The sequence below is a fragment of the Hibiscus syriacus genome, unplaced genomic scaffold, assembly GCF_006381635.1.
Source record: "Hibiscus syriacus cultivar Baekdansim isolate YM2019G1 unplaced genomic scaffold, ASM638163v2 tig00117048_pilon, whole genome shotgun sequence".
Taxonomy (NCBI): Eukaryota; Viridiplantae; Streptophyta; class Magnoliopsida; order Malvales; family Malvaceae; genus Hibiscus; species Hibiscus syriacus.
Genome location: NW_024063538.1, coordinates 1,598,551 through 1,733,219, shown reverse-complemented (window position 1 = coordinate 1,733,219; position 134,669 = coordinate 1,598,551). Strand labels below are relative to the sequence as shown.

General features: G+C 35.1%; 8 protein-coding genes, 1 long non-coding RNA gene and 5 pseudogenes across 17 annotated transcripts; 5 read left to right on the top strand and 9 right to left on the bottom strand.

Annotated features, from left to right (window-relative positions):
- Positions 1-4,505: 4,505 nt before the first annotated feature.
- On the bottom strand, positions 4,506-10,594 carry LOC120197663 (annotated as a pseudogene).
- A 1,666-nt stretch (positions 10,595-12,260) lies between these two features.
- Positions 12,261-13,719, bottom strand: LOC120197665 (annotated as a pseudogene).
- Positions 13,720-16,107: 2,388 nt separating this feature from the next.
- On the bottom strand, positions 16,108-18,900 carry LOC120197664 (probable WRKY transcription factor 3). 2 transcript variants are annotated; one of them, XM_039199104.1, is made up of 5 exons: positions 18,282-18,896; positions 17,619-17,776; positions 17,073-17,582; positions 16,826-16,984; positions 16,108-16,669 (listed from the first exon to the last, which is right to left on the bottom strand). In XM_039199104.1, exons 1-5 carry the CDS (start codon positions 18,741-18,743, stop codon positions 16,396-16,398), a joined length of 1,563 nt encoding a protein of 520 aa, XP_039055035.1. In that variant the 5' UTR covers positions 18,744-18,896; the 3' UTR covers positions 16,108-16,395. The 2 variants fall into 2 exon arrangements, with proteins under 2 accessions (XP_039055035.1, XP_039055034.1); XM_039199103.1 differs by having other exon boundaries at positions 17,073-17,776; positions 18,282-18,900.
- Positions 18,901-28,069: 9,169 nt separating this feature from the next.
- On the bottom strand, positions 28,070-37,629 carry LOC120197666 (glycerophosphodiester phosphodiesterase GDPD6-like). Its single transcript, XM_039199105.1, has 9 exons — positions 37,521-37,629; positions 37,035-37,222; positions 36,576-36,759; positions 36,301-36,375; positions 36,074-36,183; positions 35,663-35,878; positions 35,368-35,529; positions 28,159-28,318; positions 28,070-28,107 (listed from the first exon to the last, which is right to left on the bottom strand). The coding sequence occupies exons 1-9, from the start codon at positions 37,531-37,533 to the stop codon at positions 28,094-28,096; spliced, it is 1,122 nt and encodes a 373-aa protein (XP_039055036.1). The 5' UTR covers positions 37,534-37,629; the 3' UTR covers positions 28,070-28,093.
- Positions 37,630-39,129: 1,500 nt separating this feature from the next.
- Positions 39,130-41,469, top strand: LOC120197462 (protein SPIRAL1-like 1). 3 transcript variants are annotated; one of them, XM_039198984.1, is made up of 4 exons: positions 39,154-39,196; positions 39,974-39,980; positions 40,160-40,438; positions 41,096-41,469. In XM_039198984.1, exons 3-4 carry the CDS (start codon positions 40,196-40,198, stop codon positions 41,183-41,185), a joined length of 333 nt encoding a protein of 110 aa, XP_039054915.1. In that variant the 5' UTR covers positions 39,154-39,196; positions 39,974-39,980; positions 40,160-40,195; the 3' UTR covers positions 41,186-41,469. The 3 variants fall into 3 exon arrangements, with proteins under 3 accessions (XP_039054916.1, XP_039054915.1, XP_039054917.1); XM_039198985.1 differs by lacking the exon at positions 39,974-39,980 and having other exon boundaries at positions 39,130-39,212; positions 40,162-40,438; XM_039198986.1 differs by lacking the exons at positions 39,154-39,196; positions 39,974-39,980 and adding an exon at positions 39,239-39,261 and having other exon boundaries at positions 40,162-40,438.
- An 8,062-nt stretch (positions 41,470-49,531) lies between these two features.
- Positions 49,532-50,109, top strand: LOC120197674. Its single transcript, XR_005523286.1, has 3 exons — positions 49,532-49,596; positions 49,724-49,868; positions 49,991-50,109. It is a non-coding gene; the product is annotated as an uncharacterized LOC120197674 (long non-coding RNA).
- Positions 50,110-67,396: 17,287 nt separating this feature from the next.
- Positions 67,397-70,489, top strand: LOC120197669 (agamous-like MADS-box protein AP1). The gene is made up of 9 exons (XM_039199108.1): positions 67,397-67,473; positions 67,555-67,750; positions 68,558-68,636; positions 68,736-68,800; positions 69,077-69,176; positions 69,279-69,320; positions 69,457-69,498; positions 69,967-70,088; positions 70,255-70,489. The coding sequence occupies exons 2-9, from the start codon at positions 67,566-67,568 to the stop codon at positions 70,346-70,348; spliced, it is 729 nt and encodes a 242-aa protein (XP_039055039.1). The 5' UTR covers positions 67,397-67,473; positions 67,555-67,565; the 3' UTR covers positions 70,349-70,489.
- A 1,361-nt stretch (positions 70,490-71,850) lies between these two features.
- Positions 71,851-72,255, bottom strand: LOC120197349 (LOB domain-containing protein 12-like). The gene has a single exon (XM_039198907.1). It carries the CDS (start codon positions 72,253-72,255, stop codon positions 71,851-71,853), a length of 405 nt encoding a protein of 134 aa, XP_039054838.1.
- A 1,397-nt stretch (positions 72,256-73,652) lies between these two features.
- On the top strand, positions 73,653-86,963 carry LOC120197668 (nucleolar protein 14-like). Of its 2 annotated transcripts, none has more exons than XM_039199106.1 (14): positions 73,653-73,891; positions 73,994-74,128; positions 74,609-74,750; positions 76,471-76,553; positions 82,939-82,998; positions 83,115-83,327; positions 83,628-83,756; positions 83,946-84,596; positions 84,855-85,047; positions 85,143-85,336; positions 85,626-85,730; positions 85,874-86,013; positions 86,187-86,465; positions 86,591-86,963. In XM_039199106.1, exons 1-14 carry the CDS (start codon positions 73,685-73,687, stop codon positions 86,856-86,858), a joined length of 2,799 nt encoding a protein of 932 aa, XP_039055037.1. In that variant the 5' UTR covers positions 73,653-73,684; the 3' UTR covers positions 86,859-86,963. The 2 variants fall into 2 exon arrangements, with proteins under 2 accessions (XP_039055037.1, XP_039055038.1); XM_039199107.1 differs by lacking the exon at positions 73,653-73,891 and adding an exon at positions 74,324-74,408 and having other exon boundaries at positions 73,992-74,128; positions 74,597-74,750.
- A 253-nt stretch (positions 86,964-87,216) lies between these two features.
- Positions 87,217-89,704, bottom strand: LOC120197461 (annotated as a pseudogene).
- A 1,203-nt stretch (positions 89,705-90,907) lies between these two features.
- Positions 90,908-93,935, bottom strand: LOC120197447 (DNA-3-methyladenine glycosylase-like). Its single transcript, XM_039198974.1, has 5 exons — positions 93,506-93,935; positions 92,128-92,185; positions 91,967-92,050; positions 91,658-91,799; positions 90,908-91,358 (listed from the first exon to the last, which is right to left on the bottom strand). The coding sequence occupies exons 1-5, from the start codon at positions 93,903-93,905 to the stop codon at positions 91,080-91,082; spliced, it is 963 nt and encodes a 320-aa protein (XP_039054905.1). The 5' UTR covers positions 93,906-93,935; the 3' UTR covers positions 90,908-91,079.
- Positions 93,936-95,849: 1,914 nt separating this feature from the next.
- Positions 95,850-98,216, bottom strand: LOC120197348 (annotated as a pseudogene).
- LOC120197508 (choline/ethanolaminephosphotransferase 1) lies at positions 97,850-105,026 on the bottom strand. 5 transcript variants are annotated; one of them, XM_039199013.1, is made up of 19 exons: positions 104,330-104,466; positions 103,988-103,997; positions 103,809-103,859; positions 103,041-103,118; positions 102,844-102,919; positions 102,723-102,745; positions 102,545-102,645; positions 102,131-102,225; positions 101,845-101,913; positions 101,118-101,187; positions 100,604-100,667; positions 100,480-100,520; positions 100,306-100,390; positions 99,343-99,405; positions 99,185-99,243; positions 98,884-98,936; positions 98,727-98,799; positions 98,204-98,247; positions 97,850-98,086 (listed from the first exon to the last, which is right to left on the bottom strand). In XM_039199013.1, the coding sequence occupies exons 1-18, from the start codon at positions 104,464-104,466 to the stop codon at positions 98,226-98,228; spliced, it is 1,170 nt and encodes a 389-aa protein (XP_039054944.1). In that variant the 3' UTR covers positions 97,850-98,086; positions 98,204-98,225. The 5 variants fall into 5 exon arrangements, with proteins under 5 accessions (XP_039054944.1, XP_039054943.1, XP_039054942.1 ...); XM_039199012.1 differs by having other exon boundaries at positions 97,850-98,077; XM_039199011.1 differs by lacking the exon at positions 97,850-98,086 and adding an exon at positions 104,918-105,026 and having other exon boundaries at positions 98,226-98,247; positions 104,330-104,487.
- Positions 105,027-117,039: 12,013 nt separating this feature from the next.
- On the top strand, positions 117,040-129,620 carry LOC120197347 (annotated as a pseudogene).
- The last annotated feature ends 5,049 nt before the right edge of the window (positions 129,621-134,669 follow it).

Sequence of the window (134,669 nt, the reverse complement as noted above, 5' to 3'; positions counted from 1 at the left end):
TTTAAGTTATATGATCAGAAAGAGAGTCTAAATCATTTATCTCAGAAATAAAGGAAGTGATAAAATTTGGTCCAAATAGCCTTTTACTTCTTCTAGTCTCGAAATCAATTTCTTGAGAAGACCTAGCAGGAATACTAGAAGAAGTTGATAGAATATTTTCTATTTAAGTTTATGCATTTAATCTACATTTTAAGACACCCCCACATTTCTAACATTCTAGGATATACATAAGTGTCTTGTAAAACGTGTAAACAAATACTCAATCATACTAGAGTAAAGTTTTAAGTTTTGTTTACACATAATTATATTCTCAAAGTTTTGAGAAGTTACAAATCATTAAGATTAAAATGCATAAACCATTATGAAATAGATAATCTCTTTTCTTTCCTCTACTTAGGAAAATCACTTAGAGATTTAATAGCTAATTCACACTTTTAGTAGCAATAGTGTTTATCATATTCTCTTTCATGATATTCAACATATTAGCCTTAAAGAGATCATCATATATTTTATTTACTATGACTAAGTTTGGTATTCCACTCAACCAAATTAATCTCTACTCTTTTAACTTCTGCACTAAGTTTTAAGAGTTTTTATCTTGTCATAGTATTTTATCAATTGGAATAGTGAGCATAATAATGAACAATGCACCAGGTAGGTTTCTATGAAAGAGAGGTGGTGCACTAGGCACGCTTAAGTACCAAGTCTTCATAGAACCAATCCTAGACATGCACTTTCAAACTCATCACACTACTTTCCAATAAATTATTTATAGATTTTCTCTTTATTAAGACTTTCTTAAAGAATTATGCTTGATATTTTTACTCACAATAGTATCTTATTAAGCATATATAGTTTTGGCCTCACACTACCACCTTAGCCTTAGTAATACTTTACTAGTTGTTTTATCTCATTTCATAGTATCCACTGAGTTTTAAAGACTATCTTAAAGGCTCATGTATTTAAAAGAACATGAATTAACAGACAACAAGTCTAAATAATCTGACCTCGTAGGTAGAGTCATAATTTCCAAATAGACTTGTTCATCCTCACCATGCATGCTACTTCAGCCTTTGCATTAGGACCTCAAAATCTATCATGACAATCACTTCATCTGAACCATCATCTCTTTTGAATCTTCTGAATTCAAATAAAGAATATATATGGTTAGTCACAAAAATATTTTACTAACAATAATAAAATAAAAATAATTTACTGATAGTAATAAGATCCATATCTTTAAGATTTTGGTTCCTTATCTTCAGTAGATTGTGAAAATCAAACCTGAATTTAACAACTATTTCGGTTTGAAGAATCTTCTCGTCCAACATCATCATCTTCATGATTCTCCAAAATTGCAACGTTCTGTTATCTGAACTCAGATTAAAAATCCTTGTATCGATGATCAAACATGAAAAGTATTCTTTCACAACAGTATGAATTTGCTTCTAATTGTTGGTACAATAGACTGTTGCAAAACGAGGCGTTAGTACTGACTGAAAATATTAAATAAAATAATCAATAAGAATGATATCCGAGTCGTGGTAATCCACTGCCTTAGAAGCAAATTCCCCGATGTACGTAATCGCTACAATGAACGAACAACACCCTGAGGTTAACACGGCTCTCCAAGAATTCGTACACCGAAAACTGGAGTGAACTTGGTGGTATTGCTCTTCTCTCAACTCAAACAACACTCAAAAGAGATGAGTGTTTCAAAGAAAATGTTTGCTTGGGATGTATATAATGAATGAAATTACTCACTATTTATAGGCTAAATAGTGAGGGCAAAATAGTCATTTCCAAATCACAATTTAATTCTATTTAAACATAGAATTAATATTTAATACTAGTGGATTTAACACTTAATACTAGTAGATTTAACACTTAATACTAGTGGATTTAATACTTAATACTAGTGGATTTAATACTTAATACTAGTGGATTTAACACTTAATACTAATGGATTTAATACTTAATACTAGTGGATTTAATGCTTAATACTAGTGGATTTAACACTTAATACTAGTGGATTTAACACTCAATATTAGTGGATTGAATCATGAGCATTATCAACAATCCATTGCTTTGACGAGGCTTTAAACAAGATATGAGTAGAGAAAGTTACACAAACTCACAACAACAATCCCTGGAAATGCAGCCCTTAGCATTGGTCATTTCCATAAATCTCATCACATGGAATGAATGAATGAATGTATAAACCTGAGTTTCCTTATCCAAAACTTTGAAAGAAAAAAGGGACAGACAGTAGTATGCATTTGATTACAGGAAACATTGAGAGAATTTGTTAGCATACATTGAGCATAAACGTAGTGGAAAAATCATTTATAAATACTTGTAGCCATTGTCTACACCGTATGTCAAAATCCAAGATGTAGTTACACCACCGTAAAAAATTGTCAAACCACCTTTGACCACCATGAACCACTGTTGGCACTCCAAATTTGGATGCACAAAACTCGAACTGCCAAGGGTCTTCTAAGCACTCAAAACCTCACTTAGATGGAGTAAATTGCCAAATACTCTCAATGAAATGCTTTGGAATAAATGATTGTGGTGCTTAGGGACCTTGGTTAGATAGGTATTTATAGGTGTGGCTCTTCATCAAAACCACCCAAAAACTACCCTATCCCATATCCCACGTACGAGAAATAGGAACGTGAGGCATGACCCCCAAAATGCTTAACAGTTTTAATAATATGTTTACATTCTCAGTTCATATTGTCCAACATTGTTGGATATATGAACTACAAAACTACACTGTTAGCATTGATTGGAAATATAAACAGTAATTAAAAGGAACAAATTCGTAAACCGTGTCGTGGTAAAAACAACTACCTTAGAAACGAATTCGCCCCGATGTGTGTAATCGCTGCAGTAGGCGGATCGTCCCCCGAGGTTAACACAGTCGCTCTGAATTCCGTACATCCGAAACCAGAGTGGACTGCTAGTGGTATTGCTCTTCTGATTGGAAAGCACTCGGACCACGACCACGACCGAGCCGAGCCGAGATGAACGGCGGCAGCGGTGCGCGAGAGCCCCCCTTGTTCTCTATCACTCAACAAGGAAGAGGGAAAGCCAAGCCTTAAATACTATTCCCAATAGTGTTTCCAATACTATGTGGGATTGAGCATTACCAACAAACATAACTTAAAGTCAAAACATAATGCACAAATCAAAGCGATATTTTCTCTTATAATTGAGTAATATCTTCAATGTATCACAATGTACCAAGTCTCAACACTTAGTCAAATTTGTTAATGAATAAACCAATTGTTTATTCTAGGTCTAAATTGTAGTGATATTTCTCAAAATAATTAAAATTAATGTGCACACAACAAAATGAGAAACATCAAACTTAATAGAGCTTCATTAAAATTGTTCTTACAACGAAAATTTACAAAGTAGAAACAAGTCCCATAGTGATAACCTTGCCTTTAGCTAAAAGATCAGCTAACATCTGCTTAGTGTTAATGTGCTCAATGACCATTTTCTTTTCTTTAACATGTTTCCCTATGGCTAGATTCTTAATGTCGACGTGTTTACTTCAATTTTCATTTTTGTTATTCTTAGCTATAAAGACAGCAACTGAATTGTCACAATATATCATTAATGACCTAAAAATCGAGTCCGCAAGTTTAGGCCTAGAAATGAAACTCTTTAACCATACTCTATGTGACGTAGCCTCAAAACAAGAAATGAACTCAACCTTTATAGTGAAAGTAGTAGTTAAGGTTTGCTTGACACTCCTTCAAGATATAACTCCACTGGAAAACATAAATATGTAACTTGATGTTGATTTACGTGAACCACCTTTGACCACCGTCAGCCACTCCAAATTTAGATGCACAAAACTTGAACCGTCAAGGGTCTTTTAAACACTCAAAACCTCACATAGATGGAGTAAATTTTCAATTGCTCTCAATGAAATTATTTAGAATGAATGATTATGGTGCTTAAGGACCTTGGTTAGATGGATATTTATAAGTGTGGCTCCCCATCAAAACCACCCAAAAACTACCTATCCCATATCCCACGTATGGGAAATGAGAACGTGAGGCATGAACCAATAAACTAAACAGTTTTAATAAACTGTTACAAGAATAAATAAGAAATGATGGGGTTCTAGGGGAGATAGTCTAATGTAATTTTAACCAACTGTTCGCGAAGAGAATAGGAAAGGAGGAGAATTTAATTGACCGTTTCGTGAAGCATTTAGCCTATTCGTATTATAGATTTTGAAGGTTCATAGAGATTATGTTGTCATATTTAATTATCTATCTATATTATGTTTATGTCGGGCCTTCATTTTAATTGAAAATTTCAATTACAGTAATAAAAATTGCATTAAGTAAGAAGATCGACAGCAGCAGTTGATCCAGTCAGTAGAAACCATGTCCAGTTGCAGAGCTCAATTTTGATCTATGAACGAAGCATTTTCTGAAGATTCAGTGATAACGCACAAGTGAGATGGTTCATTGCCATTTCAAGTAAACTCTTCTAATCCTATGCTTCTATACATCAATGAGAAAAAGCAATACAAGCATAAAAGCCCAGGGACCGAGGTCCGGCTAGTCGAAACAAACTGGCCGAATCCTTCACACTGAAAAAGCCAGAAACGCCATATGCAGATTAAGAACCAAGTAAAGTTTCTAAGGAATACCAATTTTTGAAACAACATTTTGGCAAGGCTCCGTGGAGACAGTAATGACACTTGCCAAATCTAAAATAACAACTATAACTCGACAACTTATCCACATTTCTAAGGCTCACTCTAATTTTTCCCAATCCCTTGCACCATTTTGCATCCAATACCTCCAAACAATACTAGGATTTGCCGCATGTTCTAATGCATCAATAAGGATCACCTTGAAAAAGAGCAACATATTGTGCGCGTAACAACTACGACAAACCCTTCTCAAACCATACACAATGTTAACTTCCTGCACCAGCCCCTTCAGAGGTGGTTGTTTCATTTGAAGGAACAGAAACTGTTTCACCGGACACTGCATTACCAGTTTCACCATGCTTGAGCTCTGGATCCTGATCAGGGAAAACCTCCGACTGTAAAGATGGAGCAATGTTATTCACATGCAGCCATGTCAGTTCCCACAAGCTATCTCCACCTAGTGCACTTCTCTGCATGAGTACTCCCCTTGCCTTCATTACGAGCAAGATGTTCTTAAGAACCTCAAGCACTAGCTCATGAAGCTTCTCACTTTTTTTACCTCGGACTTTTACTTTCATATATTTTTCCATTCGGCTGAGCACACCGAGCCACAGTTTGCAGAATGTAGTAACTGTGAGAGCTCATGGAGTAACTGTAAGAACACTTTGGAAAGGAGCTTTGTGGCAAGAATAAGCGTGCCTTCCATGTTGCGGTAGTCTTTTTGGTGTCCTTGAGCAATTTCAAGCAAGTCGTCTAGCATTGTGAAGATTACAAGATCAAAACACTGCAACCATAAACCATGAGAAATGTGGATGTCATCCACTCCAGTCAAGCACTTCTGCAATGATAGAAGAGCATGGTTTCTGACATCTTCTCTCTGGTCCAAACAAACTTTTCTGAGTCCCTGCACAAGCCTCAACCATAAATCACCGATATCCTGAAACATCTTGCCAGCATCGTCCTCTCCCATTGCATCCTTAGCCTCATGGGTCCACCTTGCCAAACAATCAACAGAACCGGCCATAAGATCCAGTGCACGTACGGATCGCTCTGCCTGTCCAACACGAGACTCGGCAAACTGCCTCGCAGCATCTATGCAGAGAACATAATTGGCTGGGAGTAAGTGAGCCCCATCAGACATATAAATAAAAGAGCTTCAAAACCGGCTAGAGATGCTTCTGGATGTCGGGCTGTGATGGAAAGTAAAGATGTTATTGTACGCCACCCCATTTGCGATCTGATATGGGTAGCATTTGCCTTCACTAGGCGACTTACTTCCTGTGTAATCTGCTCACAGTATGCATCAGCCACTCGAGCATCAAGCTTCAAGACAAGCTGCAGGGACCTCAAGAGTTCATCAGCCAGGTTCTCTTTGTAAGGAAGCAGCCTTTGACAAATTCTAAGAAGCCCAAAAACAGCCTTCTCAACAAGCGCACAAGGCATAACAGTTGATTGAACAATATTAGCTATGTGCTCATAGACACCCTGCCATAGAAGCACAATCCTATCACGATTATTCAGGGTAATAGCAATAAGCAACTCCAGGCAGAAAACGGCAGTATCTTCATCCTCAGGTGAGCTGCTTCCTTTCTGGGGCCGCCCTGCAGCCCAAATTAGAGCTCGTGCTAGCTGCAACAAAGATTCTGCTTGCAAAAACTTACTCTCAGTAAATATGCTGTCAATGTGGCATTTTTGAATTGTCTGAAGGGTGCGTTGATGAGCAGCAAGTTGTTGCTCAGTGGGTTGTGATCTTGGCTCCTCTGTATCAAGAGATAAAAGCTGACTGAACCGGCCCATCAATCCAGAGGATCTCCTCGGGGTACCTATGGACTGTAAGTGAGCTGAAGACAAAGAATTTGTAATTGGCTTTCCATGACCAGGGTCTGCAGAGAGCTCTGACTCATCAGCTGCATCACTGGCTACACGAGCTGGAAGAAGACCCAATTTGTGCAGTCGTAAGATGCAATCCAGTATATTCCTCCAACCTGTGCGAATATAATCACCATATCTATTTGTAATAGTAAAAACAGTTATAGTTGCCATTCTTGCTTTGGCGTCATCACCAAAAGCTAACACTGGTTCCTCAACAGATGATGGATTCAAAAGGGATGTAAATTTGCAGAGAGACACAACTAGGTCATCCAGCACATCTTCAAGATGATGGCATGCAGAAATCTTAGCAACAGCTAAGAATCCATCAATACAAGTCTGGTAAACATCTTCATGTTCAGCATGGTCAAATACAACAGAGATAGCAGCAATTGTCGGACCAGACATTATTGCAAACATATCATGGTCAAGGTATGCTCTAGAATCAGCTATAATGAACGGCGCAGTTTTCTTAGACTTGTGCATCAGGTCTATCCACCGACTTGGGGTCATTTCGGGATAACCAAAGCCTTGCTCTGGAGTTGTGCGGATCTCATTCTTGCATATTGAGTGGTATAATTCCGACAGAAATTCTCGAGGTAGATCGCTGCCTCCATTTATATGCCGATTATTCTTGATGAAATCCTCCTCTGTCATCTTTTTCTTTACTTGGACATTGTGCTGGTCAGTGTTGAGCATTATAAGTGAATATGATAATAACAAAGCAGCATCCTTGTTAGCTAGAATCTGTGGGGATTGCTCATAGTACCTCTCAGAGAATGCTTCCAGCACCCTCTGTATCTTTTGTGATTCTCCAGGCAATCGAAAAGTTTCCAGGAACAGTCTTAGTGCAGTATCCAGATTCATATCTTGGAAATCAAATGTCCCAGCAAATTCATGAAGAACCTGAACACAAAACTCATCATGATTTCCCAGGAAATCCCCAACAAGATTCTTATCTAATCCAGAAGTGTACCTGAAAAAGCAAGCCACACTTTGTGGGTCAAGTTTGTCAGGCAAAAGATGTGTTCCTTGGAGGAACTCTAACCCTTTTTTTGGGTCACGGTTAAAGTGATCAGCTCCAATCATCAACCTTCTTTTGATGTATTTTCTCCGCCTGACAAATGGAACCCAATGAACAGGATCAGCATAGTTATCACACTTCACCATCCAGAATGGCAAATATTCCTCAAGAATAACCGGGGCCTTCTCTGAACTAACCGAACCATTTCCAATCCTCTCAGCCATTCCCTCAATAACAGCAATTAAACCATCCAAGGCAAGAATGTGCATTGCAGACAAAGGGCAGTTCACAGGGAATGCACTCTTTGACAACAAATTAGCAAGGTCTTCAAACACACTGCGGCAAGTTATATCACAATCTAAATTAGCATACATCTCCACCATAAATGTTTTCTGCCTACAGAAATCAACTAGAGCTTCCATGGCCACCTCCTGCTGCTGGTACGAAGCTCCATATTTGCCTTGTGCAAGCCTCAGAATTACACAGGAAAAGAAAGCTTCAAGCTGTAGTTTGAGTTCAGTACGGAGATGGTGATAAAGATTTAGAACAATACAACATACCATTGAAAGAATAAGTGGACTCATTGACAACCCAAATTGCATCAGATTACGAAATAATTCATCCTGAATCAAGCTCAATAGCCTTGGGTGATGGCGGAAGGAAGGCCCGCCCAATTCTATGGCAGAATTAATTAAGCCCAAGGCAAAAAGTGGCACGTCTTCATCAAATGCTAGGGTATTTGAGCGTGGGTCCATTCCCACATGTTCAACAGCATTTAGTAAAGAGCACAAGAAATGAAATATCTCCACCATGCAAGGGACGCCATATGGTTCTGTCATGAGCTGCAAATCATATGGAACTGTCTCGTTTCCGTTACCAGCTACTACCATACTTTCTTCCCTCACAGTTCCTACCGGACCTGCAGAATTGGATGCAAAACTTCCAGAAGATGCTTGACCATCATACTCAGAGCTGTTTCCATTTTCATCTTGTTTAGCCCCAAAGGCATAATCGTTTTCCATCCCACCAAGCTGCAAAGCAGAAAACTCTAGATAAGATAAAGTAGTGATGAAAACCATAACCAGAAAAACAAAACATAACTGAAGAAATATCAAGTGGCTTCTGGCATGTTTTCTTTTCTCTTACTTCAAAAGCAGGCAAAGGAAACAAGCTAAAGAAGAGGTTGAAACCAAAATTTAAAAAAATAAAAAAGAGAGCGCGAAACACTAGAGCAAGCACTAACCTCTAGTTTGGCAGTGTTACTTCTGTTAACCAAGGCATGCTTCGTGTTCCCAACATTTGAAAGGTGTAAAAATATACACCTAACAAGTTCGTGCATTGTGTGGCGAGCTATTCGCTGTAACAACTCACCTTTCTTCTCTGCTTGGTGAACTATTCGAAAGCACGTGTTAACGATTGTACAAACATGCTGATTACTCAACATAACTGAGGCTTTACTTTTCATGCAAGCACGAAGAACCAGAAGTATCTTCATGAGTACCACTTCTTCAGAGGCAGGATCTGTCACCTCAAACCGACAACTAGTCACAGAATCAACTACCAAACGCATAGCTTCTTCAACATTTACTGTATTTTGATCAATTACATCAAGGGTTAAAATTTTGTGAACAGAAGATAAAGCAACACCAGTGATTGGTGCACCAGTTTCATCAGATTGAATCACATCTAAAAAGGGCTGGAGATATGCAGCAGGGTTGATGGCATGCCACTGATTCTGCCACAAGAAAATTTGCTTCCGTAATGCCTTCAATGACTGAATTAAAGAGTGCTCTAGCTGATCATCACTTGACATGTATCGACCACCCCATCTTACATTTCTCCTCATGACAGCTAATACAGCACCTACTTCCGAATTAATCATACATGCTAAAGTAGCTTTGTTAGAATATGTAATATCATAGTCCTCAGGTTCTTCCTCAATTGCCTTGATCGCAGATTGCAGCTTGAGACGCCCCATTTCTGAGTAATATCCTTCTCGAACCTAAGGCCTTTCTATATTTACCAACTGTTAGAAAGAAAGGCACAGGGATCCCAGAAGAGCATAACCTTCAAAAGTTACAAAAACGGACATTATATACAAGTTCACTAACAATTTCATAGCTAAAGAATCAACTACTGCTCAACAATTAAATAAGATAAAAACATCTTAAAGCAGCCTCAGTAGCTACAACGAATACACAGAAGACTAAATAAGCTAGCATGATAGCATGCATAAGCTAGTTTGAGCATATATAGGCAGCCCAGAAAGGAGATCAAGTTATTTTACGCAGAAAAAACCCTAGCAATGATGAAAACCATAATCTTCAAAAGAATTGTAATTTGTGCATTAAACCAACTAGAAGAAGTCTAAAATAAGATAATGCAGTTATCAAGAAGCAGCAGAATCACTAGGAACAAACAGAACCCAAATTTTCGTATAAGTGAAAAAAAATATATTTAAATTTATCTGCCTAAATTCCCTTCCACTTAAAAGAACAGGTAACAGCAGTACCTATCACAGTTTAAGAGATCTAGCAAAATGAAAGGAAAAAAAAACTTCATTTCACCAGATTCCAATCAACAAAGTGCAAAGATAAAACCACCAAATCACAGGTTAATCAACTGAAAAACTAACATAGATCTAATACACAAGTCCAGAACTCATAAAATATGATAAAAAATAAGGAAAGAAGAAAAGAAACTTGAATTTCTAAATGCAGAGACTTTGACTCATAGTTGCAGTCAACCTTCAAGATTCAAAATCGTTTCTATTGTTTTTAGTTTTCCGTCTTCATTTTCTTTCCTCTACCTTATAGTTATACTGCTGATCAACGCATGTATAACAAACAAATAATTAAATCATGGACGATGAAATTGAGATGAGATCGAGAGAAGGGGGGGGACAAGTTACCTTAGTCAGATCCAACAATAAATTGATTTTTCCTTCTTCGCTTTTCTGGGTGAGATTATGGAAAACGAGAAAAGCGAAGCAGTCTTGAGGTCGACTGAAAACGAAAGTGAGATTCCTAATTTACAGAAACAGACCTTTAAATTTACGGGGAGCTCCCATTTTTTTCGAAAAGGAGCTGATATTTCTATTTATTTAAAATGTTCTGTGTATTTGTCTCCATAATTAAAATATCACCTCAATCATAAAGCAATTAAGAAATTATATGGGGTGATAAGTTGTTTAATTTTAAAATAAGTAATGTCTTTAAAATTGAATAAATCATAAAATTTAAAGGAGTTGTGATATAATTTTATTAATTTTAAAATTGAAAATCTTAAAGAGTAATTAAACTAGAAAAATTAAAAGTCAAAATTTAATTTTAAAACTAAAAGATCTTAAAATATAATTAAACCAATAAATTTTGGAAGAGACAATGATTTAATTACAATGATTTCAAATATATTAATAACCTAAAGGTAATTAAACCATCATAATCGGTAGGGCAATTGTCTCTCCCACTTTTAAGGTAGCTTCCTCCAAAATTGCCAAAGCTTAATTTCCATTTAATTTCAAAATTTTATTTGATATGGAAAAGATTTTGACATAAATAATGGTCCGAAAACAAATAACTTCGTTTTAAAGACGCTATAAACAGGTTTAAGACGACGTTATATGATTTTTATTTTTTACTTTTTTAATATATTACAAAAAAACACATAATCATGATAACATCTTGAATTTGTACGTGGAGTTAGAATTTTTTTATTGGGTAAAGTAGACAAATGGTCCCTAAACTATAAGACATTGCTTTGTTAAGTCTTTGATTATTAAAAGTTATAAAATGGTTATCCTGTTATAGGATGTTGCTTTGTTGACTCCCACTATTAAAAGTTACAAAATGATTATTCATATGTTCCAAAGTCATCATTTTCCGGTAAAAAATTGACGATGGTTTGAGTTGGACATTAACCTACTGACTAAGATATACTAAAATCTGATATCAAAATCTCAAACGACTATCATATCTCAGTCAGTAGATAAATGTTCAATTCATATGACTGTCAATTTTTTTACCAAAAGAAGGACGAGTTTGGAACATGTGAATGGTCAGGTGACCATTTTGTAACTTTTAACAGTCAAGGGACTCAACAGAGTAACGTCATATAGTCCAAGGATTATTTTGGAACTTTTAATAATTGGGGGATTCAACAAAATAACACCTATAGTAGGGGGACCATTTGTGTACTTTATCCCTTTTTATTTATTAAGAAAATCATAAGCCGGACTTATACATGTAAAGAATTAAATCCTAAACATGTGAAATCTATTGGTATATTTTCTTTTCGTGTATGCACGTTAATCAGATATAGTTAATGATACTTTCACCAAAAGGAAAACAATCTCCCCATCTGATTAAATTATGGTCAAACTAAAACCCAAAAAAATAAATAAAATGTAAAAAGCATGCTTATAATACACAAATTTAATTAGTAAATATTTACTTGTTTATTCAAAATTTCAATAATTTATTGACTTACCAAAATTTTTATGAATTGAGATGAATATTACATTTCAGGAAATCAAGTTTTTTGGTTTTATAGTAATACTAAAAATAAAAGTGCTTTGTACATTCTAGCAAATTTTGTCAAACAATGAGTGCACAAGCAAGCTGGCATTTAGACCCTCCAAATACACAAGAAGCTTCAAAATAAAATGGAATATACTCGTGCCAAACACTATCGTTTCTAATATCTAAATCCGAGTCCGAGTAACATAACAATCTGGTGGCAAATGTTCAAATGTGCAAATCAAATTTCCGCAGTAAAACACCATTAACTTGAAACATGTAATAATTAGAATGCAGACCGAGCACTAGTTTGTTTCTGGCTAGAAGCGTGTAGTAGCTACATATGGCACCCTATGCCATTATCTTAGCAGACCTCACATAGAGGCTATCGACAACCTTGCCAATGTTGGTGATGGTTTCCAATGTTGCGGGGTAGATGGCATCGGCCTTGGGATCATCAAATATGACGAGACATCCAGCACCCTGATCCAGAGTCCCTGCAAATTTCTTATCCAGAATCATTTGAGAAAGTTTCTTCTCCACATGATCCACAGGCAATTCAATAAGTTCAGCAATATGGGCAATCTCAACCCTCAAGAAAGGCTCAATCAATCTGCAGAGATTCTGCTCCAATAGTGTGTCATACAGGGAAGAAAGGTGCCTGTGAATGATAGGATCTTCCCCTAGTTGGGCCTTGAAATCACAAAGAGCAATCTCAAAGAGCTTCAGGGAACGTTTTGCATGGGCATCAGCAACAGCTTTCATGGCATCAAGTTCAGGCCCCAGGTATTGTAGACCTGCCTTGGAGGATATTATACCAGCAACATCATCAGCCTGGCTCACCATTATTTTGCACAACAACATATACTTGAGGCTAAATACTGCACGAGGATTTTCGAGAGCATTGAAAGCTTCAAATGCTTCGAAGAAATAGCTATAAGCAGTTTTGTAATCTTTCTCCTCTGCATGGAGGATTCCACTCTGCAGATCTATATTACCCTGTTGAGCTGGCGGTACATAAATTGCGTTTGCTGCTGTTCTTGCGGCAGTTAGAGATGCCTTGGCTTTAGGCAGGTTTCGGAGAGAGAAATGAAGCTTACTCTCCAACAAGTCTATGTCCACGAGAAGAAGCTTGTCATCCAACCTCCTGACCTCCTTGATTAGGCCAGAAAGGAGATTCAATGCTTCGGAATATTCCTTATTCTCCATCAAAAGAGCTGCAAGCTTTGCTTCAACTCGTTGGCGCAGGAAAGTTCGCTTCTCAACACGAGTCCACTGCACCACTTCTTTGCAAAGAGAAATCTGGAGATCTGAAGTTCCTGGTATTTTAGAAACATCATCAATTATACCACGGACAATTTTAGCAGTTTTTGCCTTGGGAATTAATGCAAAAAAGGGCCTCAATTGGGTCAGAAGACTTCTGAGATCCTCTGCCTGGTTCTCTTGTCTAAGAAGATCAGAGAGATTTGTTATGGCCTGCTCTTTAATCCGCAGAGCATCAGGTGCAGACGAAGGATTGTCTAGTACACGATAAAGGATTGAGATGGCTTCAGATGGCGTTTTGGCTACTAGGGCCTGAGCAATTGAATCAGTGGTTGTGGGAGGTATGATGAAGACATCATAAATGCTTTGAAATTCCAATCCTGCAAAATCAACAATCAAATTTGACATGATTGAACTTGCCCATATAATTAAATTTTGTTACAAAGAGGTACAAAGTTAAACTAACCCAAGAAGTTACCAGCTAATTTGACAAAGTGTCTGCAATTGAACCAAATTAAAGAATGCAAAAGTCAATGAGATTTTAATATCAACTAACTAATTATTTCATCACTCAACATAGCTAAGCATCATCAAACGACTAACTTTTTTAACAAAGCCAACTCCAACCTTCATAGGCCATATAACGATTCATCCAAAATTTTGAAACAAAGAGCTTCATTGTTCAGCCTCCTTTGAACATGTCTTGACAATATGCATGAAAACATATCAGATATACAAAAGATAACAGTACAATCTCTGGACAATATACATTACATATCTGAACTACAAAGCATATAACTTGCTGCAGGTATCATGTATCAACATACCACAAAAGAACAATAATTATCTCCTGCTCTCACATACCACACAACATTTGCTTCAGTAACCCTCAGATAACTATGGAAAGTGATTAAGTTTCTCACAAAAGAAACAGTGATGTAAGATTAAATCCAAATTGCTAAAGATAATACCCCTAATAAAATCTATAAACTTCTACAACTTTCAATCAAATGACAACAATTTGTAAGAGTCACAATTACATTTAGAAGTGTGAAAATGAATGATATATGAAATTTTGGTATCAATTATTCTATGTTTTTATATATTGCTAAAATGGTTAATAAAAACGCTATGCCAGGTAACAGTTTATTTAGAAGTAAAAAGGACTTAATATTTACTCATCCGATGTTCCCTAATTCCAAAGCGGGAGGAGGGGTGTTTACCCCAAAGAGTGGAGGTGAAACAACTTAGAAACCCCTCTTAATCACCCTGAAACTTCACTCGTTTGTTAATGTTCCTCAAATCAATAGAATATACAAGTAAACAATGAAGTACTAACGACCTCACTTTATGTTCTCTTTTCTAACATTCAAAATCCAATTCTACCGATGGTCTTCAGATCAGGAATAGTGCATAAGCTCTATGCTTTTTGTAACTCAACTCCGATGTCATTTTTTTATAAACAACACATTTCCACTGTTATCTATTACCAGTGCAATTTAAACCCGACTACAAAGCAAAAGCCACCACATGATATGGTCCAAAGGGAAAATTAGTACTCACGTAGAACCTAAGAAGCTAACCAGCTGAAAATTATGAAGCCATGTGATGTCTACGCCGCCTAACACCGAACATCAACAAGCTTCCCATTCCCCGTGTTTAATAAAAGGAACATAAAATTCGTTTTATTTATTTAAAACAAAAAGCAGGTACAAAAGGTCATAACACCGCCGATGAAAATGGCGGAAGTCTCCGAAGTATGAGATAACAAAGCGGAATTAAAAAAACAAAAACAAAAACAAAATAGAACAGTAAAAACAGAAACATTTCAAAGAAAATATCATAAAATGAACTGAACCGCAAACAAAATTTCGGTAGTAAAAGAAAACTAGAAGAAATGTCAAGAATTTGATGGATATTACGGGGACAACAAAAAGAAATAAATCCCAAAAAAATCAAATCCCTAAAGCCTTAAAGTAAAAAAGTAAAGTTTAAATTGGAGAAAACCGTACCTCTAATCAGAGAAGAAAATAGATGAATCGATATGTTCGTTAATCACAATTCCTGCTTAAACTCAGATGTGCCCTTGTAGACTCCTCCACCTCTTTTCCTTGTTCGACTTATGCAGCAAGAAACTCCAGGGACCATCGACCGAAATCTTGCTTTCTAGAGAGATTTGGGCTTTCATATGAAATTCAGCTTTCCCCAACAATTAATGATTTTTTTTAATGATTATAAAGTACGGTTAATTATATGATATTTATATTTGTGTTTTGTTTATTATTTTTTAATAAATTATTAAATGTATTTTTGGTTTATTTTAAAAAAACATATGAATATTTTTGGTTTTATTTAATTAATGAAATTTAAAACAAATTAAATATATTTTATATTAAAAATATAATTAATCATTTTATAAGAAGATACTTAGATTTAAAAAAACTCAAATTTCATTTGTAAAATTGTCACAAAGTCCCAAGTTGATGAGAGGCGGTTAAACCATGTAGCTAAAGTCCCAAACAAATGAATCAATTAGACTGTTTCGCAATTCAAAGTTACAATCCATTATGCCAATCTAACCTTGACATGACATTTAAAATTGTGGTCAAAACACAATATCCTGATATTGTTACTGTAGTAGTGATATGAAGATTAGATTAGATTTAATACGAATCATTAAAGTATATAGCGTTTTAAACACATTCACAAGTCAACAGGTGTATTGACAAAGGGCAGAGGAGATATAATCTAAGAAATTCATGAGATTCAAACATATTGGTGTCCGACAAATCATATGAAACAAGATATGATCCATGTACAAAAGAATGCATGGAATAAGAGAATTAAATTACAGTATATATATATATATATGCCCACTAAACTAGTTTGCATACAACACGGAACCCTAATTCAATCTTATGTTGTCGCCTGTTCTCTTGAATATTACATATCATCTGCCCTTTGAGTGAATTTGCCTGAAATATGGCAACATTTCCATGTTTTTTTTCTTTCATTCTTGCAATTCAGAGATACTATGTTACATGCTCTTCTTTTAACCGCAATCGTGCTACTGGTTGTTTTCTGTTGTTCGCACTGTTATTTATACCACGGTTGTCCGTTGCTATATTCTGTGTTCTTCCTTTTGATGTATCAGTGTTAGCCGTGCTGTGGTTGCTAGTTTTGGCAGCTGGTACATCGTGATTATGTTTTCCCTCGTAAGTTGTTATAACAGCCTTGGGGTCGGTTGAAGCCCTCTCGACGTGCTTACGGACATTGCATCCCGGTGTTGTACATTTATAGTAGCTCCTGTGGAACCATAAAATTGCACTAGGAATGACCCAAATAATCAAACACAAGACAAAATGCAACACTGAAGTGTCTCTCTTAACCATGATTCAAACAAAAAGGTAAGTTTTACAGTTGTGCGAAGAGCTATCACCTGGTGTACGGATAAACAATTACCTTGGATAAGGATTGCCTTTGACGACTTTCTGACCATACTTGCGCCACCTATAGCCATCATCCAATAGGTCAACTTCGCTTCTCGTCTGCAATATAATTCTAGGTTCTGTGACAGTCCTCTGCGAGGAAGATGGGTCTGAAACTCTAGTTTCTGCATTTCTGCATATAAAGAAACAAGTTTGTTTGGATTGGGACTTCATCACTGATTCAATGGAGCATAAAGATGAATATAGAAATCTTTGCATACTTTCTTTTGCTGTCAGGTTCATCTTCGTCTTTTTCATCAGCACCGGTTTCATTATCAACTGCATCACTATCACTTGTCCTGGAAATACGTTCAGCTGTAGCTAGGCTAGACTCCTGGTCCTTCTTGGACATTGAATAACCGGATGTCCCTACTTGGATTATGCTCAAGTTGCCACTCTGAAGTTGGGAAGTTGATTCAGAATTTCCCTTATTATTTGAAGTTCCGCTTAAGCTTCCACTACCTTTTGCACGCTTATTCAACTGAGGAGGCTGATGGTTGTGCTGCCCTTTGTAGATGATTTCAGTGACCTGGCCATCGACTGAACTCTCAACCTTCTTCTTGACGGGACAACCAGGATGCGTGCACTTATAATAACTTCTCGGAAACTCACTGCCTTTTACCTGTTTCTGACCATACTTTCGCCAGTTGTACCCATCATCGGCAGGCTTATCGATGATAAGCGAAGCAGGTTGGGATCTCTTATCAGACTGAGATATGTCTGATGGTTGCTTCGTTGTAACACTAGAGTCCTGCAACGAGGTTGACACCTCCTGATCCGTATTGGCAGTAAAAGAAGAAACTAGTGCCAAAGATGATGGAGGTGTTGATGAAGATTCGGCAAGGATTTGCAAATGTGAATGAGCTTGTGCAGCCTGGGCAGTGACCTGTGCTAAAGCCTGCTGGTGTGTCATTCCAAAAGGTCCCTATACATTTCAAAAATAGAGGAAATTGGTTAAAATGATTGACTATAAAGGAAAAGGGCAAGGTAATGCATTTTCTCTTTGTTTTTTTTTTTTAATTTTTATCTTCCCATATTACCAAGCAAAGCCTAATTGCTGCCACTAACAATGACACCCCACATTGCCACATGCACAAATTATAGACTTGACATACGAGTATGCATATGGTTAGATATTTTTCATGTAATAGGAGGATTATAAGACATCATATTTACATATTCATATGTATGTTATAGATATTTAATAAAAATAGGATCCCGAGCACCTATAGGGAAACTATTCCCATATACTTGAAATTAGCAAACTCTCCTTTCCCATTCTAAAAGCACCACATTCTAGACCAGAGACCAACAAACTGGGAAAACTCACAATCAAATTTAACAATGAATTCACATGCAGTGGTAACTATTAAGTAGTGCGTAAAATAAAAAATCATCCTTGAAGGGAAAATTAAACTCGTTAATATTACCTGAGCACCAGGAGAAAATACACTAAATCCAGGAGATTCCAATAAGCTGGCAGGGCTCAGCAACCCTTGCGGCATCGCATAAAACGGTTGTGGTTGCGTTATCACCAAACCGGCCGGCTTATTCTGCTTGAACCGCAATCCGGCGTCAGCTCCACCTTCAGCGTGGTTAACATCGACCTGATCTTCGGCCGAAGTAGGAAGAGCGAAGTTCTGTCTTTGAGAGGTGGCTGCTGCCGGCGACGCCATGGCACCAGCAAGCAGCTGAGAAAAGGACTTGAAATCGTCGGTGCCGGAGAAGTAGTTAGAAACGAGCGTCATGGGACCTGGACTGAAGCCCATGAAGCCTGCCCCGCCGTTGAAGAAAGCCTCCGTGAAAGGCCGTGGCGGGGGAGTAATCACCGGCCGTTTAGACGGCGCCAGTGGTTTCGACGGCTTCTGCTCTTGATTCTCATCATCAGCCATTTAAAACGTGGAAGCAAAACTGAAAAAGCTTTTCCCTTGTTTGGATTCAGAAATGGTAAGCTCCCTTGCCTTTTGGTGCTGCGGATCTGAATTCTAAAGCAAGTTTTAGTGAAGGCAAAAAAGTCCACGCCTCATATACGTAAAAGCCTCTTCTTTTTCTTTGTTAAGGATATCACTCGCTCCATCGGATCGGCGATTTTTATTTTTTATTTTTAGGATATAATCTTCTTACTCCAAAACCTATAATTATTATCAAATAAATAAGGTTTTGATATGAAAAAATTGACTAAATTATATAATTTTTCGTTTCGGTAGATGTTTAACGTTACAAATATTATTATTTTAAATGTCACAACTCTAACTATCGTTAAAAGATTCTATTAAAAATTTGTCAACTAATATGTATTTAATACATGATCTAATTTTTAATTTCCATTAACTTTTAAAAATAAAATTCATAAATAAAAAAAACTCTAATTTTTTTATTTTTTAAAAAAATGCCCTAAAAGTCATCAAAACCTCACGTAGTTCTATGCATCAATGAGCCTCCGACCACTATTACTGTCGACTAACTCCACTACCACCCACCCACCTAATGGCCATCAACATTTTTTTGGGTTGCAAATTGTATTTTGCGGCAGTTTTAGGATTGTAAATTGCAATTCGATTGAAAATATAAGCAAATTCATGCAGCGCAATAGTAACAGTAGCGGAGGTCCAGTAGCAACACTAGTAAAACCCGAGATTGAATTAAGGTATTGAGATTTATGGAATTAAGGTTTGGATATTGTGATTTAGGATTTTGATTTAGGGATTTGAATATTAAAATTTAGGAATTTGAGACAATGACAATGACAATGACAATGAGATATCTGACAATGACAATGGGATGTTAAGAATTTGAAATCGAAAAAATATTAAAACGATATCAATATAAAATAAAACATACACAAGAGACGATATTTAACATGGTTAATGTAACACCCCCAAACCGAATCCGACCTGGATCCGAGTCTGAGGTGTCACAATGACTTGTAAAACATTTACTTGTATAAAATAGTGAGTAATTTAAAAACTTTTATAACATATAACTTATTCAAAACGTTTACAGAACTATTCAGAGCTTATACAATTCAGAGCTTATACAATTCAAATCTTTTAAATACATGCCAACTAGACTTTTATACCATAAAATACATTTAAATCATTTATTTTCTGATATGAAACTTTGTAAGGAAAAATGTTGACCTGACTTGCACCTTAACAATCCATAAGCTTGTAAGAACCTGCGTGTGAAACACTCACACGCTAAGTTTATGACTTAGTGAGGCGAATAAATATATAATGTAAACTCTAACTTGTAATCATGCAGGAACAACTATTATACTTCATATATTTTATTTCTTATTCATATGATCTCTTACATTCATATTATATAACTTATAACAAATTCTTATATCATCATATATAAGTCATTTATACTCACTCACATATACATCAACATATATTCATGTAACAGATACAATAACCCATATCAAAACATATATCATATCGTGCAATTCATATACATATATCACATACATTGATTTCACAATTATCTCTTTATTAGCCCATGTATACATGTGAGAACTGTAGATATGTGAGTTTATTGAGGTTGTGCACTATGCTGTCACCACAGCTCATATAATTCTCACTAGGGGCGCGTAGAATTTGTCCCGAAGGACCACGTAGATGTCCCAAAGGACTACATATAACACATATGTCCCGAAGGACCACTATGTCCCAAAGGACCACTATGTTCCGAAGGACCGCGTAGACCCTCGACTCTTGGCATGCCAACTATACCTCTAGCTCTCCTAACACTTACATGAGCATTCTCTTTTATATCGTTTCACATAGTCATATCTCATATGCTTATAGCTTTTATCATATCATTTCTCATATTCATATAATAATATGATTCACTTTCAAGTATCACATATACACATTCATATCACATGTTCTTATAAACTCATAACTTCTTTCACATGTACCTGTAATCAGGTAGCTTCTTTTCACATAGTTCATGTCACTTTTCATATCATTCATTTATCACATACATAATCTCTATCATATATACATTTATTCACTTATCTCATAGTTATGTATCATATTACATAATTTAACTTATATCATATTATCATGTGTGCATATATCATAGACACTTAACATGTATCATATAAACATTTATTCACTCATATCATTAACATATGTAACAATCAATAACACACGCATAACATATCAAACATATGCTCATATTAATGAATTCATACATTCTACTATAGGAAATAGACTTGTCACAAGTCTTATTTCCATTAAACATAATACACTATCTAATGTGCACTCACCTTGGCCTCACTACGTTCCAATACACTTTATGATTTTCCCCTCTTTTGATCGAATCTTAACTTGCCAATCGACCCGAACTTGTTCGTGCTCGATATCTATATAATCGTACATTGATACATATCAGTATCCAATTGATATACACTAATCTATCATTTCTTAGACCAAAAGAAATGTCTATTTCAATTTCCCCTTGAAGTGCATCGATACATTCTGCAGTGCATCGATGCATTCTTTAATATGTGCATCAATGCACTACCCATGCATCGATACACAAATTACCTTCGATGTTTTCATTTTTAAAGGGATGCATCGATGCACTCCTTATGCATCGATGCACCAATTACATTCAACGTTTCTTCTTTAAAGAGTGCATCGATGCACATTTAATGTGCATCGATACACATTGCCCATAATTTGCATTTTAAGCCCGAAAATCCATTTAATTCAACTCAAATGCTTCATATTTCATCCCCTTTCATATTCCTAACTTACATATACATATTTGCACTCATTTCTACTCAATAATCACTTCTTTAACCTCCATATCCTATTCTCCTTAAGAAATTCAAGAATCATACCCAAATTTTAACATGTTATAAATCCAATTTTAACACTTCATACATGTTAATTAGATTGATGACAAGTCAAATTCACTCTAAAACCTCATTAAAGAACCCTATTTCAAGATTTCACGTATTCCTCTCTTTTCTTTAATTCCCTCTATTCTCTTCATCTTATTGTTTCAAGATAATTTAAGCTCTTCTTATGCTTAATTATCACCTAATAATCAAAACTCAACCTTAAATTTCAGCTAATAATCAACAACAAGAAATCTTACCTTTGCTTGAGCTCTCACGTGGAGGAGGAAGAAGAAGAAGGGAGAAGAGCTTTCCAGATAACTCTCCCCACAAGCTTATCTCTTAATAAAGAGATAAGATAATTATCTTTAGATAATAAAGACCATTTTGCCCTTAATCTCCTTTAATAATTACTAATAACATTCAAGAAATATCTCCACATAAATCATTAAACTATTCAACTTTTCTACTTTTATCCCCAAATTATAAAATTTTACAATTTAGTCACTAACCCGGTATTGAGGATGTTACAAATCTCCCCTCATTTTAAAGAAAATTCGTCCTCGAATTTTCATTGTACATATCAATAAAAACATATCTTTTAATATTCTATGTTGCTTTCACAACTTTATCCCATTTTTATAACTTTAATAATCAGTTTTACTTATACATAACCTTATTCTTTACCATTTCTTACACTTATATTTTTCTTCCTCAAAGCTCTCTTTAAAACTTGTAAATACTCTTCTCTTTGTCTTCATCATATCTATATAATCCAAATACAAAACCATATTCAAATCCATATCATACTTAATTAACTCACTTTATCTTTTCTTCCAATCTTTTTAACTCTATCACCTTTACTCTTACGGCTAGTCAATAACAACTGTTCAATCTAGAGCACAAGCCTTAATTGACCAATCATATACATCCAACCTTTCATTATTTCTTAATTATTATTTGTACTTTAAGGCATATAATCTTTTCATATTACTTCATACTTCTCTTTCAATTCTTACATTCCCTCAAACGTAAGAATCGTTATTTCCTTCACTATATCACGTTCATATGATCAACATATTTTTCATCGTGTAACCTTGTTAGTCAACGCTAACTCTTTCTTCTAGAGTATAAACCCTTATTATTTCCACACTCTTGCTTATACACAGTACTACCCCTTGGTTTCATATTCATAACTCTGATTTCATTCATCTTATAAACGTATCATTGATGCACTTATTCTTGAATCATTTTTCAAATTCTAACCACATCACTTGATCTTTTAACGTTCTTATGGTGACATTTGTTCACCATATTCTATATTATCCACGTAATAACGAACTTCTCAATTTAATTTCTCCACTATGGAGAAATGAACACCTTCTAGCATTATCTTAGTATCATTTATCCAAAAGTCTGTAACAACAGAACCTTCCTCAAATTCACCCTTGAGCTCGGGTGCTCAGAACTCTTTTAACTATTTCGATACATTCATTCTATGAGTTAACGAAGTATATAATTGAAAACACATTGAAACACCTTTCTACATCATGATTCATTCTCTAATCATATACAAGCATTCCCTGAGGTTTTCGCTCTTCTCCCTGCCTGGCCAGGGCAGGTGAATGCTATTACCTTCAGGTCTATCGCCTTGTGCTTCACTTTGGAAGCTCTCATAGATTCATGTGCTCATATAATTTCTTCTATCACAAATCACATGTGCACATGATCATCCAATTTATATCATATAACATATGTCATTTGCATATGTTCACATATCTTCTAGCATATCATATAAACATATATATATCTCATAAATCATTATCAAGTATTCACTTATCTTATATAACATAACAATTTAACTTATTAACAAGACATCACACTCCTTACCCTATCAAATCAGAAAATTTCCCACTTTGTGTTGGCATGTGTATTTTTTAAAACACTTTTTGACTTAGTTTTTAGCCTAGAATCGGCTAAACCTTAGCTCTGATATCATTAAATGTAACACCCCCAACCCGAATCCAACCTGGATCCGAGTCTGAGGTGTCACAATGACTTTTTAAAACATTTACTTGTATAAAATAGTGAGTAATTTAAAAACTTTTATAACATATAACTTATTCAAAACGTTTACAGAACTATTCAGAACTTATACAATTCAAATCTTTTAAATACATGCCAACTAGACTTTTATACCATAAAATACATTTAAATCATCTATTTTCTGATCTGAAACTTTGTAAGGAAAAATACTGACATGACTTGCACCTCAACAATCCATAAGCTTGTAAGAACCTGCGTGTGAAACACTCACACGCTAAGTCTATGACTTAATAAGGCGAATAAATATATAATGTAAACTCTAACTTGTAATCATGCAGGAACAACTATTATACTTCATATCTCTTATTTCTTATTCATATGATCTCTTACATTCATATTATATAACTTATAACAAATTCTTATATCATCATATATAAGTCATTTATACTCACTCACATATACATCAACATATATTCATGTAACAGATACAATAACCCATATCACACATATATCATATCATATCATGCAATCCATATACATATATCACATACATTGATTTCACAATTATCTCTTTATTAACCCATGTACACATGTGAGAACTGTAGATATGTGAGTCTACTGAGGTTGTGTACTATACTGTCACCACAACTCATATAATTCCCACTAGGGGCGCGTAGAATTTGTCCCGAAGGACCATGTAGATGTCCCAAAGGACTACATAGAACACATATGTCCCGAATGACCAGTATGTCCCAAAGGACCACTATGTCCCAAAGGACCACTATGTCCCGAAAGACCACGTAGACCCTCGACTCTTGGCATGCCAACTATACCTCTAGCTCTCCTAACACTTACATTGGCATTCTCTTTTATATCGTTTCACATAGTCATATCTCATATGCTTATAGCTTTTATCATATCATTTCTTATATTCATATAATAATATGATTCACTTTCAAGTATCACATATACACATTCATATCACATGTTCTTATAAACTCATAACTTCTTTCACATGTACCTGTAATCAGGTAGCTTCTTTTCACATAGTTCATGTCACTTTTCATATCATTCATTTATCACATACATAATCTCTATCATATATACATTTCTTCACTTATCTCATTGTTATGTATCATATTACATAATTTAACTTATATCATATTATCATGTGTGCATATATCATAGACACTTAACATGTATCATATAAACATTTATTCACTCATATCATTAACATATGTAACAATCAATAACACACACATAACATATCAAACATATGCTCATATTAATGAATTCATGCATTCTACTATAGGAAATAGACTTGTCACGAGTCTTATTTCCAATAAACATAATACATTATCTAATGTGCACTCACCTTGGCCTCACTACGTTCCAATACACTTTATGATTTTCTTCTCTTTCGATCGAATCTTAACTTTCCAATCGACCCGGACTTGTTCATGCTCGATATCTATATAATCATACATTGATACATATCAGTATCCAATTGATATACACTAATATATCATTTCTTAAACCAAAAGAAATGTCTATTTCAATTTACCCATGAAGTGCATCGATGCATTCTACAGTGCATCGATGCATTCTTTATCCTGTGCATCGATGCACTACCCATGCATCGATACACAAATTACCTTCGATGTTTTCATTTTTAAAGGGATGCATCAATGCACTCCTTATGCATCGATGCACTAATTGCATTTGATGTTTCTTCTTTAAAGAGTGCATCGATGCACATTCAATGTGCATCGATACACCTTGCCCAGAATTTGCATTTTAAACCCGAAAATCTATTTAATTCAACTCAAATGCATCATATTTCATCCCCTTTCATATTCCTAACTTACATATACATATGTGTACTCATTTCTACTCAATAATCACTTCTTTAACCTCCATATCCTATTCTTCTTAAGAAATTCAAGAATCATACCCAAATTTTAACATGTTACAAATCAAATTCTAACACTTCATACATGTTAATTAGATTGATGACAAGTCAAATTCACTCTAAAACCTAATTAAAGAACTCTCTTTCAAGATTTCACTTATTCTTCTCTTTTCTTTAATTCCCTCTATTCTCTTCATCTTATTGTTTCAAGATAATTTAAGCTATTCTTATGCTTAATTATCACCTAATAATCAAAACTCAACCTTAAATTTCAGCTAATAATCAACAACAAGAAATCTTACCTTTGCTTGAGCTCTCACGTGGAGGAGGAAGAAGAAGGGAGAAGAGTTTTCCAGATAACTCTCCCCACAAGCTTATCTCTTAATAAAGAGATAAGATAATTATCTTTAGATAACAAAGACCATTTTTCCCTTAATCTCCTTTAATAATTACTAATAACTTTCAGGAAATATCTTTACATAAATAATTGAATTATTTAACTTTTCTACTTTTATCCCCAAATTCTAAAATTTTACAATTTAGTCACTAACCCGATACTGAGGATGTCACAGTTAAGCTTTACTTTCCTCTATGAACGAGATGAACAATAATCCACTATAAACGTAGAGAACAAAAATAGTACAAATACATAAAATCATATGAATCTCAAAACTTGGTATAGATACCAAAAACGGTGTATCCTAAAAATTCTCAATATCCTACAAAATTAACTACTGTAACTTTTGGGGTTTATGTTACAGAGATCTAAAAAATATTACATCTTTTCAAAATAATTCTCTCTCACATAATTCTAATGGTTAAGACATTATCTCTATTTATAGAGTTAAATATTTAGTCATCAAGATTTTTTATTCTATAATAAAGCTTGCCTAAAATATTTACTTTATTAGATAAAGTTAATTACCGAGTAATATTTACCTAATTACCAATTATAATTTGGGTCAAAATATAACAAATCTCCGCTTTGACCCAAATTTCAATATTGCCTAAAATAAATATTTGCTTTATTAGATAAAGTTAATTACCGAGTAATATTTACTTAATTACTAATTATAATTTGGGTCAAAATATAATAAATTTATGCTTTGATCGTAAATTCATAAAAAAACTTGGTCTTCAAGTCTTCAACAACTTCAATATTTACGTAAGGCACATATCCGTTGAAACACTATCACTAAGTCTTCAACAACTTTAATTCTTATGTAAACTTTATTGAAGCAAACAAATTACATCCTCTTACACGTCTTCAAAATCGCTAACAAAATCTGTAATATCAAATTCCTTCAAAATTCTACAGTCCGAACTATAGCTTTGATATCACTTGTTAGGAATTTAAGAGAAGAAAAATGACTAAAACAATATCAATATAAAATAAAACATGCACAAGAGACTAGATTTAATGTGGTTCGACATTGTCCATCTCCATGGGCGAGATGAATAATAATCCACTATAAAAATAAAAACATGAAGAATACAAATACATGATATCACATGTACCCAAAACCTGGTGTATTAAAAAAACTCTCAATATCCTTAAAAAACTATCTCTGCAACATAAACCGCAAAAGTTACAGAGATCCCAAATAATTCTAAGTCATCTTTATCCAAAATAATTCTCTCTCGCATAATTCTAAAGGTTAAGAAATTATCTCTATTTATAGAGTCGAATGGTTGATCATCGAGAATTATTTTCTAAAATAAATATTTACTTTATTAAATAAACCTAATTACTAAGTCATCTTTAACCCTTAAAATTACAACAAAAAAATCTAAGTCATCTTTAACCCTTAAAATTACAACAAAAAAATCTACTTAATTATCAATTATAATTTGAGTTAAAATATAACATAAAAAAAAATCATAATTTTACAATAGGTGTGACTTGAAACGACGGTGAACAATAGGTATTAAGAACACAATCAAAGCAAAGAACCTAAAGACTCATTCTTTCTCTCTATGCTCCCCTTTGTTTTTGTGTTGCAATTGAGGTAGAATTCCATGCATGGAAACAAATGCTTAAAAAGAGTAGGAAAAGATAGACTGCATGTGTAATCAAACGATAACCATCCAGTGATTGATTGAACGGTTGAAATTTCGTGATCCCAACCAAGTAAGGATTTTGGCATAATGTCTAATTTTACTGCTTTCCAAGTATTATAAACAATGCCATCCCATTTTGCTCAAAATGCTAACAATAGTTAGAACCAACACAATATCATTCATCAAGCTAAGAATCTCAATCCCCATGTTTATTAACACAATCAAGACATATAAATTATCATAAAACATGAAAATCAAAGGCTTTTATAAAAGTAAAGTAATTGTTGATGCAACAGAATATGAAAAATTCACATGAAAATAAGCACAAGACAGTGACCTACGAGGAAATCATAATAATAATGTTCTCAATTGCCTTTTTTTGAGGAAATCATGTTGGCAATCTTATGAAGTAGCTTGGATGCATCACGATCTGAGGTCCATTCTTGGAAATTATGAAGACTACCTGCAAAGTCTGTGAACAATCCATCTACCTTAATTTTGTTTATCCATAAATCATACTCTTCATATGGATCCTGTTTGAAGTCGAAGTTCAAGAATATGTTCTCGTTTCGGAATGTGTATGGGTGCACCTGAAAATGGTAGAAAATAATAAAAAAATGGATTTTGATTAAATAAAATAAGCACTCAAACTTCGTCGGTTTTTATGTTGTAGGGTGGTTCATAAGTATATTATTTGTATTCTTGTGAGTAACATCATTGATTATTTGAGGGTATTATTTCTAGTAGCTAAAGCGTCTTTGTTCAACGAAAGAATATCATTGATAACACTTTGGTTACACAAGAACTTGTTGGGGGTATGTAAGAACCTCCCTCCCTCCAAGGTGTGCTATCAAGGTTGATATTCATAAAGCATTTGATTCCTTCAGTTGGGATTTCATTACCAAACTTCTTGAAGCTTTGGATATGCCTTTTGTTATGTTTAATTGGATTAAACTTTGTGTTATATCTCTTAAGTTCTCAGTTCTTTTGAATGGGGTCTTGTTGGGTACTTTAAGGGAGCAAGGGGGTTCGTTAGGGGATCCATTACCTCCGTATTTATTTATTTTATCTATGAATATCCTTTCTAAGATGTTGGATACAACTGTTTGGGTAAATATCATCATAAATGCGCTACAATTGGCCTTATTCATCTTTGTTTTGCGGATGACCTTTTAGTTTTCTCTAAGGACTGTTATGACTTTGTTAAGGGTATTTAGGTGGTTATGCAGGAGTTTTGCCAATATTCGATATTGGCGTTTAATGCTAAGATAAGTGAGATTTTTTCATCGGAGATCCCGAGGAACGAGTTACAGATGATCGATGATGATGTTGGTATTAAAATTGGGAGGCTACCTGTGCATTATTTAGGATTGTAACCCACTTGTAGACAAAATTGAGGCAAGATTCCAAACATGGGTAGCTCATCACTTGTCTTATGCGAGTAATATTCAACTAATTCAGGCAGTCATTTTCAATATTCGGAACTCCTAGAGTAGGCAATTGCTCATCCCAAAGATTATTATTAACCGAATTAATCATTGTGTATGTTTTTTTGGAAGAACAATGATGTTGATGCGAAAGGAGCACGAGTTAACTGAAAAACTATTTGTTGTCTTAAGTTCGAGGGGGATTTGAGTCTTGAGGATCTGGAACAAAGCTTGTTTGTTCATGCTTATCAAAGCAGTATTGAGGAATGAGGGTTCCTTGTGGGTTGCTTGGCTATATGAGTATGTGTTAAACGAGTCTACTTTTTGACAAGTGCATGGGACATGTGGTATTGAAGCATGATTACATGCATACGTGCATGCTGCTAGCAGTGTGTGTGTGTGCAGTTAATGTGCAGGTGGTTAATAGTTAGTTAGAGTAGTTAGAAGCCTTTAGAAGGCTGTGAATGCAGTAAACTCATGTATAAATGCACTGCATATTCTTGATTGATAATGTACTTCTTGTATATTTAATAGCTTCAAGATTCTTGTGTATAAACTTCAACATGGTATCAGATGCCATTGATCCGGTGGTGCAATAAGAGTGTATTGATTGTTGAGTGCATATATGCTATATGGCGCTCCCTACTACTCCATCTTCTGGTGGTGTTATGAGCAGCATCCATCATTGGGCAGCTGCTTCCAAAGGGTTTACTAATAAATGATTGACGGTGGTGCTTGATGAACGAAACTTCTTGCTGTGGAAACAACATGTGTTGTTGACAGTTAGGAGTCATTGGCTTGAGAAACTGCTTTCTGGTTTGGTGGCTGCTCTGCCTGAGACGGTTGTGTTGGATGGTGGTGCGGTGGTTGAAAATGAAGATTATGAGGTCTTTGTGGCCCAAGACAGTACCTTGGCCTCATGGTTGCTGTCTACAATCAACCCGTCCTTACTACCGCATTTAGTAGGGGCTGAGACAGCTGCTCAAGTATGGAAAACGATTAACAAGATCGTTGCCTGCAAGTCTACAACAACAGTGATGAACCTGCACTATCAACTTAAAGTAGTTTATCAAGGAGATTTGGGGATGCGAGGCTACATATCTCAAGTTAAAGAGATATGCGATGCCTTGGCATCATGTGGTAGTCCAGTGCCCGAGCTGGAGCACATTGCCACAATCTTGAATGGGTTATCAGCTGAGTACAAGCCGATTGTCACTGTTTTATCAGCCAACCGAGATTCCTTGACCTTAAAAGGGGTTATGGTTGTACTTATTGATGCTAAAACTCAACAAAAGAACTTCAGTAGGTTTGACAATATAATTGTTGCTGCGAATGTCTCACAGGTAAAAGCTTCCATGGATGACACTCGACAAGATCAAGCCACATCAGAAAGATACGTTATGCATAAAAATCAAATTGGTCGTGGGAGAGGCCGTGTCAAGGTGCAGTGCCAATTATGTGGCAAGAACGATCACCTTGTTAACCGGTGCTGGTACAAGTTCGATAAAACGTTCTCGGGTGTAGACGAGCCTGATGAAAGGAACGCGTTTAAGGATCGAGCGCCTAATGCTAATATCTGTCACTTTAATTCCAATAATTGTGTGTGTGGAAATAAGGTCAATATGAGTGTAGCTGGAGCAAGTGATCAAGAACAGTTTAAGCCTGCTGTAAATGTGGCTGCTACGAGCTCGTCCCCATCTTTTTGATTTGTGGATTCAGGAGCCACTCATCATATCACGCCTGATGCCACAGAAGTTATGGATGACACAGAGTATACATGAGCTGGTAAGCTGGTTGTAGACAATGGTAATGATTTGCGCATTAATAAAATTGGTCAAGCATCTATTTTTACTGTGTCTCGTGCTTTAATGTTGAGTGACTTGTTGCATGTACCTTCGATAACTAAGAAACTGGTATCGGTCTCCAAGCTTACTAGGGACAATGGAGTTTTCCTGGAATTTCATGTTGATCATTGTGTAGTTCGAGATGAAAAAAATGGTGTTGTGTTGCTACGAGGTAGAGAAACGGATGGCTTGTATGAGTTTGGTGGTGTTATGTATACTCGGGGTTGACCTGTTAAAGGAAATGTAGTCATTAATTCTAGTAATAACTATGTACTATGGCATGATCGATTGGGTCATCCATCCTACAAAGTTTTGTTGCAAGTTTGCAAGCAATGTAATATCAATTGCCAAGAAGTTTTAATAAACAGTTGTTTCATGTATGTGTTTCTTATCAAATGGGAAAAAGCCATAGGTTGTCGTTCTATGCGTCTGAAACTCAATATGAACAACCGTTTCAGTTGGTGTTTACCAATCTATGGGGTCCTGGTTATATTGTGTCAAACGGTTTTCGATATTATGTGTCATTTGTTGATGCCTTTTCAAGGCATACTTGGGTGTATTTGATGAAAAACAAAGGGCAGGTTGTTCAAGCATTTCACTTATTTCAGAGGCTAGTTCGAACTCAATTTGGTAAGGAGGTGAAAGTTGTACAGAGTGATTGGGGAAGAGAGTATCGGTCTCTGTCAGCCGTTCTTGCACAGTGTGGAGTTCATCATCGTGTGACGTGTCCTCATACATCTCAACAAAATAGAGTGGTTGAAAGGAAACATAGGCATTTGTTTGGCACTGACTTTACTAGCTCGAGAAGCCTTACCTTTAAAGTATTGGTCATTTGCAGTAGTGACAACAGCTCACTTGATTAATAGGTTGCCAACTGAGGTACTTCACAGTTGCACACCATTTGAGAAACTGTTTGGAAAGCCTCCTACGTATGATCATCTAAGGGTGTTTGGCTACAGGTGATTCCCTCACCTACGGGTGTTTCAACCCTATAAACTTACATGCAGGTCACAGTCGTGTGTGTTCTTGGGTTACAGCATGAATCATCGAGGGTACCAGTGCTTAGCACCTGATGGACGGGTGTACGTGTCTCGACATGTAGTTTTTGAAGAGCGAGTATTTCCATTTGCTGGACTTGAAGGTGGGAAAAAGAGTGGAACAGGTGCACAAAGGCCATGTACTAGAGCGTCTTTGATGGTGGTTCCAGGTGCGCAACGTGTTTGTGCTAATGCCCTACAACCTGTGGTGCACAAGGTTGGATATGAACCAGTGGGCAATGAGGTGATGCTAGAAGTTGAGGTAGCTAGAGCTTCTAGCAGTGAGGAAGGTCAGCCTGCTGATAGTGGAAGTATTCATGGATGTCAAAATAATGGTGTTGTGAATGATGAGGTAGTTCCTGATGAAGTGACTAGTCAGACCGATGTTGCACCAGCGAGTTCCTCAATTCATGTTGAGGCACCTAGACAGACAGAGGTTGTTCCAACTTATTCCTCGGTTCACAATGAGCATCCGAAAGTCACTCGTAGCAAACGAGGGATTTTTAAACCAAATGTGCTCCTTGCTCAAGCCCAGGACAGTGGCAGTGAGCCGTGTTCAATTACTCACACACTTCAAGATCCTCAGTGGAGGGAAGCAGTGTTGGCTGAGTATGATGCATTGGTGAGAAACGATAACTGGTGGCTTGAACCATTACCGAAAGGGCGTGCAACAGTTGGCTATAAGTGGTTGTTCAAGATCAAGTTTAATGTTGATGGTTCTGTGTTGAAGCATAAGGCTCGTATTGTTGCGAGGGGTTACTCACAGGTACCTGGCCATGATTTTAGTGATACATTCATCCCTGTTGTGAAGGTCGCCATGGTGAATGTAGTCTTGTCACTAGCTGTCACTCGTGGTTGGAGTTTGAGGCAAGTGGATGTTAACAATGCATTCCTTAATGGGGACCTCGGAGAAGAGGTGTACATGGTGCAACCACCAGGGTTTGAATGTATAGCCAGTGATGGGACCCGATTGGTATGTAGATTGAAGAAGGCCCTATATAGGCTACGACAAGCATCGCGTATGTGGTATGCCAAGTTACGTAACTTCTTGTTAGAACTAGGATTCTTTGGTACAACGGTGGATGCATCCTTGTTTGTTCATCGAGTAGGTGGAGTTCGTACACTGGTGCTTGTGTACGTAGATGGGATTATCATAACAGGTGAATCGAGTGATGCTGTTGATGAAGTAGTTAGTTTGCTTGGCAAAAATTTCTCCTTGAAAGATCTGGGAGAGCTTGGATATTTCCTGGGTATTGAGGTTCGTAGATCGTCGGAGCAGCTGGTGTTAAGCCAGCGCAAGTTTATTCAAGGGTTGCTGGAGCATACTGGGATGCTTACTGCCAAACCTGCTCCTACACCAATGGTGGTGTCACCGAAACTAACGAGTGATGCTGGGAAATCACTTTCAGACGCTTGGATGTATCGAAGTATAGTTGGTTCCTTGTTGTACTTAAGTCATACAAGGCCAGACATTGCATTTAGTGTTAATCGAGTGGCTCAGTACATGCATCATCCTTGTGATGGCCATTGGCTTGCATTTAAGAGGATACTGCATTACTTGAGTGGTACAATTGATTGGGGCTTGGTGTTCAGGCTGTCGACTGCGGCTGAAGGGTGATGTGTGACTGCGTTTGCTGATGCTGACTGGGCCAGTAACGTCGATGACCGTAGGTCTGTGTCTGGCTCATGTGTCTTTCTTAGCTGTAACTTGGTCTCATGGAGTGCGAAGCGACAGAAGACAGTGGCTCGATCAATAATAGAAGCTGAATACCGCAGTGTTGCTGATACGGTAGCTGAGGTGATCTGGGTTAAGTCTCTGTTGGCAGACATGGGTGAAGTAGTTGATGCGGTTCCGGTTGCGTGGAGTGATAATACGTGTGTCATTGCCATGAGTGCTAATCTAGTATTTCATGCACGATCAAAGCACATAGAACTGGATATACACTTTGTACGTGAAAAGGTTGAATGTGGAGCTGTTTGAGTTAACTATGTACCGTCTGAACATCAAGTGGCTGATGGGATGACAAAACTGTTGCCTAAGTCTGCACATGTGGTGTTTACTCAGAAAGTGCAGGTAGCAAAGAAGAGAACAACTGAGAAGGACAGGGAGAATGTTGAAGCATGATTACATGCGTACGTGCATGCTGCTAGCAGTGTGTGTGTGTGCAGTTAATGTGCAGGTGGTTAGCAGTTGGTTAGAGTTGTTAAAAGCTGTTAGAAGGCTGTGAAGGCAGCAAACTCATGTATAAATGCACTGCATATTCTTGATTGATAATGTACTTCTTGTATCTTTAATAGCTTCAAGATTCTTGTGTATAAACTTCAACAGGTGGGGGTAGATAAGTGTGGAGAATACTTCTGAAATTGAGGTCATCTGCTCTGAAGTTGGAATTTTTAGATTCAAGCCTTACAGTTGCATGAATTTGGGATGATGTGAGGTAGAAGAAAGATAAGATTGTGTGGCATAAATTAGTGTAGCGTCCGTTTCATATTCCGAAGAATTCAATTATTTCTTGGATGGTAATATTAAATAGACTTCCTACAAGGGACAGGTTGATCACCTTTGGTCTCAATGTGGATGTTGGTTGTGTTCTATGTGGGTGTAGGCTAGAGTCAAGGGATCATATCTTCTTTGGTTGCTCATTCTTTAAAGTTGTCTGGATAGGAGTGATACAGTTTTATCATCTGCAGTATGAAGTGAGGGATTGCAGTTGGGAACTAACGTGGGCTATTAATCGCTTTAAGGGCAGGTCTCTTCTTGCGGTTGTAATGGAAATTACTTGAAATTCCTTTATCTATTATGTGTGGAGGTAGAGGAATCTCTATATTTTTCAGCAAAAATCTTTGTAGGTTGATAATATTGTTCAATGTATTAAGGAGACTACTAGGTGTAAATTGTTAGGCTTGCCTATTAACAGAGCAAAAATAGTCAGATTTTTTTGTATCGAGTTGAATCTTGTATGGGGGCGGGTTTTTTTTTACTGGTTGTAAGGGGTCTGATTGTATGAACTCATTATTTTTGAATAAATAAAGTTAACATTTATTCAGAAAAGGAAAACTACGCCGTTTCCAAGCTGAATGCTTAATGATCAGGTCCTAGGATGTCTCTCCTGTGTCGCATATATCTAAGGCATTATGGGTACTCTGATTGAGAAAACAAGGTCTCTCATATGAGTCGGGTTTGAACCAAAGGAGGGGCATCTTTGGGTAATATTAATGCCTAAAGAGAGTGATACTTTGAATGCAAGTGCATGCCGAGCAAGATGACCAAATTTCGATTCTAAGGAAGTAATGATGAAGCAAAAGAAACGTCTGGGAATCCGATTGTCACCTGGAGGCCATGAGCATGCGCTTTGGCTACAAGACCAGCGTTACTAGTTTTACTCAAGTGATTATCTAGCGACGGTAGAATTGTCTCCTTCGAAGGTCCAATTCCAACCACATACTTCTTTATGAAACTAAAGTAACTGTCTGAAGTAATCTCAAAGAACCACTGCAGAAACATTTAGCTTCAGTAAACAAGCACGCGAATTTCAAGAATATCTGTATCAGAGTTGAACACATATATGTATTCGACACCTGCATTAATTACAGATAACATAACTGGATAGTAGTAGTGCATAAACCTGGTTAGTGTCCTCTGTTCTTGTTGTCAGATCAGCAATCAACAAAATTTTTGGCAAGTTTGTGAGGTTTGCAATATATGTGAGAGAAGTTGGGGCAAATGATTGGATAAATATGGGTTGCTTAAGCCATTCTGTTGACATAAGATCCTTTATATCCATATTCTCCAGTGTCTCCATGAATTTGTCCTCAAATTTCTTTCCATCTGACCATTTCACCTGTTGTAATGGCTTAAAAGATGAGAATTCAAAGAAACACCCTGTTAAATTAGTAATTACTAATTACCATTGTTACCCAAACTCGGATTATAATTTTAAATTTAGGTTTGAATATGTGTCGAGATTCGAGAATATATGTCAAATACGTAAATTTAAAGGAAAGTGAGAGTCCGGTAATGGTTAACAGCTACTTACGTGTTGATTGATAAAAACTGGATTCTTAATCTCTGGATAGATTCCAACAACTCTTTTAGCATGCAGTGCAACTGAGATGAACTCATCAAAAGTAATCAATGAGAATTTTCCTGCATAAGCAAACCAGAAATTACCATAGCTAATTCATAAGTTGGCAATGCATAATCATGATTAGGTAAAACAATGGTGAACAATTACATCAATGAAATAAAATTGGAAAAACAGACCATTGTATTGTTGATCTCGAAATCCGAAGCGCTGCTTCACTCGTAAGAGCTTCAGTTCCTCCAGTGTGAAATCAACTGCAGATTATACAAGTCGTTGCCAATTAAATGGCAAGATGAGTAACTTCAACGTTACTTAAAATTCGACATGAGTGTCATATATGAGTCCAGGTAACAAAGCACAACAGACAACCTTGTAAAGATAGATGCAAGGGGAAGATACCGTGATTCTGTAATAAAATGCAAACATAAAAAGACAAAGGATTGTTTTATTATACCAACAAACCACCCAGTGATGTTTACACCTTGGACTTCATACGATCTTTTACGATTAGCAAATTGCTTATGATTAGCAACGTCAGTGGTGTTATCAAGTATTAAATCATGGAGGCATATTAAGACACCATCTTTGGAGGAAAGGATATCGGATTCAATGAAATCCGCACCCTCTTCAATAGCTCTCTGCAAGAAACAGCCAGAGTTTCAAACATGATCTTTCACCAAGAAAAGAAGATAAACTGTCTAAATCCATGTGTGTGTGTGTGTGTGTGTGAAGATACAATGTAAGTATGTTACTAAAACTAGGGTGCGGGTATCTGATACTGGTATATGCGATATGTCAAGCATGTCTAATCTTTTTCAAGTTAAACACTGGTGCAACATGTTAATGAACAGCATATTCAAGTTGAAAGCAAAGATGAGATAAAATCCAAGAATCAGAAGACAAAGAAAGATGCCTTGTATGCAGCAATAGTTTCTTCAGGAAGCTCCCCATTAGAGCCTCGGTGAGCAATATTATATGGTCGAATCGTTTGCAGGGGCTTTCGAATATGTCTATCGGCTATTGTACTAGGAGCCGGATGAACCAGGGGTCTTCCAACACAGCCCCCAATCACTGAAACAGCTATGAATGGGACAATGATGCCTGCTAAGACAAAACGACATATTTGTTTTAGCTCATTATGAAACTATGGTTTATGGAAATCACAAAGATGGCAAATTCTACCCCCAAAATGGGCACCCCACAACCTCTTCATTTTCCTCGACCCATGTTTGACATATATTCGAATATGTATAAAAGTATAATCTTAAGTATATCCATATTCCACATTGACATAGTGTACATCTAAACTTGAATACCGTAAACCAAAACTGAAGTGCTGAATTCAATGTTAAATACAGAAAACAAAGAAGAAGGATTTAAAGAAAGCGATGGCATTTACCGATCCAATTCATTGATTTGTGCTGCTGTTGACTTGTCTGAAACTGTTGCCGCCGTAGATCTCATTTAATTCTTTGGGTCCATCCATCTGCGTTTATAGGGGGTAAAGAGTTGACTGCTTTGTTGATTATGCTACAACTCAAAATGTTATTATTATATATATTTTTAAAAAACTATTATAGATCTGTATACCATTTTTTTATGTGGGCTAAAGAGCCAACTGCTTGGTTGATAATCTTACAATTTTTATACTATTATCGATCTGTATACCATTTTGTATGTGGGCTAAAGAGTCGACTGCTTCGTCGATAATCTTTCAAGTTTTATACTATTATCGATCTGTATACCATCAGCAGGTCAAGAGTTGATTACTTTGTTAAAATATACTTCAAAATTTTTCAATCAATTTTATTTTTAATAAAAGTCACTAATTTTATTTAAAATAAAAAATATCTCGAATTATAATCATTGAAACAAAAACTAACACATTTATATTACATAAGGATCATACAAGTAAATATTAAAAACATAACAAAGTAACTCGAATAAAGATAGATACAAACATATCTGATTAAATCAGCAAACGAACCACAAAAGATGATCAAGTTGTTGAAAGACTACTGTTAAACCACAAATCAAACTTACGTGAAAACTATCTAGTAAAGCAAATTGAGTATCTAAATTAAATTTGAGTGTTAAAAGCAAAGAAGATCAACAAGATATCATATAAGTGTCATCGTGATCAGTCGTGGTGATGTCAAATCAAAGCTTAGAAAAAAATAATGAAAAAACAACCAAACGACCGAAAAACATGTCAAAATGTAGAAGAAGATGTATCATAAAAGCATATGAAAATGTGTCATACATGTAGATTTGTTGATAATAAAAAAATAAAGATGTAGATATAAGAAAAGAAAAGGACAATAAAAAATATCGACGATCGACAATTAATATTAAAATTGATACCGCTATGAATCAACAAAGAAGAAAATTTTTCAATCAATTGAAATACAAAAAAAATATTAATAGAGTATTTTATTAAATTATGCTACATATCATTGATAAATTGATTGGAAGGACTGCATTTTCTAACACTAAAAAAACGAATAAGGGCCACTTTTGACAAAAAGACGTTTAAGGTCAAAATATAAATATAGCCATAGTTCAAGGGCAATTTATGCATAAAGCCAAAACAATTGTTATTTATTTATGAGATAATGACACAATGACCTACAAACTTTGTCAAAACTTCCAATATGATGCCTTTACTTTTTAAATATTCAATGTGTCCCTGAACTGTATTTTTGTGGTCTACTATATCCTCTGATCATAAGGTCGTTAAATGGTGATATCACATAACTAGTAGATAAATCATATGATGATACGTGACACTTAAATATTAAGAAAATCCACCAAAGTCATGTAATATTATCATTTGATGGTATTAGGATCAGGACAAAGCAAAATACAAAACAAAGTTTACGGATTTGGAACATTTAAAAAGTATAAATACCATATTGAAAGATTTAGAAACGTTTGAGGGGCATCAGTGATATTATCTCTGTACTTATTTATCTATCCAAGGATAGTCGTTTTCAGTTCTCATGTGTATAAAATAAGAAAAACACTTTCTTCACAGCGACTCCACTTTCTCTCCTCCTCCAGATCTGATCTCAAAAAAAAAAAAATTCAGGTAATTTCAGAACCCTAACACCAGATCTCCTTTTGTTCTTCTTCTAAAGGTTTAGTGTTTCTTTCACTGGGTTCAGTAATTTATTTCTTTATTTATAATCTTTTTATTTACTGTATCTGGTTTGAGGCTGTATCTGTCTGTATCGATTTCTGTAGTTGAAAACTTGAAACGTAAATGGCCTTCAATAGTGAAGTTAGGAAGTTTACGGAACAGACATTGAATTGTATCGAGTTGTGCATGAGCTTCTTTGTTGGGTTTTATTTGATTTGTTTCATCGAATATATGAGACTCCTTTCATCTCATCAAACATTTGTAATACGGGGCACATTTTTCCTGTTGACTTGTCAGAAAGCCAACTCTGCCTTTTGCTTCTAGCTTGCATCTAAAATGCAAATGATGTCTTGGTTTTTAACTTTGTTGGATTAGTGGGGTTTCTTGTAATACACATACTGTAGCCATGGTATATTTTCTGCTATTGAATACTCGATTATGAGTTAAGAACATACCCTATACTCAAGTCAAATGATGGAAATGCAAGCATACAATTTAAAACAAGAACCAAAGTGGTATAATGAACTAATGTTAATGTGACCTTATAATATGTGATGTTATGCTTTATGGCTAAGCCTTGGGGCGTTTCGTTGTCTGACTTGAACAGAGATTTCTTTTATGAAAGATGTATTCAAACCTGTGGTTTCGAGAAATAACATCGATGACAATATTCTTTATCAAGACTTGTAATGGAAACTCTTTCAATATGCTTTTTTCGCTTCCTTTCTAGTTCTTCTGCTTGTACCGAACAATATTGTTTAAAATGTCCTTTAGATGTATAATGTGATTGATTTATGTATTCATTCTGTCTTCCTCAACGCCCATCCCCTTTCTACTTTTTAAAATCGGGTTATAGATTCTTACTATGCTACTTGTTTCCTCCCTCCCTCCATGATAGGCTTTTAACTTCATTTGCTTGTAAGTTTGAAAAGATGGGCCGTGGAGTTAGCAGTGGTGGTGGGCAGAGCTCATTGGGTTATCTGTTTGGGAGTGGAGAAGCTCCAAAACCTGCCGCAAAAAATTCCCAAGCTGCTTCAACCGAAACACCATCAGTCGCGAAACCTGCTCCTGCTGCTCAGCCAGCAGATGTAACCAAGCAGATTCCTGCTGGTATTAACAGTACCTCAAACAATTATCTACGTGCTGATGGTCAGAACACTGGCAATTTCATTACGGTATAACTCGTTTAATGATCTCTGTATGAGTCCTTAAGTTTGTATGATAGTTCAAAGATTTCCGTTTTGGTGTTTTAAGTTGTTTTACTTCATTTTGTTTCGTGGCATTTTCTATTTGTTTTTTCACCAATCTTTCATTGAAAAATAGGAAACATGACAAAGATATGGTTGCAGAATAGGTGTCTGCGTAGTTAAGAAAGAGCTAGTTATGTACCTTCCGTAAATGGCTTGAAAATATGATTTATACTTATTTGAAACTCGATTTTCATTGAGGATAAACTAGTAGTGAGGGATTGCTGTGCTGGTTGCATCTTTAAGTAATGTGTATCAAAGTTCCTGGAATTAGATTGGAAGCTATTTATTATTTATTGGTTAATTGTTGTTTGGGATTTGTTATTTTTAAAATTTTCGGCAATTACTGATAGAAGATAGCTGAAGCTAATGTTTTGTTCCAAGTGTCCACCTCTCCTTCCTCGAACCTACTGCTAGATGACTGGACAACTTTGTAGCATTAACAGTTTTTTTCGAAAATGAATAACAGGATGTACAGAGAGGATGTCATTCCACTCTAGTTGGAAGCTTCTTCAAAGCACTTACATTATGCTTGTAAAATTTTCCTTCGGTGGTGTCATTAGAACTGTTTTTCGATGGATGCAGGATCGACCTTCAACCAAGGTTCATGCAGCGCCTGGAGGTGGATCGTCTCTGAACTACCTCTTCGGTGGGGGACCTGGGGATAGCAAATGAGATTGTGTCTTTGTGTATCTCAATAAAGGGAGCATTGTTTGTTGATTCTTGGGGAAGCCATAGATTCTAAATGATGCTGTTTTCGGATCTTTTTAATATAAGCAGCGGAAACTTTCTGCGGCCGCTTGTGTAATATTCAGGTTTTTGTTGTGTGCTTGTTGTTTGGTTTTATTTCAATCAAGAGTTCTCCTGATTAGATGCGAAAACATCTATTGCACAGGGCTCAGTTACCCTGTAAAAACAATGTTATATATTTGTTCTTAGTTCTGTCATGTTTTCTTGCACCCTTTCCTCTTAAAGGTTGAATACTGCAATTTGATTCCAAATTCGAATTAAATAAGGGTAAGTTACAAATTTCATCACTTAATTTTACTCCGTAAAGTTTAAAAACTTTTAATTTATTCACTAAAGTTTGAATTTTGTTATTATTTTATTATAATATAATTTATTTTATTAATAGTTGTGTCACAAGTAGAAAAAACTAAAATTTAAATCCTTCGCTCAAATCCAAAATTGACACCATCATAAATCTTAAACCCCAAACCCTTGTCGTCCGAAACTCTCATTGGGCTTACATTCACAATATCAAACCTCAAACCCTCTTTCATGACTGCCCCACCACCCATAATTTGTCTATTTCTTTCGTAATAATCTTTTTTTAAATGGTAGAATTAATATGAATTTTAAATGTCATGTCGGAGTATAATAAAAACACAGTGAAATTGAAACTATTATAAGAATATGAGTTTGATTTGTTCACTTTTGATTATATTCAAAGGATCATATCTTCATGTATGTATCAAACACCCAAATAAAAGCACTTAAAAAGCCAGGTTGTGATTCTTAAATAAGATTCCTGTGGGGATTTTCAGGCAGCTCACTGAGCAAACCATAAAGCCAAGTTTGAAGTGGCAGACCACTCTTTTGTTCCAAGTGCTAACCCAGAGATACTAAAATAATATCAACCTGCAACAAAGGTCCATTGAGAACCATGCATTTATTTTGTTCCAATTAACATGAACCACTTGAAGTTTCCATAAAGGTTTTATTCCTATGTTTGTCCCTTTGCAACCGAATGATGGGGGTGGCTGAAGTAGGTAAAATTCTATTCTTCAATTTTCTCCAACTCCAAATTCGGACGGGGCTTCAAACTCCTTTGTTGCTCAACTCTTTGAACATGTGCTGACAGCTGAAGCAAATCAACAGTCCGCCTCGGAAATATCCATCAATATTAGAAACCCAAACTACATAGGGGATGGAAAGCATAAGCCAAGGGAATTCCAGTCAAGTTGCTGACAGAACCTGAGAGGCCCCAAAATATATATTTTTAAATTTTTATACTAACACCGCCACCAAATTGTCAGCCCAATTACATAACCCAACAGGTTTTGATATGACTGCAGTAACTTATGCGATTTTCCGGAAAGTGTACCGAAATCAAACTTCCTTCTGCGATCATTATTCAACCAAAAGAAAAAATTCTGCCATCATCTACTAGCCGTTTACGACAACTGCGGTCACCGTCGGCAAGTAAAAGGGATATGAATTACATTCAATACAAGAAATAATGCAAAGCAGATCAATTTGACAGGTAAATAAAAAAGCCATCCACATTGCTGACAAAATCTCATATCTGTTCCATTGACAATAACTTTTGCTGTCTTTGAGTGAGTCTCACAAACTTTATTCCTCTTGTAGTAATCTTTTTATGAGCTAAGATCTTTATTACAACCATAAACTTGGCAGTGATAAGCATGAGAATATGAGCTCGTTGTCGGAGCTTTCTTCGACCTCGAAACTGGACCAACTGAAGAATCCGTAGAAATTCACTTTAAAAACTTGCTACCCTTTGAATCATATTCTGGACTGCTGGACTCCATCAAAGAACTTGAATGTTTGCTAGTAGCAAATTGTTCTTCACAATAGAGGAAACATTACAATCAGAAGAAACTAGCCTTTTAGCTGAATTTTTATTACCAAATTGTTCTCCACCGTTAAATGAACTAGAGGTTACATAGAGTGAGTCAACGTGATTTCCACTACACCTACTTATTCTGTCTGAAAAGTATGTATGTCCAACATAGAAATTATCTAACAAGTTGAAGATGTCTAGTTTCATAGAGAACTAACTGTAAATGGAAATTGTTGCTTCCCTCTTGATATTGTTCTTTAATTATCCATTTGTGTAGTTCCATTTCATATATAGAGGCACACCACCTGAGTAGCCATAGTTTTGCAACAGAAACAGATGAGAGCTTCCATGCTTTTAAAAGTCATGGGTTTCACTTTGACGTCCAGTTTTTACTTTTTAGACAATAACAAGGATCTAGAGGCATAAAAATCCACCAAAGCTACCACTGTCCACTTCCTATGTATACATATGTATAAGTGATAAGTGTTGGATCATAAACTTGATCTATTATGGGAGCCTAAACCCAAACCCAAACTAAATTGATGTCATTGCTTACATCATTTAATTAATGATGTCATTGCTTACATCAATTTAGTTAGGTGAGAGTTAGATATTTGTTGAATTTGTAATGGTTTAAATTAGTTTATTTGTGTGGTGTAGGATTGTTCTTGAGTAGTATAAATACCCCTTCCCATTTTAGTTTTAAGCATCAAGAAAAATTAAGAGCTTCTAAGTGAGTGAAGAAGCAAAGTCTTATAAGAGTGAGTTGTAGTTCTTGTTTTTGAGTGAGAGCACTCTTGTAATATTTGTTTGAGTTTCAATAAAAGTTGTTTGTGTGAGTGTTTTATTTCCAACAAAGTGGTATCAGAGCGAGTTGGAAAGATCGAAGGTCTCGACGAGAGGAATACGACGTCGCCAGAATTTTCTCAATCTGAGTTCTAACGCACCGCCACGTACCGCCGGAAGACTGCTGCCAGAAAATCGAGTTGACTCACCGAGTTGAGCCGAGTCAGCCGAGTTGAAGCCCTTGACCGAGTTGTCCAAGTCCCTCCAAAGTTTTTTTTTCATCGTTCCGGATTCATCCGTGCAATCGGATTTTACAAAATCTCATTATATTGAGAGATATGGCAAATGGTATGGCACCATTCCAAGTTCCGACACTCAACAACAACAACTACGACAATTGGAGTATCAAAATGAAGGCACTTCTTGGATCACAAGATGTGTGGGATATCATAGAGAAAGGCTATAACGAGCCTGCGGATGATGATGCTTTTGCTACTCTTACACCAGATCAAAAGACAACTTTGAAGGATTCAAGAAAGAGAGACAAGAAGGCTCTCTACCTCATCTATCAAGCATTAGATGATGATGGTTTTGAAAAGATTTCAAGTGCAAGCTCTAGCAAGGAAGCGTGGGAGAAGCTGCAAACCTCTTACAAAGGATCCGAGCAAGTGAAGAAGGTTCGTCTCCAAACATTAAGAGGTGAATTCGAATCCTTAAACATGAAAGCATCTGAGTTTATTTCAGATTATTTCTCAAGAGTAGTAGATGTTTCTAATCAATTAAAAAGAAATGGTGAAAAGTTAGACGATGTGAGGATAATAGAGAAGATACTTCGTTCGTTGGATCCCAAATTTGAGCACATCGTCGTGACGATTGAAGAAACTAAAGACTTGGAAGAAATGAAGATCGAACAGCTCCAAGGATCATTGCAAGCATACGAAGAGAAGCATAAAAAGAAGCATGAGTTTACTGAGCAACTCCTCAAGCTGCAACTCAAGGATATGCATGAGAGCCAACGCAATGATAGAAACCAACGTGGCCAAGGAAGAGGTAGAGGCCATGGACGAGGTGGAAGTCGAGGTCGTTGACGAGGCTGGAATTACAACAATAACAATTCCAACAATAACTATGAGAAAGGAGAAAGCTCAACACGAGGCCGTGGAAGAATTAATCCAAACTCAAAGTATGACAAATCTCAAATTCGATGTTATAATTGTCAAAAATTTGGGCATTATGCTTCAGAATGTAGAGCTCCCAACAACAAAATTGAGGAGAAGGCCAATTACGTGGAGGAAAAGACAGATGGCAAAGAAACTCTTCTTCTAGCACGAAAGGAAACTGATGGTGGCCAAGCAAATTCCTGGTATCTTGACAGTGGTGCAAGCAATCACATGTGTGGAAGGAAAGACATGTTTGTGGAGCTAGACGAGTCAGTAAGTGGAAATGTTTCGTTTGGAGATGATTCCACAATAGCAGTGAAAGGGAGAGGTAACATTCTTATCCGTTTGAAAGATGGGAGACATCAATTTATTTCAAATGTCTACTATGTGCCCAATATGAAAAGTAACATTTTAAGTTTAGGGCAAATGGTAGAGAAAGGTTATGATATTCATATAAATAATTATAATCTTTCTATAAAAGATGATAAGAATAACTTCATTGCTAAAGTGTCGATGTCAAAGAATAGAATGTTCTTGATCAACATACAAAATGATGTTGCAAAGTGCCTGAAAGCTTGCTACAAAGATGCATCATGGCTTTGGTATCTTCGATTTGGGCATCTCAATTTTGGAGGTCTAGAGCTATTATCTAATAAGGAGATGGTGAAAGGACTACCTCACATCAACCATCCTGACCAGCTCTGTGAAGGGTGTCTAGTCGGGAAACAATTCAGGAAAAGCTTTCCAAAGGAGTCAGAGACAAGAGCTAAGAAGCCACTTGAGCTCATCCATACCGATGTGTGGACCGATCAAGCCAAGCTCTCTCGGTAACAATAACTATTTTCTTCTCTTCATTGATGATTTTTCAAGAAAAACCTGGGTATATTTCTTGAAACAGAAGTCAGAAGTTTTTGAAGTCTTCAAGAAGTTCAAAGCAGCAGTGGAGAGAGAAAGCGGTAGAAAGATCAAAGCCATGAGATCCGATCGAGGTGGAGAATTTACTTCCAGGGAGTTTCAAGAGTTCTGTGAAGCAAATGGAATTCGTCGACCAATGACAGTTCCTAGATCCCCCAGCAAAATGGTGTGGCAGAAAGAAAGAATAGAACAATCCTCGACATGGCACGAAGCATGCTCAAAAGCAAGAAACTACCCAAAGAATTTTGGGCGGAAGCAGTATCGTGTGCAGTCTACTTGTCAAATCGATCTCCAACAAGAAGTGTATGGGGAAAGACACCGCAAGAGGCATGGAGTGGAAGAAAGCCTGGCATTTCCCACTTGAGAACCTTTGGAAGTATAGCCCATGTTCACGTACCAGACGAGAAAAGAACGAAGCTTGATGATAAAAGCGAGAGTTTTATCTTCATCGGCTATGATGCTAATTCGAAGGGCTACAAGTTGTACAATCCAGACAATAAGAAGTTTGTGATTAGTCGAGATGTGGTCTTCAACGAAGAAGGAGAATGGATTTTAACTCTCATACAGATGACTTCAATTTCTTTCCTCTGTTTGAAGAAGATGAGCAGACAATGAGAGAGCAACTAGATGAATCTCAACAAGAGCTTGCAACTCCACCCACTTCACCAACATCAACCACTCAAGGAGACTCATCACCTTCATCATCGTCAAGTGGGAGTCAAAGTGAAAGAGTTGTGTAACGCACAAGAAGCCTTAGAGATCTCTATGAGGTAACTGAACGACAAGATAATCTTACATTATTTTATTTGTTTGCCGATTGTGAACCAGTGAGCTTTCAAGAAGCGGTACAAGAAAAGAAATGGAGAGATGCGATGGACGAAGAAATCAAGGCCATCGAGAAGAATGACACATGGGAACTTACCTCACTTCCCAAGGGACATAAGGCGATAGGTGTCAAATGGGTGTACAAAACAAAGCAAAATGCCAAATGAGAGATTGAAAGGCACAAGGCGAGGCTAGTTGCTAAAGGCTATAGTCAAAAGGCTGGAATTGACTATGATGAGGTATTTGCTCCTGTTGCTCGATTGGAGACTATCAGACTAATCATTTCTTTGGCATCTCAAAACAAGTGGAAGATACAACAGATGGATGTAAAGTCCGCCTTCCTAAATGGAGTTCTTGAAGAGGAACTTTACATTCAGCAACCATCAAGCTATGAAGTCAAAGGGCATGAAGACAAGGTGTTGAAGTTGAAGAAGGCTCTTTACGGGCTAAAACAAGCACCAAGGGCATGGAATAGCCGAATCGACAAGTACTTCCAAGAGAATGGTTTCAACAAATGTCCCTACGATCATGCTCTATATATCAAGATCAAAGATGAAGATATTTTGATCGTGTGCCTCTACGTGGACGATTTGATCTTCACTGGAAGCAACCTAAGCATGTTTAATGAATTCAAGGATGTGATGATGAAAGAATTCGAGATGACAGACATGGGGCTCATGGCGTACTACCTTGGCATTGAAGTTAAGCAACAAAATGATGGAATTTTCATTTCACAGGAAAGCTATGCAAAGGAGATACTGAAGAAGTTCAAGATGGAGAACTGTAAGCCAATAAGCACACCGGCAGAATACGAGATCAAGATGACCAAACATGAAGAAGGCGAAAGTGTAGATCCAACATTCTTCAAAAGTTTGGTAGGAAGTCTACGCTATCTAACTTGCACGAGACCCGATATTCTTCACGCAGTTGGATTGGTTAGTCGCTACATGGAATCCCCAACAACCACCCATTTTAAAGATGCAAAGAGAATTCTTCGCTATCTGAAAGGTACAATTGACTTTGGCTTGTTCTATTCAGTTTCTAATGATTACAAGCTTGTTGGATATAGCGACAGTGATTGGGGTGGAGACATAGATAATCGAAGGAGCACTACTGGATTCGTATTTTTCATGGGAGATATTGCATTCACATGGATGTCAAGAAACAACCGATTGTCACATTGTCCACTTGTGAAGCGGAATATGTTGCTGCTACCTCATGTGTTTGTCATGCAATTTGGCTTAGAAATCTATTGAAGGAGATTGGTTTGATACAAGAAGAGCCTACCAAGGTTTGTGTCGACAACAAGTCAGCCATTGCCTTAGCGAAAAATCCAGTATTCCATGATCGAAGCAAGCACATTGATATTCACTACCACTATATAAGGGAGTGTGTTGCAAGAAAAGATGTGGAAGTTGAATATGTGAAGTCACAAGATCAAGTTGCTGATATTTTTACCAAGCCACTGACCAGCGAAGACTTCTTAAGATTAAGGAACCTACTAGGGGTCACGAGATCAAGTTTAAGGGAGGGTGTTGGATCATAAACTTGATCCATTATGGGAGCCTAAACCCAAACCCAAACTAAATTGATGTCATTACTTACATCATTTAATTAAAGATGTCATTGCTTACATCATTTAATTAATGATATCATTGCTTACATCAATTTAGTTAGGTGAGAGTTAGATATTTGTTGAATTTGTAATGGTTTAAATTAGTTTATTTGTGTGGTGTAGGATTGTTCTTGAGTAGTATAAATACCCCTTCCCATTTTAGTTTTAAGCATCAAGAAAATTAAGAGCTTCTAAGTGAGTGAAGAAGCAAAGTCTTATAAGAGTGAGTTGTAGTTCTTGTTTTTGAGTGAGAGTACTCTTGTAATATTTGTTTGAGTTTCAATAAAAGTTGTTTGTGTGAGTGTTTTATTTCCAACAATAAGTTGGATAATTTCAGATACGAAAGGGTAACAGATTGTTTTCATGTTTTACATTTTCAAATATTTTAATTCATAGTATAAAATATCGTTGTGTTGGGCATATTAAACACTAAGAAGAAAGGTGAGGTTCAATCAAAAGTTCTGAACGATGATAGATCGACACGTATCCTAGAATTCTAGGCCCCTGTGATATATTTCTGCATCTTGATCGTGACTTCTCAAAAAAAAAAAATCTTGATCGTGACTGCATGCTTTTATTTTTCCAGTTCCACGTTGGTAACTGTAATTCTTCCAAGTTTTACCGATAGAAATGTAAAATATTTACATTGTTGGGCAAATTCGAATGACTTCCCTCCTTATTGTACATTATCAAAATATAAATTTAAATAATTTATATTTGAATGCAATCACAATCACCGGTTAAAAAATATAATTTTTAAAAACATTAATCACTATTAAGTGTATATATGTTGTTAATGACTTTAATTTTTTTTAAAATAAATATTAATTTTAACTTATAATCTTTGCATTATTATAAAAGGTTTAACATGTAAAATTTATCATCCTAATACTTCAATTCCTGACAATTTCATTTTTGACTTTTGTATATATGCAGCATTGCTAAGACACTTGACAGGTACAACAGATACACCTATGGAGCATGGGAGGCTGCTCAAACAGAAATGGACACTCAGGTTATTTATTTATGATTCAGACAATACATATGAAAACAAACTTTAAATATATGCATTAAGCTCTTTATTTATTTTGTAAATTAACAGTGTTAAACACCTGTTTAAATATGTGATCAAGCAGAGCAAGTACCAGAAATATTTGAAGCTCAAAGCTAAAGTTGAGGTCCTTGAGCTTTCACAGAGGTAATATCAACAAAACACAGTTTTAAAATCTTTCCCTGTACATATAAGTGTATATGTATAATTGTATATGTTCAAGTGTGGATAGTGTCTACCTTTTTCTGATACTCGTGAACTTTGTATTTTATAGACATTTTGAGGGAGAAGATATGGAGACTTGGCCTCTAACGAACTGGAACAGCTTGAGCAACTGCTGGACTTCAACACTGAGATCATCATGGGAGCAAAGCCACCACAGTCACAGGGATTTCTTCAGCCTTTACAATGCACCACTTGTATGCCTAACCCTTGTTTCTTCTTCACCGATTTCCTCTTTTAGATTTCATGATTCTTGTCACTATCTTAAATGAACAATCTCTTGCTGTATTTATTTTTCAACTTGTTTTTGTTGCTGCAGACCAGAGTTACAATATCCAAGATCAGGCCGCACCTGCAACTTTACACAAAGTGGATGCTAAAGTGGTACAGGTATTTGTCTTTTCAAGTGAAAGTAGAGTCTAAGATCTGCCATATATCTAGGACGGAACTATGTCAAGTTAAGGCGTGAATAAAGTTGCCCTGAAATACAATGCCGCACGTTGAAAGCTCTCCATGTGCACCTTGATTTAATCTCACTTGATAAGATTATTTGAGAAAATGAATTAAATTCGAGTTAGAACAAATTAAATTTTATAGAATGTGAGGTCAGATCGAATTTGAATTTAAAATGAAAAATTTCTGATCTGCTCCGAAATATTTTTTCTATAAATTTAAGGATAATTGTTATAATTCTTCATCTTTCTACTAGTTTTTTTAAGTTAGGTATATGTTTTATCAAATAAAAATTATTTTTATATATTTATTTCAGGTCAATTTTTACTCTAACAATTTAGGTATATAGCTTTCCAGTCGTCATTAACCTCATGATGGTGATAGAAAATAGCACACGAGCCTCACTTCTTAGCGATATAATTTTCTTCAAACTTCAACTTAACTCAAAAAATTATTATTGTATTGAATTTTATGAATTTTAAAGATATTTTATAAAAATGTAAATTGATAATGATAGAGGACGATAAATTGAGTTTATTAGTGTATGTAGTAGTTTAAAAAATATGATTTCGATAAAAGACCAAAATAAAATAAAATCCTAATTTTAGAGAAGAATATGGAGAGAAAAAATTCATATAAAATAAATAAAAAATATATTTTTGTCTTCTATGTCACCATATATCAATAAATAAATATCACATCATTCAGCTATTTCATACATAACAGTCGAATAACTGGAAACTAAATTCAAAAAAAACATTTTCAACTACTTCTAATTGAAATACACTTTACTCAATAAAAAAATTATATATTGTATAGATACCTTTTTCGTGAATAAACAGGACGAAGGTGTTACCCTTCGAAGAGAAACCCAAACAAAATACAAAAACACATCAATATGCATATTATAAACATTGTAGCAGTCATCAAGAGTTAAACATGCCAGTGCAATATACAACAAAAAAACATAACATAACATGCAAAGTAGACATATATTATAGATCAATGGACACATATATCAGCTAAAGGATATCGACTAAGCCCTACGTTTCCTACTGTCGGGTAGTACTAGGTCCTACAAAATGGAAACCTAATAACAACATAATATTATGAGTAATAAAAATAATATACCTAAACAGAAACATACTAATAATTCACTAAACAACACTCGCATGTATTCGATTCAAAAGAGCGAAATTAAGCTGAGCCGAACAAGAGTGGTCTGGATCTATTGGAGAATGATGCAAAGACATGTCTAAGGTTGTTCGAATGTGTTTTCGTTGTTTGTATTTGTTGACGTCGATTGAGTGCACTATTTTTCATCCATTTAGGTTTAAGGAGATTTTTTTTAATAAGGTCTCTCTTTATCGTCTTTGCTTTGTATGGCTCTTTCGTTAAAATAAAAAGACCCGTTTTCAAAAAATAAAATAAAATCAATTTTAAAAATTGACAAATAAACTTTTTATTATTTGAAAAATGATGACTCCATATAGAAATTAAATTTGGACAGCTTTTAAAATTGTTCATGAAAAGGGAACAATAGCATTCATTTAATCATTTCTTGTAAAAAAAAAAAGAGAATTAAAATTTTTGAAATCCCAAAGTTCGTTGGGTAGTCATTGTCTTGTGTCTAACGATTCAAACGAGGTGTCGAGTCACTATTATTAGGTTAACAGTGCTTTGCAATCATCATTCCGCTTCATCATCATATATTTCCCCTATTTTGTAAATAATTCTTTATGTAATTTTTTTTTAAAAAAACGTTGCCAACATTTTGGTTTCTATTAAAACTTAAAAATTTCTAAGACTTTGAAATTGCTTTTATTTTTATATTACTGATATAAAGGCAAAAGTTATAATTTTACAAAACAAAGAATACATTATTATTGTAGTTTTACAAACAAGTTCTAATAAATTTTAATTTAGGTTGAATATAGATTATAATGTTTAAACCATCGTTAATTCTCCATATCTTAAATTAAATATAATTATAATTAAGTACACTAAAATTCATAATTTTATAAATATTATGAAAAAATAATGTCAATAATTCAATTATAACTTAATTTATAATATTAGTTGAATTGATTAATAAAATCATTGATAATATTTATAGGATAAATGACAAATTTGGTAACTGAAATTTCTCTTTCTCATATTTCGTTCATTGTACTTTAAATCTTTTCAATTTTCTCACTGGACTTAATACATTTGATTTTTTTGGTCACTCATCGTTATATAGTTAAACGGCGTTGAAATTGGTTGTTATATAGATACAAAACGACGTCGTTTTAATGAAAATTTTGTTTTTTTTAAACGACGTCGTTATTAACGCCATTAACTATTTAGTGATTAAGTGACCAAAATATGAGAGAAAGTAGAGTACAATAATGAAATTTGTAATTTACTCTAAAATTAAAAATGTATCGCTTACAACTCCACTCGATCTTAACCCAAATAGTGAGATATATATAGGGGTGTGCAAATCTGGGTACTCGGAACTTTCGGGTCGATGATTTCTCGGCCCGTGTCCCGACCTGGATGTTACGGGTACCCGGTTTTTTTATATTTTTTATTTTCAAAATATTAATTTAAAAAAAATATACACAAATTTAAATGTTCGAAACTTCGAATTACATACTCTAATATCCGAACATAAAATTTAAAAGTTAGAAATACAAAATCTAATAATCCATAATATAAATAATTCATTATATTTTATATAATTATATATAAAAAATAAAAAAAATAAAAACTAACCGGGTACTCGGGTACCCGGAAAAACTAGATTTTGTGACCCGGACCCGACCCGGGAAATGTCAGCCCGGGTACCCGACCCGGCCGGGTTTTGTTTTAGAGAATTACCCGGTTTTTTTATATCCGGGTCGACGTGTAACACCCTCAACCCGTATCCGACCCGGATACGAGTCCGAAGTGTCACATTGACTTTTCAAACATTTATTCGTATAAAATAGTGAGTAATTTAAAAACTTTGATAACACTTAACTTATTCAAAACGTTTTACAAAATATATCATAGTTCATACAATTTATATCTTTAGACTACATGCCAACTACACTCTATAACCAGTACATATATTTTCTGATCTGACATTTAGTAAGGAGAACTGACCTGTCTTGCTCCGCATTACTCTTTACTCTTCTCGAAACCTACGTGTGAAACAATCACACGCTAAGTCGAAGACTTAGTGAGGCATAAAAACTTATAATGCACTTTATAACATATATCAATATATGCATGTTCTGTTCTATCAAGCTATACCAAATTACATGACTTCCTCATATCATGTAAAATTATATCAGATTAATTAACAATAAATACATACATATACATAAATCATCATTAGCAGTTTATCATGTAATCACATACTTTTATGCTTAACCTTTTCAATCAAACACTATACACACACAACATCATATCATTTGTAATACATTTATCATATCACTAACATATATTTGTTTATATCTCTTGATTAGCCCATGTACACCTGTGAGAACTGTAGATATGTGAGTCTATTGAGGTTGTGCACCACTATGCTGTCATCACAGCTCATATAAATGTCCCGAATGACCTATCCAGAGGTCATAAAGATCCTCGGTAACTATCCAGAGGTCATAAAGATCCTCGGTAACTGTTCATAGGTCCCGAAGAACCTAGTAAACTGTCCATATGTTCCTTAGAACATAGGTATACTGTCCATATGTCTCGAAAGACATAGGTAAAACTGTCCATATATTCCGTAGAACATAGGTAAACCCTAGACTCTTGGCATGCCAACTATACCCCTACCTCTCAAGACACATAACATGGGCATTTTCTTTTATACTTATCATTTCACATAACACATAGTTCAATTACTCATAGAACCTTTTCATATGAGTCACATTTACATGTCACATAGCTTATATACTTTCTCGTGTAGTTACATAGATCCATGTCATATAACATATCATATAGCTTAGTTCATTTCTCAGATATTCATATAAACATACATATCATATCTTGTTCACATATGATCATATATGCTTCATATAACACAAGAAACACCTATAACACTTCTCATAGCTTATATCAATTTTCAGAGTCCTTTCATATTACCTGATGGCATATATCATATAGATATATAATAACTGATATCATATTATCTACCTGATGCTCCATTTCTTTGTATTCCCTTTTTCATATCATCATACATTTAAATATTCTTATATGTCCTATCAATATCCTATAAACTTACTCATATTCTCATATATCATATTTTAATATGATTTGTATAGTAATACTCTATAATTGTATCATATAATGATTTTACCCAGGTACTCCTTTATAAAGTTTATATTACATGTTCAATTAGTCTCATGCTATCTTATAAATAATTTCCATTTATTTTATATCATTTTCCTTTTCCACTCACATAAACCATATATTTATTTAGTTCAATTTCTCATGACTTCCACAATACTCTTTAATAAAACTTTGTAGCTCTTCACTATAATACATAAACCATAGTTTCCTTTAATTTATCAATCTTCCCTATATAACTTATGTATCCTTATTTATGCCCTCGAATTCATACTATTCTCTTAGAGTCTCCTAACATTTCTCGTATAATCACTTATACCATATCATATAACTTATTCCATGTTCTTCCATTATTACATAATAAAGTCTTACATAAATCATATAGCATATACAAAGCATGTCATTATCTTTAGTCATGCATACATACAATCAATGTAATACAGATAATCACATATAATTATAACCACACATAATCATGTCCATGACTTCATGCATATTACTCTAGGAAATAGACTCATCGCAAGTCTTATTTCCATTAAACACTACTTATCACTAGTATGCACTCACCTTGGCCTCACTAGTCAATTCCAATCTCTTATCTTTCCCTTGATCGATCTTACTTGCCAAATGTTCCGGAATTGCTTTATGCGTAGAATCTACATAAATGTACATTTTGAGGCAATCATTAGATACCTACACCTTGTAGTTGCATACTAGCAACTTAAACGAACTTATTAAACCAATATTTACAATTTTCCTTTAGGGGGAATCGGTTCCCTCCTGTGGGGGTATCGGTTCCCCCATGACATTCTGGAAATTTTATTCGCTTGAAGGGGTATCGGTTCCCCTTGAATGGGTACCGATTCCCCTTGCCCAGAAATCATATTTTGAGCTCGAAATTTACTTCATTTCAGCTTAAACCTTCATATTTTACTTTCTTTAATATTCCTAACTTCTATACACATATTTAAACTCATTTCTATTCCATAATCACTTCTTTAAACCCAAATTTCCATCATTTACATGGCATTCAAGAATCACACTAAATTTTCAATGTGTTCTAAATCCAATTCTAACACTTCATACTTCTTAATTAGATTGATGACAAGTCAAATTCATCCATAAAACTTCAACAACCATACCATATCAAAATTTCATCTTAAAACTCATATTACAAATTCCTTCTTAATTCATTTATCTTATTGTTTAAATCCCATATAAGCTTTCCTTAAGCTTATTCAATACCCAAAGAATCAAAACTAAGCTTAAAACTCAAGAATTAACCAACTGAAATTAAACTTACCTATTGTAGCTAAGCCCCACGTGAAGAAGAGAAAGCAAGAAGAAGAAAGCTTCCAGATAGCTCTCTTCCCACGTTTTCACTCTTAAAAAAAGGGGGAAAATATCTTTTAAAAGAAAAGACCATAATACCCTTAATTTCCTTTAATAATTACTAAATAACCTTCATTATATATTCCAATAATCATTGAATTATTTCATTCTTCTACTTTAGTCATCAAATTCTGAAACATTTCAATTTAGTCACTAACTCGTTATTGCGGATGTTACAAATCTCCCATCCTTTTAAGAAAATTCGCCCTCGAATTTTCACTGAACATCTTAATAAGAACATATCTTTTAATGTTCTTATGTTGCTTCCCTGACTTATTCTTTCTTGTCATCATCATAAACTTACTTTTCAATCCTTTAGTTTTCCAACTATCTTTTTCGTTTATACATTCCTCTTCTGTTGCTTATCATATAAACAATAACCAGTAATACCAATCCATTGTTGTCTTTTCTCTCATTCGACTATGCATTTTTCCTTTGACCTTTCTAAAATTCCATATAATGTCACTCATCACGTTGACAATACATCTATCTCATCACTCTATATCATAAATCCATCTATTTCTTCATAACTCTCTAATTACCTTATAACCATACCAAACTTGTATTTCGTCATTATTTGACCAAAACACAACTTTAAATCTTCTTCAATGGTGATTAAACATATACTTTAAGGAGTCGACCAATATTTTCACATCACCTTGCACACTTTTCGTGTTTCTATATCGAACTTATCATTTATACTTCCATACGAATCCTCACTTCATTCACTATATCACATTTACGTAATCAAAATATACAACTATATCCAATACAATTTCATCACAAAATCTTGTTAGTCAACGCTAACTCTTTCATTCTAAAGTACAATCCTTATCATCTCCACACTCTTTCTTATACACAATACTATCCCTTTGTTTCCAATTCATAACTCTGATTCCATTCATATAATGTTACTTATCCTGTAGACAGTAACATCAATTCTTATCACTAAAAATCAAAAAAATCAATCAATTCATTTCTTTCCTCATTTTCTAATTAATTCACCACAATCCAAACTTTTACTCATTCTTTCATCCTTGTCTGTATTACGATACACATAATCTCTTCATATAACCTTACATACTTTTCTTACTTCTAATCAAACTTATAATTTGCACCTCCTTATAACCCTTTATCATTTGATTAACTCCACTTCATCTTTCCTCCAATCTTATAACTCTAGCATCTTTACTCTGACAGCTAGATAATAACTTTTGTTCAATCTAGGGCACAAGCCCTATTATACCAATCATATACATCCTTTCCAATCTAAATTATTTCAAAATTCTCTTACTCAACTTATCAATTTCACCTCTATTCTCATACATCCTGAAATTTCTTTTGCTCAAACTCAACATTCTGACTTCCTGTGTCCTATAATCTGATCATCGATATACACATTCTCAAACTCTTCTTATCAATCCTCAGCTTTACTTAAATATACAAATTCTTACTTCCTTTTTCTTTACTATACCACATTACTATGATCCAAATATGCAACTGTATCCAGATCCATTGCAGATTTGGTTATCATATCCTGACAATATCTTATAATCTTATAATTCCAGTACATTTTTATCACATACTCTAGTTAGCCAATGCTAACTCTTTCCATCTTAATTGCAAATCCTTATCATAAACATACTCTTGTTTATGCGCAATACTATCACTTCGTTTCAAACTCATAAGCTCTGACTTTATACATCTTATATACTTGTCACTGATGCACTTATCATTGAGTTCTTCTATACGTACTCACCATGTCATTAGATCTTTTTAACATTCTTATGGTGACACCTGTTCACCATATTCTATCTTATCCACATAATAACAAAACTACTCTATATCGTGTTTCCGATTCAAAACAATGAAAACTTTCTATCATTATTCAGATATGATTTCAGCTTTCTGAAATCAACTTTTGATCTTACTAGGCATTTCCTGAGGTGTCCGCTCTTCATCCTGCCTGGCTAGGGCAGGTGAATATCTATCACAATCAGGAATATCACCTTTCACTTACTTCGAAATTATCACGATCAGATTTCTACTGTATTAAACTATTCTTATTCTATTAGCAAGACAACATATTCCTTACACTATTAGATCAGAAATTTTTCAATCTATGTTGGCATGTACACCTTTTATGACACTTTGGACTTCGGTTTATACCGAGAATCGGCTAAACCTTAGCTCTGATACCATTAAATGTAACACCCCCAACCCGTATCCGACCCGGATACGAGTCCGAAGTGTCACATTGACTTTTCAAACATTTATTCGTATAAAATAGTGAGTAATTTAAAAACTTTGATAACACTTAACTTATTCAAAACGTTTACAAAATATATCAGAGTTCATATAATTTATATCTTTAGACTACATGCCAACTACACTCTTTAACCAGTGCATATATTTTATGATCTGACATTTGGTAAGGAGAACTGACCTTTCTTGCTCCGCATTACTCTTTACTCTTCTCGAAACCTACGTGTGAAATAATCACACGCTAAGTCGAAGACTTAGTGAGGCATAAAAACTTATAATGCACTTTATAACATATATCAATATATGCATGTTCTATTCTATCATGTTATACCAAATTACATGACTTCCTCATATCATGTAAAATTATATCAGATTAATTAACAATAAATACATACATATACATAAATCATCATTAGCAGTTTATCATGTAATCACATACTTTTATGCTTAACCTTTTCAATCAAACACTATACACACACAACATCATATCATTTGTAATACATTTATCATATCACTAACATATATTTGTTTATATCTCTTGATTAGCCCATGTACACATGTGAGAACTGCAGATATGTGAGTCTATTGAGGTTGTGCACCACTATGCTGTCATCACAGCTCATATAAATGTCCCGAAGGACCTATCCAGAGGTTATAAAGATCATCGATAACTATCCAGATGTCATAAAGATCCTCGATAACTGTCCATAGGTCCCGAAGAACCTAGGTAAACTGTCCATATGTTCCTTAGAACATAGGTATACTGTCCATATATCTCGAAAGACATAGGTAAAACTGTCCATATGTTCCGTAGAACATAGGTAAACCCTCGACTCTTGGCATGCCAACTATACCCCTACCTCTCAAGACACATAACATGGGCATTTTCTTTTATACTTATCATTTCACATAACACATAGTTCAATTACTCATAGAACCTTTTCATATGAGTCACATTTACATGTCACATAGCTTATATACTTTCTCGCGTAGTTACATAGATCCATGTCATATAACATATCATATAGCTTAGTTCATTTCTCAGATATTCATATAAACATACATATCATATCTTGTTCACATATGATCATATATGCTTCATATAACACAAGAAACACCTATAACACTTTCTCATAGCTTATATCAATTTTCAGAGTCCTTTCATATTACCTGATGGCATATATCATATAGATATATAATAACTGATATCATATTATCTACCTGATGCTCCATTTCTTTGTATTCCCTTTTTCATATCATCATACATTTAAATATTCTTATATGTCCTATCAATATCCTATAAACTTACTCTATTCTCATATATCATATTTTAATATGATTTGTATAGTAATACTCTATAATTGTATCATATAATGATTTTACCCAAGTACTTCTTTATAAAGTTTATATTACATGTTCAATTAGTCTCATGCTATTTTATAAATAATTTCCATTTATTTTATATCATTTTCCTTTTCCACTCACATAAACCATCTATTTATTTAGTTCAATTTCTCATGACTTCCACAATACTCTTTAATAAAACTTTGTAGCTCTTCACTATAATACATAAACCATAGTTTCCTTTAATTTATCAATCTTCCCTATATAACTTATGTATCCTTATTTATGCCCTCGAATTCATACTATTCTCTTAGAGTCTCCTAACATTTCTTGTATAATCACTTATACCATATCATATAACTTATTCCATGTTCTTCCATTATTACATAATAAAGTCTTACATAAATCATATAGCATATACAAAGCATGTCATTATCTTTAGTCATGCATACATACAATCAATGTAATACAGATAATCACATATAATTATAACCACACATAATCATGTCCATGACTTCATGCATATTACTCTAGGAAATAGACTCATCGCAAGTCTTATTTCCATTAAACACTACTTATCACTAGTATGCACTCACCTTGGCCTCACTAGTCAATTCCAATCTCTTATCTTTCCCTTGATCGATCTTACTTGCCAAATGTTCCAGAATTGCTTTATGCGTAGAATCTACATAAATGTACATTTTGAGGCAATCATTAGATACCTACACCTTGTAGTTGCATACTAGCAACTTAACGAACTTATTAAACCAATATTTACAATTTTCCTTTAGGGGGAATCGGTTCCCTCCTGTGGGGTATCGGTTCCCCATGACATTCTGGAAATTTTATTCGCTTGAAGGGGTATCGGTTCCCCTTGAATGGGTACCAATTCCCCTTGCCCAGAAATCATATTTTGAGCTCGAAATTCACTTCATTTCAGCTTAAACCTTCATGTTTTACTTCCTTTAATATTCCTAACTTCTATACACATATTTAAACTCATTTCTATTCCATAATCACTTCTTTAAACCCAATTTCCATCATTTACATGGCATTCAAGAATCACACTAAATTTTCAATGTGTTCTAAATCCAATTCTAACACTTCATACTCTTAATTAGATTGATGACAAGTCAATTCATCCATAAAACTTCAACAACCATACCATATCAAAATTTCATCTTAAAACTCATATTACAAATTCCTTCTTAATTCATTTATCTTATTGTTTAAATCCCATATAAGCTTTCCTTAAGCTTATTCAATACCCAAAGAATCAAAACTAAGCTTAAAACTCAAGAATTAACCAACTAAAATTAAACTTACCTATTGTAGCTAAGCCCCATGTGAAGAAGAGAAAGCAAGAAGAAGAAAGCTTCCAGATAGCTCTCTTCCCACGTTTTCACTCTTAAAAAAAGGGAAAAATATCTTTTAAAGGAAAAGACCATAATACCCTTAATTTCTTGTAATAATTACTAAATAACCTTCATTATATTCCAATAATCATTGAATTATTTCATTCTTCTACTTTAGTCATCAATTCTGAAACATTTCAATTTAGTCACTAACTCGTTATTGTGGATGTTACACGACGGGTCAACGGGTCGGGTCAACCGGGTCGGGTAATCTTGCACACCCCTATATATATATATATGATGTGATGTGATGTGTAAATGAGATGAGAGTGATAGTTAGTTATTTGAATTTAATTCGATTGAAATTTAATCAATACTTAATTTGAATATATTTGACTTGAGTTCTTAGTGAGTTGAAACGAACAACTTGATATTTGACTCAAAAGGCTCGCGAACAACTTGAAAAATGATATATTAAATTTTTACATTAAATTATTAATAATATTTATATTTTTATATTTTTATTTAAAAATGAAATATAAAATTTTTATGTACTTATGTTCATGCTCAAGTTCAAGTTTGAGCTTAAATAGATCTCGAGAAAGCTTCAATCAAGTGAAGTACAAGAATGTTTGGAGTTCAAATTTTTTTCGAACTCCAGTCATATGAGAAAGGAGACATTATGTCCGGACGATGGTCGGATGTTGAACAACAAAGAAGATTAAGCGACTATGGTGTGCGGTGTTATGGTCTTAGGGATTTTGTTTATTATAGGAAAGTATTTGAAACAATATTATTGAATTGATTTAATGAAAGAGGTTAACTAACCCATTACAACAAATAGGCTTATATAGCCCAAAATGACCAACAAATTAGGTAAAACGACCAAACAAACTAATTATTATTTTTATTTCTAACATTCTCGCTGATTCTTGAAATTCAACTTTCCTTCTTGAAATTCAACTTGTGATTAGAGAGTTGATAAAAAAAACGTTACAAGCTCAGTGAGCTGAAAATCGTGAGCTTAGAACAAAATTTTGCCTTCTTCTTTCACACTACAACTCTTATTGCAAACAATTCATGTTGTTTTCCTTCATCTTTACTGTTATTTTTCTTTCCTTGTTCAGACTCTCTTTTTGTTGGAAGCAATGTAGTTAAGTTATAGGCTTTTGGCTCTAATTTGAAGCCTCTCTTGGGTAAGAAAACACCCTATTTTATCTAGTTAAGGAGAGAAAGACTGTTGAGCTCTTAAACCCTCCCCATAATTTTTCTTCTATGGTAACTTGGTTGTTAAGCTTTCAAGTCCCATGTCAAACGTCGGAGAAGAAATAACATTCAATTAAGAAATCAATCTATCTCTAACTGAGCAAAACAATATTTGTAGAATGAGTGTCCATCATCCAATATCAACTTACAACCTATTCACTACTAGTTTCCAAAAGCAAGCCCTGAACAAAGAAAAAATCAACAATGCAACATCATGCAACACCATGACAAGATGAAACAAAACCAGTCACCAATAAAATCACTGAAACATTTAGTCGAACACACTGGAGGCATGCACAAAAAAATTGCGGCAAATCGGTAAGAAAATTACAAATATGAAGCTGAAGTTCCAGATTTAGATCGATAAGAAAACAACATTTTCTAATCATCAACATCAGGATCGTTAGCGTCGAATGATAGGCGAATAGAGAATCAACAAGATAGGTGATCAGATTTATCATTTTCGCTCATATCGTATTTTCACATCAATTTAGCCCTCAAAGTTGTTTAATTGCATCATTTTATACTCTACCCTAACTTAAAACCGTAATTTGATAACCCTAACCCATAATCACATAACCTCTAAACCTTGAACTTTGAATCTTAATCTCTAACTTAAAATCAATAATTTAGGATTTTAAGTGAGGGGTAGAGTATATAATGATGCAATTGAGCAACTTCGAAGGCTAAATAGATGCGAAAATACGATAGGGGCAAAAATGATAAATTTGGTCTACTAGAAGAGCAAAAGTTACCGTTTTGCCCATGTTTTTTTAACCAATTTGATCCTTATAATTATCAAATATTATACATTTAGTACTTATATTTATTAAACCAAGTCAAAAGTATAAATGGGTTCCATATTACAATTTGTTATAATTTAAAATTTATATTTATTAGTTTTAAGTTATTTAATATAGATCGTTTTGTGTGATCTTAGATAATTTAATTCAAAGTTTATTATTTATTTTTAATTTAAAGAAAAACACATGCGCCACTTTTATAAAATTGAGAAAAAAAACTAATACCAAATTGCTTAAAAAAACACAGATACCACATTTTAAAAAATACCCACCATTCACTGAAAATAGATGTGGCCCTCCTTCCTTTTCTTTTTCCTTTGCTATCTAATAATATAAATCCTTAGTATATAAAGAAGAAATACACGAGGGTGTTCACCTCACTACCATTTCTTGTATCGAACCATATCAAGAACCCCTGGATTTTTCTTGTATTTGTCAAATGAGTGATGCTCCCTCTTCTTTTTGTCCAACATTGGGTGTTCTAACAGCATCACTCGTAAAATTATTAAAATTTTCAAATTAATAATATAGTCAATGATAGATCGATCGAGTATCGAGGGACGGTCAAACTTCTTATAAATTTTAAATTTTCATGTAGTTTAGGTATTTTTATTGATAATTTAATTTTGTATATTATGCAATTTTATAATTTTACACCTTTGAATTTTTAGTATAACTCCTTGAAAGTGTGCACGTTGACAAAATCTTACATCTGTCTCTGAGTATTTAATCAAATTTATAACGTCAATAAACAATAATATTTTTATTCTAATTGATTGTAATTATAACATTATCGAATTTTATGTGGGTAAAAAATGTTCGACTCATCAATTTATCTAACAAATAATTGAAGTTGACAAAATGTGTGATGGTAAAATAGTTTTCATTGGCTTCCATTGCTTATGCCCACGAGGGAGAGATTCCCTTGGTTTCTCTATATTTGTTATATGGACCCAATGATATGAAACTTTCTGTACCTTCAACAGGAAATTGAAAAAGGAAAATCAAAACAATTATGATTGGATTTGACGACTGCACCCTTTATTTCACTAAGATTATAGGTACATTCATAATTTAAAATTAAAAAAAAAGCAATCATATTTTATGCTTTTTAGTGATAAATGTGAGTTCCCTTTGAAATTATATTACTGTTATTTATTAAATTTAATATAATTATAAGATTAATAGTTATTTGATCATTATAAATATGACAATTTTATTCATTTAGTTAATATAGATGAATTTTATTATTCATTTGAAAATAAAGAATAAAAATATATAGATTTGTATTTGATGTATTGACAATGTATAATGAATAATGTCAATACGAATATATGTGGGCAAATTTGACAAATTTAATTTTTTCTTCTTTTATTAAGAAAAGTTTGATGCCTTTTGGATACAAAACCTTTAATTCTAGTTGTAGATTAATAGTATATTATACTTATAAAATGCAATGGAAAGTAGCATTCAAAGGGTTCCATACTTTTAATTATAAAGGAACAAATTCTTAAGCAAACTAATAGAAGAAAAAGAGACAAACTTTGAGAAAATGCTTATATTCAAGTCCGAATTTGATAAAATAAAATGAATTGATGATATATTTTTATTGTTTATTGTATGACTAAAATTGGCATTAGAAAAATAAATTATTTATTGTATTATTAAGAATTATGTGATAGTACAAAAAAACTATTTATATAGTTGAATTACACAAATAAGGACATACTCTTTTAAAATAGTTGAATACGGGCCAAATATTTTTGTATCTGCTCAAATGAGGGTCTAACATTTCAAAAGAGTCATTGACAAATACTCAAATAAAGGATTAACCTTTTGGAAATGTTTTAGAATAACGGTCCTCATATGAACAAATTAGAGAAAAAAAATTGATCTTTATCCGGGCAACCTAAAAAATGTTAGGCTCTTATTTGACATTTTTTTTTGAAAAGTTAAGTATTTATTTGAGTATATTTAAAAAAAAAGGTTAGACCCCTTGTTCGGTCGTTTAAAATGTTACACGCTTATTTAAAAAAATAAATTTAAAAAAATAAAATAAATATATAATTTTATAACACACAGACGAGAGGGTGGACCTATTATATGTTTGTCCCAAGTAGTCACTTTTAATTAAAATTAAGGTATATAAAAGATTATTATTATTTTTTATTTCAACTTAGCACGGCTTGCTCTTTTTTATTTTCTTTGTTTGGTAGATGGGGACGTTAATTTTGGTATTGGTCTTCGACCACCGGTATTCCTTATTTTTTTCTTTACTTTCTTATATTGCACATTTACTTTTTTTCCTGAATAACTATATTTTTATGACACACTTTCTTATGTTTTTTGATATATTTTTTTGTCTTATTTATAAAGTCGTTTGATTGTTCTTTTCGTTTAATTTTCTTAAGGTTGGATTTGTTGAAGCCTCGATAGATCAAGATGACGCTTAGTTGTTATCAAACCGATCTTCCATGTTTTGGACCTTCATATTAGATTTAGATACGTCGTTTGCGTTTAGAAATTGTTTTATCATGATGTTTGACTATAATTTACGAATGTCAATGATCTTTAAACAATTTGATCATTTGTTGTGGTTCACTTGTTGATGCAATCAGATCTGTTCGCATATATCTTTTGTTTGAGTTTGTTTAGATGAGTTGTTAATTTTTTCCTTGTATGGTCATTGTATAATCTCAAACGGCTAATTTTTTGTGTCAATAATAATAAGAATATATCTTAATTATACGTTTAGTTTACGTTTATGGATGTAAACCATATTTTGATTATTTTTTCTTTTTTAATAAACTAACCACTTTTAGTTACATTTTAAAAAAGGTACGTGCAAGATATATATTAGTAAAATTTATAGAATTGAGCTTGTTTAACTCTAAATGAAGGATTGATATATATATATATATATATATCTACATAATTCTTTAGTTTTACACATATTTAAGACCATTTGATGAGTGGAAATAGATGGTTGAAATTGATTCTTTTTTTCTTCTTTCTAGTGAATATCTTCTTATTTCCTACTGTTAATCTCAACCATCTATTTTCACTCATCCAATGATCTTAAATCTGTGTAAAACTAAAGAATTTTACATTGTGTAAGAGGATCCTATCTCTATATATACAATGTAAAATTCTTTTAGTTTTACACAGACTTAGGACAGTTGGATGAGTGAAAATAGATGATTGAGATTAACTCATTGTTTTTTCTTTAGTGAATATTTTCTCATTTCCTTCTGTTAGTCTCATTCGTCTACTTTCACTCATCCAATAAGTGAAAATATATGACTGAGATTAACCCATTGTTTTTTCTTCAGTTAATGTTTTCTCATTTAATACGGGTTTGATAATAAATAATTATTTTTTAAGCTATAAACATGTCATTCAATTCTTCCGATAGATTTATGGTTTAGTACATGCCCACCTTAAAATATGTATTTTTTTGTAATAATTCTTTAGTTTATTAGCTGTGTCTATCCTATAATGTTATTTTTGTTCACCCAATACAAAAAATTTATGTTGTTAATATATGTGTATCCACCCACCACCTTAAAAAATAATTTTAGATTCTTCATTGCTCAATTCAAATATTGTTATAAATAAGACACTTCGTTAAATATTGTATAAAATAGTGACATGATCTCGTATTCTAATAGTTTTAGCTCTTAAAATTTATATAAATTTTAAATTTAGTTATAATCTGAAATAATTCAATAAATTTAACCATTGATATTTAATAATTTAAAAAGACTAAATTTATAGAATTTTTAAATATGAAGAGTTAAGTTTATTGAATTATTTTTAATTATAATAAATAAAATATTTATAATAATATTTTAATTAAATAATTTATTTATAGTTTTAAAAAAAGTAATATGTTTATTATTAAACTCACAATTATAGTTTACATTGTTTATAGTAGGAGTGGATTACATACGTGCACTTTATGCGACATTTGAATTTAAATAGCATAATCTACTGTAATATTTAAACTTGTTAATTATATATATATATATATATATGTATAGTTTTTGAATTTAAGATTTCAAATGATAACAATTAACAATAAATCTTTTAACCACTAAATTGTTTACTTTATATAGTTATTTTAAATTTAATTATTTAATAAATCTGTATATTTAAAAAATTTAACAATTTAATTTCTTCCAAAATGTAACCTTAGATTTCGTACTTATTTCGATATTTAAAAGTAAAGATCCGCCGTCAACAGGAAGAGTGTGACAGTGTGGGGTCGTTGTCAATGGTATTATAGGCTATTAGCATCCATTACCTATACAATAAGGAAGTAAAAAACCTATCTTTTAGAAAAAGCAAACAATAAAATGAAAAATTGTGGTTCCAAACAACGGTAACGACTACACAGCAACCTGGAACAATGGGAACTCGACAGCACATTGGTCTAAAACCACTCTGGTTTTCACTCTCCACTTTCCCTAAAACCACTACTTTTGTTCCATTTCCAATTCTATATATGTTTTTTTCTTTCCACACACTCTCTGCAAACACTTCATATTTAGCAAAATCACAAGAAGCTGAAACCTAAAAAGGGTTCCCCAACTTATTAGGTATCATATTTTTTTTCACTTACTTGGATCTGTTTCTTTTTAGTGTTTAAGAATCTGGGTTTTGCTTGTTTTGGTGTTCAGATATTAAAACTATGGGGAGAGGTAGGGTTCAGTTGAAAAGGATAGAAAACAAGATCAACAGACAAGTTACTTTCTCCAAAAGGAGAGCTGGTTTGTTGAAGAAAGCTCATGAGATCTCTGTTCTCTGTGATGCTGAAGTTGCTTTGATCGTCTTCTCTCACAAGGGCAAACTTTTTGAGTACTCCACTGATTCCTGGTAAAAAAACACTAAACCATTTCTGGGATTTTTATATATGTATAACTGAGTTTCATTGATGTTTCGTGCAAGGTTAACAGTTTAGCTAAAAGAAGATAGATGTTCTCAAAACGTAACAAAGAGATTAGAAGATCAGTGGGGTTTTCCCGGGGATCATGAAAGTAGCAAAAGAAAGGAAATTTTGGGGAAGAGCTTTGTCAAATCTGGCTAATTAAAGAAGTTATTGACCAATGGAAGAACAACAAATTTTTTCCCTTTTTGATTTTTTGTTTTCATGTCCAATGGCCTACCTTTCTTAATTAGGAGAAAGCAGACGCGCGCAAAAGAATTACATGAACTAGATTGAAAATACTTGAAACCCTCTTTTCCTTTGCCTTTCTGCTTCAGCAGCTCATCAAACCCTAAAACCTCTCTGGTTTTTTTCAAGAACTCCCAGATCTAAACAGAAAACCCTAAAAGATAGATTTATACAGTTTTGATAGTTTGAAGGGGAAAAATAGGGATTTACACCCAAAACATTATTTATAAATCTTGAATATTCATTACTTCAAGCTCTAAATTGGAATGAATTAGTAACTAATAATATATAGGAAAAACATTACATACATGATATAACTATGATCAGTAAACTCTTTTTCTTCTTCTATTAAAATGAATAGTAAACATTTATAAATAGCAAACTCATTAATTATAGTTTTATCTAATTATTTCTTGATTTCTTGATTATAACTGTATACATGAATATATATATATATATATATATATAGCCTTTAGGATTAAAATTTGCGTTTTCTGCATATTTCTCAGCATGGAGAAGATACTTGAACGCTATGAAAGGTATTCTTATGCTGAGAGACAGCTTGTTGCTACAGAGTCCCAACCTCAGGTATATAACTATGTATAATTATATATATGTGTATGTATGTATACGCATATATAGCAAATAGCATAAAAAAGGTGTTAATGTTCCGGTATTGATCTGCAGGGCAACTGGTCCATGGAATATAACAGACTTAAGGCCAAGGTTGAGCTCTTGCAGAAAAATCACAGGTACTACTAAAACTTATATAATATGCTATCTAAACTCGGAAGAGTGTTGGATTTAAATATGTGTTCAACATGAGTTTATTCAATTTACTCTTATGTATTTTCCCCATATATTTATAAGAATGTATCTTATATATATATAAGAAAATGATGAACCCTAAGAAAGTAGGTTGAACTGATCATTTGTAGGATACTAAATATTATGTTATTCGAACTTGAATGAGTGTTGGACATAATTATATGTCAATATACATTCATCTCAATGCTTAAACATTCCAGGAACTATATGGGAGAAGATTTAGATTCACTGAGTCTCAAGGAGCTGCAGAACTTGGAACAGCAGCTTGATACTGCTATTAAACACATTCGATCTAGAAAAGTATGATTTTGAACAGCTTTTATTTTCTTGGTTTTTTTTTATAATCCTTCAATTGGAACTGTCTTATTGTTTTTCTAATGATGAAATAATGGATTTTTGCAGAACCAACTCATCTGCGAATCAATCTCTGAGCTTCAGAGAAAGGTAAAGCCTCTCAAAACATATGGTTTGCTTGTCAATCATGGATATATATACAGTTATACAGATGTATGTATGTACATGTTCATATATATTTATTCATTAACTTGTATATATCATTGCAAAAATAACTATGCTACAGGAGAAGGCGATACAGGAGCAAAACGCCGTGCTAGCAAAGCAGGTGAATTTTATCTTCTAGGTTTCATACTACTTATTCAAATCCGGAAAACGTAATATATATATATTATGAACTTATACACAGTCAGTAAACCACACGACACCGCACCTCAGGGCGGATGTACATGGCTCTCTAAGGGAGTTATTGCACGTCCATTATTTTTAAAAAAAATATTAAATTTAGTTTAATTTGTTAATAGGAATAAAAAAATAAGAAAATTTGTATACCCAAATTTTTTTAAAATAGAGTATTAAAATTTTAGACCCCTATTTTTTATTTTCTAGGTCCATCACTGTCTCAGTGCATGAAGTTATAACTACTACTGTGAATACATCGAATTCAAACCTATATATATGCGTGTGTTTTGCTAAGTCAGAAGTTTTGTTAATAATCTCCGAAGGATACAAAACTACTATATATATATACATTTAAGAGCGAATAAAAATAAAGAGCTTGTCTTGGCATTTGCAGATCAAGGAGAGGGAGAAGACAGTGGCGCAGCAGTCGCAATGGGGGCAGCAAGAACATGGCCTCAACACATCATCTTATCTGCTGCCTCATCCGCCACCGCCGCATCCTTGTTTGAATATCGGGTAACATTTCTTCTATCAGTATGTGACTTACATGTGTCCGATATGTTTTCATTGGAAAAAAATACTAAAAAATGAAAAGTTGAAGTAACGTAGGTTTTCATCCAACGACAGTAGATTCGGATATAAAACTGGTGATCATAACATGCTTCTACAATTTGTGATGCAGTAGCACGTACCAGGAAGAGGCAACTGAAGTGAGGAGGAATGAACTTGACCTTACCCTTGAACCTATTTACCATCTGGGATACTTTGCTGCATGAAATTGGTACTATATATATAAATATTATATATGTGTATGTATGCATGCATGCATGTATGTATAAGAATGCTTTGTTTTAGCAGCTAATTATGAAGTTTTGGATTGTATGAATAGGGACAGTGATGGATTTGCATTATCATGGTAAAAGAAAGGGTTGAGAAATCGTTTGAAACTCATGCTTTTATATGTATGTTCCTATTTTGACATGTATATGTATATATACATTTACGTGTCTATGATAAGTGTATAATATATATATCCATGGATCTTGGATTTCCCATGAGTAATTATTGATCAGTTGTTGACTTTATTTCAAGTTAGGATTTCATATTTAGTTATGCATTAATTTGTAATATAGTACTTCAACTAAGGATATTTATAATATATGTTTTTTATATTAAATATATATTGAGTATTAAAGATGATATTATGAGTGTTGATAATTATATTGTCTCAATGTTTGAATCTTAAAAACGGTATTATTAAGAAGACAATCACTCGTTCCGAACATGAATAAAAAATATGAAAAAAATGCCACTTTCAAATTCTTTTACTTTAACCTTATATAAAAGAGTGAAAAGACAAAAGTATAATTATAATAATATCCCTATATTAATATTTGAAGAAGTCGTCCTTTTTAAAATTATTATTTTTAATTAAGTTGATAAATAATTATTATTATTTTGATTAAGCTAAAAGTAATTACAAAGTAATATCTATTATAAGTTGGTAAATAAATAACTTGTTAGCTTATGACATCAACTTAATTAGTTTTTTAAAATAAATAGTATGTAATAGATTTATTTTTTTTTATTTTTTTTTAACTAAATTGATACTTGAAATATTGATAATTCTACTATTATAAATTTTTAGTACACCCACAATGTGATAAAACTCGTTATAAAGAGAGAGAATATGAATATGCAAATAGCTTTAATCTTTTAAATTTAGGTGAAATTAAAAAGGAACTCAAAATGCTAAATAAAAGTATATAATTAATTATAAGGACATTTTATTTTAATTAAAATGTTACTCCTTTTAATAAAAAATTAAATAATTAGAAGATGAATGAGTGTTTAAAGATCATAATTCATTTTAAGGAATTGGTCCTTCACTTTAATTTACTAGAGTTTTATTACTACTTGCGAACCTCGTCCATGCAAATCTCTTAAAATATGAACACAAGTTTCGTGCGAACCTTTATGTATATGGATCATCCCTTTATAATGGATCAGGTGTCGCTCACCTTCTGTCCATCACAAACATATCTTGTGTAACATCCCATCAACCATGGGTTGACACATGTGATTTCTTATTCTATGCTATCGTTCTTTAATACGTCCAATCAATATTAATGACACGACAACTCTAACTAACATCTATCCAAAGCATTTTAAATAATCATATAATAAAGAACAAAAAAACAAATACTCATGATCACCATAAAAATTAAATCTACACCGCCAATAATCGGATTGTTGATCACTTTATTAGTCAACAGGTTTAGTTTTTCTTTATGGAAACTGTCGGAACCGATAGCTGTTGAACCATCGGGACGTCATCGACCTGTTGCTGCATCTGGATACAAAGTATCTCCGCTTGAGCCACGGCCCGCTGCATTTGGAGCTCCGACACCTGGTTCTGCAAAAACGATATGGCCCCTACACACCCGTAAACCGGATCTCTCACCCTCGCGTTCGCCTCGTACACCAAGCTGCTCACCGCGTTCGCCCTTTGTTGCACCGGCACCTCATGAAGCATTTTGCTGACATTGTTGGCACCGAAAACCTTGTGAACGATGGCGAACTTATGGGGATCGTCGGAAGGGAAGTAAGGGGCGAAGATGCAGTCCTTGGTACACCGGCGACGAAGCAACTTGCAGGAAGCGCATGGTGAATTCCCCCCCATCCTTGGGAACTCAAAGACTGGAACTCTCGATTCTCTATATATATGTTGTACATCCTCTGGACCTCATCCACAAGCCTCACTTTCATTGTTGGTCCTCCACCTTTCGAGACCTTTAAAGTCAAATATCTTGTAGACGACTATAATTCCTTGATGTAGTTATTGGATAACCCACGTGATCTATCATGGTCAAATCTGATATCTTCGAGATTTTCTTCTCTGAGTTGGTTGGAGATATGGTCGCGACCGAGGGGTAAGTCATTCCTTTCTCCTTTTTTACGTTTCAGTCCTTTTTCACTTCTCTCGGAAAAAATAAATCCGACGAACTTCGGGCTTTCCTCTTCGAACCGAGGTGAGAACTTCTCTGCTTTCTTCTTTGCCTCGTTCCCCTCTGTTTTTTAAGTTTTGAATGTTCTTTGTTTTTTGTGATATTTTTCGAAACTGGTTTTTTCCTCCTCGGTTTTTCCTCTCGTATTTTCGTCGAATGAATCTGATTTCTATCCCTGTATTTTTTGCATGTATTTTTGTCTTCGTATTTCGTACGTTTTCACCGTCCCTCCTCTGTTCGATGTACATAATTTTATAGCCAAAGTTATCGGCTATTTTTAGAGTTATATACGAACTAAAACACTTGATTTGTTTATTTGTTGGTGATGGGTCATTGTCGTGCTCTCCTTGTGTCGAAGGATTCGGAGTTGGCAGCGTGTGGCCGTGAAAAACGACGATTGGCTTGGGATGAAGGCATACAACGTTGGGCAGCTTGGGTTCAGCGTTGGGAAGCTGGTTTTAGATCCCATGTGGGCCAGTAGCTTTGTCATAATCTTAGGCCAAATATTCAAGCCTTCAACATGTAATGAAAAACAAATTAATAGTAATAAACATACGCTATATAATTATAATATATAGTATGTGTATATTATGTAATATAATACACATAGCATATACTATAAATAATAACGCATAAATCATGTAAATGCCACATGGACGAAAATAAGTGTTTACAGAAACTAACATTATGATCCAATTATTAATAAACATGTAAATTTGAACAATTAATTTTGTTTATATATTGCATATAAATTATTTAATTATTTTTTCCAATTTAGTGTATAAAAAATGTTGAACTTTTGGTTTTAAACCAAAATTTTAACTGCAAATTTTAACAGATTTACTCAATATCTTTTTATAAAGTTCAGGGGGCAAAGTTTCATAAATTAAATTAGATAAGAGTAATTATCAAATTTCATATAATAAAAGGACGAATCTACAAATTAGACCTAATAAAATAAGTGGACTGCAAGGGCCCGGATAATTTTACAGCCTACGCCCACCACCATAAACCCCCTCTTACAAAACCCAAAACCCTGTCTTTGATCCTCGATTCCCATTAGCACTGAATTCCCACTGCCGACCAAAATACGCAGGCGGAACTATGCTTAAGCATTCAAGTGTCGAATCCAAAAACAAGAAGAATACCACCAAAAAGTCGGGTCCAGATGCCATATCCATGAAGCTCAAGGCTCCAAAAGCCAACCCTTTCGAGACCATTTGGTTCCGTCGGAAGTTCGACATACTCGGCAAGAAACGCAAAGGTGAAGAACGTCGCATCGGCCTTGCTCGTTCCCTAGCCATCCAAAAGGTAAAAACTCTACCCCAGAAATCCAGCTTTTTTTGTTTCTTGCACAATATTTGATTACCTGTTTGTTACATGTGTTGATATGATTTTTTGGGTTTGTTTCAGAGGAAGAAAACGTTGCTGAAAGAGTACGAGCAAAGTACAAAGTCTTCTGTTTTTGTTGATAAGCGAATTGGGGAACAAAACGATGACTTGGGAGAGTTTGAGAAGGGTATCTTGCGGTCTCAACGTGAACTTCAGGTTGTTTTCTCTTTTTAAATATTAATTTGTACTTCTTTTTCGCTGCTTTGGTCCTACTCTAGTGGTTTCATATGTGCGTGCGTGTCTGTATATTTGTGTGTTTTAGAAATTTCACTTTAGTTACTACGCTTATTAAAGTTTGTGTCTTTTGCTTCCTACCTGGTGAAATATTGAAGCTTTTTTATTTAATTTAAGGTCGTCCTGCTGAAACTGGAATCGAACATCTAGTTGACTCAGGCACTGACTGAACTTCAGGTGAGAATGGTAGATGGAATATTCCATTATTGATAAAGGAATTAGCCCCCTCCCCAAACATTGTACTGAATGAACCTTGTTAGTGCTAGAGTGTATTGACTTTATCCTTCATTTTGTTAGTAGTGTTTCCTGTGCTTTCTTGGTTACTGCTATTGCATAATTGTGAAAAAGAATAGCTGTTGAGGCTAAGTTTGTATAATCCAGATATTTCATTTTGTTCTGCAGTTGAAATTGGGCAAAAAGAGCAAGTTCAATTTATCAGATGGAGAAGAAGATGAGTTTGATGCTCCAGATTTTGGTTCCCTCCCAGAGAGGGATGATTTTGAGGACGAAATGCTGTCCGATAATGATAATGAAGCTGATGAAAGTAAGATTTGACTTCAGCTTTCATTATGATAATAGCTTATAATTGGTGATAATCCAATATTCATAATAACATTTTTATTTGTCCACACAATGCATTGTTTCACTTGTTAGCCTTTTCATATCTGTAAAAGTGACTAAAGTTCCTGTTTTTTTTTTTATAGGAAAATAGGCCTCATTAAAAACCCCCTTCATACCCTCCATGTTGCAACAGTAACATGAAGAACATTGGAAGGAGGAAAAGAGTGCCTATGAATTTTATTCATTAGAACAATAATACACAGCTAGAACCAAAACCTACTGATACAACATAACACTGATTACATAAAATTGAAAACAAACACCCTACGGAAAACAAACTTTCCGTACACGATAACGCACCAATTACATAACCTACTAATCAACCAATACCATCTTTAGCTATCTTATCCGCTTCCCAATTAGCAGCTCTCAGGACATGCCTTGAAATAATGTCTTGACCTTCCATACGAGAAGCTATATCCTTCACCAAGGACTGAAACATAGGGGTGCATAAATCCGGATTTTTAATCCACTTCAGTGCTGTACTAGAATCCGATTCTAGAATAACCCTCTGACTTAGGGCAGATCCTAATTCTTTAATAAGAATCAGTCCTCTATTAATCGCCAATAGTTCTGCTAATATAGGAGGACCACTCCCAACCCTTTTTGAAAACGACTCAATCAACATACCTCTGCTGTCCCTAATCAGTCCACCTATTCCTCCTTTATCCCAACCCCTCACCATTGCACCATCTACATTAAGCTTAACGAAACCATCAGGAGGATGAACCCACCACGATGAAGTAGAGCAACCCTTATTCTGTCTTCCCACTGAATCAACTAATTTTAAATCTCCCACTAAGGAGTCAAACGGGATATGCACATCCTTAAATCTAGCACCAAACCAAGTAGCTGTTCTAAAACGAACAAGAAAGAAAAGCAGTGCTGCATCCACCTTCCCTTTCTGAAAAATTACCCCATTCTTGCATTTCCAAACAGTCCACATCATCGCCCTTGGGATGAATTTCCAAATAATGGATTTCGGAAGTAAATCATCCCACAAAATGATGAAATCAATCATATTCTTTGGAACCACAAAAGAAACATTCCATAAATTCAGAAATCTAGACCACAGACCCCATACTATCTCACAATGCAAAAAAAGATGTGAAACCATTTCTCCATATCTAAGACACATCGGACATAGGGGGTCCTCGATCTCAGCCACTCCTCTCTTCAACAATTTCTCCTTAACCTCCACTCTCTGGTGTGCATGTTGCCAAACAAAAGTTTCCACACGAGGGTGCTACTCCTATCCAAAAAATGCCTTTCCCAAGTACCCTCAAACCCCTAAAGTTCCTGCTTTTTGTCTGCAAGACTTTAGACAACAACAAAAACCTTTTATTCTTCTTATTTACTTACTATATAGTTCAATCTAAAAAAAATCCAAGAAAAGTGATTTTAATGATGCAAGCAAGCGTAGTAATTCAATTTACCATAAGCTTCAATATAGATTTGTGTTTTAACTTCTGTGTATTCCAGTGGATGTTCCATTGTTGTTTTTGCACATTCCAATCTTTTATGCTTTATATGAATAATTTCCAATCAAGTTCTCTTCAAAATTTTATCTTCCCTGCATTTTTTTCTTCCATGTTTTTTATTGTCCCATGATGTGGTACTAATGATTTGTTCTTCCTTTGTAGAACGACCTGCCATCTTAAAGCAACTTAATGCACATGGTGCACAAAATTCGTCTGAAGGGGGTTTGATGAAAGGAGAAGAAAATGTAAGACCTAACTTTAATTAAGAGACACTTGTTTGTGGTTGTGGTTTATGTTAGCATATCACTTTTTTATGACTAAGCTTGTTTTAGTTCTTTGCACCCTTAATCATGGTGTTATGATGGAAGGGAGATTAGGGTTTGATCAGATGGAATTGGGGATTACTCGAGGAAGGTAATTTGGGAAAAAATGACTGAAATTGGAAAATGAAAGGGAATTAGGGATTGAGATGTTACTTGAGGGATTTACGGTTGAGGCAACAGAAGGAATGAGGTTGGGTGGACTGCAAGAGCAGGCTAATATCATTAAACCTTTAGCTAAATGGGCCCAGTCAAGTAATGACCCAGAACAGAGTGAAGTTGAGGAGAAACAGGCCAGCACGTGTAGCCCACTTGGAGATATCCTGTGAATCAGCAAATGAGTAGTTAGTTTGTTAGATTTGCTGGCAGAATTACAGCTGTAGGTACTTGTGAATATATAAGTTGTACCTGAAATCTAAGGAAATCATTATGAATGAAATTACACGTTTTCTGTATCTCTCTCTCTTTCTTTCTTTCTTTCTGAAATCTTTCATTTTCTCTACAACAACCCTAAGTCATAACAATTGGTAATCAGAGCTGAGTTTAGTGATCCAAAAATCATTTTTCACGCTGGGAAAGACAAGAAAAATGAAAAAAGTTGGAACCACAGAAGTACCAGAACAATCAACAATGGAGGTTAAGGAAGAAACCTTACTAACTTGGTGGGCGGGGCAGAAAGCAAAGCTAGAAGGGAGGATATAAACCTTAGAAGATGGAATGATTGAAAACAGAGGGTATTTGCAGAGGATCTTACAGCTGATCAATCAAGCAGCTGAGGAGAAAGATTCACCTCAGTCAGTGAAGAGTCAACCAACAACAGTTGAACAACAGAACAAAAATGGAGGTAAACAATCATGTTTGATTACGGTTCTTAGTGAGCATGAGAAGTATACTTTTCAACCTAATGAACCAGGAATATTAGCTTCTAAACCTGTGGGGTTTACTGGTACTCTACCTCTGAATCAGACATTGCAGGAAGAGAATGTTAGGGGCAGTTCTAGTGAGGTTAAAGTGGACAGTAAAGGATTGTTTGGGAGTTCAGGGCCTATTTTATCTCGTCCTAAATTAGAGCTGCAGATGTTTGATGGAAGTAATCATAGAGGATGGGTTAGAAAATGCCAGAAATATTTTAATCTCTTGGGAGTTCCTGAGGAACAAAAACTGGATGTGGCTTCAATGTACTTAATGGGAAAGGCTGAGACTTGGTTTGATGGTTATATTATGCAGAAACATAGAGTGACTTGGCATGAATTTGAGGCTGATTTGTGTCAGATTTTTTGACAGAAACTATTCAGATATCATTGAAGAGTTTAATAAGTTAATGCAGAAGGGTAGTGTAGAAGAGTATCAAGAAAAGTTTGAGGAGTTAAGACCCTATTTACTACAACAACACATGCATTTAGGGGAGGATTATTTTGTTTCCAGTTTCATTAGTGGCCTCAAGGAGGAATTAAAACACAAGGTGAAGTGTTGGAGCCCAGAAATTTGTCTGAAGCTTACAGGAAGGCCAAACTTTATGAGTTGGCTATTGAGATAGAAGGAAAGAAGTCTAAATTTTCTCAATTTTTTTCCTTATACTCCTGCAAGTAGTCAACCAAACAGTGGCATTAAGGGTTTTCAACCTAAGACAATTCCTCCTAATACTAATACCAAGCAGAGTTTACTGGAATATAGAAGAGCAAATAATTTATGTTTTAAATGTGGGGAAAAATTTGCGCCTAGACATCAGTGCAAAGTTAGACAGTTGCACAGTATGGAAGAAGAAGAAGACTGCTGATCAGGAATTGACAGAAGAAGAAATTGGAGAAGGGAATGATGCAACCAAAGGAGCCTTGGAAATTTCTATCAATGCTATCACAGGGAATGTATGGCACACTACCTTACGAATTCAAGGTTTTATTAGAGGGAAACCACTTACTGTGCTGATTGATAGTGGCAGCACCCATAGTTTTGTGACACCTAAGTGGGCCAAAGAAGGAGTAGAACTAGTTCGAACTCAACCATTAGTTATTACAGTAGCTAATGGAGAAAAATTGTTCAGTACTGCCAGAAGCAATAAGGTGACTTGGAAGATGCAAGGTTATGAATTTCAGCATGATTTCAGAGTTTTGTCTTTAGGGGGCAGTGATATGGTACTGGGGGTGGACTGGATGGAAGAGTTTAGCCCTATAATGATGGATTTTAAGGCCAAAACAATTAGCTTTGAAAAGGATGGACAGACTGTTCTAATTAGAGGGACTCAGAAGTTACCACTACTCAAATCAATTTTAGGAGAAAAATTTCAGAAGTTAGTTGCAAAAGATACTAAAGTGAATGGAGAAATTTATTTGTTGAATGCTGAAGTGGAGGAAAGCATAATTCCTCTATCTTTACAAGATTTATTAGAGGAGTTTAAGGAAGTGTTTGAGGAACCTGAGGGAATGCCTCCTAGCAGAAAACATGATCATGCTATTGTTCTTAAACAGGGGACACAATTAGTCAATCTCAGACCCTATAGATTTGCTCATCATCACAAGACTGAAGTGGAAAAACAGATTGCTCATATGTTATCCTCATCTATCATACAAGTAAGAGTCCTTTTGCTTCTCCTTGTTTACTTATTAGAAAAAAGGATGGAACTTGGAGGTTTTGTGTGAACTATAGGCAACTTAACTCTTATACAGTTAAGAATAAATTCCCTATTCTTATAGTAGAAGACTTATTAGATGAATTACATGGAGCTACTTTCTTTTCCAAGATTGATTTGAGATCTGGTTATTGGCAAATTAGAATTAAAGATGAGGTTGTTCATAAAACTGCTTTTAGAACTCATCAAGGGCATTATGAATTTAAAGTTATGCCTTTTGGCCTTACTAATGCCCCGGATACTTTTCAAGATTTGATGAATGACTTGTTTGCAGCATATTTGAGGAAGTTTGTTCTTGTGTTTTTTGATGATATTCTGATTTACAGTCCTAGTATGGCAGAACATAAAAAACATTTAAGAGGTGCTAGAAATTCTGTTGAAAAACAAGTTGTATGCCAAGAAGAGTAAATGCTTTTTTGGCCAACAACAAATAGAGTATTTGGGACATTTAATTTCAGCTAAAGGGGTAGCAACTGATCCTGAAAAAATAAAGGCTATGCAACAGTGGCCTTTACCTAAAAATCTGAAAGCTTTGAGAGGATTTTTGGGTTTGATAGGGTATTATAGAAAATTTATCAAAGGGTATGGAGAATTGAGTAAACCCTTGACCAATATGTTGAAGAAGGATGGATTTCATTGGTTTATAGAAGCTAAATTAGCATTTGAAAAATTAAAAAGGGTTATGTGTGAAGCTCCAGTTTTGGCTTTACCCAATTTTGACCAGAATTTTTTTTTGGAAACTGATGCTAGTTCCAAAGGAATTGGGGCTGTTTTGTCTCAAGGAGGAAGGCCTATAGCTTATTTAAGGCTTTGGGGCCAAAGCATGCTGATCTTTCTATCTATGAAAAAGAATACTTGGCTATCCTAATGGCGGTATCACACTAGAGACATTATTTGGAGAGTGGTTCATTTTTCATTAAAACAGATCATGAGTCTCTAAAACACTTATTAGAGCAAAAGCTAACCACCACTATTCAGAAGAAAGGTCTTACTAAGTTATTGGGGTTGGATTAGACAATCCAGTTCAGGAAAGGCAAAACAAACAAGATGACAGATGCACTTTCTAGACAGCAAATGGATTATGGCAAGTTTCTGCAAATGGGGGTTACTGTTATTGTTCCTACTTGGATGCAGGATATTGAGCAGAGTTATGAAGGAGATCTATTAGCTCAAGAGAAACTTCCTATTTTAATTATTCAGCCTGACAAGAGTGAGGAGTGGAAGAGAAGGAAAGGAGTGCTATACTTTAAAGACAGAATTTATATGGGCAGCAAGGGAGATCTCAGGCAGAAAATTATTGTGGCTTCCCATGATTCACCACAAGGGGGTCATTCATGCATTCAAGCTACTTATCAGAGGATTAAAGCTTATTTTTTTTGGCCAAAGATGAAGCTTATGATTCAGGAACATATACAACAATGTGAGGTATGCCAGAGAACTAAAAGTGAGCACATTTCCAAGCCAGGGCTACTACAACCTATTCCAATTCCACACAATGCTTGGGAGGTTATAACAATGGACTTTATTGAAGGGTTGCCACCTTCAACAAAGCACAACTGTATTATGGTAGTGATTGATAAATTTGCTAAGTATGCTCATTTTATGCCACTGTCACATCCCTACACAGTGGTGCAAGTGGCTGATATATTGGATCAGGTTTATAAGCTTCATGGTCCTCCTAAGGTAGCTATTTCTGATAGAGACAAGTCTTTTACTAGTCTATTCTGGCAGGAGTTACTTAAGCAATTGGGGACAACTACACTTTTCAATACTGCCTATCATCCAGAGACAGATGGGCAAACTGAGAGACTCAACCAATGTTTTGAACAATATCTCAGAAGTATGTGTTTTTTAAAACCTACATCTTGGTCTAAGTGGTTAGCCCAAGCAGAGTGGTGGTATAACGCTAATTACCACTCTGCTATAAAAATGACCCCATTTGAAGCCTTATATGGTTATAAGGCTCCTATGTTAAGCTGGTCAGAGGATTCTAGAGTGGATGCAGTTCAAACTATGATGCAAGACAGAGAGCAATTCAATGCTTTATTACGTGAACAACTCATGCAAGCCAGTAATAGAATGAAGCAGATTATTGATAAGCATCGTACAGAAAGGGATTTTTTGGTGGGAGAGGAAGTTTACCTAAAATTACAGCCTTACAGACAGACATCACTCGCTCTAAGGAGAAACCTGAAGCTTGCTGCTCGATATTTCGGTCCCTACAAAATACATGAAAAAATTGGTCAGGTTGCATATCGACTGGAATTGCCATCAGATTCAAAATTGCATCCAGTGTTTCATGTTAGTTTGTTGAAGAAGAAAATAGGAAAACAAGGACTTATTTCGCCGAATCTTCCAGAAACGTCTTCTGATAGGCAATTGAAGATTTACCCAGCCATCGTCTTGAATTCACGAGAGATTCACAGACAAAATCAGCGGGTCATGCAGTTCCTTATACAATGGACAAATATGGGGCCAGACGATGCCACTTGGGAAGACTACACGGTGCTGAAGAATCAGTTTCCTGATTTCGATCCTTGGGGACAAGGATCATCTGGTGGAAGGGGTATTGTTATGATGGAAGGGAGATTAGGGTTTGATCATAAGGAATTGGGGATTACTCGAGGAAGGTAATTTGGGAAAAAACGGCAGAAATTGGAAAATGAAAGGGAATTAGGGATTTAGATGTTACCTGAGGGATTTAGGGTTGAGGCAACAGAAGGAATGGGGTTGGGTGGACTGCAGGAGCAGGCTGATATCATTAAACCTTTAGCCAAATGGGCCCAGTCAAGTAATGACCCAGAACATAATGAAGTTGAGGAGAAACAACCCGGGACGTGTAGCCCACTTGGAGATATCCTGTGAATCAGCAAATGAGTAGTTAGTTTGTTAGATTTGCTGGCAGAATTACAGCTGTAGGTACTTGTGAATATATAAGTTGTACCTGAAATCTAAGGAAATCATCATGAATGAAATTACACGTTTTCTGTATCTCTCTTTCTTTCTTCCTTTCTGAAGTCTCTTTCTGAAATCTTTCATTTTCTCTACAACAACTCTATTTATGATTAATATACCTCTAAGGCACTCTTTTCCTCCTTCCGCTGATTAAGGAGCTTTCTTAAAAAGATCCATTAATCAAGAAGGGGGTTTTTAATGAGGCCTAAAATTCTTATAAAAAAATATATATATTTGTCATACAGAGGCAGATTCAAATGCTAGTTCATTTCCATTCTAAAATACTTGGTTAGCTGTTTGATCATGCATTAACCTTTAGTTATTGACTCTGACATGTTGAAAATTAAATGATTGGTGTTTTGCCAATCCAAATGTTATTATTTGGGGCCTTTGGTCTTTATCTTCTATAGTGTTATCTACAACAACCAATGTTATTCAATTTCTAGCAAAATGATATTCAAGCTACATCAACTTTAGCTGCTAAAGAATCCTTTGCCCCATGTCCCTCAGTATGCACATTCTGTAGTCGTAATATGATATGAAAAACTTGATTTGTTTGTATACTTTTCCATTTCATAATAAGCATGGTTTCAGTTTTTAGTGGCTGAGCTCTTAAAAGTGATTTATTTTGATTTTCCTCTTCACAATGATGAAGCAATATGATTTACATGGAGCGTTTTTCTTTTCCGTGTTAAAACTTGGTTTAAATTGATGGCTTTCATTCTACAGAAGCACAAATCGAAGAAGGAAATAATGGAGGATGTTATTTTGAAGAGCAAGTTTTTCAAGGTAAAAGTTTTGATGCATCATAAAGGTTACTCTATTGTTTTCCAATTGTTCTTGAGTCTTTACTTCTGCTCTTCTGGTTTCTGATTTTCTATTGGATCGGTCTTGTTTCATACCAGGCGCAAAAGGCAAGAGATAAAGAAGAAAACGAGCAACTGATGGAAGAACTGGATAAGAACTTCACATCCTTAGTGCAGTCGCAGGTCTTATTGTCCCTAACCGAGCCAGGCAAGATGAATGCCTTGAAAGCTCTTGTGAGCAAGAGCGTTCCAGATGAGCATGTGAAAAAGGAAGAGTTACCCATTGCACAGATAGCTGAAACTTCTAAGCAGGTGTGGGGTTATGGTTCTAGGTTTGGTCTTATTACAGTAAAATAGCCATGCTGGATAAATGCTCTTGTCCGTACAAATTTCTTTCTTAATTTGTTTGATATTGTTTCTGAAATCTTACTTTACCAGGCCATATTTCTTCACTGCTTAAGAAATATAATGAAACTTATACCACTACAGTTAATAAAATTTTACTTTTAGTTTGATGAAAAGGAAGCTTTAATTTTCAAAATTTCTGATGGCATATTTGGATGTAGAATCAAAATCACGCATAAAATATTTTATTGTTCTTTACTCTGACAGGAACAACCTGACTCATATGATAAACTTGTCAATGAGATGGTATTGGATATGCGTGCTCGGCCATCAGACAGGACAAAGACACCTGAGGAGATTGCTCAAGAGGAGAGGGAGCGATTAGAGCAATTAGAGGTATCTTCAGTCCGAGCTCCACTACTTTTTTTTATTGTATTTGCCTTTTTATGCTATAGTTTTATTGGCAGAGCTATTTACAGGCTGTTACAGAGGATAGAGAGTTTTTCGTAATGATTGTTTATATATGTTAGATTCAACGTCACTAATGTTTGCTTAATAATTTTTATGGGATTCAACAAATTCCAGGAGAAACGTCAAAAGAGGATGTTAGCGACGGATTACTCTAGTGATGAAGATGGTGAAAATGCTGGGAAAGATTCTGTCCAGAGGCCAAGGGCTATCTCGGGAGATGATCTTGGTGATTCCTTTGCACTTTATGAGGAGCATGGTAGTAAAAAGGGTTGGGTTGATGAGATTCTTGAAAGAGAAGATGCAGACGATTCCGAGGATGAAGATGAGGATTCTTCTGAAGATTCAGAAGGGGCTGAAGATACCGACGAAGATAAAGGATCTGATGAAGACGAAGAAAATGAGCGTGAAAAGATTCTCTCTCTGAAGGACTGGGAGCGGAGTGATGATGATGATGTTGATACAGATTTGGATGAGGATGATGATGAGGCCATTGGTGATGAATATGTGGAGAAAAGAGGCCGTAAATCAAACAAAATTGAACATAGGAAAAAAGATGAGTCTGTGGATGCCAAAAGAATCAAGTCCAGTGTCAAACATACTTCAACTAAACTGGACATTCCCTTTATAATTGAAGCTCCAAAGAGCTTAGATGAGCTGTCTTCTTTATTATCGAGTTGTTCTAATGACGATGTTATTGTGATTATAAATAGAATTCGGGCAAGCAATGCAATTAAGCTTGCTGCAGAAAATCGGAAGAAAATGCAAGTAAGCTGCTTCACCCTGTGTGTGTTGTTTGCGTCTGCATCCTTGTTCATGTTTGGAAACTTTTGAAGGATTAGATTTACAAAAAAAATGTTGAATCATGTTTTGGAAAGTTTTGCTATTATTGTTGTTTTTTATTTCCTAAAACCTAAGTTTGCAGTATTAACCTTAATTACTGAGTAGTAATAGGTAATTCTGGCATGCTACTAATATTGTGGTTGGTTCCATTCATTTAAAACTGACACATCTTCTATTTACCAGGTGTTTTATGGTGTTCTTTTGCAATATTTTGCTCTGTTAGCAAATAAGAAGCCCTTGAATTTTGAGTTATCGAATTTGCTTGTCAAGCCACTAATGGAGATGAGTATGGAGATTCCATTTTTCTCTGCCATATGTGCTCGCGAACGAATTTTACGAACGCGTATGCAATTTTGTGAGGCTCTCAAGAACCAAGGTTTTTGATAATTTGATTCTTTCAGTCCTAACTTTATTACCTCTACCTTAGTCTTTTGCAGATTTCCTAAATTGATATATAAATATATTTTGCAGAAAATGGATGCTGGCCTACCTTGAAAACTTTGTTTCTCCTGAGGTTATGGTCCATGATTTTTCCATGCTCTGACTATCGTCACGTAGTAACTACTCCAGCACTGTTACTAATGTGCGAGTATTTGATGCGTTGTCCCATAATGTCAGGTCGAGATGTCGCCATTGGTTCATTTTTATGTTCCATGATTCTTATGGTATGCACATGTTCATCATTTTCACTATATAATTGAACCTGTATGACATCCTAGATAGTGATCTCTTTTGTTTCTTGAACTCGTAAACCCGGTTACTCTAAAAGAGAATGCTGCTGATATAATTTTGTGTTACGATTGACATTCATAATATATTCATATAAATTTATTGGTCCTTGCCATTACTAATTTTCTTAAAAGTCCCCAAACTTGTAAAGCCAGATTTGAACCAGGTGATGGCACAACTATTGTGTTTGCAGTTAATGACATGATAAATTATGGCATTTTGTAGTTCACCAAACAATCTCAAAAGTTCTGTCCGGAAGCTATTATGTGCCTCCGAACTCTGTTGATGGCAGCGACAGACAAAAATCTAGCATCCGAGCAAGATTCACAGGTATTGTAACATCATGATTGCAGCTTATGAATAATAATAACAATAAACAAAATTAGATAATAGTTTTTTTCTTGTAATAAATATGCTTTGCTCGTGCAACTTATTGGACTAAGCTATATTTATGTACATTTCTTTGTTACCAGTTTTATCATCTTATGGAGCTGAAAGCACTCAGGCCACTGTTACACATACGTGATGGTGTGGATGATATTAATCCTCTGAATATCCTCATGGTAATGGAAATGTCAGATGACTCATCATTTTGCAGCTCAGATAATTTTAGGTCTGCAATTGATGCTCTTTTTCATTGTTGTTTTGATGAATGATGATGAGATGACCTCAATTTGTTGTTTTCTTTGCCCATTTCATTGAATTGTCTGTATTATGTGGAAGTTTCCCTTTTTCGGTTTTTATTTTTTTTATAGAATCGAATGACAAGTAAATTTTCATGCTCAGGGCTAGTGCACTGGTGACTATTATTGAAACTTTGAGGGGATTTGTTGAGATCTATGATGGGTTGAGTTCCTTCCCTGAAATTTTCTTGCCGGTTGCAACATTGCTACAAGAAGTTTCACGACAGAAACACATGCCGGATGCATTGAAAGATAAATTTAATGATGTTTCTCAACTCATTAAGAAGAAAGCCGAGGAAGCTCATACACTGCGAAGACCACTTCAGATGCGCAAGCAGAAGCCAGTGCCTATCAAATTAGTTAATCCAAAATTCGAGGAGAAGTAAGTCGCATTTTTTTCTTCTTCTTTTTCATGTTTAACTTTTTTTTACTGCCTCGTAGACATTGGTGTTTTTTAGAATCTGGATGAGTGACTACATCTAATGATCTTACTATGTTACACTACAGCTTTGTTAAGGGTAGAGACTATGATCCAGATCGAGAACGAGCTGAGAGAAAAAAGTTACGAAAGCTGGTAAACCGTGAAGCTAAAGGCGCAGTGCGAGAGTTGCGGAAGGACAACTATTTCTTATATGAAGTAAAGCAAAGAGACAAGGAATTAGTGGAACAGGAAAGAGCAGCCAAATACGGAAGGGCCATAGCTTTTCTCCAAGAACAAGAACATGCCTTCAAATCTGGACAATTAGGTAAAGGTAGTAGGAAAAGGAAGAGATGAAGCTATAGGTTACCTTGTAATGCTAGTGTTGCTTGAATTTTCTCATCAAATTTATAGGCATGTAGCATAGAATTTTAGGATTCTTGATGGTGGTTTAGTTGGATTGTAGCATTTCCATGTAACTGTGCTGTGTGTTCGTATCATTTTGATAAGCTAATTCTTTGTGAAACTTTTCCTATCCCATATTCATATTAGAGTGTTGAAGATCGGTATACATCCACAATGGCGATTGCCCATCCTCAATTTTTATTCAGTTAATCTACGGAAGGTGTTTGAAGGATTATATCCCATATGCATGTGAATATCCGAGATGAGGATAATGAGCAACTTAAAACAGCAACCTAGGTATAGTTTGTAGAATAGCCAGAGCATGAATGCAAACCCATCAACGTCCGGTCGGAAACATGATCTCTGAAAACTCGACACCTGGGGTTGATTCCGAAATATCTGTGGGTAGCAATCTTTGACCATATATCGTTGGAGCCAAATTAACCTGAATACGTACGTCGGCCCTTTTGTGAGTTCTACTGGCTTCAGTCGTTGAACTTTTCAGCTCCTGTCGCCATGCCAGCTCCAAGTCGCACAGTACCTCCCCCATGGTTGGTCTCTCGCTTCCCTTGTCTTCTAAACACTTCATTCCTATATCTGTAAATGTCTTGAAACATTCAGGGTTGATCTTTCCGTGTAGGAAAGGGTCAATGTTCTCATCTAGTGTCCCCGTTTGATAACAATTCAGAGCCCAATCAGCCAAACTCACCTTGCTATTGTCGTCTTCATTTTTGTCCCTTTGTAACACCGCGGGTCTAGCAAATAAAACTTCAAAAAGCACAACTCCGAATGAGTAAACATCAGATTTTTCAGTCAGTTTTTGTTGGCGATAATACTCCGGATCTAAATACCCGAAGCTGCCTTTCACCAATGTACTTACATGAGTTTCAGATTCTGTCATCGTCATATTTGGTCCAATTTTTGATAGTCCAAAATCCGAAACCTTGGCCTCCCAATTTTCATCTAATAGGATGTTAGTAGTTCACATCACGGTGAATGATACAACGCATCCCTGAAGTGTGAAGGTAATGGAGTCCCCGAGCTGCACCGATGCAAATCTTGAGCCTCTTCTTCCATGGAAGTGGCGATTCCTTGGTCTTGTAAAGGTGGTCCGCTAAAGTACCCTTTTCCATAAAACTGTAGACGATGATCATTTCATTAGCTTCCATGCAACAGCCGATCAAGGAGATTAAATGGCAGTGCCTAACCTTCGAAAGTATGGCGATTTCTGTTTGGAATTCATTGATTCCTTGGTGCGACTTGGGATTCAAACGCTTTATAGTAACGGTAGTGAACGTATTTCCATCAATAATGCACCCCTTGTACACCTTTCCGAACCCTCCCGAACCAAGTAGGAAAGCATCCGAGAAGTTCTCGGTTGCCAACTTTATCTCAGCAAGAGTGAAGTGTGGGCAGTCCTTTGATGATGTTATACATTTGGCTGTTCTTATTTTCCATTTCAAGAAAGATCGCCATCGTAATTGTAAAAATAGAACGACCCAACCACCATAAATTGCAGACAGTATTAGGCTAACCACTGTTAGAAGTACACAGAAAACAATCCACAGGATCTTAGGAGAACTTGCAGATGAGGGTACATTTCTTGGTTTGAATGGATTAGGTCCCGCGAGAGAGTTGTTTTCATTAGATAGTTTGAAGATTTCTAACCCATTCAAGGATGGCACACTATAACCTGAACCTATATTTTGTTGCATGGAAATAAATAGAGAAACTTCCCCCTGGTGTTCTCTTGAGAGATTCACAAGAAAATCTCTATACATGGGAACTCCCATCTCCTGAATTAACCTGGTTTCTGCTTGAGAGGCACCAGAGCTGGTATGAATATGAACAATGATTCGATTTTCGTCGTTGAAATTCGTGCTTTTTGGCATGTACAAATGAAATCTAATGAGATAAATGAACCCAGAATCTACAGGGAGTGACCAGGTTATGCCATCTTTAAGAATCAATGACTGTCTAGCTGTGGTATAAACTTCCATAGGGGCAGCGTATGCTTGCACCTCGGAGCCGACATCAATGTCTGCATTCTTCAAGTGAACAACTTGTGTGTTAGGAAACAGACCATTGCCTTGATCCCCAGACCAGGAACGAGACATGCCACTGTCATGAACAGCTGAGATGGCAGAACCTCCAATGTTCACACGATACAAAGTCTCGAGAGCTGTATAGTTCATGGAGGAAAACCGGTTGATCTGTCCGATGATTGGCAATCGCAACTCTCCCAGATAAAGCTTCCGAGGCACAGAAACAACCTCGATCATGTTGACGAATCCATAGGCATCAGGATAATCAGAAGATGGGGTGAACAATATATTCAATGTATAGTCATCCACAACAACACAGTATTCCTTGATAATATTCTCAACACCAGAAGCATTATTACCGTAGGAAGACTTGGAAACAGATAAAAGAGTGAAGCTACCGATGCTAACATTAAACAATGCTTTCGAAATGCTTAAGCCTGGATAAGAGATGGGATAAAAATGAAGCCTTACAAATTTGGGACCAAGTGAGACAGTGAATGAGCAATTGGATTGCGTCTTAAATATGCAGGCTGAAGTTTTCGAAAATTCAAGGTCACTGGATCCCTTGTTAAGGCTCCATGCTTGGATATTAGGAGACGGCATAGTTGTCGACGAAGCACAACTTAGGATCTCAGACATACCGGGAACTATGAGATGCCACAAGAAGATGAGTCCGAGTAACATATTACAAAGACAAAAGAGCGGTTTTTAGTGCGTTTGTTTTGTGGATACCAAGGGTTGTAGATAGAACATTAATTTACAAGGAAAAAAAGTCTAGAAAGAAAGAAGAAAAAAGTTGACTTCCACACCGTGTGGATCCCTCTATATTAAATGGATTGAACATGCAGTTAGGGCGGGGGGAAGAAGAAAATGAAACTTCCTTGGATCCTACCAGTGATAGTGAGTGTTTTTGACAGCAAAGATTGAAGATAACGTTTGCTACAGTACATGGTATGAAGCAAAGGGAGTCTGGTACCGTGCGCGCGTTCAATGGTCTCTTTAAGATCTGTCATCAGAAGGTTTGTCTTTCGGATGGTAAAACCTTGGATTCCACGAGAGAGGATTGAGATGACTAACTCTGGTGAGCAACATGAAGATGCTCAAAATGACATTCATCATATATGTCAGCCAAACTTGGAAGAACAAATTTCATTGAAAATTCAATTCGATTTGATTACAATTTTACGTTGATCTTATCAATAGAATAATATTTGAATTTTCCACTGAAATTGAAAGACCTTATTGTGTCTAACCTTACTATTGGTGCAAAGGTTTGAGAAAAATCTATCCCAAATTGTTGAGCATATACCTTCACAACTAACCTGGACTTAAACCTGTTGACAAATCCATCTGGGTTCAGCTTTGTCCTATACACGCATTTCACTCCATTTTTTGGTCTATTAACCAATACCCAAATTTGAATGTCCCGAAACATGCTCATTTCTTCTTGCAAGGGCAAGGCCTTGATCCATTCATCTACATCAGAAGCCTCTTTAAAGTTATCAGGCTCCAAAACAACTAGGTTGCATCTCTTTTACAGATATATGGTTCCTCTCACATGCCTATCTTCATCAGACTCACGATCGGTAGCAACTTTAGATTCACTTTGCAGCTGATGAACATAAGAGATTTGTATCTTAACTGATTCAACTTCATTTTTGTTCCAATTCCAGGTTGTTATCATCAAGTTTGACATACCTGCTTACAACAATCTTCTTAAATAAAGGATTGAAAAATTCTATAACCCTTTTGCCAATTTCCATAGCTCAGAAAAATCCTATCGAATATGACACTCACTTTAAAATCCGAATAAATTACCCCGCATTCACCTTTAACTCTAGATAACATACCCCACATTGATTTGATTAGTTTAGAGCAAAATTATGGTGAATTTGTGGTATGTAGCTGAATCAAAGAAATAAATCTTAAATCCACATTCATTTTTATTTTTGAAAAATCAATTACACAGCCATAGATGAAGCTTTCATGAATCAATACACGTATACATCAAAAGCTTAGATTTCAAGAGAGTTAGTAGAGATGTTAATGCCAACTATTCATATCCAACACGTTTCCGATGTATACCATACTCGACAGTCGTGTAAAGAAATCCGAGTAGAATAGTTTACTAAATGTGCTGCCAAGGTCTCTCGGCAAGGGCAACACATTGACTATATCTGAAACAATCGACCAGATGATCGATCGTCAATCCAGCAGCTTGCATGAATGAATAAACGATCGCCGGTCCGACAAATCTCAACCCTCGTTTCAGCAAGTCCCTGCTAATGGCTTCAGCTTTTGGAGTTCTAAGAGGAACGTTTCTCGGGTATTTGTATTTGTTAATGGTTGGCCTGTAATTCACGTAACCCCATATGAAGTAACTGAAGGATCCTTGCTCCTTCATAATCTGTGTATTCGGATAAGCATAAACAAATCATTAGAATAATTATATGCATTTTATAGTAAAAAATTGCAAAGCAATATATCCAGAGCGATATTCAGTAAGTTTGAAATTCGAATATCGATATCTTCAATCATATCCTCTCTTCCTTGAGTATTCAATAGAAAACTGAAATTCGAATCTCAATGTGTTTGAAATTTAATTTGCTTGATCCATGTAATCACAATTAAAATGAATATTCAATAGATTTAGAGTTCGAATCTCCAGATTCTAAAATTGTAGAGAAATTATAGTATCAGACTTGCCTTTTGTATGCATTTGGCATTGTGTATTATACACCTTACTCTGCTTTCAGTCAACATGATTTCTTTGTTTGATGATATCTCATCGATTTCTTTATCTCCCATTTTTGCAACAATTTCAGGATCAAAACCACAAAAGGCTTCTCTGTAAGATAAAATTCCAAACTTTAGTACAATATTTCTTCAAATTTGTCCCCATTTTAATGATTTATTATTCGGAAATCGAATACTAAGTCAATAAAAGGCGTATAATTCGGACGAGAATTCACGAATACTCGAGTCCAGAATTCGCTTGAAAATTGAAGAATGTACCTATAAATCTCCTTTCTTTTCAAAATCTCAGTCCAATTGTAATCCGTCAGCATTCCAGACAACATAAGCAGCTCGAACAATTGTCTGTTTGATTTTTTATAACTTGAAGATTTAAAAAGAAAACTCATAACAAACAAAAAAAATGATTCCAAACAACTTACTTGTCATCATAAACAGGAACTCCCCACTGTTGGTCATGAAATGATATATATACTTCGTCTGCATAAAAAACGAATAATTATAATATTTTATTGTGAACGTTATATTTATTTTTCGATTATATAAGTGATTGTTTAAATAATAAGCCTACTGAATCCATCAAATGGTCTCAGTAATAAAAGCGAGTTTTATTCTCACCGTAGAGTGTGTGTATTAATAGGTTAATAAAATTTCGAACAAATATTATCTTATAATCGTTTATATTATTTAAAATAATAATAATAACTTGAATTTTTGAACTTATGCGGAGAATCTTAACTGCAAGACTATGATGGTGACCGAGACAAGTTTCTTGTTGACTATAGTAATGTTGTCTGAATATTGCAGATGTTCTGTCTTTTCAGGTTATTTTGACTGCGAATTAGTCACAATATTCTATACTTTATCTTATGTTACCTAAATTCAAAGGATGCAAATATTTTATAAGATCATAATTGTAAAAATAAACTATAAAATATTATATTTATATTTTTTTGAATATGTATTGAATATAAATACAAAAAGTTCCAAAATTTCTGAGGAAACTAATAATACTAAGACAGAAGATGGTTGGTTGGTTGATTGATTAAATGGATAGAGGAAATTTTGGTTGGATATTGGCTAAGAAATTAATTAAGAAATACAAAGATTCAAGACAACCTATCAAACACCATGGTTGTTGAGATGCTTTTTCATAATAAAAATTAATGATTTTCATTATCATCATCATCGTTACTACTACTACTACTATTATTATTATTATTATTATGGTTATTATGGGTGAAGTAATTAATATATGGACATTTTGATCCGAGTTGAATATTTGAAAGATAATATTAGATTGTATGTGCGAATGTGTGTGAAACGATATATTCCGGTCAAGTTTAGGTGGGTCAGTGCATGTGTCGGGTTGAATGACAGATGGAGATGTATTATACTCGAGTTGTGTTTGGATGAGTAAAAAATCTGACCCGATCCGACTTATGACCACCCAACTATATAAGTTTTTGAAAGAAAGTATATAAAAAATATTAAAAATAATATCGAGAAGTTTACTCAGTGTTGGTGAATACATGAAGTTGGATTGATATAATTTTTTACTAATTTATAGTATATAGATTGTTGAATTATTATTATTTTCTAAATTTCTTATATATATATATATAATGTTGAACTATTGATTTTCAAGTTAGCAATTTCGATCATAATAATTAACAAGTGTTATTTGGACTAATTTTCAGTTTTTGTATAGGATCAAATTACATCAAATTAAAGTAGGGGACTGACTTCATAATTTTTGCAGAGGGATGAAATTCAAATTAGACCTTATTGTTAACGTACCACTATTCTTTGTAACCCAATTGCATCTCCTCAGTTCTCCGTTACCAGGCTCCTGTTGCTGCTGCCGTGGCTGTCGGTGCTGTCGGACACTTTTAATGACGGGCACGAACGCTCTCCTTTCATGATGAGGCACGATCGAGCTGAGAGCTAACTTGATCTTCTGCTCCAACGGTGTAGTACTACTCGAATGATCCGTCATCGACGAGTCATTCGAGTCTTGCGACAAAGATAACGATAAAGAAGATAACGAAAATGACGAACTGCTTCGACGGAGTCCGATGGGGTAGATTTTCTTCAAGTTCTTCGACGAAACTTGATGACTTTGTGTCTGCTTCTCTTTCTCTTTCTTCTCCACAACATGTTTCCTTACATTAGCTCTAGACATGTTGGAGAAAACCATTGAATCCTCTTGTTTTTTTTTCCTTTTAATGTGAAGATGAGTTTTAAATGTTGGAATAAAGTTTAGGGTTTTATATATAAAAGCTGCCGACTTGGTGAAATATGAATTTCTATTTTTTTGACAGTTATTATGCAAAATATAAAAATTAAAAGAAAAGAAGTAGGTTGGTAAGTTGGATATATCCAATATTAGTTAATAAAAAAGAATAATAATTCTAAATTATTGAATTGGACCCTTAACCTAATCTGATAATTGATTTAATGAAGTTGTATGAATAATTTATATTATATTTAAAGGTCAACTCATATTTTCTTTTAATTATAAAGAAATTTATCTTCTGAAGTTAAGAAATAATAATTTTAGGATAAGAATAATCATAAATATATTTAATAGTTAATTCACGACCTTCTTTAAAAAATAACATCATAGATAATTGTCTGAGAATGTTGAGAATCTATCGAATTAGTTATTCCATCAATATAGCCTTTCAACGAATTCTTTGTAATGGAAATTCTAACTCTTTTGAGAACAATAAATACTATACATTTTTTGTTGTTAAAATTAAATTATTAAATAGTGAAAAATAAATGTTGAAGAAAAAATATTTAATGAAATATAGGATAGTTGATGGAACAATGATTATGCTTTGGTGAGATCTGTCTTGTCATTATTTTGTTTTGATATCCATCCAGCTAACAAGAATTGATGCCTTTATCACCCAATGAAGTATATATTTATATATATTATCTTAATATTACAAATAAGTGTTGTCTGAATTGAAACAATTTGTACTGCACTTAATTAGAAGACACACAGGGAAAGTAATTAGCCTTCGTCAACAACATTGAATCTCAAGTGTTGAAGAACAGTCTTTTCATTCATCTGTAACTGTGCTTTTCAGCCCTCTAATTTATTCATAATGGTAGTTGATGGAACAATGATTATCTCTGCTAAGATTTATCTTTTCTAACAGAAATAGATGGTTGAGATTAATAATAGAAAATAAGAAGATATTCAACGGAAAAAACAAGGAATCAATCTCAGCCATCTATTTTCACTCATCCAACGGTCCTAAATCTATGTAAAACTAAATAGTTTTACATTGTGTGAGTGGATCTTAACCCATATATATATATATATATATATATATATATATAGATATATTGATATTGAACTGATTGTTTGGAATCATCATTTTATGTTATCTTGGTTTCTGTTCATAGACAAAGTGTTATACATTGCATGGCACTGTATATATATATATATCGTCAGTGTTTGCAATTGTTGGATTTGTGTCAAACGAAAGACCTTCACCTTCATCAGTCTTTTATACAACTTGAGGCATGTAGGGGAGTGCTGTAGTGAAATCAAATTTACTGGAAATACTTGGAGCAAGCAAGCTTTTCCCACAGTCATGCATGGCATTTGTATGCTACAGGAGGCTGGGGATTTGGCTTTTTGCTGTTTCATTAAATGCAACTATTATTGGGTAAAATAGAGAATAAGGTTTTGACAAGTTTTTGCAGACCGATCTAATTAGGCTAACCACGGCTGGATTTGATTTCCTTTTTGATGTATGTATATGTAGACATGCAGGCTCATATACTTGCATTGGATGATAATATTGCATCTCTAAACTTGAACAAAGCTCCATCTCCTCTGAATTAATTGCTCTAGGCTGTATTTCATGTCTGTCTTCTTTCCATGCAGAAAGTTTTCTTCCCCTATGCCTTATTTATGAGACATGAGATGGTGGTTTTGTTATTTGTTCAAGCTGTGGACTCCAGGTATTAGGGTTGCCAAGGCAGATGCACAAATGCTTAAATGCAGATCCTAATTTGGTTAGAGCAAACAACATATGTATAACTATATCTATACCTATTTATTGTTAAGGTTACCTGTTCCAACATGTTTACATATGTTCTTCCTCACACCATCATGTCCGAAGTTGACACAATTCTTTCATGGAGCTACCCCCATGACTCATTGCTGCCAAAGCCTCCCCTTCCAGACTTTTCGCCTTGGCCTTCATTCCTTCACCTCTAGTCATCGCCTCAGCGATGGCTCAGCCTAGTTCATCAGAGTCGGGAACTGAGACTGCACCCTAAAACCCACACCCATATCATCCACCCAGAGCCTAACGTTGACATACTGGTCAGCCTCCATTGGCTAAGCCAGTACCATGACTAGGGGTGTAAACGAGCCGAGTTGAGCTCAAGTATTGTTGAGCTCGACTCGACTCAAAAACTCTAAAATTGAGCTTGACTCGACTTGAAAACTTGCGAGCTTAAAATTTTCAAGCTCGACTCGAACTCGAAATCCTGAAATGAAGCTCGTGAGCAGCTCGAAATGAAAAAAAATTCTTAAACTTAATTGAATCCTCAAATTCAAACTCGAACATGAACCTTAAATACATAAAAATTTTATTGTATTTTAAAAAAATTAATACATCAAAATTAATATTTTTAATAATTTATTTTTTTAAAATAATATCTTAATATATTATATTTTCGAGCTACTCACGATTTCGAGTAGCTCGTTAAGAACTCGAGTCGAGCTCGAGTTGAGTCAATTCGATCCGAGTATTGATCGAGTCTTGATCGAGTCGATCTCGCGATTTGTCTCGTCTCATTTACAGCCCTAACCATGACTCCACCAACTGCCGCTACCAAAATCAAGTTCCACCAACAGTGACTTAGAAATCCACCAACTGCTTTGTGGTTCAGTATCGGGTACAATTCCACACCCTTCATTCTGCTGCTGGGTTGTACCGATTTCAAGTCCGTTAGTCAAGGCTTCCATTTGTTCCTTCCTCGATAGCTGTCGACTCCCAAAGCAAACATAAACATCCTGGCCATTCAGGCCAGAACGAGAACTTGAATTGCCTCAATCCGATACATCTGGGCCTGTCGAACTTAGTGATCCGACAGAGAAAACACGGTTATGACCAACATGTGCCTTCAAGCATTGAGCATATTCAGTTTCCAAAGAATCAAACGTATTCAAAACACAACCCCAGCCCTTGTATTTCTAATACTTCCATCCCTGACAAACTCCCAAGCAGGATCTGATCGTTTGTAGAACTTAAACACAGGTGGCAAATGTTCTTGCTTGATGATCAGGAACCCGAGTAGATGACCACCAAATTAGACTTCACTCAAAGACTTAGGTTTTTCGACATTGGACCAAATATAATCAAAGATACCAGAAAAGTACTAGAGAAGAAGAAACTGATTATGGGTATTTGCAAGCTGGCCGCAAGGGATTGAGTCAACCAAGAAGAAATCAGAGAGGATGACAACCAGAGGGTTAGAGTGGGAGTTGAACCAGTCAACTAAAGGGTCATGAAGTTCGCCTAAAGCAGCCATGATGGGGATGTTTCCACTGTGGCCAAGGTCTTTAGCATCTTCAACACCTGGTGCGATTAGAGGGTGAAAGTGAAAGGGAAAACAAGGGGAGTGACGGAAGGAGGAGAAGAGAGGAGAGGGAGGTCTTTACGGATGACAAAGATATGAAGATGGTTAGGCCTCTGAGAGCAAGTTGGTGAGTGAGGCATAGAAGAGGAAGCATCTGTCCTTGAGCCGGGTATTTGAACACCAGGATGTGACAGTGGTGACCATGGCGGTTAGTTGATGGCTTGATTGTCGACACACGATGAGAGAAAGCTGGTCTAGTTTATAGAACTAAGAACTGCCGTATTGTAAACACTAAAGACTTCATCAATGGAATCGGGTCTCATTTGATATGTTGAAAAGTAATGAATTATGGATGTTTGTCAAAAATATGATTGGGATATATAACAAATTATGTGGTACCAATTTGAAAAGTGTGTAAAAGTCAAACTATAAAATAAAAATGTTTTAATAAAATTATATTAGTAATTTATCATTTTAATTGCACTTATTCTATAGTACAGTGACAGCTACATTGGTTAGTCGATGTAATAATGTCCATATGTTTCAAATCCATTAAAGGAACTGTTGATACATCAAGTTAGAGATGAAAAGGTTCACATACCTAAATATCCCTTGCCTGTTTTTAACAAAACATTTTTATAACAATGTTGAAGAGCTGCTACAGTCATCAATACAAAAATACTGAATCACTTCGGCAGTGGCGCTTCCCCGCTCCACCGGAACAAAAGTTGTAAACTGGTTCAGCATCAAGGAAACGTTCATGCACTGGATAATTGTGAAAAACAAGTCAGAATGTATAATCGAACTTGAGCACCAAAGTGTAGCAGTTGCAAAAACGATGTAGCGATCTCAGGTCTCAACAATAACAGAGAAGAAACATACCCTGGATCACCATCGTCTATATTTAAGCCTCTTTTCTGGTAATCCTGTGATTTTAAAGCAAGGAATGATGATTAAAAACACTGGTCTTCGAAAGGTAATCCGAAGTGAAATCCGATGTTCTAAAAAATACAGAATAAAAGACCGGTCCTAGAATTTCAACTTGTCTACAAAACCAAAAGAAACAGAGAGAAGCAAAGAATTGATAAAAAGAATGACAGGTAAATTGCAATGTACAAGAAGCTTCCATACGATTTATGAGACGAATCTCACTAAAATGAGACCAGTTACTGGGAAACTAAAAGAATATTTACTCAAATTCCACTTTATACGACCTTGAGCAGTTTAAGGAGTTAATATGTCTTTGATCAGACTCGCATGCAGAACTGAATTCGAGAATCAATAACGCAAGTGAACAAAGTTTCGACAAACATACTTAAGATTCAAATCACTACACAGCTAATTGCAATGTACAATAGGTTCAACCCCCTAAAATAACAATTGATCGGCAGATAAAATTCCTCACCTGAAGCAATAAATTCCCAAAGCTGTTGTAATTTCATGAATAACAGATGTGGCAAAGTGTAAGTAGAGCGATCCTATTTAAGTAAAAGAGAAATATCAGACAAAATATAACATCATACAAGAACCACTGACAGTAACTAAGAAAGCAAACATTGTACCCGTGAATACACAGTAACCAAGAAGAACCCAAAAATCATCAACTAAGGGAACACTGAAGGGAAAAAGTTAAACATCAATTAGCATTCATATTCAAGAACAACGGAAAAGGCATGCAATATATCAGGTTAGAACTATGTTACTCAAGACTCGGGTGTGTGAATATGTGCTCTATATGAGTATGTTTGAATTTCTTTTTTTCCCCATGAATTCCATTTATTTGGAGTGTCCTTGAAGGATCCTTCATGAAAAATGAAAAGCCGGATAAATATATGGTCAAAAAGAAAAATCCAACACACATACCCATCATTCAGCCTAGCTGTAAGAGCATTTGCAATTGCCAATGGAAGATACAAGAGTGACTGCAAACAAAATATACATAGAAGAGTTGAGCATTTTAGTGATGAAGTTTAGGCGGGATTCTTACTTAATATGTTGATTCAAATGAGAATGATACATACCATGCACATGTTCGTTTTTAGTCCCTTGGGTTCATCACACAAGTGAGCCAAAATCATCCGTCCCTGTCGGAAAAACATAAATCCCTCAGTAACCATTTCAATAGGAATTTGTCTTCCTACCTTAGGAGAACTAATAAATGATTTTAGGTGGTGTTGGAGAAACTAAACCCTAAAGCATAAGAAATACCCATGATACAAGCAACATATTTGTAAGTAAATATAGAAGTTTTGGAATTGAAAAAAAGAAGAAGAAGAAAACAAGAAATACGTAGATAGACACAAACAGAAGCTGTATAAATAAAACTTAAAAGACATGCATAAATGTTTCTTCGTGGAAAGGAAGATCTGAAACTGTTCAAACTTAAAAACTTATAAAGGGTGTATAGGGAAGGTTGACACCAGAGTTCATAAAAACACCCCTCATCGAGAAGGTTGAGGGAGCAGAAAACAAAGCTCAAAATAAACGGCTTTGAAATTTTTCATTGCATATCCAAAAGTTTGTAGAGGTGTGCCACATGAAGGAAATCCTCAAAGCACTTTAAGGCGATAAACAAATAGAAATAGTAAAGACTTGATCACTAAAAAAAATCAAGGACTTGCTTACGCCAATACATAGAAATTGTTAAAAGAAAAAAAATGAGTGAAGAGAGAGAGAAATGGAGAAGGAAATAGAACTTCCCGAGGAATAAAAAATGTCCCATAGTTTCATCGTTACAAAGCATACGGAAGGTAATGCATCCAACCTATAGGCAAACAAGCAATCAAGGAACACTCTCCTCTATTTAACAACCAAAACTACACTACAAAAAAAAAACTAGTTTTCCACTCATAGTTACCGGAAAAAACCACAAAGAGGACATATGAGAGAGAATTTAAACTAGCAGAACTAACCCATTTATTAGATAACAAACTATGAACTGAGAAGTATTACAAGATCCCAATAAGCAACCGAGTAAACCTTACCACAAGGAACCCGAATGCAAGTCCAGTACCTAGTATAACCAAGTGTGGATAGTTTCCCATGATATCCGAGGGTGATAGATAATCCCTTCACATTGTAAAAATAAAGGAATAAAGTTCCATGTAAGGCCGAAAAGACATAATAGCCAAATTAAAAAATGGAGAGGTTCAATTTACCAAACAAGCACTCCAGCCATGAGCACAACAAAAGGATAAAGCTGCCAAGAAAGAACAAGAAAACATCTTTCAAACAATTAAGCATACAAGGGAGGAAGAAGCTCATAAAATATAACCCAATTACCATTGCTAATGCCAATAACATGCTTCCTTTTCGAGCCTGAACGACCTTATGGACATTCTGAATACTGCAACAGAAAACATACGAGGACATAAGAGAAGCTTATGCTGACATTAACCAAAGAGCCATAACATCAAAATATAAAGAACTCTAAGACTGACACAAGATGATCTCATGTACGGAAATCTTGGCATCTGTATCTTATTATGGGCCTAGGAAGCTAAAATCTCTTGGCAGTCTAAGAGATGAAAGAAAAAGAGAAGGGTCATTGCTGATGACAATGTGATTAGGTCGTGCAACCATCCTCATAATCAGAAGATCTAGCGTTAATGAAAGGATTATAACATAAGACTAAAACTGGCTAAAAAGAAGATGATGTTCAGCAAAATGTCGACGCAAGTGAGCCTAACAATCCACATCTTTACCATAAGGCTATGAGAATGCTGAAAAGAAAACATGAGAAGCTTCACCATGAAACCCTGAATTAAATTGTAAGTATTAGGATATAGCCACTTACTTGCAACTAACAGTAGGCATAACAGCAAATGCTATCATAAAATACAGCACAGCTCTGTAAGTTGGAATTTCTAAACCCCCAAAAGGAAGAAAAAGAACTAAATAAGCAATAATAGAAGTTGAAGAAAATAATGGTCAAAAGCAACAAACAAGCAAATGAGATATCTTAAAAGAAAAAAATCCAAGAGTAACTTGAAAAAAAATATAACAATAAAGAAAGAATATATTTCTGTGCTTGACTAGGATTTCTTATGAAACAACACAGATAATATAGAATTAACCAATCGAATACAAGACACATAAACAGATAAAATTGTTATTACTTAGTAGATAATGATTTTAAAATACAATCCACCATTTGCGGCTAGGTTTTGCCAATCTAAAGAAATACGTGGACGTAACAGATATAACAGATAAATTATTGCACAAGATTGTAGAATAGGAACATTGGTGAAACAGCAGTAACATCAAGATAAGGTAGTTAAAACTTAAAAGAAGAACAATATCAACATGTGGTGGCTATCAAATATTGGGAAAGTTGAAGCAATCTCATTGTAAAATCTAGTGATTCCATAATAATCTTGTTCATGTATTAACTAATAAAAATATCACTAAGATATACCATATATTGCTTTTACTGTATTTGTGCTGCATCAACTAATAAAGGATTAGCTAATAATTTTCCAATTTTGAAGATAATATAAAAAATATAAAATATAAAAACTTACCATTAAGAAAAGGTACCCAACCGAAGATGGGTATGGATTGTCCAAATTGCTGAACCCACCACTGGGCACCTTGAAGGGGGAAAAAGATGCAGAAATTAGAAAAGTAAAGGGAAAATGAAAAGAACATAGAGGAAAAATATACAATAAAAGTTCAAAATGTCAAAGCAAGACAACTAATAAGTAAAACAAAGTTTTCAAAGTAAATGTTTTTTTTTTTTATAAAAATGGGAGGCCTCATTAAAAAACCCCTTCATAACCATCAAGTAACACAAGTGAGGAAACATACCCAAGAATCCTGTCAAAAAGTGCATAACATATATCAGAGCAAGACCCTCAGTTGGCCCATTAACTACAGGAAGGACCAGTGTATTGGTGAAATAGCTGAAAACATAAAAGAAAAATAAAAAACAGAAGAATCAGCACTGCTAAACGGCCAACTGTGTGCCAAAAACAAACATGTTAGAAACCAAAGGCCCTTCTTATATTTTGTAGCAAGAATGAATATATGCAAGAGAAATACATATCAAACAACATACTCAAAACACCCCCAATGCATCCCGAAATTATCACAAGAAAAAAGATCATTTGGAAACAAATTTATAAAGCCTTTTAGAATAAACCACGTAATTGATGAATAACACAATGTATGGCGTTGTATTTTACAAGGAGGGGAGAAAAAAGTACACTTTAGATTACTTACTGTTCCCATGTAGCTCCATAAAATGGGACAGCTGAAATTACCCAGAACCAGAAACTGTCCCTTCCACACATGGCAGTGCTCCCAAAGGCCATGGTTTCAAACTGTGAAAAGAATCAATCTTATACGATGAGGAATTTTATTAGCCATTGTTATATAACGCAACAAGTTAAATACATACCGCACATGCAAGTGCATCACACCCTGTAATATTTCAAGACAACCAAAAATAATTATTTCATCAGAAATGTTCTAATGTAAATAGCAAAGGATGGAGCAGAAACATGATAACATGAAAATACCATGGTCAAAAAGTTCTCCAAGGGGACTAGAGGAGTTTGTTCTTCTGGCTTGCTTCCCATCGACCGCATCAAATGTCTAGCAGGAATTACTAATATGTCAAAAAGACCTATACTAAAAATAAAATTAAAATGTGACACACCTAAAGAATGCGATGAAGAAAGAATTCTAGATACATTTCCAGCAAGCAGGTATAAACCTGATATAAAAATAGAAATAACCCATGTGCAAAATGAACCCATCTTGGTGGGGGTGAATCCAACTGAGGAGAATAAACCTGAAACAGTGATATAAATAAATAAACCCAACAGAAGGATAATAGCAAAAAAAACGTGAATCATCAGACAGTCAAGGCAACAACGGTTGTATATCAGACACAGAAATTGCCTTCAGAAGAAATTATTTCTATACTAAAGTGCAGTTGCGCGTCAAAAAGAAAGAAAGCTATGGTTCTCTTAAGGTTAAAAAACCATAACCAAGTCAGATCAATACCCTTCTCATTATTAACATTATTTACTTACAATACTACTTCTAATCACCATATCTTTAAAACTCTTTTTTACATTAATATATTCATTGATTCCAATGTCCTCATGATTCCTTAAATGAAGTTTAGTATCATTCAATATAAATATGCATACATCCAACCCAGCCACACATGAGGGAAATGGCTAGAATTCAAACTATAATAGATAGACCACAAATTCCCATCTCCTTAAATCTGAAAGTTAGAAGATATTCATCGATTAATATAAATTGGGACCAAAGATTTACAAAAGTGTCGTTCCAAATCAATGCAGAGTTTTAATGAAAAAGAATTTGCAGAAACTCACTATAAAAATAAAACAACCAGGAAAAACATATTAAGTAAAAAAAGGTTAGACATAGGTATCAAAATCAAAGAAATATAACGTTGAAGAAAATATGGAGCGGCAGAGAGAGGGAGAGAGAGTTAGTTCCCACTCACATAGCCAAGCACTGCTGACGTAACCAAGAACATAAATCCTGTAAGTGTTATCTTAAGAAACAACAACATAACAAATTAGTAATCAAATAAAACAGGTAATATATCCGCTCAGAGGTGTGCAAGTTTGCATGTTCAATGAAATCACAATTCAGAAATTGTATATCGTAAGTATAACATACCATGTTTGGTCTGGAAAAAACACCGAGCCGGTAGTGAACACATGCAGAAACATAAATATGTTAGTGCCAGCAAATATCACTGAAAACGGCAAATAATTAAGTCAATTGAAGCATGATATTAGTGTTTAAAACTTAAACTTTCACATTGATAATTTCCTGTAAGCTCAATTATATATCAAATAGCAAAATACAATATATATACAAGTAGCGACATTTATACAGGAGTAGATAGGAACCAGTTCTTTACAAAAAAAAAAAAAAATCAATACTTCAAAAACTAACAAAATGAAGCTGCAATGGTTATTCAAAGCATTGAAAGGGGGGGGGAGAGGATGAACTTACGGCATCCAAAGAGGGAAGAAGTTGACAAGGCGGCTCCAAAATGGTTGTAAAACATATTTAGCGAGATAAGAGTGATCCACACCGCTGTATTTGTATCTTTTCAAAGCTGCTACACCATGTGCCCCTATATATCCCATTCTTCCTAATCACAATAACTGCTAAAGCCAGACAGAAATTTTTATCACAGGTCGATAATTCAAGCAATTGGGCATTTGGGTGTTGATAAAAATGTTTCAAAATAAGAACACATAAACATTAAAACACCAACTAAATCAATATAAAGAAAAACCCATGCTTATTTTTAATAAAAAAGATAAACTTTTTGAAGAAAAAATAGTTAAAGTTAAAGATTCCATTAACTTTGGAGTGAACAAAAACTTTTAGCTTTGCAATAACTGAAGCTTTAAGAAATCATAATTTTACAAAAAATGGAGAGAGAAATGGATTCAAAGAGATGGGTTAGTATAAATCATGAATAAAAGGATTTTGAAGTGGAAAATAATGAACAAAAATTAGAGCAGATCTGAGAGTTAAAAGCAAGCAAAAAATAAGAAAATGGGGATAAAACCAAAGTTTGTTTATGTATACCTGATTGGAGCAGAGATCAAAGATTAGAAATTTGATCAAGTAAGGCCAAAAGGCAACTCAGTGTTTTTCTTTTCTCTCCCGCGTTTTAAACAAACGAAGCAGCGTAGCGTAGCAGCGGTGCAAAAACAGAGTTCAATAATCGAGAACCGAATCAATTCTATTGGAATCTTTTTTTTTTCCTTTGTCTTTTTCCATTTTTTTAAAATAATTATATTAAGATAAACTATTGTATTTTGATATATTAATAATTCCTGGGTTTAGAAGTATTACATTTAAAATTGTAGAAAAAATATACGTGTGTTTTTATTATTTCAAATAAAAAAGTTAAAATTTCAAATAAAAATATTAAAATAATTTTAATTGATACACGTAATTAATTTGTAATCTCTAAAAAAATTTAAATTAAGTAATAATTGATATACTTAAATAGATTTAGTTTAACTTGATTTTGGCACTCCTAATTTGTATTGTAATTGAGTTTTGTGTTGTTTAAATTAGTATGTTGACTCACGATTATAATGAAAACTGAAAGTTCTGACCCGAGAGGAGGAAATGGAGAGTGCTTTCTCGGTGCTCCTTAGGGTGCGTTTGTTTCACGGAATGTAAGATTATCAGTGGGAATAAAAGATTACCAGGGAATAGGATTACTGGGAATATTGTATTTTGTGTTTGGTTGGTTTAGCAAGAATGTAAGATTACCGTGTTTGGTTAAAGGAATAAAAGATTATTGTAATATATATTTGACTAAATTATCCTTATTATATATTTGTATAATATTACAAATTATAAAATATTTATATATTTTTTTTAAAAATTAAATTCATAATATTTATATAATTTTTTTACAAAATTAAAAATATAAAAAAAAGTTTAATGAAAGGGTAAAATTTTTTTAACCCTGAACTTCATATAAAATTTTAATTATAGATTTTTTTTGTAAATCTAAAATAATTTAAGGATAAATTTGTAATTTAACATTCGTAAAATTTTTATTATTCAATGACAGAAGAATGATATTTTTGAAAAAAATAAAAATTTAAGGGCATTTTAGTCCAAAACGCCGGTAATGTTACAATACCTAAGGGAAGGGAGGTAATGACATTCCCGGTAATATACCCAAAAAATCTACTATTGGTAATAAAACATTACCGGGAAAGAGATTCCCGGCCAACCAAACATGGGAATGTAAGATTCCCATCCCATGAAAATCCCACAATTCTTGAACCAAACACCCCTTATAACGTGGATGCATGAGCAACTCCGCTCTCATTACCTATTATTATTTCTTTGCCTCTGTTTCTTAATTATTCAAAACAATAAGTTTTAGAAAATATCTATGAATTAAAAAAAACATGTGGCTGAAATATAAAAAAATAACATCAACCCTTTTAACCACTAACGGTTCATGTAAATTATTAAATAACCGCTTTATCATTAAACTTTTAAGAATTTAAATTGTTATAAATTAATTATTAAATTTTATTGAGATGTCATAAAATTGATTAAATTTTTATACTTATAAAATTAATATTTATTTTATAATTTTTCAAAATTTAATTATTAAAATACTATTTGAACATAGTATAATAATCTCGGATGTATTTTATCCATTTAATTTTAAATATTAAGTTAAATAAAAAATCAAATTCATGTATTAAAATATAAATTTACCTTTTTCTATAAAAAAAAAAAGGCAAACTATCAAATGTTAATAACCTAAATGCTCCATAAGTTTTTCCTATATATTTAAAGAATCATATTTTTATAAACGTTTTGGAATATAGAACGCGTATTCAATACAGGTGTTGGACAAGGGGTGAATCGAGTAAAATATATTACCATTATATAGCTTTCTCCAACCATTTTGGCAAGTCTCCATTTCCATTCTGGTAAGGAACACTGAATACAAGATGTGCAGCAAGAACACAAAGGATGAGCAAAACCTGTTGAATTAACATAATGATAATGGTTAAATGTTCAATTCGAAAATCAAAATAAGGGAGTTTAAAGGTAGGTCGAATGCGTACCGAAGTCCCGAATAAGGAAGTTCATCGACAGAATCGAATTTATGCCAATGAAGGTGAAATGTAAAAGAGAGAGGCATGAATCTTTATGGTGATCTGCAAGCATTGGGAAGAACAGTGCAAGGCCAAAGGCTAGAAATGTAAAGGGATACCTAACTCAGAATTAACAAAGCCAGTATGTTTTCCCTGATTAAGAAAAAGGCTGCCAAGACATAGCCCACCAAACCAATTCCTCGACCCTGCGATATTAAAACTTGTCAACCAAGGCAGAACATGTTATGAAGAATTACATAGAATCTAGCGAGAAAGAATGTGTGTAATACTGGTGTGCACGAGGAAATCGAGATTTCCCAATCGGCTCCTGACCTGAGATACGAGAGAGCATAAAACACGGGGCATTCGACATAGAAATAGTAAATATCACAAGCCATTTAGATACGAAAACCATAACATACATAAGGGCAGACACTACATTTCTTATTTGCTATGTTGCTCCCGCTATTATTCCTATAATAACAGTGTCAAAAACCAGTATCCGGAACATATTTAAACGTGGATATGAGAGGGTATGATTCTAAAATTATATCGAAAAATTATAAAAATATAAGCATACCCCAGTCAAACACCTACATGCATCCTAAACCGACCTGAGTCCTAATAACATAGCTTAAATGTAAAGCCATAACAAGCACATAGACAGGCAAAAACGAATAGTTACCCCCATAAAGCACCCATTGTGAAACCAGTTATTCCATACGTAAGCTGCACAGGATGCACACTCAACATGAATGAAATATGGAAAAAACATACCGGGCTTTGCACTTGAAAAGAAAAATCATCACAAGTTTTTCTACCAAAACCATAAAAGAACCACATAAGCAAACACACATTATTTGCTATATCGCTGAAAAAGAAGTAGATAGAGCACTAGTATCGAACTTGGCAATATTTTGGTGGCTTAATCATAACTCAAATCAAGTAAAACAAGTTCAAATTAGATTAGATTCAACTTACCAAATAGTTTATGGCCTTTTCAGGGCCAGACATGACAAACAATAACTGTCGCCAACTGCCACAATAGAAGCCCCTCTCAATAGTTAGAAACTGATGGCTTTCGAATGGTACTGGCACTCATTAGATCATCTGATGAGTTGCAAACCAACTGTTTCCTCAACACCCCATCCCATAGAGGCGATCATGGTCAGCAATGAAAAGAAACAGCCAAAGTGGTTCTGTTGGCAAAAATCGATCGCCATTAGAGAAAGGAATAGAAATAGTCCATAAACATGACATGTAATGTAATACATAGGAGTTCGTATAGCTGAAATGAGAACTTTTACACTCTAAAAATGATCCATCAAAGAGGAATGAATGAATCAAAAAGAAACAATACGCCACTGGCGATACGGAGTAAAACTAATCCAATCCAAGAGCTACCAAGATGATGCATCATATCAAAACAAAGTCAAATTCTAATCTTACAATGAAATATATTATTCCCTGTCTCACTCCCAAACCTCGTTGCTTGCTTTGAATTTAAGCTTGAAATTGAAACATCTCAATGGAATCTCAAATTCTATATATTTACAGTAGCAGCTAATGAAACCAGTAACGATTAGAAGAATGACGAACACATTGCTCTAAATATAGTAATCCAGAAAAAAACTGAAAATATACAAAAAAGATAAATTCTATTTTGGAATTGAAAAATGCTAGGAAAAAAAAAACCTCAATGGCGAGAGAGTTGCTCAAGAAGTAGATAAGTCCAGTAACAGCAGCAAACATGGAACACTTCACCAATCTCAGCGTCTTACCATAAACGACACCGTTGGGTGGCAAGTCTTCAAACTCCATTATCCGATCCATCGCTGGGTCCTTCTCTCTCTCTCCTTCTTTATCGAAACAAAGAGATAGTTCGACCTTGGAAAGGCTTGAAATTTGAAGCAGTGGGCGGTTTTGGAGAAGGAAAGTGAAGATGATTGAAAGCGAAATTTGGAAAATAGGTGAAAGGAAATTGGGAAAAATATGGAAATGCAAAGATTGGTGTTTTGGCGGTTTCTCTATTCTGTTTTTGTTTTTGTTTTGGGGTAAATTATAAATATCATCACTCAAATTTACTCTAAGTGCTATTTTATTCACTAAAATTTATAATTTTTAAACTCAAACACTTAACTTACGAATTGCTCCTATTATAGTAATTTCAACGTTAAATTAAATAACATGATTTATTTTACTAATATTTTTCTATAATATATCATATTTTATTATTATTTGTGTCATATAGGATTATAACATATAAATTTTAAATTTTAAAATCATAGTGATAAACTCCATACACAACCTCTAAATCCCAAATCATAAACCTTTATTCCACTCTCGATAATCGTACACTCACTAATCTAGTGCTCTTTTCGATCCCCTTAAATCACCCATCCTTCTCGTTATATATCGTATCCCTTTTTATCACCACCCATTTTGTCTTTGAATGAAAACAAGTATGTTGTTTGAGTGAATTAAGTGAACGAATTTCTAATGTTCAGATTATAAACGATTGACGCTAGTGAGTCGAGTTTTAAAAAAAAGAAGTACAATAAAGTTAGTATTGTAGACACCTAATTTCGTCTGGCTCGATTCGATTTATATTACTGTTATATAATATATTTATATTACATATTAATTTATGTCATTTAATATGGTATATACATAATACGTATTTTATTTTTACACCAGGTCCAATATTACAAATCGATCAGACCCATATGCAAAGAAGCCCATTAGCAGCCCACTCTCCATTTACAACCATACATCCTTCAAACCAAATCCAACAGGCCCAAAACATATCTTAGGTTATCAACAACCCTAACAGTCATCGCCAAGCTCTCATCTTCCACGTTAACACATCACGCACGCAGTGGTCCCAAATGCCCCATGCACGCGTGCCCAACAAGCCAATAGTTTCGATCTAGCCGCCTTCAACAGCTCGAGTCTCCCGACGTTTTCCTCGGCAACGACAAACAACCAAGTTAAAACGTTTAACCGAAGCATTTGAGTCCCATTAGAACTCTAATATCACTAAAAATTACATTTTATTAAGCTATAAATAACGACCTACAACACACGAAGAAAGGGGGAGAAATACGAAGGGGGCGAGCTTCGAGATTCACACTCACTCACTGATTTATTGGCAAAAAGAAATACTCGGCGCCTTGTTAGATTACGGTGGCGACGCTCTAGTTCCGATTTCACCGGAGTCTCAGTTGCGGTGGTGTATCCTCTCCACCATGGCCTCAAGTATCCTATCCTCATACTCTTCATCTCGTGGTCTAGCGGCAACGCCCTCCGCGTCTCAGTTTTCGCTTCTCCACTATCCGAAGACTCTGTCCAAGTCGATGAAGGAGGAAAAGTAGTGGAAGTGAAGCTCGGAGGCGGAGACGGCGAGATCAACGGCGCTCATTGGCGGAAGGTCGCCTACGATTCGATCTCTCCTTTCGCTCTACTCCAAAGCAGGAAAAATGTCATCTCTAGCATGTCAAAAATGTCCATGAATTCTTCACTTTACAATGTTGACTGGTGGGATTACATAATGGAGTACAACAAAGACATAAACACCCTTCTTGGTAGTCAGAAATCTGCTTCAGTTCTGGCTATCGACGACCCAAAGTCAGTCATAACGAAAGTAGAGGAACCGATTTGTTTAAAGGTTGCGTGGGAGCTATTGGAAATGTTTTATGTAGAAAATCCATCTTATTCATGGATACCTGAACGCCTTGTTGATGGGTTAGCTAATTATGATAGCCTTTTCTCGGGAACACACCCCACAGTGCACTCAAAGCTTATGGATTTTCAAAAAGACCTTGTAAACTTGCAGGTTACATTTACTTTATGTTAGTCTTTTCCTTTATTTTATTTTTTTATTCTTAATTTTTTTATTCTTAATTTATTTAATATTTTTTCTTTGATTCATTTTTATTTTTATTTACTCTATAGACTTATTTATTTTTATTATCTAACATTTTTGACCCATTTTTAAATAAATTTCAACCGATTAAAGGTAAGTAATTCAGATCGAATTTTTAAATTTAAATTTTAAATTTAAATTTTCGCAATTAAGACAACCAATAATTAATTGGTACCGAAAGAGCGATTCAAGAGTGCTAATCTTTCCTTGACCGTAACCGACTCCCGAGCCCGACACATTTCTGGTAAAACGCAGATCATGTAAGATGGTGTATGATCCACCTAAATATTTTTTAAAGTGATCGGTGGCGACTCCTAATCCATTATTCAAGTAGAAGCTCAATTCCGGACCCAACCGAAAGACGACCGCGACAGCTTGGCGACTCCGCTGGGGAAAGGTAAGTGAGTCAGGCCAAAATTAATTTTCTGTTGTCTTTTTATGCGAAAATAGTCAATTTTAATTTTTATTTATTTATTTGATTCCAATTATTTACCTTTGATTATTTTTCAAGTAAATAGTTGTACTAAATTTTTTTCCAATGATTTCAGATTTTTGAAAAGTTTCTATCTCTGACTCTATACCCGAGCTCCGAACACTTTTTAAGTGGGGGTGAAAGCGACGCCTTCGTGAGAATTTATTCTCCGCACAGGCCTAGCAAGTAACCTTCGGGATTCATATACCTTATGTCTTTGTGTGAATTTATTCACCGCATAGGCATAAGGGAATGTATCATCTCGAGTTTAACTTAGTCCACATAAGCTTGTAATGGGCTTAGGACTAAGGGTCTGGCAAGCCCAAGGGGGTACCAGCAAGGATAACTCGAGTACCTTTTTTTAGAACCTAAACCGGGAGACTACAGGGAATTAGAGCCCACCCCGAAACCTCATTTCAAACCCTATGCTATATTGAGTTCATTTTCTGCCTTATTTCATGTTCAAAGCATGTGAAATAGAAATTTATGCGGTTAGGACTAGTTCAAAATTAACATGCGGGATAGATATCATGACCAGGTAGGAATAATAAGCATGTGGGGTAGGACTTTTCATTTTCATCATTTTTTATTATCCTTATCTCACTAACTTTTTTCTTTCATTTTTGTTTTTTTACATTTTTTATCATTTACATCATTCAAAAGAGGCGTTGATCCACCAAAAACGTGTTCATTAAATGTGAATAATATGCATCAATGGAAAAGGGGTTATAATACAAGATATGAAAAACTCAGAAGTCTAGCTATGGTCAGAAAAGACTCGGAGTGGACCGGGTTTACACCAAGCACGTAAAAAGTTAACTTTTCCAAAAAGGGATGGCGAAAGTTGCAGGGTCAAGACAAGAAAAAGGTTACTAACTTGGAGAGTCCTTTCGAAGACTACGAGAATAAGATGGCGAAACCCTAGCTGAGTTGGATGCCATTGCTGACGAATTCAAGAAACAAGCAAATGAATTTTTGATAACTCTTAACGATTGAGGGCTTCAATGGCATTTACGTTAGGGAATAGACTTAACCGAGAGTGAAACCGAAGATACAGTCATTCGAGACTTCTCGGGACAAGTACAAAAAGCAGCTCAAAGAGGCCAGAACGGTTCGATAGGGTATTCAACCGATGACAGGCGAAGGCAGAAGACAAGTCAACCTGTCCGAAGCTGTTCAGGGCATACTTTTAAAATGTTTTTTGTCTCTTAAGAAATAACACTTTTGTCCTTAATAAAGATTATTTACAGTAATAGACACATTTTTGGATCAATGCCTCGAACATTTCATGCATCATGTATTCTTGCATATTTCACATTTTTTTAATTTCATTCAAGATTTGGACACACCTTATTCACATAACACTCGTTCAAATAGAAAAGAGCGGGAATTCTACGATAAAAGTAAGGACACTTCCGAATCAGAAATCTGTTCATCTGAGAGTTCATCAAAATGAGCCCCGCAAGTGAAACGATTGACAAATGAGGAGCAAGTGCAGATGAAGGCCCTAATCCTCGATATTCTGGGGCATCCTAGTGAGGCTTTATTCCATTTTGCAGCATCCTATTTGGACTTGTTTTTATGAACTTTCTCATATTTCTTTTTGAAACCTGTTTTTGAACTTTGACATATTTCTTTTTATGATGATATTTCAATGAATTTACACTTAGAATTGAATCGAATTTGCAACTTGAAATTATTTGAATATCAGCTGAATTAAAAACTCTTTAAATAATTCAGAGTTACAGATCTTTAACAAAGTAACATGATTAAAAGCCGATAAAACAAAGGACTTTGACCTTACCCAAATATATACTCAAACACCATATCCTTCTCTTGCAAATAACCAATATAGCCTTCTCCCTTCATAAGGCTTGGTATTTAGATGTGCATAGGTGCAGACAACATGAGGCATCTTTTGCATATGGCATTTCTATACTTTTTTGTTCAGTGATGATAATGATCTTCACAGATGGAATAGTCGAGTAAGCAAATCTAGTTTAGGTCAGTTGTTTGAAAATTAAACTCTAAAGATGAGATTCCTTGACTTTCAAAAACACCTAGACTATAACAGGTTCTTTTTGACAAACTTAAGAAATTGGACCCGTATACCCAAATTATAATATTATATATATACAATAAAGCTTGAACTGTCCCTCTAGAGCAATTGGTTAAACTCCTCGGCTTTATGGATAAGATTCAGCTAGCCTGATATAGGTGACTATAATATACAATAAAGCTTGAGTTGTCCCTCTAGAGCAATTGGTTAAACGCCCCGACTTTATGGATGATATTCAGTTAACCTGATAAAGGTGTTTATATATTGAGTTGTCCCTCTAGAGCAATTGGTTAAACGCCCCGACTTTATGGATGATATTCAGTTAACCTGATAAAGGTGTTTATATATTGAGCTGTCCCTCTAGAGTAATTGGTTAAACGCCCGTCTTTATGGATTCAGCTAGCTAGACAATTGCAAATTAAATTTATTTAAATAAGAAGTTTCGGTAAAAGATGGACTAAAGGAGTTAAGAAACACCTGTTATAGTCAAATTCACACGAGCATTCAAGAATTTCTTTTTTAGACCGATATTTCTACACTACATTTCTTAGATGATCTTACAAAACTTGAACAAATGGAAGATTTAAGAGAATCGAAATAGAAGGTCTAGTAATTGATAATGCTAGTTGCGTTATTTTGTCTGCATCCAATTAAAATGCCAAGCCAAAGAAGAAGCATGTTGCAATGACCGAAAAAATGACCTTTTTTTTATGGCTGAAACCTTATGTCAACCTAAAGCCAACTCATCCACTTGAATATTTGTCAAAGAGATATAACTCTAAAAGCATTAAAAGAGCTATAACTCTGAAAGCATTAAAAGAGCTATTGTTTCCTTTGATATTCTTTGAACTCATGTTTATGATTTGATTTGATTGCAAGCCTGGATTATGGGGCAATGTTTTACAGGAATTCTTACATTTTTATATATATTTTTCACTTCCCCCTAAAATAATAGAAATGAGAAAAACATTTTCAAACATGACAGTCTCAAATGTGAAAGGTCATGGGAGGTGCTAAGGCTCATTTTGTCTCTCTTGAAGAAAGAACGAACAATGCCAAATTTCGAGCATTTCACAAGACAATCAGTCTGAGAGATCAGATAGAACTTTGACATTACCAATAACCTGAGAAGAAAATAGGGCATGGTCGATTCCAAGGACAAGATTAATAGACAAAAACGAGACTCTATCCAAGGGATAAAATAGAATTAATTCATGTTGCATGCATCTTAGACATACTTAAGAGCATCATATTTATCATTTTTAGCATACATAATTTTTTGCATCTTTTTTAATCAAGTTTCAACTTCAAGACGAAAAATACTCGATTCAAAAGCACATTCAAAAGTTGATGGTGGTTACTCAACCACACAGCAAATGGGCGATTTCTGACGTCAAAACAACTTTTCGAGTCTCGTTCAGAGTCAATTTCAAATGACACAATTTGTTTAAAATTGGATTTCAACTCCACGACAGAGGATATCCAACTTAAAACCAACTTTCTCAAGATTGGATTTCAACTTCACGATGAAGGATATCCAATTCAAAGCTCAACTTCACAGTGAATGAGCTTCCCAGTTTCATTCAGAGCCAATTTCAACTTCACGGCGAAGGATATTGGACTCGAAATAATACAAGCTTGGATTTCAACTTCACGACGAATGATATCCAATTCCTGGCTCAACTTCACAACGAAAAGGCCATCCACAATTTTAACTTCATGACGAAGGGAATTGTGCTCACCCATAACATTCATCTACATATTGGATTTCAACTTCACGACGAAGGATATCGTGTTCATTTGCAGCATAACTCAAGGCTAGAAGAAGGGTTATCTGCCAACCAAAGACCTTCGAGTTCGATTACGCTCAGCTCCAAGGCACATCATTTGCAGCATAACTCAAGGCTAGAAGGGTTATTTGCCAACAAAAGACCTTCGAGTTCGACTACACTCAGCTCCAAGGTATATAATTTGCAGCATGATTCAAGGCTATAAGGGTTATCTATCAACAAATACATTCGAGTTCGATTACACTCAGCTCTAAGACACATCATTTACAGCATAACTCAAGGCTAGAAGGGTTATCTGTCAACAAAGACCTTCGCGCTCGATTACATTCAATTCATAGACAAATCCACTTTACAGCTGTCGAGTTCGATTCCATTCAGCTCGATGACACATCAATCACACTACTGTCTGGTTTCAGTTGGGGTTTTCAAGTCGAGAAGAAGACCTAGGTTAGCCGTGCCTTAGTGACAAGAAACTGTTTTATGGCAGCATAACTTAAGTCGAGAAAAACTATCTGTCAACGAAAACCTTTCGAGTTCAATTTCATTCATCTCAAGGGGAGTTAAGGAATTACTTTTCAGCCGAATTTCTAAGCCAAGGTCTTGAAATCGAGAAGAATACCGAAGTGGATTGCAATTTGGCCACATTCTGATTCATATTCGGCTTTGATTCCATATTATTTCAAGATGGACTCGACTTCGCGACGGAGGAGCCATCTATAACTCAAATTGACAGGGATTTATTCTTAATTGAAATATCAGAGTCAATTTTCAACTCCACCAAACAAAAAATTGTGTCCTTTTATCTTTGTCCTATTTTTCGTTCCATGAAAAACATCAAAGAGGGGCAGTTGTAGACACCTAATTTCATCCGGCTCGATTCAATTTATATTACTGTTATATAACATATTTATATTACATATTAATTTATGTCATTTAATATGGTATATACATAGTACATATTTTATTTTTACACTAGTTCCAATATTACAAATCGGTCAGGCCTAGATGCAAAGAAGCCCATTCTCCATTTACAACCCTACATCCTTCAAACCAAATCCAACATGCCCAAAACATATCTTAGGTTATCAGCAACCCTAATAGTCTTCACCAAGCTCTCCTCTTCCACGTTGACACATCATGCACGCAGTGGTCCCAAATGCCCCATGCACGCGCGCCCACAACAATCCAACAGTCCCGATCAGCCGCATCCAACAGCCCGAGTCTCCTGGCATTTTCCTCGGCAACGACAAACAACCAAGTTAAAATGTTTAACCGAAGCATTTGAGTCTCATTAGAACTCTAATATCACTAAAAAATGCATTTTATTAAGCTATAAATAACGATCTACAACACACGAAGAAAGGGAGAGAAATACGAAGGGGGCGAGCTTCGAGATTCACACTCATCACTGATTTATTATCAAAAAGAAATGCTCGATGCCTCATCAGATTACGGTGGCGGTGCTCTAGTTTCGATTTCACCGGAGTCCCAGGTTACGGTGGTGTATCCTCTCCACTATGGCCTCAAGTATCCTATCCCCAGACTCTTCATCTCGTGGTCTAGCGGCAACGCCCTTCGCGTCTCGATTTTCGCTTCTCCTCCATCTAGAGACTCTGTCCAAGACGATGAAGGAGGAAAAGTAGTGGAAGTGAAGCTCGGAGGCGGAGACGGCGAGATCAACGATGCTCATTGGCGGAAGATCGCCTACGATTCGATCTCTCATTTCGCTCTACTCCAAAGCAAGAAAAATGTCGTCTCTAGCATGTCGAAAATGTCCATGAATTCTTAACCTTACGATGTTGACTGGTGGGATTACATAATGGAGTACAACAAAGACATAAACGCCTTTCTTGATAGTCAGAAATATGCTTTAGTTCCGGCTATCGACGACCCAAAGTCAGTCATAACGAAAGTAGAGGAACCGATTTATTTAAAGGTTGTGGATTTTCAAAAAGACCTTGTAAACTTGTAGGTTACATTTACTTTATGTTAGCCTTTTCCTTTATTTTATTTTTTATTCTTAATTTATTTAATATTTTTTCCTTTCCTTTCCTTTGATTCATTTTATTTTTATTTTTATTTTTACTATATAGACTTATTTATTTTTATCTAACGCTTTTGATCCATTTTTAGAATAAATTTCAACCGATCAAAGGTAAGTAATTCAGATCGAATTTTTAAATTTTAATTTTAAATTTTCGCAATTAAGAAAACCGATAAATTAATTGGTACCAAAGGGCGATTCAAGGGTGCTAATCCTTCTTTGACCGTAACCGACTCTCGAGCCCGACACATTTCTGGTAAAACGCAGATCAAGTAAGATGGTGTCCAATCCACCTAAATGTTTTTTAAAGTGATCGGTGGCGACTCCTAATCCATTATTCAAGTCGAAGTCCAATTCCGAACCCAACCGAAAGACGACCGCGACAAGTATAACAATAGGTTTGTGGCATGTATAAATGTGTGATGCAAAGATGACAGAGAGAATAATGATGTTTGCGAGTGTTAGAAAAGGAGTGATAGCGGTGTGTGATATAAAGTAATGAGTGGTAAGATATTTAGATTTGAATCAGATAAGGGTATTGAGGTTCATAGTGGTGAGGGTATATGCTATTGTAGGTGTACTTTGATTAACAGAAGTGTAATTATGATGAAAGAAGTCAAGAAGTAAAGGTTGTGATGCGTGAACAAGAGTAAGGTTGATAGGTTGAGTTTTTTGAGTTTAAAACGTTGGAAGCCAAAGCATGGAATGGTGTTAGACAATGAGGGAGAGGATTAGAACATATGTGGATTTAGGGAAAATAAAATCATCGATGAACCTAGGGTTTTTAAGATCGATAAATAGGTGAGGTCATTGAGGATAAAGGTGGGAGTTTGAATTTGAAGTATAATTTTGAGTTTTTAATTTTCTTATTATAATCATATGTAGCACAAATGATAATAAAATATGACACATTATAAAAGATATTAATAAAATAAGTATGTCATTTTATTTAATGGTGAAATGTTAAAATAAGAACAATATGAAAGTTGAGTGATTAAATTAATAATTTTTAAACTTCAATAAATAAAGTAGAAGTGAGAGTAAAGTTAAGAGATGATATTCATAAGTTGTTGTTGTTATTATTATTATTATTATTATTATTATTATTATTATTATTATTATTAGATTTTATCGTCGCCGGCATAGGGGAGAGGACACCGAGACCGGGAGAGCCAAGTGGCCTTTCTGGGCTGTAAATGGGCCGTCATTCCCTCTTCCAGCCCGAGTCTTCTCTGTTCCACTCTATCTCTTAACACCGGAAGCGGCAAACCAAAAATAGAAGATTTCTTGTATAAAAAAAAAGTTCATTTTCTTCAGAAAAACAATAGAAAAGAGAGCTGCAAAAACGGAGGACAAGAAAGAAAAGTTTAAAGTATTATTCACAATGGCGTTGGTTGCCCCAATCTCAATCTTCTTCACAGCTCAGCTAGTCAGACGCCGCCGCCGCAAGTGGAGATCTCAAATTCGATGTTATTTACACTCCGAGCCAAAGCCACAGTTGAGTTTCAAGCGAATCTTAGCCGATAACTCCTATTCTCCTTTCAACCATTTCAACCGCCAACCGGATTCTGTTAATGGTAAATGACCTTCCACTTCTACTTTTTATGAAGCTCAGTTTTTTTAATGATTTGTTAATGTTGTAGAGAAATCTCCGAGTTTAACTCATACCTATGAAGCGGAGATAATGGCATTGATGGATAATCCACTGCTTCAATTTTCTAGGATTGCGATGGATGATTTTGATGTGAAAATGGGTGATTCTTATGTTTGGGTTGAATCCGAGGCGCAGCTGAGTCAGCTAGCTCAAGTGTTGAGTGAACAGAAGGCTTTCTCTGTTGATACTGAGCAGCATAGCCTACGGTCGTTTCTAGGCTTAACTGCTCGAATACAGGTCAATCACTGATAACAAAATGTTAAATTGTTGAACTTTGGTCTAATTTGTTAATATTTTTGTAATGGTATGAAGTGCAGATTTCTGCTGAGAAGGAAGACTATTTGGTAGATACAATTGCCTTACATGATTCAATGGACATTCTTCGTCCCGCTTTTGCCGATCCTAGTATTTGCAAGGTATACATTTTATTTTCAAATTTAGGACTTCATCAGAAGTTGAAGCCAAAATGTTGCATTTGGATGCTGAAGCAAATAGTTATTGTGAAGAACTAAAACTTTAAAATATGATCGTTTATGTATTATCATGGAACTATTAAGTTATATATGGAACAACTATGTTTTAAACAGCTTCACATTCCAATTGGAGTCCAATGTCTTTTCTTTGTTCTGGATCATTGTTTCTAGTTTCCTAGAAAATGAGAAGCATTGGCCAAACTGGCTTTTTGTATTTCCCTTCATGCAATGTTCATCCCCCCTTCCATTGAAAGAATAATTTTGATGTTTTCTCCGACTTATGAATTTACTGATCAGGGCCATTTGGCTCAACTTATAGTGCAATCCTGAACATGTTTTGGATTGCAATGCAGGTGTTCCATGGGGCCGATGGTGATATTGTGTGGTTACAAAGAGACTTCCACATATATGTTGTCAATCTATTTGATACTGCTAAGGTAAGCTTCTATAGCTGATTTCTCACAAATATTGAAGATTTTGTCCTAGGTTGAATATTAGTTACTCAGAAATAATGCTTTATAACAAACGATTAACTATATTCGATTTTCTACTCAAATCACATTTCTTTTATGCTGACACAGGCACGTCAAGTTTTATCAAAGCCCCAGAAATCATTGGCCTACTTACTGGAAACTTATTGCGGTGTGTCCAAAAATAAATTATTACAGGTATTGGCTCTTGCTTAAGGTTTTGATTGGTCGAGTGGAAAGAAAATTGGAAGGATGAAAACTTAAATGGATAGAAAAGTATAAAGATAGAAAATTAATTTTTTTTTCTTTCCATTGGTGTGCTTGATAGGAAAGATGAAAAAATTGAAAGAAAATGCAATTTTCTTTCCATTCATTGCTTGGTAGAGTTGAAAAATGAGAGGAAAGAAAATTAAGCTTTTGAAAAATACATATTTTTTTTTGAACTAACTCACATCTCTTTCACGTTTTCTCTCATCTTTTCCTTCTAAATTGAAGTGATTTGTTTTTATACATAAGCATGGAAAGTGAAAATCCCTCCCATTTACTTTCCTACCAAGCACACACAAATTTTTTTCTTTCCACTTTTCCACTCCATCCTTCTATGGTTCCATTTTTTCACTCATCCAAGAAAAGCCAACGTGCTTTACTCCACACTTATTCTTCGTTCATCCTTTTAATATTCTCTATCTAGAATATTGATCTTAAACTTATTTACTCTAATGTTGCATTGCATTACAACCTGAGGACTGGAGACAACGTCCGCTATTAGACGAAATGGTGCAATATGCTCGTACTGATGCACATTGTCTACTTTATATTACAAATTGTTTATTTTCTGAGCTCAAACAACAATGATGTGGTATGTTTGCTACCCAAAGCTTGTTTAGATACTGACTACTTTATCTTATTTGTCTTGAAATGGATTGGAAGTTTGAGACAGCAGATTATGATAGAAAAATTCTACATAAATTTGTAATAAAGAACCTTCTTCTGGTCGGGTTGAGAAGGGTGTTTAATAATGATAGTCAGAAGGGATCCAAATTGAAGGCCTTTGAGAGTGGGGGTGATAATATTGGAGTAAAAAAAAGTTAGTAGTGGATTGGAAATTTTTTTAAAGAGAAAGGGATTTTTCATCACTCTACATGTCGGGATATCCCTCAACAAAATGGCATTGCAGAACGAAAAAATAAATATTTACTTGAAGTAGCACGTGCCATAATATTTTACATGCATGTTCCCAAATATTTATGGGGTGAAGCAGTTTAACAATTGCTTACTTGATAAATAGGATGCCTATTAAGGTGTTAACATACAAAACACCACTCGATTGCCTAAAATCATCTTTTCCTGGAACAAGGTTGTTTTTTGAGTTACCTGTCAAAGTTTTTGGATGTATTGTCTATGTTCATGTTCTATGCCAATTTCATTCAAAACTTGACCCACATGCTATTAAATGCGCTTTTTTGGGGTACTCTTCAAATAAAAAGGGGTATAAGTGTTTTGATCCTCAAACAAAAAAATTTCATGTGAGTATGGATGTGTCGTTTTTGGAAACAAAGCCTTATTTCACAAAAAATTCTCTTTAGGGGGAGACAAGTGATGTAGAAGACAATTTTTGGGACATTTCTATCCCACTACCCAATGTCATTTATCCTACACAAAAACCACGCACTTCTGAGAGTGGTCGCTTTGAAAATCCAAATTCAAGTGTTTCTAATAACGATTGCCTAGGAGAACCAGGTTTGTTGGTGCCTAATAAGGAGATTCTCGTTCAGGGGGAGAAGTACTACAAACTAATCAACGTGATTTGAATTCTAAGCTTCAGTTTTATACTAGGAAGAGATTTCATTTGAGAAATAAAGACTCAAATATCAACCCTACACGAAACCAATCTGAAGATCTGAGTTATGGTGTCGAAACTTCAGGTAATCCTATCCCTACTACACCTTTGATTTCCTCCACTTTGTCCAACAATTCACCTAGTATATCTGATCTTGATGTCCCTATATCACTTAGAAAAGGTGTCCGAAATTGCACTCAACATCCCATTGCAAAATATATTTCTATCACATATTATCAAAAAACCATAAAGCTTTCACATCTAGGATTTCACATTTGTTTGTTCCAAGGAATATACAGGAAACATTGGATGATCCGAATTCAAAATTAACAGTCTTGGAGGAGATGAATGCTCTAAGGAGAAGTGGTACATGGGAGATTGTCGATCTACCCAAAAGAAAGGAAATAGTCGGGTGTAAATGGGTGTTTACAATAAAAAGTAAAGCTGATGGAAGCGTTGAGGATACAAGGCGAGATTGGCGGCTAAAGGCTTTACTCAGACATATGAGATTGGCTACCAAGAAACTTTTTCTCTTGTTGCTAAAATAAATTCTATTAGAGTTTTGTTATCTCTTGCAGTGAACTCCGATTGGCCTCTACATCAACTTGATATTAAAAATGCATTTCTCAATGGTGATCTGGAAGAGGAGGTGTATATGAGCCTACCGCCAGGATTTGAGAAAAAACTTGGCAGTAACAAAGTATACAGATTACATAAGTCATTATATGGACTCAAACAGTCACCAAAAGCTTGGTTTGGCCGCTTTGGAAAGACAATTATCAGTTATGGCTTCTTGCAGAGTCAAGTTGATCACACAATATTTTATAAACATTCAAAAGATGGTAAAGTTGCAATTTTGATTGTTTTTGTTATGATATTATTCTCACTGGTGATGATGAAACAAAATTAGCTATTCTGAAGAAAAGACTAGCAAAGGAGTTCCAAATTAAGGACCTGGGAGCTCTTAAGTAATTCCTTAGAATGGAATTTGCAAGATCTAAGGAAGACATATTTGTCAATCAGAGAAAATATGTTCTTGATCTCCTCAGAGAAACGGTCTACTTGGTTGTAAGATGGTTGAAACTCCGGTTGAGCCAAACTTGAAGTTACAAGCTGCTAAGGTTGAAGAAGTAAAGGATAGGGAACAATATCAGATACTTGTAAGGAAGTTGATTTACTTGTCTCAAACATGGCTTGATATTGCTTCTGCAGTTAGCATGGTAAGTCAATTCATGCACTCACTATGGGCGGAGCATTTCGAAGCCGTCTATAGGATCTTAAGATATTTGAAAGGAACTCTAAGAAGAGGCTTATTGTTCAAGAAACATGGACATCTTCAAGTTGAAGTCTACAAAGAGGCAGATTGGGCAGGAAATGTTACAGACAGAAGATCAACGTCTGGATACTGTTTTTTGTTGGAAGAAACCTAGTTACATGGCGGAGTAAAAAACAAAATGTGGTAGCTAGAAGTAGTGCTAAAGCAGAATTTAGAGCTGTTGCCCATGGAATCTGCGAAGCGATGTGGATAAAAATGATTCTTGAAGAATTGAAGTTCTCTTACTCGACTCCAATGAATGTCTATTGTGACAACAAAGCTGCTATTACTATCGATCATAATCCAGTTCTTCATGATTGTACGAAACATATAGAAGTGGATAAACATTTCATCAAGGAGAAAGTCAATGCAGGAATAATATGCATGACATATCTTCCAACTGATGAACAATTAGATGATGTACTAACGAAGGGACTACATAAGAAGCAATTTGGTAAGCTGACTAGCAAGCTGACTATGGAAGATATCTTTAAACCAGCTTGAGGGGGAGTGTTGGAAATTTTGTCATTGAAAACCTTGATTTAGTCATAATCTGTGAGATATTCTAGGATCTGTTTTCTATGTAAATATAAAAAGTAAAAGATGTAAATCAAGAAAAAGTAGGAAAGTAGAAGCTGTCAAATATTGGCTCTAATTAGTTTCTTTTTTTCGTTGTAATTTCTCTATATATAAAAGGAGCATTGTACTCATTCAAGAAATAAGACACATTATTTCTTCATTCTTTTCTAATTAGTAGTGAGAGAAGCGAGCTTCTCTCTAGGGCCCAGGTGTTTTTAAATATAAAAGTGTTGTCTCCACTGTCAGTTGCTCGTCGGCTGTTACCGTCGTTCGCTGTATGCCACTGCCGTCCGTCGCCTTACTCTTACCATCGTTTGACGCCGTTTTTTCCTAGGATGGTCGTCTGTTCACGGTGAACACAGATCTGGACTTATATTTGCTAAAAACATTGTCTTTCGTCGCAGATCTACACTCCTCCTCTACAGATTTACGCTGCCTTTAGCCGTCCAAGTTCGACTTCGCCACTCCACCGAACGCAGTGTCTTATCGCGTCCTAATCTCGAGTTTTCTTATGTCGAGCACCAGTGAACAATTGAGTTCTCACCATGGAACCCCAACCCCATCTCAGCCCAACCGACTTCGAGGGTTTGTTTCAGCTGGTGCAGTGGCTGCTTCCTCCGTGAGGCCTTTTACTGTCTCTCCTTCATCGTATAGGAGTTCACATCTCCCGCTTGAACCAGATTTCAGTGGTGCAAATGGTGATTTCCCCTGGAGTCTGCCAAAGAATTAGAAGCGAAAGTGAAGGCTTTAAAAGCTTTAGTGGAAGATTTGAATAAGCGGGTTAAGGATTTAAAAATGAAGGAAAATACAGTTCCACGAGGCAGTTTTCTCAAGACCTCTTGATCTGCCGGTGCAATATCTTCATCTTACTCCGGTAAGGACAATCGTGAAATTGAGAAAGAAAAGGATATGACTAAGTTTCGGAAACGACACATACGAGTTTTTACCAGACGCATGTTGGCCGGATTGAGGCAGTTTGGTAACTTCCCTATTCCCTCGCATGCTGCTATGAACGATGTTTTGGCAGCCTTGGCACGTGAGGTTGGTTGGATAATTGAGCCCGACGACACCACTTACAGACACTCTCTTATAACCCAAAATCAATAAAATTCGGGAACATATTCAGTGAGGTCGGGTGAAAGTCCACTATCAACCAATTCTTTGAAGAAATGCTTACAAGAAGGGAAACATAGGAACGAAAAGCTGTCTTTTGTACAAGCAACACCAACATTTTCTATCGCTAATGTTGATCATGGTGGGGCCAAGGAGATCAACTCGAAAGGGTATTCTAATGTAAAATTTTTCGAAGTGGTGGGATGAAGAAGAAATGCGTTTCATAATCGGTCGAAAGAAGGCCAACCAGATTTTAGCAATGGGTTCAGAAAGGGTTGTTACAAGATTTTTATCTAAAACCTTCAGAGAAGATCCATTGGAAGAGACTTGGATCCATATTTGGCACACATGGTCAAGTTATTGATGTCTTCATTCCCAAAAAAGAAACTCAAATGAGGTTCGCTTTGGGTTTATTCGCTTTGCTACAATTGAAGAAGCAAGGACAACGATTTCTAAGATGAATGGTAATCATATTTACGACAACATAATTAGAGTCTCTCTGGCTAAATATAAACCCCGACAGTTGTTCAAAGTAGGTATGAGATGGAAGATTTTCTGAGGATTAAACATTGTTAAGTTGAGAGTGTTGTGGACGAAGATAAATTTCAAGTGTTAACTAATTGTTTTGTGGGGTGGTGAAAGAACTTTATCAAAATTGGTAATCTTGCTAACCAAATACAAGCCAAAGGACTAGCGGGTTTCACGCTTATGAGAGCTGCTGGAAATGCAGTTATAATGGTTTTTGAAGACTATGATTCGTTGAGAAGCGTGAAGGATGATAAGTTAGAGACGCTTGGAATTGAGATACTTTCAAAAACATAGCTCCAAAGTGGAGCAAGTTAATAGCAATTGATAAAAGTTGTGAGTTCCCTTCGTCTTTTGATCGGGCGAAAATTCAAATACTCACAAATGCTCAAGGGAGAATTAATGAGTTGTTGGAGTTGAAGGTCGGGGATCATTTATTCAAAATCTTGGTGCATGAAGTTGATCCTTCCTTCAAACCTAATTCTTGGGTCCTTGAAGATTGCGATATTTCTTTAGAACTTGATCATCCATTGGATTGTGATTGTTCGGCAGCTGTATTCAGAGGCGTTTTTAAGTTTGTGGTTGAAATTATTGGTTTCTATTTTGTTATGTTATATTTCATCTTGAGGTGTATTGTACAAATAGGGTTATTATCTTAGGGCTTTTTGTTTCAAGATGTAAGATTTTTAGGTGATATGGTTTGTATTGGTGTATATTCCCGTATGAGGGTTCGCTGTTACCACATGTACTTGGTCTTCTATTTAATAAAATATGAGGCACTTTTTTCTCCCTTCCAATGTTATTCAACATACTTTTAAGTATGTGGAAGAATATGAAGGGAGTTTTTAATGAGACTTCTAACTTCTATCAAAAAAAAATTGAAGGCCTTAGTTTTAGGGAAAAAGTGGCTTTTGGCTTAAAGAACAAGGTGCATATAATATTTTACGTGGTTAAATGAAGACAATCACAATCGATGAGTGCTGGCCTTCTTCTGGTTGGGTTGGGAAAAGTGTTTAATAATGATAGAGGGGATCCAAATTGAAGGTCTTAGTTTGAGGCAAAAAGTGGATTTTGGCATAAAGAACAAGGTGCATATAATATTTCATGTGGTATATGTGCTTAACCTTAACTTATAATTACAACTACTAGGAAGATCTGTATCCAGTACCTCTTGTATCATCCACATGCTAATATTTTAATGTATCAGAATATTCATCCTGCACCGATGACAAGTTCAATTTTGTTCTCGAGGCGTGTCGGCGTTCAAACATGATTTGTTTGCAACTCTATGCTAAAGAGATTGAAGGTTTTCCGGGGAGTTTGCTGCATTTTCAATATTTTCTCGCCAATTGAATGGTCAAGGAGCAGCTCCTATGTCTGGTGAAACAAAGATTCATTTCTCTCCATACTACTTGGTAGATGCTACAAACACTGGATCAGTAAAGGATTTGACTTTCTTTAAATATATTGTTCTTAATTTTACAATGTATTCTAATGTTTTGTTCTTAATTCCAGTTTCAGGATCTTGTTAGGAGATTGTGTGCATGGAGAGATTTAATGGCAGGTGTTTAAACTACCAATTTAGATTGCTTCAATACTCAATAAGACTAGATGTCGCATTCTTCTTATTTATGAAGGAAACACAAATGCAACATTTTTTTCTGGTCCTATTTCACACTTTGTTGATAATATGAGTGATAAGTAAATGTGGTAATAATTATCTACTGGAGCAAAATATATGTGTAGGCTGTGGTGAAGGCAATCATTACTTACGCTACCGGTAATTCCCGCATGCTACAAAATTCACTTTCCTGAGCACTTGAAGAGCCACCTCTCTCATGACATAGTCCTGTTTTGTGTTGACTGTCATGAAGTTGCCCATGCTGCTGCTGAGAAGCACAAGAGACGAATTGCTGGAGAATTTGGAATTCCACTTTATGTTCGTAAAGTGGTTGGTTCAAACAAAGTGCTTATGATATATGAGTCATTTGAGTCAACAAACTTCGAAGATTCAGGTGTCTCACCACTACAATTGCTGATAACTACAAAGGCTCTTTTGTGTCATGGACCTGAAATGCCTCCCAGCCACCGTGATGAACTGACCCATGTCTGAAAGCTTATCTTTTGATAGTTATTTTCTGGTAAAACTCTAATGAGCTTTATGTTTCTTTGAATTGCAATAAAGTGGCCTGAAATCCTAAAGAAAAATGGTTAGTTGCTATGTACTAGCGTTAACCTATGTTTGGTGGGAACATCAAGATAACTTTAGAAGTAGAATGTATTGTGGAATTTGTTCAAGCTATTTGAATCATGGAAGTTTATTAAACATTAAACGTAATATTGGCAAGAACAACCATTCTTGATAACAAAATTCATGTTCGATTAATTATAGACATTTAGACGCCTCATGTTTGATCTAAAATTTATACTTATGCAACACATTAAGTTAGAAGAACCAAACTCTCTGTTCATTTTTGCATCTTCTCCTGCCAATGCTTGTATCGACTTTTATTAGATAAAACGAAAAGAAAATTAGGACCTCTATATAGTTCTATGCCTCTCTCTATCTTAGTATAGTATTTATCATCGGTCACAAGCATATGTAGGGCTTTGTTGCATATTTCACGAGTATCTTTAAACAAATACTAAGGGACTGTTTGTTTACTTCAGAATGATTAAGCACTGAATTATTCAAATGTTGAATGATTCAGAGGCTCTGTATGAATTAGTTCTGAATGTGACATGCTATTTGATAATGGCTCTGAATCATTCAGAATATACTTCTGTGCTGAATCATTCAGAGGTGCGAAACAAACGCGCTGAATGCTGAACGGTTCAGCTTTCAGTGCTGAATGGTTTCATTAAGAGGCAAACAAACAACCCTTAAATCTATTTTCCTATTTCTTGTTGCTTTTGCAGATTGTTATGGGATATTGTGGTGGAAGGGAGATCTCCAACGAAGATTTAGAAAGAGCCTTGGTAGTGGGCATGAGTCCTCATGAGCAAAGAAGACTCGAGAAGAACAAAGGCTTATCTTTAAAACAATCTGGAACAGTCCCTCCTGTTAGAGAACAAGAAATTAATGATGCAACAAGGATCTTATCTATCATGCCAGATCCATCTAAAGTTAGCAGTCCTAATGCTTCAGATTTTACTATAGATGTTTCTTATTCAACAAAAGTTGATACATTGAAGAAAGCATCAGGGACAAAGGATGACATGGGTTTTTGTATGGTAACAGATACGGGTCCTACAGTCATTCCTTCTACTTGTTCTGATTCCGGAGTGATAATAGCTTACAATGATATGAATTCGTATAGCAGTCGAATCTCCGAGACTAAAGTTGTGAGTGGAGTCAATACTGATAAATTCAAGAGCAGCAAATAGCTAACTCATCTTGTTCCAGATACGAAGGAAACACATCTTTTAAACATAATAAAAAAATTTTCTCTACTAGGACATGGACCCCACGGGAAACAAGTTTTGATCATATACTAAACGAATTTAGAGAGGAAGGCATTCATCAATTTTTTTTAGCGATGGAGGCAAGTCTTTGTTGAAGCTTTCATCCTCGTTTTTTACCTGGTGGTTGGGATGTGATGCACATGTATGTGTCTGTACACTATTATATATCTGTATGGGAAGGAGTGATATGTGATGCACATGTATGTTCTGTAGCGTGCAAACTCGAGCATTAACTCCAAGATCCGTTTGAAGTTGATACCCACACCACTCCTGTAACACGCATTTGTAGAACTTCAGAACAAGCCTGCTAGAACCTAGAGTTTTGAAGTTGTTACCCTTAAATCTTAGGCTTTGATATGATAAATGCTAACAACCTCACTCCTATATTACCCGAAAAAGAAGAAAAAAAGATGATTGTACATATCAAGTTATTAACAACTCATTTCATTATGGGTATATTGATTTCTTTGCTTTGTCCAAGGGTTTAACTTTGGAGGTTGTTTTTGGCAGTGGGAGACGAGAATTTGGCGAGTTCAACGTGTACAATCCTGCCAAGAAAGGTGCCGATGGCAGTCATTGATGGAAATGTAAACTCAAAGACATTACAGTTTCAACTATCGGTGTTGCATGGAAATGACTGGTTCATTGCAGTTGCAACCCATTTTGTATTGGTAAGACTGCTCAAGAACCTTTTAAGTTTGAGATGATTTGCATCCTTTGTTTGCCAGTCCCTATTTTCGAGATTTAGACCTCTTTCTTTATCCCCTAAACTAAAAGATAAGTAATCAAATTTTGGCCATGATTTGTATTTGGGTAATCCAGATAGATTGCTGAATTAGTTCTTCAGATTGCAGTCTTAAGTGTGTTTCGTGTATCCGTTCTTCTGCTGTTGTTTAAACTTGGACAATCTATGTATGAATGTGGTTGTGTTGGATTAAGAAATGTTATTCCTTTGCTTCAAGGACACCTGAGCTAGTCGCCAAAAAGCAAGGAAAACATGGGCTGCTAAATTAATAAAGTGGCGCCGGCTGCTTAAAAAAATGGGGAAAGTTTTTTTTAGTCAATCCACTTTAGGGTATTTTCAAAGATTAGTCCCTAAGCTTCAACTATAAATACCCTAGCTCATTTAGCTTCAAAATCATCCCAAATTATTTATTTCTCCCAATACTAGAGAGTTTCTTTTGAGTAGTGAGTGTTTTGTAAACACCTGTAAATTTTCTCTCTTAGTAAAAGATTTGCAACAGTCCAGAGACGTAAGTAAATTGGCTGAACTCCGTTATAAATTTTGGGTATTATTTTTTCGCTTTTATTTCGCATTCTCACTAATCTGGTTATAGGGAAATTACTTGTACTCGGTTTATTTCCTAACAACTGGTAATCAGAGCTTTTGGTTATGAATTTTGTCAAATTTTTGTGAGGTTACTATTCATTACTATTAACATGAATAGTAAATTTTATGAATAGTAAAAAAATTGTCGGCGATACAAATTTATCGACGGAGGTGTTCTAATATACGGTGGTTCGCAAGAATTGTCAGAAACGATCCAAACGAAGCCAGATTCGAGTAGGAGCGATGGCTGTAGACGAAGGGAATGTGAAAATTGAAAAGTTCGATGGTGCGAACTTTGGCTTTTGGTAGATGCAGATTGAAGATTTTTTGTACCAGAAAAATCTATATCAACCTATCTAAGGAAAGCAACCAGAGGGCACGAAGAATGAAGACTGGGCTCTTCTCAACAGACAAGCCCTCGGAGTCATTCGACTGACGTCCCGAAATGTTGCTTTCAACATAACAAAGGAAAAGACAACGACAGTCTTATGGCGGCTCTCTCCAGTATGTATGAGAAGCCATCGGCCTCGAACAAAGTTCACTTGATGAGGCGATTATTCAATTTACGGATGGCGAAAGGGGCATCAGTGGCTCAACACCTAAATGAACTCAACACTATCAAAACCCAGTTGAGTTCCGTGGAAATTGAATTCGATGATGAAGTTCGAGCTTTAATTCTCTTATCATCTCTACTAGACAGTTGGAATGCTACTGTTACAGCAGTTAACAGCTCGTCAGGAAACAGCAAATTGAAATTCGACGATGTTCAAGATCTGGTATTGAGCGAAGAAATTCGACGAAGAGAATCGGGTGAAGCATCAACCTCCTCAGCCTTGCACACAGAGTCTAGAGGGAGAACTTCAGAAAGAAATTCAAATCGTGGCAGATCCAAATCCAGAAGGGGAAAATCAAGAACGGGAAAGAAAGATTTTACCTGTTATAATTGTGGCAAGAATGGTTACTTTAAAAGAGATTGCCGAGAACTGAAGAAAGATACCAGTACACATGAAGCCAAAATGACAGAGGAGACAAGTGATGCCATTATTCTAAGTGATAACAGTCCGATTGAATCATGGATCTTGGATTCAGAGGCATCTTTCCACTCCACCCCATGCCAAGAAATCATGGAGAACTATGTCAGTGGTGATTTTGGGAAGGTTCATCTCTGATGATAAAACCTTGAAGATCATCGAAAAGGAGACATCCGATTAAAATTGCCAAACCAGACCACCTGGACGCTGAAAGAGTGAGACATATTCTTGACCTCAAAAAAATTTGATTTTTGTAGGACAGCTTGATGGAGAAGGATATATCACAACCTTTTCAGGCTGTAAATGGAAGATTACCAATGGAGCACTCGTCATTGCTCGTGGTAAGAAGACTGGTACTCTCTATGTAACCTCAAGTTTAAAGAATATCATTGCAGCTGCAGATGCTGATGGAAAATCAAACCTATGACACCAAAGGCTTGGCTATATGAGCTATAAATGACATTTTTATCAAAAGGGAAGCTCTCGGATCTAAATAATATAGATGTCGGACTATGTGAAGATTGCAACTTTGGCAAACAAAAGAAAGTCAATTTTATAAAGATTGACAAGATACCTAAGGCTGAAAAATTAGAGTTGATTCATACTGATGTATGGAGATCATCTCCAGTTCTATCTCTTGCAGGCTCACTATATTATGTCACCTTCATTGATGATTCAACAAGGAAGGTGTGGGTTTATTTTCTGAAGAAGAAATCAGAAGTCTTTTATACCTTCCGAAAATGGAAGGCCATAGTGGATAATGAGACTAGTTTGAAAGTCAAGCTGTTGAGGTCTAACAATGGAGGAGAGTACAGAAACAGTAGATTCAGAGATTTCTGCGCAAACAATGAGATCAAGATGGAGACAACAGTTCCTATGACACCGCAACATAATGGCGTAGCATAGCGCATGAACAGAACTCTGAATGAACGTGCCAGAAACTTGAGTATACATGCCGAATTGCCCAAATTGCTATGGGCTGAAGCTATCAACACTGTAGCTTACCTGATCAACCGTGGGCCCTGAGTTCCCTTGGATGGTGGAATACCAGAGGAAGCTTGGAGCAAGAAAGAAATAAACCTTTCACACTTAAGAGTGTTTGGTTGTATTTCTTATGTACATATAAATTCTGCTGACTGACAATGGTGAACCATAGTGCTATGATGAACCAATGCAGGTGGAGGATTAAGTCAAGTGGGAGTTTTCCATGAAAGATGAGATGAAGTCGCTTATGTCAAATCAGACGTGAGAATTAGCTGAATTACCACCATGCAAGAAATTGCTCCACATCAAGTGGATTTACAGAATCAAAGAAGAGCACGATGGGAGCAAACGCGACAAAGCAAGATTGGTTGTCAAAGGTTTTCAGCAAAAAGAAGGTATTGACTACAATGAAATTTTCTCTCCAGTCGTGAAATTGTCTACAATCAGACTGGTGTTGAAAATTGTAGCTGCAGAGAATTTACATCTTGAACAGTTAGATGTAAAGACAACTTTCCTTCATGGTGATTTGGAGGAAGAAATCTATATGAGGCAGCCATAAAGCTTCATAGAGGCAGACAAGAAAAACCTGGTATGCATGTTGAAGAAGAGCTTGTATGGTTTAAAACAAGCTCCTAGACAGTGGTACAAGAAGTTCGATAGTTTCATGAGTAACAGTGGTTTTACCAAAGGCCAAGCAGATCATTGTTGATACATCAAGAGGTTCGACAATAACTTCATTATTTTATTATTGTACGTTGATGACATGCTCATTGCAGACTCAGACATGCAAGAGATTATAAACTTGAAGCAAAAATTGTCGAAGCAGTTTGCTATGAAGGATCTGGGCCCTGCAAAGCAGATTCTTGGGATGAGGATTAAGAGAGACACAAAGTCAGGGACTTTGATGTTATCACAGGCTAAGTACATCAACAAAGTACTCTCCAGGTTCAACATGCAAGATGCTAAACCAGTAAGTACACCTTTAGGTGTTCATTTTAGACTCTCCAAATAACAGTCACCAAAGACGGAGGAAGAAGGTGCACACATGGTGAAGGTGTTGTATGCCTCAACAATTGAAAGTCTAATGTATGCCATGGTTTGTACTAGACCAGATATTGCTCATACAGTGGGAGTTGTTAGCAGGTACATGAATAATCCAGGCAATGTACACTGAGAAGAAGTCAAATGGATCCTCAGATATCTGCGAGGTACCACAAATAAAGCACTTTGTTTCAAAGGTGGAGATACGATACTGACAGGCTATGTAGATGCTGACTTAGCCGGAAATGTTGACATCAGAATGAGCACTACAGGTATGTCTAACTCTAGGAGAAACCGCAGTGAGTTGGGTTTCTCAGCTACAGAAGATAGTTGTTCTCTCCACAACTGAAGCAGAATATGTCACTGTTACGGAACAACAAGGAGATGGTTTGGCTCCAAAGTTTATTGGAAGAGTTAGGCAAGAAACAAGAGAACAATGTTTTGTATTGCGACAGTCAAAGTGCTATATATCTAGCAAAGAATCCGTTTTTTCATTCCAGGACGAAGCACATACAATTACGATATCATTTTAACCGGTCTCTTCTGGAAGATGGGATTTTGAAACTTGAAAAGATTAATGGATCTCAAAATCCGGCAGACATGTTGACAAAGACGGTGACCACGAACAAACTGAAGTTGTGTTCAACTTCAGTTGGCATTCTAGACTAACAAGACCATAAATGTTGCTGCATTGATTAAGGTGTGAAGACAGATTAAAATCAGTCTTCAAGTGGGAGATCTTGAACATTCAAAGCACATGGGCTGTTAAATTAATAAAGTGGTAGTCGACTGCTTAAAAAAATGGGGAAAGTTTTTTTTAGTCATTGCACTTTAGGGTATTTTCAAAGATTAATTCCTAAGCTTCAACTATAAATACCCTAGCTCATTTAACTTCAAAATCATCTCAAATCATTTTTTTATCCCAATACTAGAGAGTTTCTTGTGAGTAGTGAGTGTTTTGTAAACACCTGTAAATTTTCTCTTAGTAAAAGATCTGCAGTAGTCTGGAGACGTAAGCAAATTGGTTGAACTCCGATATCAATTTCGGGTATTATTTTTTCGCTTTTATTTCGCATTCTCACTAATCTGGTTATAGGAAAATTACTCGTACTCGATTTATTTCCTAACAATTATTCGTTTGCTTCAAGGACACCTGAGCTAGTCGCCAAAAAGCAAGGAAAGCTGGCTTGATGCTACTATTGGTGCGTTTGCTTAAAGGGCATGGGATCAATCTGATATGGAAAATAAATATATCAACACAAATAAATAAATATCAAAATATAGATAAAAATTTATAATAACATGAAAATAAAAAATGTCATGAACGTGAACATAAACATACAAATTTATTTCCTTTTTCCTCTTTCATTTTAAAACAAACTTAAAATTAAAAAATTTAAATTTTAAATTCTTAAAACATAAATATACCCCCATTACAAATTTGGCATAACCGAATGGATTGGTATATATATTGTGTTTTGATCTTATATTCTTCTTCTTCTTCTTCTTTTGGAACATTAAATTCTTAAACCAGAGGAGGGAAGGTATAAACCCCATGTTCAATATGCAGGAAACTTCACACACA

Coding starts and splice junctions, on each gene's coding strand:
- LOC120197349 (XM_039198907.1), bottom strand. CDS start 72,255: ATGGGGGGGAATTCACCATGCGCTTCCTGCAAGTTGCTTCGTCGCCGG.
- LOC120197508 (XM_039199011.1), bottom strand. CDS start 104,466: ATGGGATATATAGGGGCACATGGTGTAGCAGCTTTGAAAAGATACAAA. Junction 99,406..100,305: donor TTGCATTCGGGTTCCTTGTG/GTAAGGTTTACT, acceptor TTTTTCCGACAG/GGACGGATGATTTTGGCTCA. Junction 98,248..98,726: donor TTGGGAATTTATTGCTTCAG/GTGAGGAATTTT, acceptor TTAAAATCACAG/GATTACCAGAAAAGAGGCTT.
- LOC120197447 (XM_039198974.1), bottom strand. CDS start 93,905: ATGGTTTTCTCCAACATGTCTAGAGCTAATGTAAGGAAACATGTTGTG. Junction 92,051..92,127: donor GTTCCTGTTTATGATGACAA/GTAAGTTGTTTG, acceptor AAAATCAAACAG/ACAATTGTTCGAGCTGCTTA. Junction 91,359..91,657: donor ATGCCAAATGCATACAAAAG/GCAAGTCTGATA, acceptor CCGAATACACAG/ATTATGAAGGAGCAAGGATC.
- LOC120197664 (XM_039199103.1), bottom strand. CDS start 18,743: ATGGCTGATGATGAGAATCAAGAGCAGAAGCCGTCGAAACCACTGGCG. Junction 17,777..18,281: donor TATTTTCTCCTGGTGCTCAG/GTAATATTAACG, acceptor TGAAATGTATAG/GGACCTTTTGGAATGACACA. Junction 16,670..16,825: donor AAAGGCAATCCTTATCCAAG/GTAATTGTTTAT, acceptor ATGGTTCCACAG/GAGCTACTATAAATGTACAA.
- LOC120197666 (XM_039199105.1), bottom strand. Junction 36,184..36,300: donor TCGAGATCAACAATACAATG/GTCTGTTTTTCC, acceptor TTGCTTATGCAG/GAAAATTCTCATTGATTACT. Junction 35,879..36,073: donor CAGTTTTTATCAATCAACAC/GTAAGTAGCTGT, acceptor CCATTACAACAG/GTGAAATGGTCAGATGGAAA.
- LOC120197668 (XM_039199106.1), top strand. CDS start 73,685: ATGCTTAAGCATTCAAGTGTCGAATCCAAAAACAAGAAGAATACCACC. Junction 83,328..83,627: donor TAGCTGAAACTTCTAAGCAG/GTGTGGGGTTAT, acceptor TTACTCTGACAG/GAACAACCTGACTCATATGA. Junction 86,014..86,186: donor TGCAGCTCAGATAATTTTAG/GTCTGCAATTGA, acceptor TTTCATGCTCAG/GGCTAGTGCACTGGTGACTA.
- LOC120197462 (XM_039198985.1), top strand. CDS start 40,196: ATGGGCCGTGGAGTTAGCAGTGGTGGTGGGCAGAGCTCATTGGGTTAT. Junction 40,439..41,095: donor ACACTGGCAATTTCATTACG/GTATAACTCGTT, acceptor CGATGGATGCAG/GATCGACCTTCAACCAAGGT.
- LOC120197669 (XM_039199108.1), top strand. CDS start 67,566: ATGGGGAGAGGTAGGGTTCAGTTGAAAAGGATAGAAAACAAGATCAAC. Junction 69,177..69,278: donor AACACATTCGATCTAGAAAA/GTATGATTTTGA, acceptor GGATTTTTGCAG/AACCAACTCATCTGCGAATC. Junction 69,499..69,966: donor ACGCCGTGCTAGCAAAGCAG/GTGAATTTTATC, acceptor TGGCATTTGCAG/ATCAAGGAGAGGGAGAAGAC.